At 37.5% G+C, this 107,773-nt stretch overlaps 13 protein-coding genes, 2 long non-coding RNA genes and 2 pseudogenes across 26 annotated transcripts; 6 read left to right on the forward strand and 11 right to left on the reverse strand.

The window, feature by feature from the left end:
• Positions 1-444: 444 nt before the first annotated feature.
• Positions 445-3,351, reverse strand: LOC110744895 (uncharacterized). Of its 2 annotated transcripts, none has more exons than XR_015833484.1 (3): positions 2,928-3,351; positions 953-1,022; positions 445-616 (listed from the first exon to the last, which is right to left on the reverse strand). It is a non-coding gene; the product is annotated as an uncharacterized LOC110744895 (long non-coding RNA). The 2 variants fall into 2 exon arrangements; XR_015833483.1 differs by having other exon boundaries at positions 953-2,674.
• Positions 3,352-16,611: 13,260 nt separating this feature from the next.
• LOC110744878 (receptor-like protein EIX2) lies at positions 16,612-19,849 on the forward strand (annotated as a pseudogene).
• Positions 19,850-21,884: 2,035 nt separating this feature from the next.
• Positions 21,885-23,872, forward strand: ISI1 (binding protein). Its single transcript, XM_021945243.2, has 5 exons — positions 21,885-22,262; positions 22,343-22,548; positions 22,653-22,751; positions 22,837-22,910; positions 23,415-23,872. Exons 1-5 carry the CDS (start codon positions 21,965-21,967, stop codon positions 23,638-23,640), a joined length of 903 nt encoding a protein of 300 aa, XP_021800935.1. The 5' UTR covers positions 21,885-21,964; the 3' UTR covers positions 23,641-23,872.
• Positions 23,873-24,526: 654 nt separating this feature from the next.
• Positions 24,527-29,680, forward strand: ANTR2 (Major facilitator superfamily protein). Its single transcript, XM_021945114.2, has 11 exons — positions 24,527-24,828; positions 25,504-26,057; positions 26,199-26,306; positions 26,587-26,742; positions 27,168-27,383; positions 27,971-28,180; positions 28,372-28,509; positions 28,611-28,712; positions 28,834-28,899; positions 29,083-29,167; positions 29,286-29,680. Exons 1-11 carry the CDS (start codon positions 24,774-24,776, stop codon positions 29,381-29,383), a joined length of 1,788 nt encoding a protein of 595 aa, XP_021800806.1. The 5' UTR covers positions 24,527-24,773; the 3' UTR covers positions 29,384-29,680.
• A 477-nt stretch (positions 29,681-30,157) lies between these two features.
• LOC110745170 (cytochrome P450 86A8) lies at positions 30,158-32,942 on the reverse strand. Its single transcript, XM_088249677.1, has one exon. It carries the CDS (start codon positions 32,225-32,227, stop codon positions 30,581-30,583), a length of 1,647 nt encoding a protein of 548 aa, XP_088105803.1. The 5' UTR covers positions 32,228-32,942; the 3' UTR covers positions 30,158-30,580.
• A 5,201-nt stretch (positions 32,943-38,143) lies between these two features.
• LOC110745137 (origin of replication complex subunit 5-like) lies at positions 38,144-42,225 on the reverse strand. 4 transcript variants are annotated; one of them, XM_021945221.2, is made up of 6 exons: positions 42,101-42,225; positions 41,821-41,922; positions 40,806-41,650; positions 40,306-40,719; positions 39,421-39,733; positions 38,144-39,314 (listed from the first exon to the last, which is right to left on the reverse strand). In XM_021945221.2, the coding sequence occupies exons 2-6, from the start codon at positions 41,911-41,913 to the stop codon at positions 39,267-39,269; spliced, it is 1,713 nt and encodes a 570-aa protein (XP_021800913.1). In that variant the 5' UTR covers positions 41,914-41,922; positions 42,101-42,225; the 3' UTR covers positions 38,144-39,266. The 4 variants fall into 4 exon arrangements, with proteins under 4 accessions (XP_021800913.1, XP_021800919.1, XP_088103970.1 ...); XM_021945227.2 differs by having other exon boundaries at positions 42,118-42,215; XM_088247844.1 differs by lacking the exon at positions 41,821-41,922 and having other exon boundaries at positions 42,101-42,215.
• Positions 42,226-44,298: 2,073 nt separating this feature from the next.
• Positions 44,299-47,027, reverse strand: LOC110744507 (ATG8-interacting protein 2-like). Its single transcript, XM_088249380.1, has 3 exons — positions 46,790-47,027; positions 45,159-46,016; positions 44,299-44,658 (listed from the first exon to the last, which is right to left on the reverse strand). Exons 2-3 carry the CDS (start codon positions 45,999-46,001, stop codon positions 44,554-44,556), a joined length of 948 nt encoding a protein of 315 aa, XP_088105506.1. The 5' UTR covers positions 46,002-46,016; positions 46,790-47,027; the 3' UTR covers positions 44,299-44,553.
• Positions 47,028-48,188: 1,161 nt separating this feature from the next.
• On the forward strand, positions 48,189-50,192 carry LOC110744517 (uncharacterized). Its single transcript, XM_088247954.1, has 8 exons — positions 48,189-48,350; positions 48,439-48,519; positions 48,636-48,892; positions 49,187-49,256; positions 49,394-49,473; positions 49,588-49,650; positions 49,741-49,817; positions 49,939-50,192. Exons 1-8 carry the CDS (start codon positions 48,273-48,275, stop codon positions 50,037-50,039), a joined length of 807 nt encoding a protein of 268 aa, XP_088104080.1. The 5' UTR covers positions 48,189-48,272; the 3' UTR covers positions 50,040-50,192.
• A 1,709-nt stretch (positions 50,193-51,901) lies between these two features.
• On the reverse strand, positions 51,902-55,995 carry LOC148296928 (receptor-like protein EIX1). The gene is made up of 2 exons (XM_088248126.1): positions 52,856-55,995; positions 51,902-52,272 (listed from the first exon to the last, which is right to left on the reverse strand). The coding sequence occupies exon 1, from the start codon at positions 55,382-55,384 to the stop codon at positions 52,859-52,861; it is 2,526 nt and encodes an 841-aa protein (XP_088104252.1). The 5' UTR covers positions 55,385-55,995; the 3' UTR covers positions 51,902-52,272; positions 52,856-52,858.
• A 3,121-nt stretch (positions 55,996-59,116) lies between these two features.
• Positions 59,117-62,611, forward strand: LOC110744498 (uncharacterized). Of its 2 annotated transcripts, XR_015833407.1 has the most exons (5): positions 59,117-59,132; positions 61,768-61,847; positions 61,962-62,024; positions 62,117-62,193; positions 62,313-62,604. XR_015833407.1 is itself a non-coding variant. In XM_088247809.1 (4 exons), exons 1-4 carry the CDS (start codon positions 61,687-61,689, stop codon positions 62,411-62,413), a joined length of 402 nt encoding a protein of 133 aa, XP_088103935.1. In that variant the 3' UTR covers positions 62,414-62,611. The 2 variants fall into 2 exon arrangements, 1 of the variants encoding a protein (XP_088103935.1); XM_088247809.1 differs by lacking the exon at positions 59,117-59,132 and having other exon boundaries at positions 61,687-61,847; positions 62,313-62,611.
• Positions 62,612-64,809: 2,198 nt separating this feature from the next.
• Positions 64,810-68,117, reverse strand: LOC110744471 (receptor-like protein EIX2). 3 transcript variants are annotated; one of them, XM_021944456.2, is made up of 2 exons: positions 65,339-68,117; positions 64,810-65,134 (listed from the first exon to the last, which is right to left on the reverse strand). In XM_021944456.2, exon 1 carries the CDS (start codon positions 67,838-67,840, stop codon positions 65,342-65,344), a length of 2,499 nt encoding a protein of 832 aa, XP_021800148.1. In that variant the 5' UTR covers positions 67,841-68,117; the 3' UTR covers positions 64,810-65,134; positions 65,339-65,341. The 3 variants fall into 3 exon arrangements, with proteins under 3 accessions (XP_021800148.1, XP_021800140.1, XP_021800175.1); XM_021944448.2 differs by having other exon boundaries at positions 64,810-65,129; positions 65,339-68,116; XM_021944483.2 differs by having other exon boundaries at positions 64,810-65,129; positions 67,555-68,114.
• A 5,146-nt stretch (positions 68,118-73,263) lies between these two features.
• LOC110745040 (uncharacterized) lies at positions 73,264-75,328 on the forward strand. Its single transcript, XR_015833815.1, has 3 exons — positions 73,264-73,615; positions 73,751-73,827; positions 73,942-75,328. It is a non-coding gene; the product is annotated as an uncharacterized LOC110745040 (long non-coding RNA).
• Positions 75,329-75,514: 186 nt separating this feature from the next.
• LOC110744525 (receptor-like protein EIX1) lies at positions 75,515-79,150 on the reverse strand. 3 transcript variants are annotated; one of them, XM_088248967.1, is made up of 3 exons: positions 78,854-79,150; positions 76,031-78,518; positions 75,515-75,821 (listed from the first exon to the last, which is right to left on the reverse strand). In XM_088248967.1, the coding sequence occupies exon 2, from the start codon at positions 78,476-78,478 to the stop codon at positions 76,034-76,036; it is 2,445 nt and encodes an 814-aa protein (XP_088105093.1). In that variant the 5' UTR covers positions 78,479-78,518; positions 78,854-79,150; the 3' UTR covers positions 75,515-75,821; positions 76,031-76,033. The 3 variants fall into 3 exon arrangements, with proteins under 3 accessions (XP_088105093.1, XP_088105092.1, XP_088105094.1); XM_088248966.1 differs by having other exon boundaries at positions 76,031-78,530; XM_088248968.1 differs by having other exon boundaries at positions 75,515-75,826; positions 76,031-78,530.
• Positions 79,151-83,046: 3,896 nt separating this feature from the next.
• LOC110753997 (receptor-like protein EIX2) lies at positions 83,047-86,043 on the reverse strand. The gene is made up of 2 exons (XM_088249620.1): positions 83,532-86,043; positions 83,047-83,323 (listed from the first exon to the last, which is right to left on the reverse strand). The coding sequence occupies exon 1, from the start codon at positions 85,989-85,991 to the stop codon at positions 83,535-83,537; it is 2,457 nt and encodes an 818-aa protein (XP_088105746.1). The 5' UTR covers positions 85,992-86,043; the 3' UTR covers positions 83,047-83,323; positions 83,532-83,534.
• A 6,251-nt stretch (positions 86,044-92,294) lies between these two features.
• On the reverse strand, positions 92,295-94,338 carry LOC148296929 (uncharacterized). The gene is made up of 3 exons (XM_088248673.1): positions 93,194-94,338; positions 92,548-92,980; positions 92,295-92,453 (listed from the first exon to the last, which is right to left on the reverse strand). Exons 1-3 carry the CDS (start codon positions 94,336-94,338, stop codon positions 92,295-92,297), a joined length of 1,737 nt encoding a protein of 578 aa, XP_088104799.1.
• A 1,468-nt stretch (positions 94,339-95,806) lies between these two features.
• Positions 95,807-99,194, reverse strand: LOC148296930 (uncharacterized). Of its 2 annotated transcripts, none has more exons than XM_088249624.1 (3): positions 98,056-99,194; positions 96,802-97,736; positions 95,807-96,608 (listed from the first exon to the last, which is right to left on the reverse strand). In XM_088249624.1, the coding sequence occupies exons 2-3, from the start codon at positions 97,102-97,104 to the stop codon at positions 96,564-96,566; spliced, it is 348 nt and encodes a 115-aa protein (XP_088105750.1). In that variant the 5' UTR covers positions 97,105-97,736; positions 98,056-99,194; the 3' UTR covers positions 95,807-96,563. Both variants share the same exon structure in this region; 1 of them encodes a protein (XP_088105750.1).
• A 130-nt stretch (positions 99,195-99,324) lies between these two features.
• On the reverse strand, positions 99,325-101,483 carry LOC110745071 (ATG8-interacting protein 2-like; annotated as a pseudogene). Its single transcript, XR_015834115.1, has 2 exons — positions 101,198-101,483; positions 99,325-100,477 (listed from the first exon to the last, which is right to left on the reverse strand). The product of XR_015834115.1 is annotated as an ATG8-interacting protein 2-like (transcript).
• Positions 101,484-107,773: the final 6,290 nt, after the last annotated feature.

Raw genomic sequence — 107,773 nt, forward strand, 5'->3', positions numbered from 1 at the left:
GGAGGAGGTGGTGGTTGTGGTGGTAGTGGTGGTGGTGGTGGTGGAGGTGGAGGTGGTCACTACAAGAAAAACCCCCTTTACTGACGGCTAAAAAGCGTCACTATAACCATTAGATGACAGTTCCAAAAGCGTTAGCGACGCCAATGTCAAGAAAGGGTACCACCATACTTGACATTTATTATCTGTCAAGCAGTTGTGTTTCCTAACGGGTAAAAAGCGTCACGGATTAGAGAAAAACCATCAACAAGGGCTTTTCTTGTCGCTTAATAAGCATCAACAAATATATTTCCTGACATTTAATAAATCTTTCTCGATGGTTCTTAGCCGTCAAGAGTTGAACAACTGAAATTTAAATAAATAAATTAATTAATTAATAGAGAGCTTCCTGTACAACTAAAGTTTCAAAGGATTTAATAACTAAATGAATATTTTAAAAAAATGTCAAGCTGAAATTTAATATCCATTAAAGTAGAATATTTTGATACAAACATTCAAAAACTCCTAATACATGCTGAAATAAACCAAGCTTTCTAGTATGATAAAAAGCGTAACTATAGCCATTAGATTTACGACTCTGGACCACCCCTCCAAATCATACGCTGTTAGACAAGAATACCTGCAACAGATTACCAAAATCAGTTTCTAGCCAACATGTCTATTGTACTTTAAAACGAACCAGAAGCTCTAACCCAAATTTTTGAATCTCAGTGGCATTTGGCCTCTACCATAACTGTAACTAATTGGGAATTTAGAAGGTAATTCAATAATCTAACATTGAAAATAGAGTGAGCAACTAGATTACAAAACAAGAAAGACAAGTACTAAAACAAAATGCATTATATTAGCATGGAAAGTGAGATATGACAGCAGTATCAACAGGCTAATAAATTTTTTTCTTTTCGTGGTCCAACAACTTTGATTGAGTTCAATTAAATAGAGATAATTTCCAAACCTTGTCTGCAAATTCTTGGTCCAAATAGAAGCTTCATTCAATAATGTGTTTCATGGCAAGTTTGTGTGCTCTACAAGAAAATATTAAAAACAAACTTTTCAGAGGCTCACTTATGTTGGTAAGACATGTCACAATTTGATTCCACACAAATACTCTAGTTAGGTTTTAATAATTTTAATCGAAACTAGAAATTATATGCAAACTGCACTGATCTTTTAAAATAAATACCAAAATTATTAGAATTTTATCTTAAGTCTGCACCAGTCACTTTAATTTTTGTGGAAAATCGAATTTTGTGAATACAATGAAACCAAAAGTTCATGTTTAGCATCAACAACAATATGCTGCAATGAAACAGTGAATAAAAGATATAACAGAGATGATAGCTGATAATCTCTAACTGCAACACATTTACTAAATATGTTTAAAGGACATTGATAATGGTTCATGTATCTACTTGATTGCCAGCATTTGCATTTCTTAAATTCTCGAATCCCATTTCCCTTTTCATTCAAACTCTTGAGAAAGCAATAGCAGGCAGTACTTAAGAGCAAAAAGATATATAAGATTATATATATGTATATCATGGTTATTTAAGATTAAGGAAGGTTATGAGAAAGATACTATATATAACCCAAACAACTTCTATGATCCAAACTATTGAAGCTAGCGTAATAAGTGCAACATCAGATCTGATGATTAAACCAAATCAGAATGCTTACCTTTTTCTACATATGCTTTGTCCAAATAAAAATTGAAAAACTAAAAATCTACAAAAATCACAGCCCATATTTGAATTTATGGGTCGAGACCCAGTGGGATGAAATGAAAGACGGGGTAGCATGTAAATGTTGAGGAAGGGATTTGAGGTTCTTTGAGCTAGGAAATACCGGGGAGGTAGAAAAAGACAACTTCTTAATGTCATTATTCGAAACATCTACCAAGTCAGCACGCTTATTGTAATATACAATCAATTGTTTTGAGGGAGCAAAGACTCAAATGATATCCAAATTAAGATAAAACTACCTCTTAATAATTGTCAGTGAAAGATATAGAAAGTAAAAGTCATATTCTAGTAACCAAACAGAGCATCATAATTGGCATAGCAAATTACAAGAAATCTAGATAAATCTTTCTTATTCTAGTGTTGTGTATGACATATAATCAACTTAGAGCGAACTGAACTTAAAGACTAAAACTTGTAGAAACCAGACCACATGTTGGTTAAAAAATAACCTCATTCAACGGTTACTCTAGAACACAGAGCACAAGTTCTTGTTACTTTAGGAAACTAAAACTAAATAGTAGAGAAAGGAACTAAAACTAAAGGCTTTATGTGTTAAGCACTAATTTCAGTAGAAATCACTAATTACAATGGAGCAAGAAATAAAGCACATATCATCAATAATTGTTGAAGAGCCTAAGATTTTAGAGCAAGAGAAACAGCAGAAAAGACAATAGCAATAAGATACAGACATAATCAACACCAAAAGTGCAGACAAAGCAAAACCAAAGGCTAAATCAAACCAGTGTCACAAAGATTATGAAGAAAGATGAAAAGGCTGGACTATTACCTGCGTCACACTCCGTCTTGCCTCCTAATATTCAAACAATAAACCTTTAAATTAGAGCAGGGCATTACTTCGAACAAAAACCCCGGGATTAAATTTTTTTAATTTAAAAAAACAGAAGATTGCTTCAATTTCATCACATCCCAAATATCTACAATGAAAATAATCAAATACTCAAAACATAACCCTAAAATCAAATTGAAGAAAACAAATTTCTTTACAAGGAAATAAAATCAGCGACAGTAATCAAATACCCAAACATAACCCTAAAATCAAATTGCAAAAATGGGATTTCTTTATAAAGAAAAATAATCAGCCACATTTACCATAACCCTAATTGTCTTCGCTCATCACATTTAGGAATAGATTTAAAGATGAATATGAAGAGGGATAAAAGAGTTTACTAGTTAGATTGTCACAGTGGCGACGAAGATTCCAGAGAAGATCGAGCCCGGCTAGTGATAAGGAAGAGCGATAGTGCCGACGGAGAGAGGAATCATCGAGCAAGCGTGCAGGAGACAAGAATGGAATAGCAAGAGAGAAGAGGGAGCGAGTGGGGAGAGAGACTCGGTGTGTTTGATTTCATTTTGGGTTTGGTGAAGCGCTGGCGCTACAGAGATGGATGAGTTAGAAGCTGGCATTGCAGAGATGAAGAAGAGAGGAGAGAGAGATCATGATAAACCTAGGGGGGTTGTATTTCAAATTTCAGAACTTTTTCCTCTTTGATTTGTATTTCCAATTTCAGACTTGAAGAAACAGTGGAAATCTAAGGCTTGTGATTTTGGGTTTTGGAGCGAAATATTTTTTAGAAAATTAGTTAAATATCCATTCCTAGACATAATACTATAAAGAAACCTATACTATTGAATGTATATAAACACACAGATTTCTTAAATTCAACAGCTATGTTTGATTACTATTTTGCCCTTTTGCTTTGTCTATTAATCAACTCAATCTTCATCAACCAGCATCTCGAACTTTTTTCTTCTTCTTCAACAATGGCGAGGTTCATCGAGCTCTGCTTCTGGCTCTTCTCCTAGTCCAACTTCGTCCTCTCCACCATAGCTCTCGTCGATGCCATCGCCGCAACCCGCCGCTAATTCACCTTTGCCCAAAACTCCATCGCCGATTTTCCTTCCTCCATCTCTGTCGGATGCTCCAATTAACGCACCACATCCTTCTTCACCTTCGGCGCCACCGCCATCATCTCCGTTTCAATCTTCGTTGGCCGACGACAAGCCTCCAATTCCTTCTCGAGCGCCGTCGAATTCGAGCGAGGTCAACCACAGCAACCTCGGACGGAGACGTAGCTAAGAACTCCTCTAGAGAAATGAGCATGGCAAGGAAGGCAGAGATCGTACTTGGAATGATCGTTGGATAACATTCGTCGATCTTAGTACGGATACGCCGCCAGGAGAGAGATTCTCTGAAGAACTACTCATAGTCTCTCATACGCAAAAGCTCTAACAGGTTACTGTGAAAATTTTAATTTCTTGTATTTTTTGTTGTTAATTTCTGTGTTTGCTTAGTGTATGATTGAATTGAGGTTTTGGCGATGGTGATATGGTGATATGGTGATTCAATTTGATTCTTCATTCTTTTGCACACCAGCGGTGGCAGAGTTGGTGGTTGTTAGAATTTTGGGATGAGTTCTTGGTGTAAAATACTTAATTAGTCAATATGAGTCATTGATGTATTGGCTTTTCTATTTTAGAATGATATAATAATTGGAATTAGTGATTTAGAATTCATTATGCATGTTTTTCTCACTGTTGTTGGCTTGTTTGGCTCTATATGTGTATGCTATCTAATGTTTGTGAGCAAATTGCCATCTAAGTTTAGTTTTATGTAACCTGATTATGTAGGCTTATGAGGCAGATTTCAGCATATCTTTGATGCATCACATGCCATTTCTTGTCTTGAAAAAAATTTGTAATATTTGTTTAAGGCAATGCTCATTTTGCAGCTACCTAAATTGCTTCAATGGGTCTGTAGGTCATTGAAGCAATTAGCTACCTGATTCCTTTTCTAACAGGTTACAGCAACACTGTCTTTTGCAGCAGCTTTTGCCTCAGCTGGCATAACTGTGTTGTACTTTAGTGACTTGAGCCACTGCAATTTTGGAGAGGAATGCCAAAAATACCATATGGCAGTTGCATTGGCGTACCTGAGCTGGGTAACAATTGCAATTTCTTCTCTAATTATGCTAAGGCTATTGGAAGCATGTTAGACCACTTGTTTGTATAGGCCATAGGATTTGTTTCATCTCATTGTAGCCCTTCTTTGTCATATATATTTTGTTTATTTTTTTTTCTTTAGAACAGAAACAAGAAATTGCAGTGGCAATATAAAAGGAAACAAACTGGATAGAACAAAACAGTACAATATTAAAAACTTACTCTCATTATGTTGTCTTTCCACTGGAAGAAGTGAGATTAGAGTTGGAAAACAGTTGCATCAAACAGGAATTAACAAATGAATTTACATTTACTTGTAAAGTTGAAGGATTAGCAAAAGGAATTACTACTTTTTCTGTAAAATTTGTCCAAATTGATGATGATTTGAATTAGTTAGTGGGAGAAAGATCCTCATGAGTTTGTAATATTATTAAGGAGAAATGCAGAGAGTGCATGCTTGTTTCCTTCCAGTTTTCCACTATGAGTTAGCTAACAATGATTTTGCATATAAGAACTTAAACTCTATATTTGTATTGTTGGTGTGGCATCTTGCCACTACATCTTCATTTTCTTTTCTAATACAAATTGAACAAAAGAAAAAGAAAAGAAAATTAATGTTCTTGGATTTAGATTCTAGGTGATCTAGGTTCTTTGTGATTTTAATGCGCAAACCATTATTTAGTGTTGACTTGGTTTTGATGTTTGGTACTGTTTGTATTCTTTATCGTACCTATTATGCAAATGAAATGATGTAGTTGTTAACTTCCAGTAAGCGGTATGAACAGTTGTTATACTGTTCATACCCTGCAATTGAGGATTTCTATGACATAGTATTAACAGTGTACTTTTATGACATAGTATTAACAGTGTACTTTTATGACATAGTATTAACAGATTTTCAATAACAAACCATGCTCGATATTTTGCTCTATAAATAGTTGTGCACTTGAAGTTTATGATATGCATAATGTGATTTTTACTATGAATATAGTTCTATGATATAGTATTAACAGTGTACTTTTTTTCTTTTTCTTGTAAAGGTATTTCCTTTTGCCTTTTTGATTGTTTCTGGTGAAACTGTGGACAATTGGAGGTGGTTTCTGCAAAGGATATCGAATGTCTTGCTAGGCTTTTTTGAGTTTTTTTTTTTTGAATTTTTGTATGAAATGGTATTAACAATGTACTTCTATGACATGGTATTAACAATGTATTTCTATGATATGGTATTAACAATGTAATTCGGGCTTGTTGGGCGTTTTTTTTAAATTTTTGTATGAAATGGTATTAACAATGTATTTCTATGACATGATATTAACAATATACTTCTATGATATGGTATTAACAATGTACTTCGGGCTTGCTGGGCTTGTTTTAAGTGTTTTTGGAGTTTTTTGTGTTGGGCTTGTTTTAAGTTAATCAATGGCAGTCATGTAATTTATATGAACTTCAACACTCATTTCTTATGTAGTAAATGGTTTTTGGGTATGTTTCTAAAGTGCATTCCATGTGGGTTTTTTTTTTTATAATTTCAACCCCTATTTTGGGTATACTACTAAAGCTCCCAATATTTTTTTGGTGAAATTTTGGAGCGAAATATTGCAAACCACATAATCAGCTTTTTTTTTAAAAAAGCGTCAAGTATAATGAGATCTCTTTGACGGTTTTTAAGAAATGTGGGCTTTAATTGACATTTTTTATAATGTCAAGTATTAGTAGAATAGTTGATGGTTTTTCAACAAACGTCAACTATGAAGTGTCAATTAAAGCATATTTTCTTGCAGTGGGTGGTTGCGGTGATGGTGGCAGAGGATGAGGAGGAGGAGGATGCGGTGGTGGTGGTGGTGGTGATGGAGGTGGCAGTTGCGATGGTTGTGGAGGTAGTGAATGTGATGGTGCAAGTGGTGGAGTTGGATGTGGAAGTGGAGGTGGTGTCATTTTTAAAATGAATAATGGTATTTTGGGAATTAAAGAAATTCATTAAAAGTTTATCTCTGCTTCTTTTGAAAGAACCTTTGAAAAGCAACCCAAAGCCTGCTTTTAAAAGTTGCTGTAGGCCTTTACTTTTAAAATAATCGGGATATTTTATTTTTACCAAACACCTTAAACTATTTAACTTTAAAGTGAAGCAGGTTTTTGGCGAAAAAAAGCAATCCCAAACAGGGCCTTAAGGCTCTTGAAGAATCGTTCAGCTTTGTAAATTTCCAAGCTCCCTACCAAAGCATCACATCTTTCTCAGTGTATTAAAAACACTTCCAATAACAATTTTTACTGTCCCGGTGGAAGCGGCCCTAATAGACATTATCTAATAATGAAAACAAAGGCATCTGTAGAAGATTTGTTTCACAAGCAAAACAAAAACGATGTAATGTTAAGTAACCTAGTAAGAGGATATCAGAATTTCACATTTCTGATGTCTTGCACATGATAGGAATAAAACATCGCTGTGGACTAGTGAAGAATCATGTGTAGGAGGAGGAGTAGCCAAAACACCTCATGATGGAAAATAAGCCTCTTCTAGCCGGTAATGACTCGGGTTTATAAATTGATTACAAAACAATGTCAACTTCAATTAAATCAGAGCGTATGCATGTGTGATAAGTTTACACTCAAGAAATGACAAATTATATGTAAATCACTTGATAGTTTAAAACGAAAATTGTAAATACCTTTGGATCTAACATGAAGCGTATGGCATCGACCAACTTTTCAAGCGAGAATTCAGCAGCTGGAATGGGTGCAGGACCTACTCCTCTGGCATGCACCCTCTCCCCCCAAAATGGCTGGTCCCAAAAGAATGGTACAATTGTGGTTGACACTAAAAAGAACACAGAATATGAGCCAAATGAGTAACTGAATCATTTACAAATGTAAGACTCCCCAAGAATATAGCATTATCAGTTACCGCAGCTTTCAGACCAGCAGCAGTTGTCCCAGCACCCCCATGATGCACCTAAGAAATTTTTTCATATCCAGTGAGAAACCTGGAGTAGCCTAGTTATCCAATAGGGGAACAAAACAACAAAACGACAAAAAGGTGCATCAAGTTCATGCGACGTTCTGAACACCAGTGCAGTGAAATCCCAACCAAATAAAAAAGAAATCATGGTGATCAAGAGACGTACTGCCCATAGGAAACAAATTAGGCCATCGTGGCCAAGGGACTTATTGCCCATACAAATAAAGAGAGGAAATTTAACAGAAACAAGAGAATTTACAGCAACATGAAAAAAACGCCAACGACTCTCAATTTGATAGAGGATCTTAAGGATTAGCCATAGGCTCTGATACCATGCTAAAACATAGAGAATATTGAGAGTAGAGAGTGGAAAGTGTAGAGAGAATGAGAGTTGTAGAATATTTTCTGATTTTCACTTATGTTTCATTACTTACAATCAACACATATATATACAAGTAATCAAGCCCACAATGTTAGGCAAGCCCCCAAAGTTAGGCAACTTGGAATTCCCAAGGTCAAGCCTACAAACATTGTAGGCTACCAAACATTGTAGGCTACCAACCTAGTCAAGCCTCCAAACATTGTAGGCTACCAAACATTGTAGGCTACCAAACATTAATTGACTACATAATTAACACATTAATTGACTACATAATTAACACTTCAAGCCACTCCGCAAGTGAATCTGGGGGTTCATAATTTGAAGCAAGGTCCAGAAAACAAAAAACAACAACATCAACCTTCGGTCCCCAATCTGCCAAACAAGTAAAACGTAGAGCATATCAGCAAATAATCAGCATACTGTATTCTCATTTGGTCAAGCTGGTCTATTTCTACCACATCAAATCATATTCCTGAGGCTTCTGCAATATTATCAGCATACTATTGCTAGAACAAGAAGAAGCCCATGTAATAAGATATGCTTAATAATCCAAAACCACCATGAGGATTCTGAAATGACCATGTATCTCTATATCTTCAGCAAGAAATTAACAAAAAAAAAAGTCTGAGTAATGGCAGAAGGCATCTTCTGGTACTCTTTCTCCATATTAAATGTAATTATGACTTTAGTTTACTTTTAATGAAATAAATTACCTCAAAGATTCATAAACTAGTGGAGGGATCTAGTAGACAGTAGATTGTGAAATTATTCACATACATTTTTAGCCAACGAGATTATCAACATACTTTAAAGTGCAAAACAAGTAAGAAACAAGGTGCAGAGTAGTAAGGAAACCCACAAGGAAAAAAATAGTAACAAGCTCTGCGAGTTCATACTTGAACTGCATCAAGTGGTATCAGAGCGTCCTTTCTGCATTTTGCATCCTTCCTTGAGTTTAAAGCAAAGAGCTCTCATAGCAGATGCTGCACGTGCCCTGGACAAAGCAAAAATGATGCGCTTTGATGAGAAAAGTAGCAACTTCTATTGTACAGAAATTGGTCGAATTGCAAGCCACTTTTATATTCAATGCTCAAGTGTTGAAACATACAATGAAATGTTGAGACGCCACATGAATGAGACTGAGGTTATTGTTTTTGTGAACTATTTTATCTGTATTTTTGCTCTATTTTCCTACCAGTTACACCCCATTCATTTCTTCTCTCAAACTCGTTTTCAGAAAAGAATCCTACACACAAATTCCTAAAAATACACTTTAGAATTTTAAACATTAATATTTAAAAGGCTATACTATTTAAATTACAGTTTCTAAGAGTGAATCCAGAAGCAGGACTCTTCTTGTTTGATTCTAGTTATCGCCGATGTTTTAGTGAGTAGAATTTTACAGCCCGCGTATTGAACTGCAGAATGGTATATGCTACAAGAAGGTTTCTTTTTCCTTAGGCTCTCCTTTGTGTAATGTATGTATTTGAATGATTATTTAACTGATTGATATTTTTTCTGCCAGGTTGTTGACTCAGTCAGGCAAGGTTAACATGCAAAAGGTATTCGTTCATTCTCGAAAGGACACAGCAACAAGAACTCAAAATTGGTATAAGTTTATATTCCATCTTCTTTTGTATGATACGTTTCCTTTGGAGTATATGTGCCATTTCTTTTCTCTTATATTGTTTTTAGTTTTGGAGTTAATGATATTGCTCTGGTTCAAAAAGATAAAATTTATCAACAGATCATGACTTAAGTGAAAAATAAATATACTACTGTACTAAAAAACTAGGATCTGTATTGATGCAGTAATCATTAGAAGTTTGATTTTACACGTCTAAAATAGAAACAGTGGCTTTCTAAAAGGGAAATAATAATAATAATAATTAAAGATACAATGGAAATAGGTTACTATTAAGCAGCGTAGTTAAGAATATGATCATCCGAAATTATACTAGCTGTGTGAGTGGCAATTGGGAAATGTGTGAACTTGTTGGGATAGTTTTTGAAGATCCTTAAGGTGTCAGGTAAATGGATTATAAGGACCATGTGGGTATAATTTGAAACGGATGCGATATTAAATATAATCTGAAAGGATAAAATCTTTTTTTTGACATTTAAATTCTTATAGAGCAACCACCAATGTGGTTTATCATAGCAAGATGAACTAGTTTCAATTTTTTTATTTATAATTCTTCAATGTAAATCATGTAAGGAGTGTTATGCTCTGCTTTCACTGTTAACCACTTATTACATGTTGAATAGGTTGAACTTGCTCGCAAGTTTGAAGGACTGGAGCATTTTAAGAATGACAAACACCCACAGTTTTTGTTGATCCAAGCAGGAAAAAAAAGATGAAGAAGAATAATTTATTTCCTGGATCTTATTATTCGTATCACACCTTTTATTTATTTTAATACATGCATAAATAGAAATTATAACAGTATAGCCACGCGGCTATACTCTCTAAATATAATATGTTAACAGTATAGCCGATCAGCTTTAAATACAATATTTTAGCATTATAGCCGCAAGGCTCGACTCTATAACTAGAAATTATAAACGTACAGCCGCACGGCTATACTTTCTAATTACATTCGAATATTTGAAAAGTATAGCCGAGCGGCTATACTCTTTAAATATACACAAAGCTTGCACTCGCAGAGGACGGAACTTTCTCTCGCCGTCACTGCTTCGTCCTCCGGGTTCAGCACCAAAAAAAGACCCAACCTACCTAGGCGCCCGCCTAGCTACTACCTAGCCGCCTAGCCACCGCCTAGCCGCTTAGCACCCGCCTAGCCACCTAGCGACCGCCTAAAGACCGCCTAGCCGCCTAGCGCCCGCCTAGAGACTGCCTAGCGACTGCCTAGCCGCCTAGCACCCGCCTAGCCACCTAGCAACCGCCTAAAGACCGCCTAGCCGCCTAGCGCCCGCCTAGAGACTGCCTAGCGACCGCCTAGCCGCCTAGCACCCACCTAGCCACCTAGCGACCGCCTAAAGACCGCCTAGCCGCCTAGCCGCCTAGCGCCCGCCTAGAGACTGCCTAGCGACCGCCTAGCCGCTAGCGACCGCTTGTGTTTTAGATGGAGAATGCTAGTACAATTTTTGTTTGCCGCAGTCCTCGTAATAGTGATTCACTATTTCAGAGTAGTCGAAATCCGTCTTTTGCCCTTCAACTATCATTATGTTGCTACTCATAACTGTATTAACTATATGAGTCATGACTTGCTGTTTAGTTAATTGGATATTCTTCCTTAACATATGTAGGTTTTTCTGTGTTGAAATGAGACTGAACATAGTGGAATAAATACAAATTTCATGTGAAAAATGCGGTCCAAGTGTTTGGAATTGCAGCAAGGTTTCTTTTTGAAAGCTTAAATGTCAGGAAGCAAAGTGTTGCTAACGTATAAGCGAAAGCGGCAATCAAGGACATGAGTGCCGTAATTCACTTTTTGTTGCTCCCGATGATACTTCTTTAAGCAAACCACCAGACTTGCAAGTTCATTTCATTGATAAGCGTTCATTAGAACATTACAATAGAAATTCTGCGGTGAGATTTTAGAAAGTTGGAACCTGTTCACTTTTTTTAGTTTGTTTCATAGGGATAAATGTTGTATGTCAATCATCTTTATGTAGATAATTTAATTGCTATATTCTGTCTCACCTGCCTCTTTTTCTTGCAGGTATGCCATGTATGTTTTGTGTACTGTGTTGGGGGTAACCTGAAGCACTGTGGAAAATGCCTTCAGTCATATCATCTCCAATGCCTAGATAAGCCCCATAAGGAAAACAAACACATTGAAGTATCTGGCACAAGACAAATACCAATTAAAACCGTTCCAACAAGTCTTGATGAGGTTCCTTCCCAAAGGGATGCATATGGGAATAAGTCTAGTGGCAAGAAAGTAGGCTCATCTTCAAATGCTAATGCTGAAGCATTGGTTGGAGGGAGGTTAGTTTCTCAATTGGTGATGAATTCCGCTGTAATTACTGCTGATTTTGTAAGATAAAAATCATCATCAGCAGCAGCAGCTCTGAATGTGATGGTAGCTCGCCAAGATTGAATACATCAAACTTAGAAGACACTGATTCATTCTCTAGAAATAAGTTAGATAAATTAGGTGGTGATTCAGCTTGCGTGAAACAATTTGACCACCCCATTGATTACTTTCTACCAAAGGAAAAAATGAAAAAAAGATATGGATGAGTCTAATATACAGAGGAAATCACTGCCCGTGGAAAATAGCTGCTCCTTGATAACCAAATTGAATAATTCTGTTTGTACTAATACCAGTTCTTATGAAGAAACTTCCCCTGAAAACTGCTCAGTAGATCATGAAGCAGATTTGAAGCACTCCAGAGAGGTATGTAATATGAAGCCTATCTTTTGTCAATTTGGAAATAATGTATCTGCCTATGAGCACAAACACAATCATGTAAAATGAGAAATAGAAAATAAGATGCGACATGGAAAATACATTCTCATTTACATGTATTCTATAATGATACATATGTATAAAAACAAGGTCAGAATAAAAGGTGCATCATTGTTAGTGCTTAGTTGTCCTCGAGTGGCTGACTAACTCCACCATTATGTGCATTCTTAACCTAAGAACTTATTGTAATCACCGATCTAATTTCTTTGCTACGGATCATTGATTTTACATATGCTCGTGCTGGATCTGCTGCCGCTGGAACTAAAATGTAGGTTCACATTAACTTACATATGGTCATATTGATTTTACATATGCTTGTGCTGGATCTGCTGCCGCTGGAACTAAAATGTAGGTTCACATTAACTTACATATGGTCATATTGATTTTACATATGCTCGTGCTGGATCTGCTGCCGCGCGGCTATACTGTTAAAATTTTTACGGGTATACTGTTAATATATTATATTTAGGGAGTATAACGGCTTTACTTGAAAAGTTTCTGTTTATGGGGTATAGCCGTGCGGCTTTACTTGAAAATTTTATATTTATAGAATAGACGGGCGGCTATACTCTAAAATTCTATTTGTACAGTATAGCTGCCCGGCTTTACGGGAAATTTTTCTATTTATAGAGTATAGCCGCGCGGCTCTACTGTTATACTTTTAAAATTTCTGTTTATACAGTATAGCCGCACGGCGATACTGTATCCAGCAGAAGCACATTGAAACACCATCACTTTCATGGGAACATCACTTCAAGATCGCCTGTGAAGTTGCTGGAGCAGTATCATATATGCACTCTGCAGCTTCAATCCCCCATCTTCAAGTCTTCTAACATTCTTCTAGACCATAACTACAGTGCTAAAGTATCCGACTTTGGGACTTCAAAATCAGGACAAAACTCAGTTAACCATAGAAGTACAAGGAACTTTTGGGTACATGGATTTAGAGTACTTCCGATCTAGTAAATTTACAGATAAAAGTGAAACCTACAGCTTTGGAGTCACACTTGTAGAAATTTACAGTTCCGAGCTTCGCGTGCCCGAATTAGTTAGTTTGTATTAACTAAGGAGGTTAATTGTTGTTGGAAATTCTGGGCGTGACAAAAGTATTCTTTATCAAAGTATTGCTGGCAGATTGTGGAGAGTTTTAATTTGAATGTAATATGTGTTTTTTCACCCAGAAAAAAAAAAAGTAATATGTGTTCTTTGCTTCAGGGTGTTTTTCTGGATATCGTGGATTTTCTCATCCATCCTACTTCTATATGCCTTCTTTTTGTATTAATAAGTTTGTGTTTGTTAAAAAAAAAAAAAAAAATCATTAAATTTGGGTATTTGATCTTTCCCTTTGGCTTCCTATGCTATTTTCAAGTTCCACTTTACATTGTGGTAAGTATAAGTATAGATGGTGACATGCTCCAAGCATTAATTCCTAATGATTTTTCTTGATGAATGATTTACATCTATGATTTAGTACCGTGCAAGAAAAGTATGAATCAAAAGAGAAGAGCATAGAAAACCATAGACCAAATCAAACAAGAATGTTCCATCCACATATCATATTGGCCACCACAGTTTTTGCATCACATATAGCAATCATCATTGAGCATATGATTTAATATGATAGTCCAAGAATGTGCTTTCTCATATTCTTTTGTTTATGATTTGGCGGTTTTCTAGCTCACATTTGAATGAAGAACAAACCATTTAAAACCTTTGTTAAATAAGTGAGAGTGTATCATCTCCATTTATTCTCAACAGACCAGAAAATAGCTGTAACTACATTACATTCAGCTTATAACTCCCTCCCACACAATCAAGATGAATTAAACTCAAGGGTTATTTCCATAGGTAGTGGCTCCATCTCCCTAACTTTGAGGTTGGTAACTACGAGTTTAAGGGATTGTAAACTCAAAATACCTTAAAACCCCTATAAAAATGACCCTCAGTTTTATTCAGTCGTCTTACCAATTTATACAGTACTAGCAACATATGTATACATTGTGTCGTTTTTTAGAGTGTCTATCTTCGTTTTGGCATTTAGGGTACAAGTAACAATTGTGCCTGATATTAACTTGAATCTTCAGCTATTCATCACTTTTTCTTATTTTTATGTCTCAAAATCTTGTCCACTGATCACATTCACACATTCAAACCCAATTGAACCAAAACCCAATCGAACCATTAGATAGCTCAACCACTACCAACCATGGCTCAGTGCAACCGTATGGAGATTTGTGACTTCGAAGGGGATGGAGATCTGCAACTTCAAAGGGGAATAAGAGAGAGGTTGGGAGGGAGAGAGAGAGAGAAAATGAGAAAGAACCAGAGATTGGTTGGTAGGGGACTACAAATTAAAGACTTTCAAAATTTAGTCAATTACTTAAGTCTCAAGTCAATTTATGGGTACTTGCAATCATTTGTACAAGTAGCAGATGAATGATATATGCAATCATTTTTCATGTTTTGTGTTGAATAAATGTATGTGTGAATATGTGAAACACGTTACAAGGATATGCCAAAAATTAGTGCATCCTCTTCTTTTTAGCATACCAGCTAAAAAGATAATGACTTCAAAAAGATAATGTGAATATGTGAAACATGTTACAATGATATGTCAAAAATTATTGCATCCCACTTCATAATCACTTTTCAAAAAGATAAGTCTCGGTGGACTGGAAAAAAGAGTAGTTGGGTACAAAGTTTGGCAAAAGACACACTTATGTTTTGCATTATAAAATCCCAATTCTTTTTTTATTTAAATGTGCTTTTGGTGGAAATAAAGAGTCCAAGTCTTTAAAATCAAGTCATCAATACTTACACTACGACATAATAAATAAAATTTATTATTTTGATTTTGAATTAAGACCCATGTTCTTATTCTGATTTGGATTTAATTTAATTTTTTTTAATATGAAAAAATATTAATTTATTATTATATTCTTATTTATTGAAAAATTTCAATGCTTGATAAATTCTTTAATCAAGAGCAAATTTTAGTATTTTGAATGTTTCACTATTATATATCTTCGCCTTTATATATATAGATAAATATGGGGCACTTTCCTTTGATAGAATTTTCAAGTCAAAATCTCATTGAAAATTTGAAATGCACAAATTACACAATAAAGCATTTAGTCCTCAATTCAAATATGATACATAGACGATATAGCTTACTATGTTGTTGTTTTTTTTAATCTTATAAAAGGAGATAAAATTTTATTAGAACAATAGTAAGAAAGAGTACAAAGGACACATACTGTAAAGATAGCCATCCCAATAATAATATGGCAGACATAGCAATTTACCACGCCGGGCAAAAATTGTTGGAGAAACCATGGTTCCAACATCAATGAACTGAATCGGAAGAAACTGTTAGCAGGATAACACATACAAATAAAGTAACAACAAAGGCTTTACTAGGATCAAATTCAATAATTTTGCGACTGTTTATGAACTACCAATTTCACTCATTCCTATAAGACTTAGCAGATAAGATGTTACAAGCATATTTTGTTATTTCTGAAAGTAATTCTAATAGCTGGAATGAGTATAATTTCCCTACAAGAGAAGAGAATGCAAAAAGAAACCACAGCACCACAATAAGAACTTAACCTGTGAATAACACTCAATTGTGGTTCTAAAGTCCTTATGCTTAAAAGCAGAATCCCCCTTTTTCTTTGAATCTAATGTTTCCTGCATTTGGTCAGTCCACATTTGAAAGGAGAGCTGCAGTGGAACGGGAGAAATGAAAATGTTTCAGTAACAGTAGTTTGCATACAAGATAAAAGTGGCAAGAAACTCAACAGACAGTTGCAACAGAACATATGCAACTGAGAAGTTCAGTGACAATCACATGCACAAAATGAATACAGAAGCAGATTATCTAAAATGAGGATACTGTAATCTCTTCTTTTATAGACTCCTAACAACTAACAAGTAGCTTGTATTTCTGTAACCTTTATTACGGTAGTATAGATGACAACTATATGCAAATATTTTCTACAATTTAATCACCATGTCAAGTCAAGGGAAGACTTCGCTCCCCAAGAGCCACTTTTCTACCTTTTCATGTGTTTTCTAAAATTTCGGCCACCGACAGAGAAAAATCAAGCCACTTATCATGCTTTATCGTTCTAGGAAAGCAAACAGCAACAGGGTTAAAAGACTTCGAGTCAGTTCCAGTCATGAAAGACTTCGTTTTTTTCCCCCTACATCTTCGACCTAATATTGCATTCATAAATGCTAAATAGTTGTGCCTCTTAATTGAATCGTGTTGATCTCGCATTTGAATCTATTAACATGCAGGGTCACGGGATGTGTTTGAAACTCTTTCTTGCAATTGCGCTGCTTTTGCTACAGTGCGTCCAAGGCGGAGAAGTTAGTCGCAACCACAGGGATGCTAATGTGACTGGGAGGTGCATAGAGAAGGAAAGGCAAGCACTCCTTGCATTCAAACGTGGCCTGGTGGATAAGTCCGATCTCCTCTCTTCATGGAGTTCAGAAGCCCAGAAACAAGATTGTTGCAGATGGATAGGAGTCTCTTGTAGCAACCAAACAGGTCATGTTCTTCAACTTGACCTTTCATACAAAGTTGTGGGCGCACATTCATGGGATAATTCTTTATTGGAAGGTAAGATGATTAGTCCTGAACTGATTGAGTTGCAGCATTTACACCATTTGGACCTTCGTGGGATTAGTTTCAATGGGAGACAATTTCCAGATTTCATTGGTTCTCTATCCAATTTAAGATACCTTGATATGTCTAACACTCTTTTTGGAGGCAAGTTTCCAAGTCAGGTCGGAAATCTTACGAACTTGCAGCATCTGGACTTGAGTTTAAATGACTTTACAAATGCAGAAAATCTTGATTGGCTTCCTCTTCTTTCGTCATTAAGATATTTGGACTTGAGTTGGTTGAATCTCAGCAATGTTTTCGATTGGCCGGAAGCCATTAATAAGCTTCCTGAACTAACAAACTTGACACTATGGGAGTGTGATCTTCCTTCTCCAATTCTTTCCACTCTTTCTTACATAAACTCTTCTAAATCTCTTGCTAGCGTTGACCTTTCTTCCAACCAATTGAGTACTTCTTCAATATTTCTATGGTTGTCCAACTATAATACCAGCCTTGTTGATCTTGACCTCTCTAATAACCTTCTAGCTGGTTCAATTCCTGATGTTTTGGGAAACATGAGCTCTCTGGCGCATCTTAATCTCTTGGACAACCAACTTGAAGGAGGGGACCCGCATTCTTTTTCCAGATTATGTAGTTTGCAATCATTGGATCTTGCAACGAATCGTCTGAATGTGAGTGGACAACTTGCTAAGTTTGTTCAAATATTATTCTCTACATGTGCTCAAAACTCATTGGAGATTTTGGATCTCTCTTGGAATGGTCTTGCAGGGTCATTACCTGATCTTACAAACCTTTCATCTTTGGAAGTCTTGTGTCTAAATGACAATAAATTCAGCGGAGTAATTTCAGGAACTCATTTCTCAAAACTCTTCAAATTACGGGTTTTGGTTCTCTCTTCGAATGATCTTGCAGGGTCATTACCTGATCTTACAAACCTTTCATCTTTGGAAATCTTGCATCTTTATAACAATCAATTAAGCGGAGGGATACCTGAAAGTATAGGGCGAATGTCGAAGCTCAATACTATTGATTTTCACATGAATTCTTTGGAAGGAGTGATTTCAGAAACTCATTTCTCAAAACTCTCCAAATTACAGGTTTTGGATCTGTCTTCTCAAAACTCTTATAACTCACTAGTTTTAGACATCCATGCTGATTGGATTCCACCTTTCCAACTGGACCGTATAATTTTGCGGTCTTGCAAGATTGGTCCGGGTTTCCCAGAGTGGCTTAAAACTCAAAAAAAATTCTCATACCTTGATATTTCTGATGTCGGAATTTCCGACATTCTTCCAAGTTGGTTTTGGAGTTCATGTCATAATGTGATATTTATGAATCTCACAAGCAACCAAATTAGAGGTACATTTGCAGATTTGACATTGGAATTTTCACATTCCCCTGAACTACATCTGAGTTCGAACAAGTTGGAAGGTCCAATCCCCTCAGTTCTATCAACAGCCTCATATCTGGATCTCTCTTATAATAAACTTTCAGGGTCAATTTCGTTCTTGTGTTCAAGTGCAGCTATTGGTTTATTCTTTCTTGACCTCTCAAGCAATAATGTTTCTGGACAAGTTCCAGATTGCTTGACACATTTGGAAAATCTAGTCATGCTTGATTTGAGTTATAATGCTTTATCCGGGAAAATTCCTACAACAATGGGCTCCGTATTTCAGATTGAAACACTCAAATTGAGAAGCAATAGATTTGTGGGACAATTGCCTTCGTCGTTGAAGAATTGCACGAGTTTAGTACTCATTGATGTTGGGGATAATAAATTATCCGGACCCATACCTAAATGGTTAGGGGTTAGCTTAAATTATTTGGTTATCCTGATGCTTTCGTCTAATCACTTCAATGGAAGCTTGCCCACACAAATTTGCCATCTAACAGACATTCAAATTTTGGATTTCTCCATGAACAACATCTCTGGAAGCATACCCAAATGCCTCAACAATTTAACTACTCTGGCTCAGAAAGGAAATCCAAGTCTGGACATCGAACATCTTCCCGCCGCAGCACCTATTTCAAATTCTTATGATATTTCTTATGATAGTGATGAAGGTCAATATGAGGATAATGCAACCTTCATATGGAAAGGAAGAATGCAATCATACAAAAACACTTTGGGGCTTGTGAAGATAATTGATTTGTCAAGCAATAGATTGACAGGAGAGATTCCAAGTGAAATCACTCATCTTGTTGGGTTGGTTTCTTTAAACCTATCGAGAAACCAATTAACAGGTCAAATAACTCCAGAGATTGGAAACTTGCAGTCACTGGATGTCCTTGATTTATCAAGAAACCAGATAGAAGGACGAATTCCAACAAGCCTTTCCAGGATAGATCGTCTTGGTTTCTTGGACTTGTCATTTAACAACTTATCTGGCGAAATTCCAATCGGGACTCAGCTCCAAAGCTTTGATCCCTCTGTTTATGCTGGAAATCCTCAACTCTGTGGACCTCCACTTAAGAAGATGTGTGCTGCTCAACATGTGCAAACTGACTTGAGCAATCAAGAGGATGATAATGATGAGCTTGTAACACTGGGATTTTACATCAGTATGGGGGTTGGGTTTGCAGCTGGATTTTGGGGAATTTGCGGCACTTTGATATTCAAGAGGTCATGGAGATACGCATACTTCAAGTTCCTGAATGGTTTAAATGATTGGCTTTATGTGAGAGTAGGCTACTCTGAGTAGCTTTGATCAAGCGGCAAGTCAAGGATATGCTGAATAGCTAAGCTGTAAGTACATGAATCTTCTGTTTTTAAACAAAACATATGGAGTTAAGCTATTTTTGTTTAATTTGGTTTTCATCAAAACTTATGGGTGCTTGTTTGCTTGTAGCTTTAGCTCCAGCATCTTCAGAGTCGGAGGCAACCTCCATGCGTCAGTTGACTTGAAGAGTGCATAGTTGCCATGGAAGCAATGATATATCTGCACAAGTTTTCTAGTATTGGTTTAAATGATTGGCTTTGTTTGTATTAATATTAATAAGGATTTGTTACTGTATCTTTGTTTCTAAGCAATTATGTAGTGGGAATTTTCCTTGGTAAATAATTTGTTAGTGTGTCTTGTTTGTAAGCAATTTTGAATAGGACTTCTCCAAACAATTGTTTGCCATGAATTTTATTTTCTGCAGAAAGCCAATTATGAATAGGTATCCTCTGTTTTTCATCAGAAATAATACACCAGGAATCTTTGATGTATTCTGTACACAAATTACAAGCTTTTTTCCTCCCACTGTTGTTTACAACATTTTTTTTCTTTCCATTTTTCCAGAGTAATTCATATACTGGAAACATTTAATGGACAAGAAATCAAATCAAACATTTAATGGACAATGACCAAAATCTTAATATCATGGAACTGAGTGAAGCTTTGACTTTCGTGGTTCGAAACCTTATGAGCAACATCTATATGTGCTGAGAGCCAAACTGAGAAGTGTCAAATTCAGTACCAGACCCTTGGTTTTCACTTCTTTCCAGCTGCAGAGTTCCTTTTGGCTTCAAGCATAGTACCCTCCTTCAGTGCTGCTTGTGCTTCATTGTCCATTCCAAGGGCAGACAGGGCAGCAGCCTGAAGATAAGATGCAATGTGCCATATCGGGGAAATTACTTGAGATTGCATTGCATCGTTCAGAGCTTCCTGAGGCATGTCATTCATGAGATAAGACATACCACGGGGGGCAAAAATTGTTGGAGAAACCATGGTTCCAACATCAATGAACTGCAAGTGGAAGAAACTGTTAGCAGGATAACACATACAAATAAAGTAGCAACAAAGGCTTTACTAGGATCAAATCCACTAATTTTTGCGACTGTTTATGAACTACCAATTTCATTCGTTCCTATAAGACTTAGCAGATAAGATGTTACAAGCATATTTTGTTATTTCTAAAAGTAATTCTAATAGCTGGAACGAGTATAATTCCCTATAAGAGAAGAGAATGCAAAAAGAAACCAACCAACCACAGTATCACAATAAGAACTTAAACTTGTGAATAACACTCAATTGAGGTTCTAAACCAGCTCGGGCTCGTTTTGCTTTTGGGCCTGCCCAATTACGTGGGACCCACCAATTACCCGGGCAACTGAAGCCCGCTGGAACTCACACCTAGGGCTAGGGCCTCTCCTAAAACCAAAATACCGAAACCGTACCATAACCGAACCGTACCATACCGTACCGTACCAATATAGTATGGTATGATAGCGGTATCAAGTATTTGGTACCGGTCAATACCGTACCGTACAGAATAGTACTGAAATATAATTTATTTATTTTCATTCTCTCGTTGTCTCTCACTTGCCTCTCAAACGCCAAAGCCAAACCCTCACTCTCCTCCATAATTTTAACTATTTTGGTTTGTAAGCCATAAGGCATGAGTTTTAACCATTTGGATTTGATGAATCTGTTGATGGATAAATATTGATTTGGTTGATTTGGATATTGAATATGTTGATTAGGATTTGGATATTGAATATGTTGAATATTTGAATTTGTAACTTAGGCATCACTTATTTTGGTGAATGAATATGTTGAATATTGAATTGGTTCATTTTTTAGTTGTGTTATTTTGGTACTGAAATAGTAACGATACCGATTTGGCACAGTACAGTACGGTAACAATTTTGACAAACGATAATCACATACCGTACCATACCGATTTAAATTTCCGGTATCGGTAGCGGTATGGGCTAAATACCGTATCATACCGTACCGTGCCCACCCCTAGTATTACGGAGCCAAAAGGCCCAAAAGCTTCGTCTTTTTTATCACAACGTTTCTGGAGGTAAAGAGCAACAGAAAGGAAGAATTCTCGTTAGTGAGACAGAGTGAAGACTGAGCGATGTACTTGAAGAAGCCGCTATGGAGTGAGGGAACGACAACACCGAAGGCCTCGGCGGAATCCGATTCAAACCAGCCCGCGACCGCCGTCAGCGATCTGGTCAACTCGTTGACCACGCAGAGAGTGTACCGCGAGGTCACCCTCGCGCTCCGGAGCGGCCTGCGCGACGTTCGCGCCGAGTTCTCTTTCCTCCGAGTCCGCGGCCTCCGCAGCCTCCTCAAGTTCCTCCGATCAGTCGCCGAGTCCGATTCCACCATCAACCTCTTCTCTCAGACCCAATCGCTCCCTGAGCTTCAAGGTAATTCGAAATCAGAAATTTCAATTTTTGCTTTCAGTTCCTGATAAATTGATTTTGATTTGTTTGAAAATGGTGAACAGTGGTGCCGGTTCTGTTTCAAAACTCGCTGAAAGATGCGGAGGATGAGATCGTGCGAAATTTGGATCACATTTTCGGGGTCGAGCCTCTGAAGATCACGAGCCCTGCAAGCGACTCTGAGGTTTCGCTTGCGCTTCGAGTTTTGGAGGGCTGTTGTCTGCTTCATCCAGATAGCGCGGTCTTGGCTCATCAGCACAAGGCCATTCAGGTAGGTACCCATGTAGCTAAAAGCTCAACCAAAATCTATGGAGTAGTTATGAATTTCAGATATGAAAGTTTTTTGTTTTTGTTTTTGTAATTGGGTTTGTGTAGGTGTTGATGAATATACTACCAACTCGAGGGGTGATTGAGCAAAGCGCTTGCTTGGATGCTTTGATTGCAATAATGTTGGATTCATCAGCTAATCAAATGGTAGGTTCAAGCTTCAATCTCGTTGTGCTTGGTTTCTGATTGGTGATGGGATTTTACAATTTCATTGTTTTTGTGTAATGTTCAGGATTTTGAAGCGTTTCATGGTATTGAGGAAGTTGCAGAGCTCATTAGAGACAAGCAAGTTGATGAGAACCTCAGGTTTTTGTTCAATTTATGCTGATTGATTGATTGGTTTCTTATGTTAACCTCCGTTATTGCATAAAATCTAACATTATATATTGAGATGGTGCCTTCACTGTCCTGAGTGTGGTTTTTCGAAGGGTGAATTCTGGGAAATGAGTAGTTTCATTGATAAATTGTCGGGTAAATGTAAAAGTTTATGCAACAATAGGTTTATGGTAGCCACATGATTGCTGTCTGTGCTACTTGGTTCTTCCAAATCCTTGCATCTTTATCATTAGCAGTGCCATTTTCGGCTTGTGCATCAGACGAGTCTTGATAAAAATCCCATGTTTTCTTTTATTCTAGTCTTAGTTGAGCTATGTCCTGTTGCTCATTTTCATTTTCGTCAAATGAGTAATGAGGTCTTCTTCGAGAAATGAGTTAGAGTTAGGGTTTCTGAATATTGGTCTGCCTAGGCTGAGGTCCTTTCTTTGCTAATCTAATGGACACTGAATGCCAACATCTTTTGCTTCTGATTAGGTTGAAATGTGGAGAGTTCTTGCTACTGCTCATTGGGCATGTAAATGGGAGGGACAGGCCTCCCTTGGCAACTGTACATGAAGACATAAGGAGGCTTTTAGGTGAGAAATCTGCTTCCTTGATATGGGCAGCCAGTCAATTTGGTTCAACTCTTGATCCGGAGCAGAGACTAACCGCACTTCACATCCAAGCTCGTCGCGTGATAGAGTCCTTGGACCTGTACTGAATCTGAACATAGAAACTAGAAAGCACCCTAGGCAATTCTCCTTTATTTTTCAATGAAATCACAATCTGTAGCCGTGTTTTTGTCCATTTGCCTGTTTGTATGTCGTTCTTTGTTTGCAACGGCTGATGTTCAAGAATGTTTAAGAAATTGAGTTAAGAAACTGTGTTCATATATTTTGAACAACGTAGAGCAACAATCTTGTTGTAGTTATAAACCATTTTCATGTGCATAATCATAGTATTCGAAGTCGAATAAATCTCGAAAAATTTCTTCTCTGTCTTTGCCGGAATTGCATCCGGGGGCGCTTTTGAAATCCAATTAGGTTGTAGTGGTGTTACGGTGACACACAAAAACAATTATGTGACACAAAAACAATTATCTTTCATCTTAACCAAGATGTCGACAGTCTTAGCATCACTAATAAGAGGAGGTGAGATTATTTTATGACATGTGACGTCGAGTACGAATAGTCCACGTTGGCCACAAATTATGCGGAGTGTAATTTACACAGAAATAAACGCAATAAAATAACAAAATATTACAATTTTAAAAGAAAAGAAAAACAAAAAAATTTGTTTCGTTAAAATCAAATAGCAACTTTTGCAATTCTGAGAGGGTGCTTGGTTTAAACTAAGGGCCAGATTTCTGGAAATTTCCGAAATTACCCATACTCTCGCTCTTTAATTATCCTTTGACCCATCTAAAAGCAACCGAATATCCGACTTGCATGGAGGGGCATTTGGATAACTTTGACCTTTTCCCCTCCTTTCACGAGGATGATACGCCACGTGTCAGCCTCTCGACCCATCTTCCTTCGAGTATAACGCCCACTCAGATTCTTCCCGCTTGTTTAAATAATAATAAAAAAATAGAAAAATATTAAATATAAAAAATCTGGAAGCAATGTTTGTATGAGAAAAAAAAGGCTTCTGGTTATCCTCTCAAGCTCAAGAGAGTGAAAACGACTGAGAAGCAACGAGGCACAGACAGAGAGCGTGAAAACACTGTCGTTTCACTCCTTGCCTTTCAGCTTTTTCGTTGCTGGACCCTGAATTCCGAAATGGTGTGAGAGCTTGTTGAGCTGAAACAGTTACTTGTTTGAGTTTAGCTTCAATCAAGAGATACAGAGCAAAATGGCTATCGGCGGTTTGATCTCGAACCGGAATTTGGGTTCTTTTATCGACTCAGGTACTGTTGCTTCACTACCTTATCCTGATGTTTTTGTTCTTATTAGTTTTTGGTATTTTGATTTTGGTTGCGTTTTGTGAATTGTAGCTTCTCAATGGAATTCATGCATGCATGTGGTTTGAATTTGATTATTATATTTTCGAATCTCCATTTTTGTGAGCTTAACGAATTTGTTTATTTGGTTGCATGTTGCTTCTTCTGCTTTGCATTATCTGTACATAATCTGGTTATGTTGGTAAATTTTCGGTAGCAAATTGTTGATTTTGCTGCTGAATTTTTCAGGGAATGTAGTAATTTAAGCCAAGTCTACCTTTAATTCAACAATTCACCAATCAGCAATAAATTTCAGTGCATGTAAACTTTTCCCAACCTAAATTAGACTGGTTTCTTGTTTCACAGACGTATATATATATATATATGTGTGTGTGTGTGTGTGTGTGTGTGTGTGTGTATGAATATATGTACTGAGCAATTTTGGGAATGCTTTTATCTTTCTGAGTTCATTAAGGACTAGCTTAATTCGGCCGAAGAAATTTAGACAATTTATATGTCGAATTGGAAATAGATGGAAAGATGGACAATTTGGGAATGCTGATCAACATAGCTTACTATCTTCAATTTGATGCTTCTGAGGCGATTCCCTTGTTACTATCTGTAACTCTTTGATATTGGCAGGGAAAGTATGTCAAACAAACCACGCTGTTGTGCATCGCAAAGGAGAGCGTCTGTACAATCAGGGAAAAGCATTTTACCAAACTTTATGTACTCCAAGGGGTTCTGTATCTAAATACTCGTATCGCCCTTATCTGCGTGCAATTAGTTCTTCAGATGCAAACATTCTGAAGCCAACAGGTAGGGTGCATGATGAAGGTGATCACCTTTATCTAATAATGTCTCTGCAATCTGGTATAAGGTCTCAAAGCATCATTACTAAACAAAGAAGTACAGGAAGATGTAAAAACTATCTTTCTTCAAACCATTCATTTAGCAGTTGTATTCTATCAAGAAAGCTGGATAAGGTTAACAGGACCTGTGCTTATTACAAGTCGGAGGATAATGACATAACAAAACCAGAGGTGGACTCACTGTCATCAATAGAGGGGTCTAGTGAAGCTGTTTTGGCAGATGGAAATGGGCTTAAAGTATCTTCTTGGTGGGAGCAATTTCCCAAGCGCTGGGTGATTGTACTCCTTTGTTTTACAGCATTTCTATTGTGCAACATGGATCGTGTGAGTATTTTTCTATTTATAATCATTGTTTTTATTTCTCATTGGTCTAAGCATTGCAAACTTGAAAATTATGTTTCTATTGTTTTCGTTTGTTCATCTGATATATCTCAATCAGCTAACAATGTTAAATTTTTATTGTAGGTAAACATGAGCATTGCAATACTTCCCATGTCACAGGAATTTAACTGGGATAGTGCAACAGTTGGCTTGATTCAGTCCTCTTTTTTCTGGGGCTACCTACTTACTCAGGTTTGACTCAGTATAGTTAATGCGTTTTTCCTTACTCAAATAAATTACACTTTCATTCTCAATCTTCTATGCGCACATTAGCAGGTATGTGATCATGGTTGTCCTCGTATCATTTAGAGGATACTGTTTCATTCTTAGTAGTTAGCTCGGCCATATATTTGGTGTTCAAGCTACATATCTGATGTATGCATATATCTATTTTCCTATCCAGATGATGTTAGAAATTCCACGCTTGATTCTCCTGTCTGACTAATAGTTTTATGATTTCTCTTGCATATAGATTCTTGGAGGCATATGGGCAGATAAAATTGGTGGGAAGCGTGTATTGGGTTTCGGAGTGATCTGGTGGTCAGTAGCGACAATTTTGACACCTATTGCAGCAAAAATCAGCCTTCCTTTTTTGCTTATTATGCGCGCTTTTATGGGGATTGGTGAGGTTTGTCTTTTCAAATGCTTTGCCTTGGATCTCTGGTCCTTTACTATTCTGCATTTGAATTTAAATCTGAAACTCTCCTAGTGGACCTTTTTGCTTAGGAATTGACTTGGCTAACTTTACAACTGAAACACCGTGCAAAGAGCAGAAACAAGACAGGAGCAAATAATTAACCTAAAAACTACATTGGTTTTGATACCACCTAAAAATTGAAAAAGAATGAGGAGCTTGTATTTGCATGGCAGGTTCATTGGTTAGTAATTGTCTCAATGCACTTTTGTAGCTTAGCACATACAAATTTTTGCTTAGCTTCCTAAGTTTTTTCGCATTTGAGATCTATTGTATATCCGCTTCCTTCCTGAAATAGGAATTGACAATCCAATTAAGGGTTCTCATTGCTGAACAAATTTCTCTTTTTCTTTCCACAGGGTGTTGCTATGCCTGCAATGAATAATATACTATCTAAGTGGATTCCAGTGTCAGAGAGAAGCAGAGCACTTTCACTAGTATATAGTGGCATGTATCTTGGTTCTGTCACTGGGTTGGCTTTTTCTCCTATTCTGATCCAGAAGTTTAAATGGCCGTCGGTGTTTTACTCATTTGGCTCTCTTGGTAGTATCTGGTTTGCATTATGGCTGAAAAAAGTATGCTCTTGCTTCCTTAGTTTTTTCATTGGAAATCTTTGCATTACCCTGTCTACTTTTGATTAGGTAGGATAGACTATGTAAAGAGAAGAAAATGAATATATCTACATATCTTTAGTATGTATTATTGTTTGGGCTGTGCAATATTCAATAATGCACTCATTTGCAAAAAAAAAATTTTAAAAAAATCAATGATATTTGATTCTAGGTCAATGTAATTTTAACTCAGAATTGTTTTTTATGAAAGTTTGTTGACTAGACTTGTTTTGAAGGCTTTGGGTGTGATATTCTTATGTCCTTTTCATTTCCAGGATTGTGTGAATGAACTACTACTGAATCTTCAATTTAAAGTAAAAGTATAGGGCATTATCCTTAATAAGGTCACTTGTCTTGTGAACATATATAATGTTACACCAGTGGTTTCTCATGTCCATCCGTCTTAGTGACTCTTCAGACACCACAAAAATATACTCTTATATAGACGTGACGTGTATGGAAAATATGAATGAACAGATTGAAGCTGCACTTCAGATGCTGTTCCATAAACGTTAACTGTAAAAGCTCTTTCTTGCTTGTTGAATCCCCAGGCATATAGCTCACCAAAAGAAGATCCAGAGCTAAGCACAGAGGAAAAAGAATTTATCATGGGTGGCAACATATCTAAGGAACCTGTTACCGTCATTCCTTGGAAGCTAATTTTATCAAAACCACCTGTTTGGGCTCTTATAATCTGCCACTTTTGCCATAATTGGGGAACCTTTATTCTATTGACATGGATGCCTACATACTACAATCAGGTAAGGAATTGATTTCTCCAAAAATGAGCCACATGCCCACAACACAACACCCACTTACATATCTCTGTGCAATCTTTGGATTCAGAAACTTCAAGTACTGTCTCACATGAAATCCTACTTTTTCTACCTATCCTTGTGCAATTCAACAATTTTAACCAGAAGAAGATTAATTTTTAATCTTGCATATTCAGGTTTTGAAGTTCAACCTCACTGAATCGGGACTCCTCTGTGTCTTGCCATGGTTGACCATGGCTGTTTTTGCAAATATAGGAGGCTGGATTGCAGATACACTTGTCAGCAGAGGTCTTTCTGTGACGACAGTTCGCAAGGCAAGGACTATTACTGCTTGAAGCATTGAATGTGGTTTAGGTGCCGACTTGCCTGTTTTACTTTTCCTAATGATTTCCTCCAAATTTGTTTGTTGTTGCAGATCATGCAATCAATTGGGTTTTTGGGACCGGCCTTTTTTCTTTCTCAGCTGAGCCGTGTCAAGACACCTGCAATGGCAGTACTATGCATGGCATGCAGTCAGGTAAAAACTAGTTGTTATTACTTTGACTGAGCTTGAATATATTTCCAATGCTTCTAAAATGTGTTGTTTGGTAAGTATTACTTGTAGGGTTATCTGTTCATACGCTCTTGCTTACTCACAGGGATCTGATGCATTCTCACAATCTGGTCTCTACTCCAATCATCAAGACATTGGACCTCGCTATTCTGTGAGTTGCTATATTCTGAACATATGGCTAGTTGATGAACTATATATACCATTTTCTATAATCAATTTCTAATCTGTCATTTTATAAGGTTATTTGTGCTTTCAATTCTTTACCAACAACATACCTGAAGAAGTAATCAAATTATCTGAACCCTGTGCAATCAAACTTATAATACAATTACAGGGAGTATTGCTGGGGCTGTCAAACACAGCAGGAGTTCTTGCTGGTGTCTTTGGTACAGCTGCAACCGGGTACATACTCCAAAGAGGTACAATTAATACTTCAATTAAATCATTCTCTTCTGCAGTTTTCAGTTTCCGGTTTCCAGTTTTGTATTGACTTCTTAAACTTCAATTTGTTGACTTCCCATACTTTAATATCTGCAGGTTCTTGGGATGATGTATTCAAGGTGGCTGTTGCATTGTACCTCGTAGGCACATTAATCTGGAACCTATTTTCAACCGGAGAGAAAATCCTCGATTAGAGAAGTGCAAGAATGGGAAGGAATAAAAGCTATGACGACATGGAAGAAATGCGAACGCATGACAGGGAATTCCGGCTGAGTGAACTAGTTTTTAAGATATCACCATCAATGTTTTTGTAACGACTTCTGAGGCTCTCTCTGGGTTGGCTTGAGACCCCCCTTTTTACAGGTTAATCCCTTCTTTAGTTTCAGTGTATGGCTCTAATGTAGAGAACCTATGGGTAATTTGCACCCCATGAACCTTTTTCCTTGCCCATACAATGCTAATAGTATGTCATCCACCTAAGTTCTTTCTTACTGGATTTCTCCACAGTAACATTGCTTCTCGCATTCCACCGTATCGGCGCTGGTGTGTGATCAGATTTTCTTTCAAACTTTAGATTTGTGTAGTAGTATACAGATTTGATGTGTAGCTCAGGTGATGTAGATTCTAGCTATAATTGTTTTCCTAATAACTCAAATATTAATTATCAGAAAGAAACAAAGAATTAAGAATAAAAATTCTGTTATGCAATATAAGTAGGACTAGGCATTTCCATCCATCATCTTCTGACAATAAAAACCTGTTTACAACCTGTGCATTATCTCCATTGGAGATAAGACTAATCCCCACCCCACCCCACCCCTCTGAACTTGCAGAAAGTTTTATTGACCTTATCTACATGAAGCAAGAGGCAGAAAATTTAAAAAAAATTATAATAACATTATATTGGGCAAAATCCATGAAGCAAGAAGCAGAGAAAGTTACAAGGATGAGATGAACACTGCAAAATCTCTTCCAAATGAATAGTAATAAATATGGATAAATGTAAATTTATGAAATTTGAACAAACAAGAACATAAAGAATCTTAATGTAAAATAAAATTTTGCAAGCTCTTTTTCTTTCTTTGTTTTTTTTTTTTTTTGCTTTTTGTTTTCCCTACAAGGGGAAAGCTAGATGCTCTCTCTCTCTCTCTCTCTAAGCTGATGAATTTGTGAGAGAGAAACTGTACCCCCTTGTGTAGTGGAAAAGACCAATTTGCTTGTTGTGACCCAACACACTTACAAAACATTTAATTGAACCACATGATCTTTGCTTCCCAATTCCTCCATCTATGCTCTGAGTCTTCATCTTCATGGGTTCCACCACTCCATAAATAACACCACATTCATAACACGGCCTACCCTCAACACCCAAAATTAAAACCCCCATCCTCTTAAGCCACCCCAACTACCGCTTCGCCATTAACGCCGTTACATTTAACCCCAACACACTGTTGCCCTTGCAACTTTGCCTCCATGTCCTTCTTTGCCCTTGCCACAATTGCCCCTAATTCCCTAGGGTGCACATTCACCATGAGTCCATGCTTCATGAATAATGTCAATGACATCTTCTGCTCCACCTTGTGGCCCGGCACCAGAGTTAGCCGGTGTCGGAGCAACACTGACGCCACTACCGATTTCATTTGCAAGTATGCCAAGTCCTTTCCAAGACATATTCTTGGACCGGCATTGAATGCTACATATTTATTTGAGTCATGCATTATGAACCTCTTACTGTCTAAAGATAACCACCTCTCTGGTCGAAACTCTAGGCAATCGTCCCCCCACGTGGACTTCATCCGCCCCGTTGCGTATATTGAGTAGGTCACCGATGATCCGGCGGGCACGAATGTCCCGTCGGGCAAAATGTCATCGCGCACAACATGTTTTGAGTCCTCAGGCACGGAAGGGTACAACCTAAGGCTTTCGGACAATGCTGCCTTCAAGTATATCAATCGGTCAATTTCCTCAAACTCCAAAGGCTCCTCCAACCAACTAGCCACATCATCACCACGTGTCTCGATCAGAACGGTGCAGATTTCGTGCAAGATTTTATCTTCGATTATTGGGTTCAGAGTGACCAACCAAAAGAACCAGCACATCGCAACCGATGATGTGTCGCGTCCAGCTAGGATGAAATTGAGTGCCACGTGTTGGAGAAAAGTATCTGAATAGTTCTCCTTTTTCTTCATAAACCTTGACAACAGATCATCATGTGGGTTTCCATCTTTCTGCTGATTCAGCAACTCGAGCTTACGGGAAGCAATCACATCGGATAAATACTCCTCAATGTGCACAAGGCTTCGGCTCAGCGTGACTTCCATTCCAAGCCCAAGCCACTTCTTCAGCTTCCACAGCACTTCGGGCAAAATAAAACGCTGTAGCGAGGCTTCGGTGGCTCGGTCGAAAGCCGAGGCGAAGCCGTTGTCCGGGAACCCCGGCGCGCAAGTCTGTGGGTCCTTCCCGAAAGTCAAGCCGCATATGTTGTCGAAAGTGAGCCGAAGCAACAAGTCTTGAAGATCAACAGGCTCGGATTCAAGCTCAGCCGATTTAAGAATCGGGCAGAACCTCAGCTTGATGGATCGGCTGACCCACCGAGCCATGGCTTGGCGGAGCGTCCGGGTTGTGAATTCCAGTGCGGCCGTCTTCCTCTGAAACAGCCACGTGTCGCCATCTGAGTTGAAGATGCCTTGGCCCAAAAGATCATGAAACACGGATTGCCAAGTGGGGCCCTTGGGGTAATTGTCGAACCGGGTTTTCAGTATGTGCTCCAGATTCTTCGGGTCGCACGTGACAGTCACGAGGCCCTGCTTTCTGGCGAGGAAGGGAATGGCGCAGATGCATGTTTGATACGTGCCGCCGCAGGCGCGTAGGTTGTCGCAGATCCAGTCGTGCAAGCGGTCGGAATTTTCTATGAGGCCGGGGAGGCTGCCCAATAAGGGCCAGACACGTGGGCCTTTCAGGGACCGTGAGATGAAGGTGAACCAAAGTAAATAAGCTGTGATGGCCGTCAAAACCAGAAAGGCCGTACCAATATCCATGCTTACTTGTTTGCCACGTATTGACCAAATCGCCCAAAACCAAAAAAGAATGCAATGCAACAACCACACTCAATCTCACTGAGCAAGCTACCAGCAAACAAACCCAAAACCTGTTTCTCCTGGAAAGTATTTTCCCGAGAAAATGTTTTCTTGGAAAGTACTTTTGTTGTAAAGAAGTGGGAAGAAGTTACTATAAAACGTATGTCATAGGAATATGGGTCTGAAATGTAAGAAATAGATGAAAAGAAGGAAAACCCAGGTTGTGTTTTTCATGTATATGAAATGTTTGAGGGATTGATTGAGAAAAGGAGAGAGCTTTAATGGATCTGAAAAATATGGAAGGTTAACTATAAGGTGGTGCTTCTCAAGAAGAAGAACAAGAGAGGAGAGTAAATATTTGATGAAGCAGAGAGATGGAAGAGTGACTGATATAAAGTGGAGTGGAGTGTTAATTGAGAGAGGGATTTATAGGTGAGAATTGTATTGAGAAGCAATTATTAAGGCCAGACTGGTCCTTGAAATCGTTCTCTATCTGTCTGTCTCTCTGTTTCTTTTTTTGTTTTCTCTCACTAAAATTAAGCTTCACAGCAGCACAGCAGGCGCCATAAATGTCTTCAGAGGTCGTTGAACTTTTTAAAGCTTGCCCGAAACCTCTTTCTCTCTCTCTCTCTCTTTGTAGAGCTCTTTTTCCACAAAAACCACTGGCTCTAGCAAATTAAGATGATCTTCTCTTTCTCTCTCATCTGCAACTCTTACACCTAATTTTACTGGAAATGGAAGAGGAGATTTAATTCAAGAGCATTGAATGAAGAGGAAATTTAATGAGATTAGTTGAGGAACTATATATATAAAGGAAGTAGAGAGACCCCAAAAAGAAAAAAACACAAATAAAAAACAATGATAATTATATTGGAAAAAAAAGAAAGAAAAATGGGTCACCCACATACACACATACACAGTTTTAATTGGATCAATTATGGGTTGTTTATGATCATTATCTTAACCCTAATAAGCCCCCTTTCCCTTTTTCTTTCTTTCTTTCTTTCTTTATAAGTTATACCTTTAAGTATTAAAATTAAATGAAAATTGGGTTCTTCATGTGGTTCTTTTTGGTTAGGGTTGGGTGAGCAACCTACCCACAATTTAAGACCCTTTTTTGCTTCTCTTTCCTTTGCTTTGCTTGTGTGACTTTTTTTTCTTATCTTTTTTCTTAGCTAGTAAAACCAATTCTGGGATTCTTCACAGGTTTGACCCTCTCACTTTTAATGCATTATAATCAATGAAATTATCAAAAAATGCGCGCCTCTCTGCCTGTAACATGAAAAAAGTCAAAACCCCATATACAATATCTCTCTCTCTATATAAAATATATATACTGTTCACCTCAATGCAGGTATGGCTTAAATTTTTGCACATTGGCAGGCTGCAGACGCTTCATCAGGATTCATATGAAACCTGGCATTGAAATTGAAGAGCTTTGACAAATTTGGGATAATGTTATCTCATCAAATTGTGAATATAAATTGTTAATTCTCGTCACATTCTAACAACGTAAGTATTTATTCGATAAATACTTAAAGTCTGATAAGAAAACATAACGCTAATGAATGAATTTATAACATCCATGAATGAATTTATAACATCCATGAATGAGAACATGATTGTGAATAAGCCCCTACGTGAGATCCCATGTGATTATGGAAATGAGTTCGTGAGAGTGCCTAACAATTGTTGAACCATTCCATGGTTTAGGTGTGCTTGGCTAAGCACCAACTCTATCAGTGTCATCAAATTAATCACATCATGTGCATCTGACAAGGCTTCATTCATTCTATAATAATGTGATTATCATTATTATAGGATGAAATTATATAAGTTTCATTCATTCTAATTTCTATATTAGTGCTAAGGTTAGCCAATCCAATTTAGGTAATTACCTGGATAATATTGTTTGGGTGGATCCTATCATTGTTAGGCTAGTTAACTTTAGGTTTTCTTTGACAAGAAAAAAACATAAAAAGCTTTAGGTTTTCTTATCCGACATATTTATTAATCGAGCTCGATCTTAAATTTAAGATTAGGAACCTGTTATGTTTTGATTAATCATCGCTCATATCATTTTAAAAATAAACCTAGATGGCAGCAAATCAAGGGAAACAAAAAACCAATTTGACTCTAGGAGAATCAACAAATGGGAAGGAAAACAAAAACATAATATTTTTCACAGAATTCCGATTAAATAAGTGTGTTGTCAATTCATTTATAATTCGTGTTAGCGAGTCATGTCATTTGGTGTTGGATCATGCTGCGTTAAAAAATTATAGAGATATTTATTCAAAAATTCTTTTTTGTTTTGTTTTGGAATAGATGCTTTATTAAAAAATAATAAGCATTATAAGAGTGTACAAAGATAGCACTGAAACAACCAATACTATTCAAAACCCAACACTACTACAAAATTGAGCAAAAGCCACGAACTTAAGAGCACAAGTACATGTATGGTGCCCTCATCTCTAACATTGAGCACAAATAAATTTTATTCATCCTCTTCTCGCATAAAACACAAATAATTATGTCAAATTAATTTACATAAAGCACAAATTTATACTGGACACAAAGAATTGTGTCAAATATCAATTGAATATAAATAATAAGTATCATTTGACAAGCTGTTTAGGAAAAGTAAAATTATTTATTTGTGTAGACACAAATAGTTGTGTCTTTATCTGACATATGTGACACCTGATAACACAAAACTACATTTGTGCCCAATATTTTTATGTAGTGTATCTTTTCTCTTCCAAGTTTTTTTTATAAAAAAAATAGTTGTCTTTATCTGACGTATGTTTTTTTTTAATTTTTTTTATAATAGTTTAAAAAACACACGGATCTTTTCCAACCCCAGAAAATATCTAACCCTCCCCTTCTCTTCTCTCTTCCCCCCCTAAAGGTTAGGAATCAAGCCCAGTAAAGTTCTTAACTTTTCTAAACTTCCTTTCTTTCTTTCTTTCTTTATTATAAATATTTCTGGTTTCACGGTTTGTTGCAGTTTTTTGGTGAGCATGTTCTGTTCCAACCAATGGCGGAACCAGGAATTTTTCTAGAGGTGTGCTAAAATTTTAATTTTAATTTTTTGTATAGAAGATCTATATAAAACAATGAGAACCAATTTTTTTTTTTTTTTTGGGTATGCTAATTGATACAATAAGAACCAAGTGGGAATCAGAAACTGAAACTGTGGGAAGCAGAAACACGAACAAAAGTACAATTCATAGCAGTAGCATATCCAAAAAATGTACACAGAGGCATAAACACAAAAGCTTTGTTGCACTTGTAGATCTAAATGCTAACCTGTAAATCGGAAGAAAAAGAAAAGAGAAGAAACAATGGTTCCCACTCACGTGGCCTCCAAACCACAAATATATTGCAAGTATGTGACTTTGTGGGCCAACTAGCTTAACAAATGGTGGACTAATATTCGGGGGAGAAGGAAATATCTTATAAAATTTGCACCAAACTAGTAGTTTATTAAATCTTGCACCAGGCTGAAGCCCACTCTAGTCTACATGTAGTTCCGCCCTTGGTTCCAACTCACTCCAACCAGAACAAGGTAATTTGCTCACACGCACACAAAGACACATAATTTCATATGGTTCATGTTGTTGTGTGCAATTAAACACCAAACATTTTTTGGGTTTCAGCTAAAGTTGGGCTTCGTGTCATTGATTTGTGTTTAAGATGTGAACTGGTGATATTTGCTGCTGCTGGTGGACAACCACATCTTCCAGATCCTCAAGACCACCGGAGACAACAACATTGTCCTCAAGAGGATGTGAACTGGTGATAATTGTGTCTGTACATATGTCTAATCAATTGATAAAGTCACTGAGGTAACTTGTCAGAATACAAGCACAAATACTGTTTTTCGTGCTTTATATTGTCTGATACAAATTTTTCTTTCGTGTCCTATAGCAATGGAAACTCCTATAGACAACACCGTCAGCCTAATAGTGGTTGCACCATGGCCCTTGAACATAGAGCATAATTATTTGTGTCTTTTGCAGCTAAGAGCACAAACGAAAATGGTGCTGAAACCCAAATATTCTAGTAGTGCAAGCATGACAGACATAAACAAATGTGCGATCTTTAAAAAAAGACTTGCGCCTAAACAACTCAAAGGGGAACAACAAGAAAAGAGAAGAAAGAATAGGAAGCCTATACATCCCTTCGATATGCACATCAACAAAACATTGGCAGCACCGGAAACTTGCAACCAAAAGAGCATTGCCAGCGTCAACATGGATTTGAAACAGAAGAAAAACAAAATAAATATGAGTAGAAAAAACAAAAGACACTTGGGCTAAAGCCAAAATCAAGGCTCATTACACAATAAATCAAATGAAGGAATACTAAAAAAGAAAAATTACTCCCTGAGCTAAAGAAGGACGTGGCCGTGAAAGCCAACAACTTGAACACAATTGCAACATTCAACAACGAAATCTACAATATGCGACAGCCACGGGACAAAAGAGAGAAAAAAGAGTAGTAGAGAGAAACAAACAAGGAGGAAAACATTTATACAAAAACTCATATAGAGCCTATTTGGAGAGAAAAACTCAAAACTAATCACTTGTCATTTTCTAATTGGTTCTTAGTGTGTTAAGATTTTATAAAAACTAATTAGAAAATAACAATTAGCTAATTTTGAATTTTCACTCTAAATAAGTTCTATAAGAGCTTTTGTATATTATATCCTGCTAAAATGAATTTATTAATGAAATCCTCAAAATTATATGTACCACGCCTAATATGCATTGGTAATTATTGTACGACCTTTTGAGAACTAATTTTTAAATGGATGGCATAATTAACACTCAAACGAGTAAATTAAGCGAAGGTGGATCCTTTTAGGACTAGAGAAGAAGACAAAGACAATGGGAATGAATTTACAACTCAAAACTTTATGTACACCGACAGTTTGTGCACAACATTACATTCTATTGATATATTTTTTTTCTTTCTCATTACCTCATGGTGCACATTGCATGAGAAAAATCATGAGGATAATGTTTTTTTTCTCACCGACAGCATGCAATCACTATGAACATTACCATCCAGTCACATTCTTTATATGTATAGCATTAACCCTATGACCCATAAGATAATCTGTCAGATGACTGCATGCAGAACTTGTAGCAAATTCCAAATCTTGAGTTGACTCATTCTAATTGCTATAAGAAGCTGTGTTTTTTCTTTTTTTGATACGAACTATTATCACTTTAAGGGTGTTTGTGAGAATTAATTCAGGTTCACGCATTAGTATAAGTGGAAAAAATAAGAATAGTGTAACGATCAAACCATAAAATTTTGGATCCCAAACTTATTTGATGCGAACCTCTTTGTTTTCTTGTTTTCTATAGGTTGAATCACATCACAATCATCATGCTAATTAAGGAAAACAGAGCATTACCCCAAAAACAAACATTGCAAACAAGTTTGTTTTGCTATCACTATATCAAATATATATTAAAAAAAACTACTTAAAGACCCATCTCATCCGAAACCCATCTAATCCACATCTGACAAGCTTTTATTTGTTGAACTAATGACATCCCTAATTTTATATATAAATCCAAACGGTTTACAATAACATAAATTTTGGCGTGAATGGCTTGGATTGAGACATTCCACAAGAAGGCCTATAGTTCCCCATTTGTTTAGATGGGGATTTTGGCACGTAATAAGTTAAAATTAAGTAGTTCAACCAAAAAAGAAAAAAAAAATTAAGTCCAACATGATATAGGTTGGGTGGCTACAAATCCTGGGACTTGCCAAACCTCTCATAGTTGATAGTTTACAGATGCGCAGATCAGGCGGCTCCTATCAATTCCACATATTGCATCATGAAGCATAATGTTCAAAACCCAAATAAAATTAGGTCTCCAACTGTCTATTGATGACCAAGAAATATACATGTGGATGATCCAACTCCCATGCTGGACCATTAAGCATAGCCCTCTGGGGACCCCATAAAAACTAAAGTCAACGTTCTGAGTCTCACACATTTCAACCATTTCAACATCCACAAATCAAAAAGGTCATATAGCATCAAACGAGTCATTGCTCTAAATTGCATTTAAGATGGGATTTCAGGCCAGCTGAGACATTGGCAAGTCCTCCCACCACATTGCTGTCATATTCAACAAATCAAAATTGCAGATAAAATAATCTCACGATTGAACAGCATAGACTAGTTTGGAGAGCCAGTGAGTCACCTTGCATAGCAACCATACACTGTTCTGTGATGGGCATCTCTTGCAGCTGTGAGAAATTGCCCCCAACAACTATTTTATGTAATGCAGCCATGTGATATAACAGAGTGAGGTTAACCCCAGTTCGTTCCTGCCCTTCTCTGCAAATAGCACTTACAATACATCTAACCAAACCTAAAGGGAGAATCAACTCAGGCGTAACTTAGCAAAAAGGAAGCAAAACTCAAAAAACAATTCCTGAATCGCAATAGATGCGTACACTGCATAACAAACGGCATTTACTTGAGAGTATCTCAAAAAAGAACAGTTACCACTGGCATTTTAAGTGTTTACACTAGATTTGTACATCGAGCAAGTTCCACGACCTGGGACTTACTAGACTATTGACAAGGTTTGGTTAAGGTCTCTGGTTAACTACAATTGTTAGATAGCAGGCCTGCAGAAACTTGACACCAAGATACTGTCAGAAACTTCCAGAAACTGTTCAAATTGCTAGAGTACTGAAGACATTTTTCTTATGCAGCTCCTTTAATGGTGCAATCCCCATCTATCACAAAACCGCAACAATCAGTTGTATCCACTCAATTCCAGTCATTTGAAGTTGCTCAACAAATATGAGGATCAGAGAATTTGGAGTAATGGTTTAACACAGTAGAGGCTATGTTAGTTGAAAACCAGAGGCAAACTGACCCTTCTGCTTGAGAATTTTCTTCATCCTTGAGAACGAATTGGCAACCATATCACAAATACCTCACCAAAAAAGCAAATTATCTGTATATATACTTTGAGAGAGGAAACTTAATGCTCCTTGCCACCTGTAATCCATGTATAAACAAGATGTTATATTTCCAAAAGAATTCCTTAATCTTACATGACATAAAATTTTGGTATAATTTCAATTTGAGAAAAGCGTAAGGTTACCTTCAGAACCATATCTTCACTCACTGTAGATCGATATCGAGTTGAGCCCTCTAGTGGGCAGCTTCCACCAGTGACAATAAAATTAGCACTGCAGAGACTGGACAGTTGTAAGAGAACATCGGACATGAGCCCACCATTCCCATTTCGAATGCCTAACACATCATATCCTTCTTCCTCCTCATCAAGAGAACCTTCCCCTACAGATGTAATACACTGAAATATGGCTAATAACCTCTCCATTGGAAATGTTCCAGGATTCAGAAGTAATTCCTGTTCAGCAGTTTCCTTCTGTTCCATTGACTTCTCCGAGGCCCTAGTCATGAAGAAACATTATTAAGCGGAAATCAGTGTTTACAAGTGGTGCATTGCAGCATACCAACAAGTGAAAGAAAAGCAAAAGGTGCAAAGGTAGTCAATTGGCAAATCTTAATAAGATCTTTCAGAGATTTTTGTTTGAAGACAATTTGTAAAGAGAATCTTAAGAATTTCCCAACACTCCACTGCGAAAGTGCAGTAAAACAATATTCGTAATTTATGTCAGAAATTTTAATTACAGGTCATTCCAAACAACATAATAGAAAGAGCAACTCAAGTATTCGTTATTAATATAGTGAGGTGAAGGTAAAACAGAAGCAGGTGTTTGGACATATAGTTATCTTCATTCTTAAGAAAATACTTAAGTTTTAGCTTGGTTTCCTGCGGGAATTTGGAATTTCAGATCTTATATTTACAATATTAATGCGGTATTAACTTTTATGACAGCATGGAATACAAAGCTAGAGTTTGTATCCCACTTCAGTGCTGGATCATAGCCCAAATTTCACCAACTGAACCTATAGAGTATAAACTACATTAAAACAAGAATTATTCTTGATATGCACTTACTTCCTCCTTCGTTTTCGACTATTAGAACCTCCTGTGGAATCGAACAATGATGCATCAAGGGTAGCTGGGTTTCTTGAAGCAAGGAATGCCGAAATAAGGAGATACTTGGCAGACGTAGGCATATGGAAATCTAATTGATCAACCTCGCAATCTCCAAATTTCCTTGTGCTGCCCTTTCCTTTTGTCTCCCTAACTTCAACTTCAGTGGATGGATGAGATGAAACCTTAAATATCTCATTCAGTGAAGGAGCAACATGGGGCCGAAAATAATGATACAGCCTTTGGTTCAACTCTTTATTGGGAACAACACCCAGATTGGTTACAGGCTCGCAATATTTTGTGAATAATAGTGAGAAGGCAGGAGACAATTCATCCACCCGTCTGGTAATTCTACAGAAAGGCCTTAGCACGACACTAACAGAAAGAAAAGGGAATTCATCAATATAAACACAAAATGCAAAACATGAGTGCAGAGAAAAAAGGCTAACTATTATTCTTACCTGAGAAAAGAGGCATAAAGCTTTTTGTTTGCTTGGTTTCTCAAGAAGATTTGCTGAAGATCATCTTGAGTATAATCAGGAAGATATATAGGGATAGGCTCCACATAACCCATACTTGAGTAATATGTATCCGGTGAGGCACTGCTAATAAAGATAAGAGCGACCTCAGGCATTTTCAGAATGTCATAGAGATTAAATAGTAAAGGTAATATGGTAGAACCTTTTTCCCATCCTCTGACACGCTCCAAATTGTCAAATATCAAGTAGATCATATTTCCATTAGCCTTTCCGGACCTTTTGGAGCTTAATTTCCCCGAGTTTCCCTCAAGATTACCAAGAATGCTAAACAAGGCTTCGCGAAGAAAATTAACAAAATCAGATGGGCTTTCACAGCGCTTTGCACTTGAATAACCATTTACAGCCTTCTTTCGGTGAAGAAACAGTTGATTCAAAACAGACTCGAACAAGATTCGGGGATTATAACAGCTAAGGCAGCTTGAATAAACAAAAGGACGTTTAAGATGCCTAAATGTCTCTAGTACCATACTAGTTTTCCCGGTAGAAGTGCCTCCATATACAAAGATAGGAAGCATGGGAGAGTTCCGTGGACCCAGAAGTTGTAGAAGCTCCTGGATCTGATTACGTCTACCAGGAAAACTAGACAACAGATCATCCAAGCTAAAGGATTCTCCTTCTTCTCCAAGCACAAGGTCACTGAGAGTTGGCGGCTGAGAACTACTTGCATTAGTTTCTTCAACTACATTCTTTGAAGGGGTAGCTGCAGCGGAGGATCTGGTTGTTCTCCTTGTGGTTTTTGGGCTTTCCTCTTTACCCATGTCTGAATTCTGGCAGAAAAAGAAAAACAGTAACATTAAAGATACAAATTTGAGTACAGCCAACATTTAAGACAAACAATAGCACCTAGGAATTACAATGCAAACCAACAGCAAAAAGTGGATTCAAAATGAAGAAGTATTGAATCAGCTAATCAAACACAAAGCTGAGAACTACTTGCATTAGTTTCTTCAACTACATTCTTTGAAGGGGTAGCTGCAGCGGAGGATCTGGTTGTTCTCCTTGTGGTTTTTGGGCTTTCCTCTTTACCCATGTCTGAATTCTGGCAGAAAAAGAAAAACAGTAACATTAAAGATACGAATTTGAGTAGAGCCAACATTTAAGACAAACAATAGGACCTAGGAAAAAATGAATCTTCAATTTTCTCGGGAACCAAACAAGATTAGGTTTAAAAAATGAGGGAGGGGAGAAGCATCGAGTAGATAGGGGTTGAGGATTACTTGATCGGAAAACCCACCGGAATGTTCGCCGGAGAGACGAAAGAAATGCTAAGGAGAAGCAGTAACTGTATGTGACAGAACCCTCTGATCTGAATCGAAACCCTAACAAGTTCGTTTTTTGTTTTTATCTTATTTTTTTGGTCAGAAATCATTTTATAAGGTTAGTTGACAGAATAAGGAAAGCGCGGGAAACTTCTTTCCCGCCCAATTATCTCCAGTTTGAGTGCGGAAGGCCTATTAGGAGAGTATGTGTGATGGGCCGATGGACATGTTCTTTTTCTTTCATGAAAATGGCCAAAAGTTATAGTTAATTTTCCCTTCCCTTTTTTTTTTCTTTTTTGTTTACTGAAAGGGATAATTCGAACTTCGGACGTCTTCTACCATTGTAACTAGCCCCTTGGGCAGCATGTGCCAAATGTTTTTTTTTTTGGTTATTTTATTTTAAAATTTAAAAAGATAATGGGTAGTTGTGTTTCATAAAAATAGAACCCATTATCTGATTTTGTTTTTAATTATAATTATTTTTTAATATGAAAAAAGTGTAAATTTACCATATTATCTTGATTTAATTAATAATTTCAATTCTAAATGTTTGTGTGGGGGACTTTTTTGTTGGGAAGGCTTAGCTGTGCTGAATAGTTGAGATGTGAGGCGTTGGTGTCTGTGTATTTAATTGAGTTTGACTGTGGTTTTGCTGTTGTAAGGGTTTAATGCTAGAAGGTAGGAAATTGGAGATTGGGTAATAAATGTTGGAAGGTTGGCAGAAGGCGTGTTCTCTCTGCTGGGAGCTTCTATAATGAGGAGGCTATTTGAGGAGGCCCATCTCACCATCAAAAGGGGTGTGGTCCCCCAATGCCCCCCCCCCAAAATGTACTTTGTTTTTGGTTGTTGATGGTGAGATTTCACCTCCTCAAATAACCTCCTCACTCTAGCCTCTCCACTCTCTGGTTACCCATTCAACGGGCTTAAGAAAATGAGCTTGGGTTTTGGAGCTCCCAAACAGCCTAAAACCTTCATTCTTTTGAACCGTCGATGGGCCTCATGGATACTTGTAACCATATCCACCACAACCCACTCAGCAAGCCCTAGGCATATATGTGGCTTGGGCCCACTTAAGCTTGTCGGATGGTTTAGCATAGGAAAATGTATTATTGGCTTGGCATGACATGTACATTATTTTCTATATTTATTTAATGAATTAATCCCAAAATACAACTTTGATTAACGCATGACCAACATTATATGTTATATTGGGCTTGAAATATGTTTGGACTTCTCGTGACATCTTGGGTCTTAACAGTTTGTATATTAATCAAGGGCATTTTTTGGTATTTTGAATGTTTCACAATTCTATTCATTTTGCTTATATATATACTAGCCTATCCGTATGCGCTTCCGCGCCTACAAGGCCTTTTTAAAAAAATAAATAAATTTATTTTAGAATTAAAAAAGATAATGGGTGGTTGTGTTCCATAAAAAGAGGATCCATTATCTGATATTTCTTTTAATTTTAAAATTTTTTAATATGAAAAAGTGTGAATTTACCATATTATCCTCATTTAATTAATAATTTCAATTCTTAATGTTTGCATTAACCAAGGGTATTTTTTGGTATTTTGAATGTTTCACCATTCTCTGCCTTTTGCTTTATATATATATATATATATATATATTATATATAGATACATATATATGAAAAATTCCCATTAAGACCTAGAGTAGCTTTAGTAAGTAATTTTTTTTTAACATTTAAATTAGTTAATGGTATTTATTGAGATTTTGGCATTTTTTGTTGTTGTTGCCGAAGTTAGGAAGGGGAAGGGGGAAAACCTCACACACACGGGCCATGGGAGCTTGAATCCAGGACCACTTCAGAACACACAAAAGTCCTGAACCAATCCAACTAACACCCCTTGGTGAATTTTGAATTATTCACCAATTGATTCTATTGGTTATATTTTGAAACAAAGTACGTTAGTGTTTAAATTTCGAAAATTGTATAAGACCTTTGAGCAACTCCCGAACAAAACAAAAGTACGAGAATAAAAATAGAACTTAACATGATAATGATAAGTGCAAACAGAGCTTAACATTATAAAACTTTCATTCTTAATGCCCAATTTACAAATTTATGAAAAATTTAGGGAAACCCTATAGAGTGTTGTGTGTTCAATCCTCATAACAAAGAACAACATAACTTTAGCCAAAGAGAAGAAAATTAAACATAGAAATAAGTATAACATGTGAGTTATTGCCAGCCCCCCTTTGAGCTCTGTACAAGTCAAATTCAAGGCAATAAAAGAAATATCATACAATGGCAACATCAAACTTTTAGACTAGGAATATGAGTGAACCACAGTTGGACAACAAACTAAGCATATCATAACCCCCTCATCTGTGTATCTTCCCCCTCTCTCTCTCCCACCAACCCTGTGGTATTTTTCGTCATCATCTTAAGAGTCGCTTGAGGGGCTCACCCGGATAAAGGATCCTCGGCTCTGGCTGCCAACTATCACGTCTTTAAGTCGAGATATGGGGCCAAACATCCTTCCTGTTTTCTGTCGAGATGATGAAATAACAATGTCAGTGTCATTAAAAAATGGAAGGTCTAGGGTGAAACAAAGTGGTGCAAATGAACCAATGAGCGTTGGTGTGCACAATACGCTACTGCTAAAAAATGCAATTGTATGACCATACGATAGAAACAAAAGAACAAAAACCCACACGAGTTAAACTAACATCATGAAGTAACACATCTACGACATTTCATGATACGCTAACATCATAAAGTTTCACGGCATACACAATAAACGTCACATACTATTGAAATTACAAACTGTTATTAGATTGATTTAAATTCAGTAAGTATTTGCTATTTAAAATCCTAGATGGGAGGATGTGATTAGCCATTCAGTAAGCAAAAAGTTATGTGATAACCAACAAGAGAGATCAGGCAAAGGAAAACCGACAAACATAAGATGCATCAATTCCTTGACCAGAAAAAGAAGAGTGAAAATTGAAACATATTCATAATAGAAAACAATAGCAATCAACAAACCTGATCATTGACGCTCAACTGCCACTTTTGTTGTAGAGCCTGCCACCTCTCATTCTGCCACCGCTGCCCAAGTAACACAAGCCCCATCACAGCTGCTGCTACAAAAATAGACCAATATGCATTTGCTTCTTTTGCATGACAATACAAGGAAGCAGCTCTTCTTTTCCACCACGCTCCACAGGGCAGGCCAGAAACGTCAAATTTATCATCATGCGGTGGCCTTGGGGATTGTGAGATGTCCTCAGAAGAATCTAAACCTTGTTCTGAAGGTTCAATACGTCCAGGAAGAGCAGTGCTCTCACCATATGGGGTTGAACCACCAAGAGCTGTTTCACCATCTAAACTATATTTAGCAGCATCATATATAGTCTGCTCTTTGTCAGCCATAGACCCTTCCAGTGTAGCGCCTTCTTCAAAGTCTGCACCACCAATGGATAGCATATTATCCTTCTCTTTTGAAAACGGCATTCCTGTAAACTCATCCGGAACATTCAACCCTTTCAAAGTCAAAGTTTCTTCCTCCTTTCCACTGGACCTACCACCTTCAATACCTATCTCAGCCTCAGTTACTGCATCCTTGTCCACATGTTCATCATGAATTTTGCTGCTGTCAGTCTCCACAGGCAAATTCTCATGCTGACTGGGTGGAAAAACAAAGTGACCAGACATGAACAGAGCATGAGAAGTCTCCGCTTGCTCTCCATAGGTATTGATCTTGCCGTCATTGTTCAGTTCAACTCCTTGTGGACCAGGAGAAGCAGCATATGTTGATTCTGTAAGTGAGACAACTTCCCATCCATTCCCACGAGCAGTACTTTCCTCTACCTCCTCATTATCTGCCATCTTAAAGGAAGTTTCCTATTTCACATTTATAAGGCCCAAGTAGACACAAAATAACCAACAAGAAAAAACCCATCAGAATGCCGTAAAAAGAGATACAAATCAAATCAATTCTTATCTTCAGGTCATGAGAATGTCTCGGTCACAACACATTTACACAGTAAAATGCATGCAGAACATTACTTTAAAGCAAAACTATCTTGTGTATGATCAAGCAACTTTCTTTTGGGTCAACAACAATGAATTAAAATGACTTAAACCACACTTAAATAAGAACAAAAAGTTCATACATAATCTATTTTTGGCCACTAAAATAGTAATTTCTATGGATTTCATTTCCACACATAAAAATCAAACTAACCTTATATTACACAGAACAAAGTTCTCATTTCCATTCAAAAACCAGAGTACAGTATATAAGAAATGACAAATACATATTTGCAATTAACAAAAGTAATGTTTTCCCAATTACAAAATATAAAATAAAAACTAATTAATTCCAACCAAACACATACTTAATCAATAGAAAATTGACTAAGAACCAACCCTCAGTATCAACAAAGTAATCCTCAACAACCTAATCACATGCTGCTAAGCAACAAAAAAAAAAAAAAAAACAGAACAATTTGCATGTGAATAATTGGATACAAATAACATCACCAAACTCCTCCAAACAATCCAAATCCAAATCTAAAGCAAAAGCATCAACCAGTCCAATCAATCAAACACAGCAATCAACTACCAAAAAATAAACAAATACATCGGATTAATTTCGAATACGAAGAACTCACAGAAACTCGTGACGGGATTAGATCTAGAGGAATATATGATCGAGAATCGCAACGACGAGGTTGTGATGGGGTTGAAGGTTAAAAATGAAAAACTGTATCGTGAAGTGGAAGAATAAATGGAGGGGGATGGGGTCTTTTATACGCGGAGATTTCTCGAGTAATAAGAGAGGGAGATGAAGAAGGAAACCGGCGGTACCGGTAAGGATAAACTGGACACGTCGGTTGACCGGCTGTATCAGGTGGGGTTGAGGTTTGTCGGCTAGCGGGTGTGTAGGGGGTGAGAGCTGTGATTTTACCGGTAACGGAAGTGAGGGTTGCGTGTGTGCCGAGCGAGGAACTTACTGCGTCACGCCAGATTTCTGTTTGTTAATGAGTGGCGTTATTGTCATTTTCAGTTATTTTTCCTTTTTTCTTATCCATTTCGCGTGTGTTGCTATTTACATTACCATATCCAACTTTTAATGAAATTTTTTGTGTCCAATTTAATGTTGGATATTTTTTAAAAGAGATTGAATCTTTGAATTTTTTTAAACTAATATTGGAGGTTTCGAATTTGCCACCTCTTTTAACATTAAAAAGAGAAATACCATTAAATCGAGAACTAATTAGTTGAATTAATATATTAAAAGATAAGTAGTTAAAAATTTACTATATTGCTCAGAAATCATTAAGCAACTTTTAATTTTCAAAATATTTAAAAATTGACCAATTCAACTAACTATTAATTTAGTAATGTTTCTCTAATGAATGTTGGAAGACATTGAAAAAGTAAGTTAAAAACACTGCATTCAACCCATTTCAATACTTTAAAAAATTGGAGTTTTATAAATCTTTGCTCTTGTTGTGTTGTTTCGTTCAATGAATGTGGACTGTTTATGTTGATATGTGTAATGATGGTTCTCTTTTATATATAATAATAAGCTACGTTGATTTAATTTACGGAAATAAGAACTCGAACTTAGATGTAAGGAGACAAATTTACTATTTTGATCAACTGATTTAACCCACGATGATAATATTTGTTACTATAGTTGATTATCCAAATTAGTTAAGAGATGGGTGGGGAAAATGCAAGTGAACCATAACTTTCACAATTCGTTTTTATTTTATTTTCCATAATAATCTAATGGATATGGCAAATTGGCAATGATGGCATGGTAGTGAAAACAAAGGAAGTGGGTTGCAAATATAAAAATAGATTCCCCACCATAGTCAATCATTGCGGTGCCAGCGTGACACCTCAAACCTTTTCCCTTGTCGTTTCAAATTTTAAAAAAAGATAAGATAGTGATAGTCTGCACATACGGTATGTCGTCTGTTAAGATTGGGCCTCCACCCAGCCCAGTAAAAGCCCATCCAAAAGATGCGGAGAATAATCACCCACTACTTAAAGACCTCCGTCGAGAAAATAAAACAAACTGCAGACCACTCAGACCAGAGAGTCAAGAGTAGAGAGAGAGAGAGAGAGAGAGATAGAGAGGAAATGGGGGATTTATACGCTTTGGATTTTGATGGAGTTTTGTGTGATAGCTGTGGAGAGAGCTCCCTCTCTGCTGTGAAGGTTGTGTTTTGTGTTTGCGCATTTTTACAAGCTTGAAAATATTTGCTTGATTGATTGTTTAATTTGTTTGAATGGTGGTTATGTGTAGGCTGCTAAAGTGAGATGGCCAAGTTTATTCAACGGTGTGGATTCAACTTTGGAGGATTGGGTTGTTGAGCAGATGCACATAGTAAGTCCTCCATATAATAATTACACAAATTTTATGTATATAATGTATCGTTTCTAGACTGTCGGACGTTAACCCGTGTTTGAATGAAGAAGGAATAATGAATTATGGTGTGGCAGGTGAGGCCTGTGGTGGAAACTGGATATGAGAATCTGCTGCTTGTGAGGTTGCTGCTGGAGGCGAGAATACCTTCTATACGAAAGTCATCGGTCGCGGAAGGGATTACAGTGGAGGGGATATTGGAGAAGTGGTCAGAGCTGAAGCCTGTGATTATGGAAGAGTGGGGTGAGGAGAGGGATGCTCTTATTAATCTTTTTGGAAAGGTCAGGGATGAGTGGATGGATGAGGACCTAACAACTTGGATTGGTGCAAATAGGTATCCAATTCAGACTTTTCTTGCAAAGGACCCATTTATTCATATACAAAAGACAATATCATTTTAAGGTTGTTTGATTTCAGATTTAATTTATTCTTGTTTAACATAAGGGTTTTTATCTCGAAACGTCCATGTGGTTCACGAAACTATTAATCCTTTATGCGGGGTTAACATGAACGTCAAGGACGTTTTGTGATTGGAAAAAAACCCCTTAACATAATTCTAGTCTCTTCTCAAACTTGTTGGGACTGGGAGGCTCAATGCATATCTAAGTAGGAGATAATTTGCTTGCAGATTATATCCAGGTGTTCCTGATGCTCTAAAATTTGCAAGCTCAACCATATACATTGTCACCACAAAACAGGTGTGAGTATCTTTGTTTTCTCTTTCTGAAACAATCCAATTAAAGACTGAAAATGTTGTGGTTGCTGTAAATGTGAACTTTTGCCCTTTGTCATTCTCTCACTTTCTTATTTCCTGTTCTTCCTTCACCTATTGCAGAGCCGATTTGCTGATGCTTTACTGCGAGAACTTGCAGGAGTTACAATACCGCCTGAAAGAATATTTGGTCTTGGTAGTGGGTTAGTGGAAATTAACTTGATTTCAATCTGTGTTTGATTTTTTTGGTACTTATGCCTGTGGTTGGTTTTCCCTAATGTGGAACTTTACCCTTATGTATTGAATTCCTCTTCCAGTCCCAAGGTAGAAGTATTGAAGCAGCTTCAAAAGAAACCAGAACATCAGGGGCTGAAACTGCAGTAAGATACTTTTCTGCTTCGTATTTGAATTTTTTTTGTAAGATACTAAATGCTCAGAATTTTCGATAATATACGCTCAACATTGACCAGCTTTGTCGAAGATCGACTGGCAACCCTAAAGAATGTGATCAAAGAACCTGAATTGGATGGTTGGAATTTGTATCTAGGTAAAATTTTCCGTTTACCCTTATTAAACACAGACTCTTTAACTTGTCTATTATATTGCTGTATGTGCTTCATTGTGGTAACCATTCGCTGCGGTTGCTAATTTGGGATGAATTGGATCAGGGGATTGGGGGTACAATACACAGAAGGAGAGGGAGGAGGCAGCTACAATTCCCAGGATTCGGATCCTTGAGCTTTCTGACTTCAGTAAGAAGTTGAAGTAGCTGTGAATGTATTCATTCAGTTAAACTGGAAACGACAAACTTCGTTGTCGGAGACTTAGAATCTTACAGTCAGAAATTTTATGTACTTCCTCTGTTGTAATCTGTTGAACAGAATTTGTCTCCTTTCAAACAAAGAAGCTGAGTATTATTGAAGTTGCTTCTGGTGAAATACTTACCTTTTACACCTGCAGGTGACTAACTGGGATATCCCGCACAGATGAGAAAATGGTAAATAGATGGCCTACTCTTGAGCAGTTTTTATGCACTGGTTCCATTAAAATAAATAGATAAAAACAGAATCTCGATAAATAATCATGTCTACAATTGTCATTTCGCATATCTGTCGGCTTCATCAGCAGCCTAAAATCAACTTGAATGGTAATACATGAATATTCGGAGTGGAGGTTGCTATGGAGTTAAAAAATGGTCATTATATTGCATGTCAGAAAACTTACAAGTATAGCTACATTTCCTCTTTCAAATGCCTATTACTCTCTGCTGGACTGTCATTCTCCACTCTCTTTTTCTCATTTTGGAGCTTTCTCAACAACTTCCTCCATAGGAGGATCTCCAGGTCTTCGAAAAACTTGATCGCCAATCTTTATTTCATAGGCATCAGGTTGGTTCAACGCAAACTCTTTCAACTGGAGACTAGAGGGAAAGAAAGGGATAAAACATTATAAGAACAAAAGAAAGCAGAAGCTCGTGCAAAAGCTCAAGACTTCAATCTTTTCTCTTTGTTGTGAAAAGCATTCTTAAGAAACGAAAGACATCTACAATCATGGAGCAATTTCTCCAGCAAGACACAAAGTGGGGGTGAAAGAAACATACCTCTGTCGTGTCTTGGCCTCGTTCCATGTTGAACATGATTGTGTTTAGATCAACACCCATGAATATCACCCCAAGAGCTCCAGTTCTCAGAACTTTAGTCCATTTTGTAGCCATCTCAGCTACTGTATCTTGCGAGGGGAAAAGATGCCCCTACTAACCCGAGGCTTATGAAATAAAAAAAGTTTGAAAAAACTCGTCCAGCCGCGCGGCTATACTATTTATTAAATATATTTCCAAAAAACCCCAAGTATACTATTTATTTTTTTATTTTTAAAAAAGGTGACCCGCCTAGCGCCTAGAACCTAACTGGGGGTTTTTTTATTTTAAAAATAGTATAGCCGAACGGCTATACTATTAATTTCAAAAAAATTTAAAAAACGGAAGTATAGACGACCGGCTAGACTCCTACCAATCATTTGACTTCTGATGCCGATATCAAGGTATCTTTGCTTTCATTAAGATTTCGACTTCTCTGCCTTCTCCTCACCCTCCTCATGGTGGTCGTTGTCACCAGCGGTCCAAATCTAAAGCCAAAGCACCCACCAGTGCAAATTGTTGTACATTCTTTACATCTTTTTCCTGAAAACTGTTTCTGCTGTAAATATGTTTGTATAGTTCCTTCTGAAGCTTCACTTCTGCAATTTTCATTTGTCACCTAAAGCACATCTCATAGCCAATCCATAAAAATGTACTTCCTACTTAATAAGCGATGTCTCTTGCAATTGGCTCCATCATTGAAACCTTGATTCTAAAGAAGCGTAATTTCTTTTCCTCTTTTTACATTTCATGACTTTTGATGAATTAGTGCACAAGTTGTTCAAATTAATGTCCTAGTGGTGTTATTAATATGTACATGTCTTTTTGTATAAATAGAAAAGCTAGTGCCGAGAGCAATATCCTCTCCCTTGTTTTTGCTCTGTTTTTTCCTTCTTCATTTCTATTGCTATTTGCTTGTGTTTATGAGACTGAGATACTTTATAGTCCAATGTAGAATACAGAAAACTTGATCCGGCCCAATGTATCATCAATTTCTCTTTTCTTCTGTTTAAAGACAAGTATTTTCTTTCTTACATAGACGAAAGATAATTACATATGTTAACTCAAATTCCATTGTTTTATTCATAACAGCAATACAGTAAAAGGCAATTCTGCGTCTACATTTCCTACATTGCGAAAGAAAAAAACATACACCATGAGGTACACAAGAACATCATAACAAATAGTTCATGGGAGAAGTTCCCGTTAAGTTCTTACAAATAACAGCACAACTAATATACTAAAATGGTTCCTTTATTTCAGTGAGATCCCTTATCATCACTCAAATACTCGAAAACTAGTACAAATAGGAGTCCTTCATCGCATCCATCTTCAACTGAAGGGAAGCATGTCGTCTCAAAGGTGCCTGCGCTAAAGACAAAGGTTAAACAACCCATAAGATTGAAAAAGATAAATCACATAAACTAAGGGACCATTCGATAACCATTTCAATTTTAGTTTTTAATTTTCATTTCTTATGCTAGATAATAGAGGGAAAAGAGGGAGAATAGAGGATGGGGAATGAGTAACAAAAGTAAAAACAAAAACTAAAAAAATGAAATCTATTTGAAATTGTTTTAACTTTTTTTTTTTTTTTTTTAACTTTTGTTACTCCTCCCTCCCATCCTTACTCTCATTTTCCTCCATACTCTAGCACAAAAAATGAAAACTAAAAACAGAAATTGAATTGGTTATCAATCATGCCCTAAATTAGTCACGCACACATCCTCACTCTCGATCCTAGACTCATAGTCTAGGATTATAACCATTGAACAAAAATCATGCATGCATGTTCAATTTATATAGCAAAAGATAGAGAACATTCATGTTTCCTTTGATTTGATATTACTTATGTTCTGTAATATCTGCATGTATATTCAGGGTTAAGAACAACTAACTTGCATGATTTAATTTCATAACTAGTATGTAAGAAAGATAGTAGTAATTACCATTTATTTATTAAGGATCCTTTGCCTGATGATTTCTGCCTTCACGTACAGCCAATCGTTCAGAAAGGTCAAGAAATTGAAGTACGTATATCTGCATGACATGTTGAGAAAAAGAGTGCCACAAACTCCCCAAAATCCAACAACAAACCCAAACCCCATGCTGATGTAAAATCCTTGTCTTATGAGCCCATCTTTATCGTCTTCATTCACCAACACAGGTTGTCCTGGACCTTTTTCCTCCTCAGAGCATGTCCTTGGGAGTGGTTCTCCACAAAGCAGAGGATTTCCACCATAAGCAGAGTCAAAGGTTTGGAGCTGAGTGCCTATAGGAATTTTTCCAGACAAGTTGTTTTCTGACAAGTCCAAGTAACCAATACGATTTATCTGAGAAATACTTACTGGAATTCTGCCATTTATCTGGTTTCTTGATAAATCAAGAGAATCTAACTCTTGCAAATTTCCAATCCTTGAAGGTATTTGACCTATTAATCGGTTTCTCGACAAGTTTAAAGAAACCAAACCAACAAGATAAGTGATTTCAGTAGGAATCTCCCCACTCAACTTATTACATGAGAGATCAATACTCTTTACAAGTCCCAGAATACTTTTGTATTTTGACCTTACTCCTTTCCATATTAAAGATGTTTCATCATCATAAGGCAACAAATAGAATGATTCTCCTGACTGAAAAATATTCAAATGTTCGATACTTGGACTTGAATGTCCATTTTGAGCCAAAGTAGTCCAAGTGTTGAGACATTTGGGTATAGTTCCAGAGATGTTGTTCATCGACAAATCCAAAATTTGAAGTTTTGTAAGATGGCATAACTGTGGCGGGATGCTCCTATAAAACTGATTAGATCGAAGGATAATGATAGCCAAATTTAGCAGATTTTCTCCTAGCCATTCAGGTATTAATCCTGATATTTTATTTTCCCCGACATCAACAAGTTTCAAATCTCTGCAATTCTTCATTTGTGAAGGCAACTCTCCCACAAATCTGTTGTTATTTAGGTTTAGTGTCTCGATATGAATCAAGTGTCCCATCGTAATAGGAATTTTCCCAGATAAAGAGTTGTTGCTCAAATCAAGAAAGAGTAATTGTTGAAAATGAATCCAGCAATCTGGAAGTTCTCCGGATACATGGTTGCTTGAGAGATCAAGATAGGTTAAATGACTCTCCTTTGTTGTACTTGTACACAAAAATGAAGCTGACCCTGAAAATTTATTATTGGACAGATCTAGAATTGATACGTTTGATAGGATTGACGGGATTGGACCCTCCAATTGGTTCCAACTCACATTTAAATAATTAGATGCTAACTCTGATCTCAAATTTCCTCTAATTTGATTGTGAGACAAATCCATATACTCGACTTTATTTTGCAAATCCCCCAACCAAGTTGGAATGGTATCAGAAATTCCAGAATCAGAAATATCCAGCCAGTAATAACTTTTCTGAGTTCGAAGCCATTTCGGGAAATACGGCCCCATCTTACAAGACCCCAATCCTATCTCATACAATTGAAAGGGAGGAACCCAATCAAAACTGAAGTTTAAAACTAGTGAGTTAGAAGATAAATCCAAAACCCTTAATTTGGAGAGTTTTGAGAAATGAGTTTCTGAAATGACTCCTTGAAAAGAATTCATACGCAAATCGATAAACTCCAGATTGGACATCTGTCCAATACTTTCAGGTATTCTTCCACTCAATTTATTTTCCGAGAGATCAAGATAAACAAGGTTGGTATAAGTACCGGGCAACAGTGGGAAGATTGATGAGTTAAGATTGTTTTTGTAGAGATCGACATAAACAAGAGATTTAGAAGAATTCAAGAGAGAAACATAGGATATAACTGGAGGAGGAAGATTACACCCGTATAATGTCAAATTTGTTAGCTTAGGAAGCATATTAACTGCTTCCAGCCAACCAACAGCATCACTGAGATTAACGAAACTTAGGTCCAAGTATTTTAGACGAGAAAGAGTAGGAAGCCAATAGAGATTTTTAGAATAAATAGAGCCAGGAGGAATATCTTGATGAAGATCGAGATAATGCAAGTTTCTAAGGTTTCCAAGTTGATATGGAATTAAACCTCCAAAATTTGCATGAGAGAGATCGAGGAATCTTAAATTGCTCAGAGATCCAATGAAATCTGGAATTTGGCTCCCATTGAAATCAATCCCACTAAGGTCCAAATGTTCCAAATGCTGCAACTCAATGAGTTTAGGACTAATCTTACCTCGCAAACCACGGAGTCCAAGATCAAGCTTAACAACATGGCCAGTTTGGTTGCTGCAGTGGACTCCATCCCATTCGCAGCAATCTTTGTTTTGGTTGCCCCAGGAAAGGAAGGGATCGCCGAAGCTGTAGTAAGTCACGAGACCTTGTTTAAGTGCAAGGAGTGCTTGCCTTTCCCTCTCGCTGCATCCAATGCAAGGATTGTTCATGTGTAGTAAAATCAGAACCACAATTGCATAGAGGAGTTTGAAGCAGCACCTTACTCCAACCATGTTAGTTAGAGTCATGTTGAAGACGAAGAAGCACAAGTATTCAGACAAAGATAAAGGCACAACCAAAACTGGTGAAGTATATATGCTTGTCTGATATCTCAAGATACAAGCATTAATTGTGTATTTATAATCGTTACCATAGCCTCAACTCCTGTACAATAATTCTACTAAAACACATGATTCACGAAGGGAGACTTTCCTCCTAGTGAACTACAGTGTGAACCCCTGAAATTTCCACCGTTTGTCAGAAGTAAACGGTGTTTATTTTGGGCTTCTCTTCCCCAGGAAGGGAGGGGATGGATGTCGTCAGCCACGAGACCTTGTTTAAGTGCAAGGAGTGCTTGCCTTTCCCTCTCGCTGCATCCAATGCAAGGATTGTTCATGTGTAGTAAAATCAGCACCACAATTGCATAGAGGAGTTTGAAGCAGCACCTTACTCCAACCATGTTAGTTAGAGTCATGATCAAGACGAAGAAGCACAACTATATTCAGACAAAGATAAAGGCACAACCAAAACTGGTGAAGTATATATGCTTGTCTCATATCTCAAGATACAAGCATTAATTCTGTATTTATAATTCTACTAAAACAAATGATTCACATGGGTGAGTCTTTGCGAAATTTTGAATTTCTGAATAACCTAAAGGCGTCTATTATTAGGGGCATTGACAAATCAGTCCAGATTCAAGGTCCAAAGAACAAAAATGCTGCAGGTCTAAAAAAGTGGCCAAATCGGTCCATATACGCAATGAGTCTTGTATGTCAGCATTAAATATGCACCCTATTTACATCAATGCCACTGGGTAATGATACAAACAAACCCTGCCATATACTATTCCTTTTTGAGATATATATACGCATTCAGACAAAGAGATAAAGGCACAACCAAAACTGGTGTAGTATATATGCATTAATTGTGTATTTATAATCGTTACCATAGCCTCAACACATGATTCACGAAGGGAGACTTTCTAATGCACCAAACATGGGTCACGAAGGGAGACTTTCTAATGCACCAAACATGGGTCACGAAGGGAGACTTTCTAATGCACCAAACATGGGGTTCACATTGTTTTAAGATTGCAAAATCTATGAATTAAGTGTGTCCACTTCATGATGTATTCACGTCGTCTTCTCTGTCTCTCTATGCCACTATGATTTGACACCGTGGCATGAAATGGACTATATTATCCTCTTCTTCATGTCATATTTTCTATCACAATTCACCAACCTACCTTTTTCCAGAATTTATATTTTTGATTTCTGCCACAATAAAAATAGTACCAATTTATGGCTTTTCATGGAAGTGGTCTAGGAATTTTGATGTATGGAAGTGATTTTTGATGGAAGTCATGTAGGGGTTAATATGATAATTAGGGACTACGAGTGACACAAAAAAACTTTAAGGACGCAATCTAATAGTTTCGCAAATGTCAGAGACATTTTATTATAAAAAGCCTAAATCATCTTTTGCCATCAGAGTTACCAAAAAAAACTAAAATCTTTGTTGCCATTAACTGACAAAAAGCCTAAGTTTTATTCATTCACTAACTGATCTTTGTTGCCATTTACTGAATTGGTGTTATCTTTTAAATCTTTTTATTATAACCTCGATGAAAAGAGGATAATTTATTTATGAACAAATCAATACATCAATGTGGACATAAAACGAAACTTGGAGAACAAAACAAATAAGATATAAGTAAATGACCAATACATCGATGGGGACATAAAGCCTAATTTCTTCGTTTCTGTTTTGTCATAGCTTTCCCTAGAGGGTTGCATAAATGATGAAATTTTATCATGCCTTGCTGCTTACAGTTTCATTTTCTTGCACGTGGAAAACTTATTAAGTTGTCCATGAGAACTAAGTTAACAAGTGCCCACTATAACAGGTTCAATTACAGTTCATATTAGAAAGATTAACTAGGTTCATTAATTATATTCATGTGCATAGAGCCATATATGAACTTTCAATATGTCATTGTCTTTTCTCGATACATGTTGGATATCATTAACTTGAATGGCATTTTATGCATTACTATATCCATTCAATGAGTTGTAATATTGTGGCATTTCAGATCATTCCATTTCATTTGAACTTTGTACGAGGTTTCGTTTCTTGGTTGGTCTTGAATCAAGACTCTTGATTGTTTATTTTGTTGTATTACACTTGATTTATGAAAGACTCTCAATGTTGATACCGAATCATACCGATCTCATTTGGGTCCAGTATGGTTTGAATGTGTTTTCAAAAACTCTCATCCCGTGTTATCCCATCTTGATTCTCCTATTCGAGATTAACACCGAGATGACCTCCATCCCGTGTCATCTCATACCATGCCCAGCCCTATATCATATCACAACAACCACCCAATCCAAAGCCACCCTCACCACCACCATTCCAATAAAAAGCCACTGCCCAACAACCAACTCTTACCACCCTCCAATCACAAAACTTCTCAAGACACCCCAAGATGAAATTCAATTTTGGTTATTATAAAAAATAAAACCAATGAGAAGGGTAAAATCAGAATGATGAAATCTGAATAGATAATGAATTAAATCAAAATACAGGTGTTAACAATACAAAGAAGGGACATCGAGGACACACAAAATAGAGACAGCAGATCCGCTCTGATACCCACAGTGGAGCGGATAAACTTGGGATTTCCAGGACATGAGGAACCAGCAAAAGAGAAAAGCCATATTGGATCTATGGACGTTTGTCAATTGTGAAATCATGGCAGATCTAGTACTGCAGCGATGACAGTGGTGCGGCTAGGATGATGTTAGGGTTTGGTTGTTAAACAAATTAATTAAATAAATTTTAAAAAACATAAAAAAACTGATTAAATTAAAATAGAGATGATCCATGTCATGTGACACATCGGTTGGTAATAAAAAGTTGGTGTTTAAGTTGGTGTACGTAGCATTACTGATATTAAAATTACATTTGTTTTACAATTCAATATATCCTTTTTGGTCATTTAATATTAGGGTAAATTAGTAATTCAATAAATAGTTTGGTAGTAAGGTGTACTCAGTTAATTTTAGGGTTCATTTAGCAGCACTCTAAAATAAACTAAAAAAAAAAATCAAAGAAGCCCAATTTCACCATTCAAAGTTGCATCCTTCTGATCAACCACATCAACACGCATTTGCTGTAGTAGTATGTGTCGAAGTGATGGCATGAAAAGGAACCCACAATTATCGTTAGGGCACACAACGTTAGCAACTCTGGTCCAAGATGAAACACATGTGAAGAAACAACAATGGCTTGAAACTGATGCAGGAAGTAAAAAGATTAAGGGAGAGCGGGGAGATATGGCGGATCTGCCATGGGTGAGGATGAAAACGGCAGAATTGGGGATGAGCCCTTTTCTTTAATTATTTTTGTAATAATTGTTTTAAGATGAGAAGGGTAAAATCGAGATGATAAAATGTGAATAAATGATGTGTTAAATCATAAGACAGGTGCCAACATGACAGATGCATACACACAGATCCGCTCCCATACACACAGACAGGTGCCAACATGAATGCCATCCTTCATCCGAGTTAACATGAACGCCATGGGCGTTTTGTGATTTAAGAAAAAAAAACCCCTTAACATAATTCTAGTCTCTTCTCAAACATGTTGGGACTGGGAGGGCTCAATGCATATCTAAGTAGGAGATAATTTGCTTGCAGATTATATCCAGGTGTTCCTGATGCTCTAAAATTTGCGAGCTCAACCATATACATTGTCACCACAAAACAGGTGTGAGTATCTTTGTTTTCTCTTTCTGACACAATCCAATTAAAGACTGAAAATGTTGTGGTTGCTGTAAATGTAAACTTTTGCCCTTTGTCATTCTCTCACTTCCTTATTTCCTGTTCTTCTTGTTGTGCGCAGCGGAAGCGGATTGCACTGGGTGGACAATACGGAACCGTTGAAACAAACAAGACAAATATGAAAATAGCAAAATCCAAGAGACACAAGGATTTATACTGGTTCGGCCCGTGTGTAGCCTACGTCCAGTTCGAAGATGGCAAGAACTTCCACTAGTATCCCAAAAGAGATTACAAACAAATGAGATTAAACACTCTCACCTATCCTAGGAATTATAGAGTTTAACTCTCACAACCCAAATCCCAAATACACCCAAGTCACACTCTCACAACAATTGAAAAGAAAGAACAATTTTTCTCTTCTTCTCACACTTGGTTGTGATTGCTTACAAGAGTGTGAATGCAAGCTTCAACTATTCATATGTTGGCTACCAAACTCAACAATGGATGGCTACCAAACTAGCCACACATTTTGACCTCATAGCAAGCCAACATTTACTCACATGGGCAACTCCAATGGTAAACCAATATTGACCCACATGCCAAATTTGAGCCAATTTCAACAATCTCCACCTTGGCACAAATTTACCAAGCCACAGTAGAACTTTCTGTCGCCCATCTTCCTCTTACCAAATCAAGCTCAACATTCCTTGAACTTGTAACCCAAAAATGTGTGCTTCGATCGAACCAGATGACCCGAACAGAAGAACCTCTTCAATGTCACCCACATAACCAAGCCACACCAGCTGAATGTACGTGCATAAACCGCACAAAACCTTAAACGCTTGAACCTCAAGCTTCTTCCGCTACAGTACACGCAAACTCTAGACAACCAAGTAGCAGGAACGAACAATTTCAGCTGCCCAAAAGAGGGAATTACCCTCCCAAAGATAACCCCTTAAAAAAAAAAACCCAATTGGAAATATGATGAAGAAAGGAAAAAACAACCCAAAAAGTAACCAACAATGTTACACAGAGGAAAAATAGCAAACAACCCAAAACTCACAAAAAAACACAAATTCTTGGAACTCCACCGTGAGGGGAAATTTCCAAAAAAAAAAAACAACCAAAGACAAATAAAAGATCACACCCTAAACAATGGCACACTGAAAACATCAATCATAGGGCGAACTCAAATTCGTCCTCCCCGGCGATATTCGCAGAAGCACTTGCATTATTAGATCCCTCATTTTCTTTGATTAATGGGCAATCGACTTTCCAATGCCCTTCTTTGTGACAATAGTTGCATTTGCCCTTCCGAGCCTTCCCTCTGGAATGCGAATTCCCTCCACCACTGCTTGATTCTGTTTCTTTACCCTTGCCTTGAACCATCAAAGCCTCTGTTCGACTCTCAGTCGAGTTCTCCGACATCTTGTTCTTCAACTCGCGAGAATTAAGCGATGCCTTAACATCCTCCATAGTCACAGTATCTCTACCATACAACATGGTCTCCACAAAATTGCCATAAGAATTAGGTAAAGAACACAACAAAATCAAGGCTTGATCCTCATCATCAATTTTCACATCCATGGCCTTCAAATCCATGATAATCTTGTTAAGCTCATCAAGATGGTTTTGAATAAGTGTACCTTCTGCCATACGAAGGGTGTACAATCGTTGTTTCGTATACAACCGATTTGCAAGCGATTTGGTCATGTACAAAGTCTCCAATTTCAGCCATAACTTCGCAGGAGTAGTCTCATCAGCCACCTCACGGAGAACAACATCCGCTAGCTGCAACTGAATTGCAGAGAGTGCCCGATCCAAGGCATCATCCTTCTCCTCGTCAGACCATGTTTTTGGCAAGACTTCCTTACCCTTTAGCGCTTTGAACAGCCCCTGTTGCACTAACAAGGCTCTCATCTTCACGCGCCAAATACTGAAGTCGTTCCTCCCATCGAACACAGCTATCTCATACTTTGTCGATATGTTTCCAGGTTTCATCATCACGAACACAAAACTCCCAAGTCGAAACTTGGAGCTCTGATACCACTTGTTGTGCGTAGCGGAAGCGGATTGCACTGGGTGGACAATACGGAACTGTTGAAACAAACAAGACAAATATGAAAATAGCAAAATCCAAGAGACACAAGGATTTATACTGGTTCGGCCCGTGTGTAGCCTACGTCCAGTTCGAAGATGGCAAGAACTTCCACTAGTATCCCAAAAGAGATTACAAACAAATGAGATTAAACACTCTCACCTATCCTAGGAATTATAGAGTTTAACTCTCACAACCCAAATCCCAAATACACCCAAGTCACACTCTCACAACAATTGAAAAGAAAGAACAATTTTTCTCTTCTTCTCACACTTGGTTGTGATTGCTACAAATGAAAACATTTGCTTCCAATTTATAGCCAAAGATGCAAGAGTGTGAATGCAAGCTTCAACTATTCATATGTTGGCTACCAAACTCAACAATGGATGGCTACCAAACTAGCCACACATTTTGACCTCATAGCAAGCCAACATTTACTCACATGGGCAACTCCAATGGTAAACCAATATTGACCCACATGCCAAATTTGAGCCAATTTCAACACTTCTTTCACCTATTGCAGAGCCGATTTGCTGATGCTTTACTGCGAGAACTTGCAGGAGTTACAATACCGCCTGAAAGAATATTTGGTCTTGGAAGTGGGTTAGTGGAAATTAACTTGATTTCAATCTGTGTTTGATTGTTTTGGTACTTATACCTGCGGTTGGTTTTCCCTAATGTGGAACTTTACCCTTATGTATTGAATTCCTCTTCCAGTCCCAAGGTAGAAGTATTGAAGCAGCTTCAAAAGAAACCAGAACATCAGGGGCTGAAACTGCAGTAAGATACTTTTCTGCTTCGTATTTGATATTTTTTTTTATAAGATACTAAATGCTCAGAATTTTCGATAATATACGCTCAACATTGACCAGCTTTGTCGAAGATCGACTGGCAACCCTAAAGAATGTGATCAAAGAACCTGAATTGGATGGTTGGAATTTGTATCTAGGTAAAATTCTCCCTTTACCCTTATCAAACACACTCTTTAGCTTGTCTATTATATTGCTGTATGTGCTTCATTGTGGTACTCATTCGCTGCGGTTGCTAATTTGGGATGAATTGGATCAGGGGATTGGGGGTACAATACACAGAAGGAGAGGGAGGAGGCAGCTACAATTCCCAGGATTCGGATCCTTGAGCTTTCTGACTTCAGTAAGAAGTTGAAGTAGTTTCTTTTCATACTGTTCTTCTTCTTATTCCCTATCCAGCTGTGAATGTATTCATTCAGTTAAACTGCACACGACAAACTTCGTTGTCGGAGACTTAGAATCTTACAGTCAGAAATTTTATGTACTTCCTCTGTTGTAATCTGTTGAACAGAATTTGTCTCTTTTCAAACAAAGAAGCTGAGTATTATTGAAGTTGCTTCTGGGTTTTCATTCTAATCAATGGTGAAATACTTACCTTTTACACCTGCAGGTGACTAACTGGGATATCTCGCACAGATGAGAAAATGGTAAATAGATGGCCTACCTACTCTTGAGCAGTTTTTATGCACTGCTTCCATTAAAATTTATAAATAAAAACAGAACTACGATAATTAATCATGTCTACAATTGTCATTTCGAATATCGTCAGCTTCATCAGCAGCCTAAAATCCACTTGAATAGTAATACATGAATATGCGGAGTGGAGGTTGCCATGTCAGAAAACGTACAAGTATTAACTACAATTCCTCTTTCAAATGCCTATTGCTCTCTGCTGGACTGTCATTCTCCACTCTCTTTTTCTCATTCTGGAGCTTCTCAACAACTTCCTCCAAAGGAGGATCTCCAGGTCTTCCAAAAACTTGATCGCCAATCTTTATTTCATAGGCCACGGGTTGGTTCAACGCAAACTCCTTCAACTGGAGGCTAGAGGGAACGAAAGGGATAAAACTGTTGTAAATTGGCTCAATTTTTTGGTTTGAATTAATTGTGTGTTCTTTGATTTGTGACCCTTGGGATTGTCAAGGGGCACTTAGAGGGTTAAGTGATCAAAGAGACACAAGGCAGCCAAAGGTCAAGCACTTCGTGGGTTGGTTCTGGCCATTTGAGAAAGAATTCTTTCTTTCTTTAATGTCTCCAAGTTGGTGAGGAGTGCAGCAACTCACGTGGGCATGCTGTTAAAGGGATGGTCTTTTGTCAAATAGAGGAAACAAGGCCATGTGAAGCAGCTGGAAAAGAGAAAAATGAGGGCTGCTGATGGAGCATGGCTCAAGGCATCTATATGGGCTGCTAATGGTGCATGGCTAAAGGCTTTTTTGACTGACCATCACGTGGCCTCCCTTTGCATGCGGTTGCTCTCTTTTTGAGAGTTGCTGCGTGGGTTTATAAAAGGGAGAAAGGGAGCATGCAATAGAAAAAAGGAGGGGGCAGTGCAGGTGTGCCGCACCAAAGGCTTGGGTGTGGTCAGCATGCCTCACCACCATAGAGAGGTGTGGAGATAAACTCCTCTTTGGCTACATGAGATGTTGAAGGAAGATCAAGCCATTCCAAAGGTTGAGTCTTCTTCATTTGTTCCTTGTGTTTGTGGGAGGTTTATTTCTGTGTATTGTTCTTAGTGTGTTCTTTCCTAGTGAGCAAGAACAATCCCTGTGTTCTTGGCTCTTGTGTGTAGTTAGCCTGAGTGACTTGGGTGTATTTGGGATTTGGGCTGTGAGAGTTAAACTCTGTAATTCCTAGGATAGGTGAGAGGGTTAATCTCCTTTGGTTGTAATCTCTTTTTGGGATACTAGTGGAATTTATCGATGTCTTCGAATTCGAACTGGATGTAGGCTATACACGGGCTGAATCAGTATAAATCCTTGGTGTCGATTGGATTTTCTGTATTTCATATTTTGCTCTTGTTGTTTCAATGGTTTCATATCCACCATTCCAGTGCAATCCGCTTCCGCTGCACACAACAAAAACATTATAAAGGTATCTTTTGACTTCTGATGCCGATATCAAGGTATCTTTGCTTTCATTAAGATTTCGACTTCTCTGCCTTCTCCTCACCCTCCTCATGATGGTCGTTGTCATGATCCGTCCAAATCTAAAGCCAAAGCACCCACCAGTGCAAATTGTGGTACATTCTTTACATCTTTTTCCTGGAAACTGTTTCTGCTGTCATCTGTTTGTATAGTTCCTTCTGAAGCTTCACTTCTGCAATTTTCATTTGTCATAAAGCACATCTCATAGCCAATTCATAAAAATTTACTTCCTACTTAATAAGCGCTGTCTCTTGCAATTGGCTCCATCATTGAAACCTTGATTCCAAAGAAGCGTAATTTCTTTTTCTTTTTTAACATTTCATGACATTTGATGAATTAGTGCACACGTTGTTCAAATTAATGTCTAGTGTTGTTATTAATATTTACATCTTTTTGTATTAATAGAAAAGCTAGTGCCGAGAGCAATATCCTCTCCCCTGTTTTTGCTATGTTTTTACCTTCTTCATTTCTATTGCTATTTGCTTGTGTTTATGAGATTGAGATACTTTATAGCCCAATTTTGAATACAGAAAACTTGAGCAAGCCCAGTGTATCATCAATTTCTCTTTTCTTCTGTTTTAAGACAAGTATTTTCTTTCTTACACAGATGAAAGATAATGACATGTTAACTCAAATTCCATTGTTGTACTCATAATAACAATACAGTAAAAGGCAATTCTGCGTCTACATTTCCTACATTGCGAAAGAAAAAAACATACACCATGAGGTACACAAGACCATCATACCAAATAGTTCATGGGAGAAGTTCCCGTTAAGTTCTTGCAAATAACAGCACAACTAATCTACTAAAATGGTTCCTTTATTTCAATGAGATCCCTTATCATCACTCAAATACTCGAAAACTAGTACAAATAGGAGTCCTTCATCGCATCCATCTTCAACTGAAGGGAAGCATGTCATCTCGAAGGTGCCTGCACTAAAGACAAAGGTTAAACAACCCATAAGATTGAAAAAGATAAATCACATAAACTAAAGGAACGTTTGATAATCATTTCAATTTCAGTTTTTAATTTTCATTTCTTATGTTCTGTAATATCTACATGGATATTTGGGGTTAAGAACAACTAACTTGTATAATTTAATTTCATAACTAGTATGTAAGAAAGATAGTAGAAATTACCATTTATTTATTAAGGATCCTTTGCCTGATGATTTCTACGTTCACGTACAGCCAATCGTTCAGAAAGGTCAAGAAATTGAAGTACGTATATCTGCATGACATGTTGAGGAGAAGAGTGCCACAAACTCCCCAAAATCCAACTGCAAACCCAAGCCCCATGCTGATGTAAAATCCTTGTGTTATGAGCCCATCTTTGTCATCTTCATTCACCAACACAAATTGTCTTGGACCTTTTTCCTCCTCAGAGCATATCCTTGGGAGTGGTTCTCCACAAAGCAGAGGATTTCCGCCATAAGCAGAGTCAAAGGTTTGGAGCTGAGTGCCTATTGGAATTTTTCCAGACAAGTTGTTTTCTGACAAGTCCAAGTAACCAATACGATTTATCCAAGAAATACTTATTGGAATTCTGCCATTTATCTGGTTTCTTGATAAATCAAGAGAATCTAGCTCCTGCAAATTTCCAATCCTTGAAGGTATTTGACCTGTTAATTGGTTTCTCGATAAGTTTAAAGAAACCAAACCAACAAGATAAGTGATTTCAGGAGGAATCTCCCCACTCAACTTATTGCATGAGAGATCAATACTCTTTACAAGTCCCAGAATACTTTGGTATTTTGACCTTACTCCTTTCCATGTTAAAGATGCTTCATTTATATAATCCCACAAACTATACGCATGTTCCATAGTTAGAGTTGAACTTCCTTTTTGAGCAAAAGTAGTCAAATTGTTGAGACATTTGGGTATAGTTCCAGAGATGTTGTTCATTGACAAATCCAAAATTTGAAGGTGTGTAAGATGGCATAATTGTGGCGGGATGCTCCTATTAAACTGATTAGATCGAAGGATAATGATAGCCAAATTTAGAAGATTTTCCCCTAGCCATTCAGGTATTAATCCTGACAATTTATTTTCCCCAACATCAACAAGTGTCAACTCTCTGCAATTTTTCAATTGTGAAGGCAACTCTCCGACAAATCTGTTATTATTTAGTTTTAGTGTCTTGATGCTAAACAAGTATCCCATCGTGGTAGGAATTTTCCCAGATAAAGAGTTGTAGCTCAAATCAAGAAAGACTAATTGTTGAAGGATCCAGCAATCTGGAAGTTCTCCGGATACGTGGTTGTTTGAGAGATCAAGATATCTTAATTTATTGTCCTTGGTTGTACTTGTACACAAAAATGAAGCTGACCCTGAAAATTTATTATTGGACAGATCTAGAGCTGATACGCTTGATAGGATTGAAGGGATTGGACCCTCCAATTGGTTCCAACTCACATTTAAATTATCATATGCTAACTCTGATCTCAAATTTCCTCTAATTTGATTGCGAGACAAATCCATATATACAAATTTATTTCGCAAATCCCAAAACCAAGTTGGAATGATATCAGAAATTCCAGCATCAGAAATATCCAGCCGATCATACCTTTTTTGAGTTCGAAGCCATTTCGGGAAATACGGCCCCATCTTACAAGACCCCAATCTTATCTGATACAATTGAAAGGGAGGAACCCAATCAAAACTGAAGTTTAAAACTAGTGAGTTAGAGGATAAATCCAAATACCTTAATTGGGAGAGTTTTGAGAAATGAGTTTCTGATATGACTCCTTCAAAAGAATTCATACTCAAATCGATGAAATCCAGATTGGACATCTGTCCAATATTTTCAGGTATTCTTCCAGTCAATTTATTTTTCGAGAGATCAAGAAAATAAAGGTTGCCGGGCAACAATTGGAAGATTGATGAGTTAAGATTGTTTTTGGAGAGATCGACTTGAACAAGAGATTTAGAAGAATTCAAGAGAGAAACAGAGGATATAACTGGAGGAGGAAGATTACACCCGTATAATATCAAGTCTGTTAGTTTAGGAAGCATATTAACTGCTTCCAGCCAACCAACAACATCACTGAGATTAACGACACTTAGGTCCAAGTATTTTAGACGAGAAAGATTAGGAAGCCAATAGAGATTTTTTGCATAAATAGAGCCAGAATAGTTAAAATCATCTTGATAACGAAGATCGAGATGTTCCAAGTTTCTAAGGTTTCCAAGTTGATATGGAATTAAACCTCCAAAATTTGCATGAGAGAGATCGAGGTATATTAAATTGCTCAGAGATCCAATGAAATCTGGAATTTGGCTCCCATTGAAATTATTCCCACTAAGGTCCAAATGTTCCAAATGCTGCAACTCAATGAGTTTAGGACTAATCTTACCTTGCAAATATTGGTCTTGAAGATCAAGCTTAACAACATGGCCAGTTTGGTCGCTGCAGTGGACTCCATCCCATCCGCAGCAATCTTTGTTTTGGGCTTCTCTTCCCCAGGAAAGGGAGGGACCGCCGTCGTCAGCCACGAGGCCTTGTTTAAGTGCAAGGAGTGCTTGGCTTTCCCTCTCGCTGCATCCAATGCAGGGATTGTTCATGTGTAGTAAAATCAGCACCACAATTGCATAGAGGAGTTTGAAGAAGCACCTTACTCCAACCATGTTAGTTAGAGTCATGATCAAGACGAAGAAGCACAAGTATTCAGACAAAGATAAAGGCACAACCAAAACTGGTGAAGTATATATGCTTGTCTCATATCTCAAGATACAAGCATTAATTGTGTATTTATAATCGTTACCATAGCCTCAACTCCTGTACAATAATTCTACTAAAACACATGATTCACGAAGGGAGACTTTCTAATGCACCAACCATGGGTGAGTCTTTCGAAACTTACTTTCCTCCTAGTGAACTACAGTGTGAACCTCTGAAATTTCCACCGTTTTTCAGTGTGAACCCCTGAATTTGAGAGTAGTCAAAAATAATAGTGATGAGTAAACAAAAACAATTGTCACCAATACCAATTAGTTAATGACAAAAGAGTGACTATTGGCCCCTCTTTTTTTTTCCAGTGTTCTTAAAGTTTTTTTGTGTGAGACCCGTTACGCTTTTTCTGAAAAATATTGGCTGTTCCCCACTATATATCCCAAATATATATTTCAATGGGACCCATTAAGATTGCAAAATCTATGAATGAAGTGTGTCCACTTCATGACTACTATTCACGTAGTCTCTTCTCTGTCTCTCTATGAAGTGTTCTCGAGGGTTAGTTAGATGCTGTCACTTTTTAAACTTTTACTTCTTAGCTATCTATATTACTTATTTATTTTTGAGTTTGAGTTTTTCATATAACTTCCTTCACTATTATGTCCAGGCACCATTATTATTTAAATCTACAAAGCATTGATGTCAATGGGCAAATCTTGCCAATTGATCCAGCACATCACACGGCAGAGGAATTATTATAGACTCATGAACAACATTGGCATACCTTGTTGAAGAAGCTTACGTTCCTTTTGTTAGTGTTGTAAGTTTATTCACTTGGTCTTATTTATGGGTTGATTTGTGATCAAATTTCATGAACAGAAGCTAGCTCCACTTATTAAGGCACAAAATTAAGCTCACTTCCCATTGGAATTTCCTTTTCTTTCTTCTCCATTTAATTCATCTCTCATCCTAATTTCTGTCTATTTGAGTTCAGACTTCCTTTTAGTTAATAAATTGCAGCATTGGGAGGAACATAATGGTTGTGGTGTTTGGTATGAAAAATGAGTATATTATTAAAATAAGATATCTTCTCCTTACTAAAATCTGATTTTGTGTTGGGATGTGTAGATAACTTCAGCTGTTTCACGATCTGTGACTCCCTTGATTTAAGAACGCAATTTAATAGTTTCGCAAATATAAAAGACGTTTTGTGATAAAAAAATCTAAATCACCTTTTGCCATCAAAGTTACCAAAAAAAATTAAAATCTTTGTTGCCATTAACTGATAAAAAAGCCTAATTTTTATTCATTCACTAAACTGATCCTTGTTGCCATTAACTGATTTTGCGTTATCTTTTAAATCTTTTTATTATAACCTCGATGAAAAGAGGGTAATTTATTTATGAACAAATCAATACATCGATGTGGACATAAAGCGAAACTTGGAGAACAAAACAAATAAGATATAAGTAAATCACCAATACATCGATGGGGACATAAAGCCTAATTTCTTCGTTCGTGTTTTGTCACAGCTTTCCCTAGAGGGTTGCATAAATGATGAAATTTTATCATGCCTTGCTACTTACCGTTTCATTTTCTTGCACATGGAAAACTTATTAAGTTGTCCATGAGAACTCTAAAAGTTAACAAGTGCCCAGCTTGTTGGATCATTAACTTGAATGACATTTTATGCATTACTATATCCATTCAATGAGTTGTAATATTGTGGCATTTCATATCATTCCATTTCATTTGAACTTTGTATGAGGTTTCCATCTCTTGGTTGGTCTTGAATCAAGATTCTTGATTGTTTATTTTGTTGTATTACACTTGATTTATGAAATTTTACAGATTTTTTACGGTATCAACATTGATACTGAATCATACCAATCCCGTTTGAGTCCGGTATGATTTGAATGTGTTTTCAAAAACTCCCATCCCGTGTCATCCCATATTGATTCCCATATTTGGGATCAACACCGGGATGACCTCCATCCCATGTCATCTCATACCGTGCCTAGCCCTATATGATATCACAACCACCACTTGTTCACCCGTTTTGATTTGTTTCCTGTGATGGTAGGGCAAATTTCCCCATTGCCTTGAAAATCATTAACTGGTCAACAAGTCAACTTTCTTTAGTGTGCGAGCGTGCCATTGTTAGCAATGAAAATTCTAGCAGGCTTCTTAAAATTAGATAACTTGCGTTCCAAGTTACTGATTTTTGAACAAGCGATTGTGAATTTGGGTGAGGAATATCTCCCAAGTAAGTTCTTTTCTTGCCTCAGACTGGTGAGGACTTCACGATTTATCACAGTACAAACTGGTAGTTCTGGCCAGAATAAATGATAAGAAAATGATCTGTTTTCAGGCAGAACTCTCTTTTACACAACTCAAAAAGGAAAAACTGACTCTAGAAAGATAAAAAGAAGGCTGGACTTCCATTTCTGTCTGAGTGAGTGCTTCTGATCTGGGCTGGATTGGATATGCCTGTGCTGGACTGGACTTTTAACAACTTCAACTGCTAGGCTTCAACTGCAAATCGATACCAAAGCTTGAGTTTGGCAGAGCTTTAATCTATTTCAAAACCCTGGAAGGCTTTTGAACGGGCAGAGTTGGGATTTCTTCAGATTGAAAGGGGCAGAAGTGGTTGGACTTGAGCTGGAATTGTATTGTGGCACTTGTTCTGCTTAGTCAAGGCTCTCCATAAATTTGTTGAGGTTTTCGTATTTGTGAAAAACCCAAACTCTGCTTGCTTTGGCTTTGCTGAACCAAATTTGTAACGAGAAAAATCTCGTTTTGAATGACTTTCTTCTAAGTCTGAAAACTGGCAGTTTCGACTTGTGGCTGGCTTTTCTTGAAGCTTAGCTAGCTTTTGGTTGCTTCTATTTGCTTGAAGGTTTTTTGAGATCAAGTGATCATTTTGAGTGTTTGTCGTTTGACTGATTTTTTGGTTGTTTTTGTTATTGTTTTCTGTTCACCCTCTCTTATATTTATAGAAAACTTTTTTGGGAGTGAAGGCTCTAATTTTTTAATAATGGGCGGCAAAATTTCCCAAAAAGATCTTTTATTTTAAATGCAAAAGAAAGGGGGTTTTATCACTTCTGGCAGATAAACACTCAACAGTCAGCACTTCTCTGTTTCAATGGAGAACCTCACCTTCTTTTTCCAGTTTTACTTCTCTTTCAAACTTGTGATGGTAAGTCTGAGTTCCAGTTTTAGCAACTCCCTGTTTCCTGCTTATCTCTTTTAGAAGGCATAGTCTGCTTATCTCTTGAAAATGGTGCCTTCTCTGTTTTAGAAAAAATATCTCTGAATATATATATTCTGATGTTTTTGATGGCAGAGCTTTTACCTGAGATACTTTTCTTCTAAAACTGCTGCTACTAGCCCTCTATTATTTCCAATTGAAATTGCTGACTTTTCCAAGTCAGGGGTCACGTGGGTCTGGGAAAAATCTGTTGCCTTATTCCTAGGCTTTTTAAAGAAATGGTAGAGTTGTTATAGGGTTTTGGGCTTAATTCGTTTCTTTCCAAGGCCCAAGCCATTTGTATAGTTTCTGGGCCTTTAATGTTTGGATTGAGCGTATTTCTTCTTGGCCCCGTCATTTGGTGGCTGTAAAAAATGATGTGGGTTTTTTGACTTTGGATTGAGCGCACCAAATTTAGGCCCAAACACCACCCAACCTAAAGCCTCCCTCACCCCCACCGTTCCAATAACAAGCCACTGCCCAACAGACAAAGATAACTGGTGAAGTATATATGCTTGTCTGATATCTCAAGATACAAGCATTAATTGTGTATTTATAATCGTTACCGTAGCCTCAACTCCTGTACAATAATTCTACTAAAACACATGATTCACGAAGGGAGACTTTCTAATGCACCAACCATGGGTGAGTCTTTGCGAAACTTACTTTCCTCCTAGTGAACTACAGTGTGAACCTCTGAAATTTCCACCGTTTTTCAGTGTGAACCCCTGAATTTGAGAGTAGTCAAAAATAATAGTGATGAGTAAACAAGAGCAATTGTCACCAATACCAATTAGTTAATGACAAAAGAGTGACTATTGGTCCCTTTTTTTCTAGTGTTTTTAAAGTTTTTTTGTGTGAGACCCGTTACGCTTTTTCTGAAAAATATTGGCTGTTCCCCACTATATATCCCAAATATATATTTCAATGGGACCCATTAAGATTGCAAAATCTATGAATGAAGTGTGTCCACTTCATGACTACTATTCACGCAGTCTCTTCTCTGTCTCTCTATGCCACTCTGATTTGATACCGTGGCATTAAATGGACTATATTATCCTCTACCACATGTCATATTTTCTATCACAATTCACCAACATACCTTTTTCCACCATTTATATTTTTAAATTCTGCCGCAGAAAACACAGTACCAATTTATGGCTTTTTATGGAAGTGGTCTAGGATTTTTGATGTATTAGAGTGATTTGGGTTAATATGATAGTTAGGGACTACGAGTGATACAAAAAAACTTTAAGGACGCAATTTAATAGTTTCGCAAATGTCAAAGACGTTTTGTGATAAAAAAATCTAAATCATCTTTTGCCATCAGAGTTACCAAAAAAAATTAAAATCTTTGTTGCCATTAACTGATAAAAAGCCTAATTTTTATTCATTCACTAAACTGATCCTTGTTGCCATTAACTGATTTTGTGTTATCTTTTAAATCTTTTTATTATAACCTCGATGAAAAGAGGGTAATTTATTTATGAACAAATCAATACATCGATGTGGACATAAAGCGAAACTTGGAGAACAAAACAAATAAGATATAAGTAAATCACCAATACATCGATGGGGACATAAAGCCTAATTTCTTCGTTTGTGTTTTGTCACAGCTTTCCCTAGAGGGTTGCATAAATGATGAAATTTTATCATGCCTTGCTACTTACCGTTTCATTTTCTTGCACATGGAAAACTTATTAAGTTGTCCATGAGAACTCTAAAAGTTAACAAGTGCCCAGCTTGTTGGATCATTAACTTGAATGACATTTTATGCATTACTATATCCATTCAATGAGTTGTAATATTGTGGCATTTCAGATCATTCCATTTCATTTGAACTCTGTATGAGGTTTCCATTTCTTGGTTGGTCTTGAATCAAGATTCTTGATTGTTTATTTTGTTGAATTACACTTGATTTATGAAATTTTGCAAATTTTTTACGGTATCAACATTGATACCGAATCATACCGATACCGATCCCATTTGGATTCAGTATGGTTTGAATGTGTTTTCAAAAACTCTCATCTCGTGTCATCCCATCATGATTCCCCTATTCAGGATTGACATTGGGATGACCTCCATCCCGTGTCATCTCATACCGTGCCCAATCCTATATCATATCACAACCACCACCCAACCCAAAGCCACCCTCACCACCACCATTCCAATAACTAGCTACTGCCCAACAACCAACCCTTACCACCCTCGAATCACAAAACTTCTCAAGATACCCCAAGATGAAATTCAATTTTGATTATTATAAAAAATAAAACCAATGAGAAGGGTAAAATCGGAATGATGAAATCTGAATAGATAATGAATTAAATCAAAAGACAGGTGTTGGAATTTTTTGTTTTAATCAAACTTGTTGGGACTGGGAGGGCTCAATGCATATCTAAGTAGGAGATAATTTGCTTGCAGATTATATCCGGGTGTTCCTGATGCTCTAAAATTTGCAAGCTCAACCGTATACATTGTCACCACAAAACAGGTGTGAGTATCTTTGTTTTCTCTTTCTGACAATCCAATTAAAGACTGAAAATGTTGTGGTAGCTGTAAATGTAAACTTTTGCCCTTTGTCATTCTCTCACTTTCTTATTTCCTGTTCTTCTTTCACCTATTGCAGAGCCGATTTGCTGATGCTTTACTGCGAGAACTTGCAGGAATTACAACACCGCCTGAAAGAATATGTCTTGGAAGTGGGTTCGTGGAAATTAACTTGATTTCAATCAGTGTTTGATTTTTTCGGTACTTATGCCTGTGGTTGGTTTTCCCTAATGTGGAACTTTACTCTTATGTATTGAATTCCTCTTCCAGTCCCAAGGTAGAAGTATTGAAGCAGCTTCAAAAGAAACCAGAACATCAGGGGCTGAAACTGCAGTAATATACTTTTCTGCTTCGTATTTGAATTTTTTTTATAAGATACTAAATGCTCAGAATTTTCGATAATATACGCTCAACATTGACCAGCTTTGTCGAAGATCGACTGGCAACCCTAAAGAATGTGATCAAAGAACCTGAATTGGATGGTTCGAATTTGTATCTAGGAAAAATTCTCCCTTCACCCTTATCAAACAGAGACTCTTTAACTTGTCTATTATATTGCTGTATGTTGCTTCATTTAAACTGCAAACGACAAACTTCGTTGTCGGAGACTTAGAATCTTACAGTCAGAAATTTTATGTACTTCCTCTGTTGTACTCTGTTGAACAGAATTTGTCCCCTTTCAAAGAAAGAAGCTGAGTATTATTGAAGTTGCTTCTGGGTTTTCGTTCTAATCAATGGTGAAATACTTACCTTTTACACCTGCAGGCTGCAGGTGACTAACTGGGATATCTCGCACAGATGAGAAAATGGTAAATAGATAGCCTACCTACTCTTGGGCAGTTTTTATGCACTGGTTCCATTAATATAAATAGATAAAAACAGAATCTCGATAAATAATCGTGTCTACAATTGTCATTTCGCATATCTGTCAGCTTCATCAGCAGCCTAAAATCAACTTGAATAGTAATACATGAATATTCAGAGTGGAGGTTGCTATGGAGTTACAAAAATGGTCATTATATTTCCTCTTTCAAATGCCTATTGCTCTCTGCTGGACTGTCATTCTCCACTCTCTTTTTCTCATTCTGGAGCTTCTCAACAACTTCCTCCAAAGGAGGATCTCCAGGTCTTCGAAAAACTTGATTGCCAATTTTTATTCAATAGGCCTCGGGTTGGTTCAACGCAAACTCCTTCAATTGGAGGCTAGAGGGAAAGAAAGGGATAAAACATTATAAAGGTATCTTTTGACTTCTGATGCTGATAACAAGGTAACTTTGCTTTCATTAAGATTTCGACTTCTCTTCCTTCTCCTCACCCTCCTCATGGTGGTCGTTGTCACGATCGGTCCAAATCAAAAGCCAAAGCACCCACCAGTGCAAATTGTATAGTTCCTTCTGAAGCTTCACTTTTGCAATTTTCATCTATCATAGCCAATCCATAAAAATTTACTTCCTACTTAATAAGTGTTGTCTCTTGCAATTGGCTCCATCATTGAAACCTAGATTCTAAAGAAGCGTAATTTCTTTTTCTTTTTTTACATTTCATAACTTTTGATGAATTAGTGCACAAGTTGTTCAAATTAATTTCCTAGTGTTTTATTAATATGTACATCTTTTTGTATAAATAGAAAAGCTAGTGCCGAGAGCAATATCCTCTCCCCTGTTTTGCTCTGTTTTTACCTTCTTCATTTCTATTGCTATTTGCTTGTGTTTATGAGACTGAGATACTTTATAGCCCAACGTAGAATACAGCAAACTTGAGCAGGCCCAGTGTATCATCAATTTCTCTTCTGTTTTAAGACAAGTATTTTCTTTCTTACAAAAACGAAAGATAATGACATATGTTAACTCAAATTCCATTGTTTTATTCATAACAACAATACAGTAAAATGCATTTCTGCATCTACATTTCCTACATTGTGAAATAAAAAAACATACACCATGAGGTACACAAGAACATCATACCAAATAGTTCATGGGACAAGTTCCCGTTAAGTTCTTACAAATAACAGCACAACTAATCTACTAAAATGGTTTCTTTATTTCAGTGAGATCCCTTATCATCACTCAAATACTCGAAAACTAGTACAAATAAGAGTCCTTCATTGGATCCATCTTCAACTGAAGGGAAGCATGTTGTCTCAAAGGTGCCTGCGCTAAAGACAAAGGTTAAACAACCCATAAGATTGAAAAAGATAAATCACATAAACTATGGGCCCGTTTGATAATCATTAGAATTTTATTTTTTAGTTTTCATTTCTTATGTTCTGTAATATCTGCATGTATACTCGGGGTTAAGAACCACTAACTTGCATAATTTAATTTCATAACTAGTATGTAAGAAAGATAGTAGTAATTACCATTTATTTATTAAGGATCCTTTGCCTAATGGTTTCTGTCTTCACGTACAACCAATCGTTCAGAAAGGTCAAGAAATTGAAGTATGTATATCTACATGACCTGTTGAGCAGAAGAGTGCCACAAACTCCCCAAAATCCAACTGCAATCCCAAGCCCCATGCTGATGTAAAATCCTTGTGTTATGAGCCCATCTTTGTCGTCTTCAATCACCAACACAGATTGTCCTGGACCTTTTTCCTCCTCAGAACATGTCCTTGGAAGTGGTTCTCCACAAAGTTGAGGATTTCCACCATAAGCAAAGTCAAAGGTTTGGAGCTGATTGCCTATTGGAATTTTTCCAGACAAGTTGTTTTGTGACAAGTCCAAGTAACCAATACGATATATCCGAGAAATACTTATTGGAATTCTGCCGTTTATCTGGTTTCTTGATAAATCAAGAGAATCTAACTCCTGCAAATTTCCAATCCTTGAAGGGATTTGACCTGTTAATCGATTTCTCGACAAGTTTAAAGAAACCAAACCAACAAGATAAGTGATTTCAGTAGGAATCTCCCCACTCAACATATTGGATGAGAGATCAATACTCTTTACAAGTCCCAGAGTACTTTTGTATTTTAACCTTGCTCCTTTCCATGTTAAAGTTGCTTCATCATCATAAGACAAATCATAGTATGATGATTCTCCCGACAAAAATGAATTGTAATGTTCGATACTTGGACTTGAATGTCTATTTTGAGCCAAAGTATTCCAATTGTTGAGACATTTGGGTATAGTTCCAGAGATGTTGTTCATCGACAAATCCAAAATTTGAAGTTGTGTAAGATGGCATAACTGTGGCGGGATGCTCCTGTAAAACTGATTAGATCGAAGGATAATGATAGCCAAACTTAGCAGATTTTCCCCTAACCATTCAGGTATTAATCCTGATAATTTATTTTCCCCAACATCAACAAGTGTCAACTTTCCGCAATTCTTCAATTGTGAAGGCAACTCTCCCACAAATTTGTTGTTATTTAGGTTTAGTGTCTGAATACTAATCAAGTATCCGATCGTTGTAGGAATTTTCCCAGATAAAGAGTTGTTGCTCAAATCAAGAAAGAGTAATTCTTGAAAATTGATCCAGCAATCTGGAAGTTCTCCGGATACATGGTTCCTTGAGAGATCAAGATAGGTTAAATTACTCTTCTCGGTTGTACTTGTACACAAAAATGAAGCTGACCCTGAAAATTTATTATTGGACAGATCTAGAACTGATACGTTTGATAGGATTGAAGGGATTGGACCCTCCAATTGGTTCCAACTCACATTTAAATAAGAAGATGCTAACTGTGATCTCAAATTTCCTCTAAATTGATTGCGAGACGAATCCTTATACCCCAATTTATTTGGCAAATCCCCAAACCAAGTTGGAATGGTATCAGAAATTCCAGCATCAGAAATATCCAGCCAATGATAACTTTTCTGAGTTTGAAGCCAGTTCGGGAAATACGGCCCCATCTTACAAGACCCCAATCTTATCTCATACAATTGAAAGGGAGGAACCCAATCAAAACTGAAGTTTAAAACTAGTGAGTTAGAGGATAAATCCAAAAACCTTAATTTGGAGAGTTTCGAGAAACGAGTTTCAGGTATTCTTCCACTCAATTTATTTTCAGAGAGATCAAGATAAACAAGGTTGGTATGAGTACCGGGCAACCATTGGAAGATTGATGAGTTAAGACTGTTGTTGTGGAGATCGACATGAACAAGAGATTTAGAAGAATTCAAGAGAGAAACAGAGGATATAACTGGAGGAGGAAGATTACACTCGTGTAATGTCAAGTTTGTTAGTTTAGGAAGCATATTAACTGCTTCCAGCCAACCAACATCACTACTGAGATTAACGAAACTTAGGCCCAAGTATTTTAGACGAGAAAGATTAGGAAGCCAATAGAGATTTTTTGCATAAATAGAGCCAGAAAAATAATCTTGATAACTAAGATCGAGATAATGCAATTTTCTAAGGTTTCCAAGTTGATATGGAATTAGACCTCCAAATATTGCATCAGAGAGATCGAGGTATCTTAAATTGCTCAGAGATCCAATGAAATCTGGAATTTGGCTCCCGTTGAAATCATTCCCACTAAGGTCCAAATATTCCAAATGCTGCAACTCAATGAGTTTAGGACTAATCTTACCTGGCCAATCATCGAGTCCAAGATCAAGCTTAACAACATTGCCAGTTTGGTTGCTGCAGTGGACTCCATCCCATTCGCAGCAATCTTTGTTTTGGGCTTCGCTTCCCCAGGAAAAGAAGGGACCGCCGGAGTCAGCCACGAAACCTTGTTCAAGTGCAAGGAGTGCTTGCCTTTCCCTCTCGCTGCATCCAATGCAAGGATTGTTCGTGTGTAGTAAAATCAGCACCACAATTGCATAGAGGAGTTTGAAGCAGCGCCTTACTCCAACCATGTTAGTTAGAGTCAGGGCCGGCCCTGACTTTTGGGTGGCCCTAGGTCATAAACTAAATGAGGCCCCTTTTTTAGTATATAATTGCGAAAAAAATAACAAATAAAATTATTTTACTTTGCGCGCTATGAGCAAATAAAAAAGGTAGTATGCATTATAGTAGGAAATATCTCCATAAAAAAAATTCGAATTAGATATTTAATATCATGAAGGAAATTACAAATTTACAAACCGATGTTCCAGCAACCAATAGCCCAAGGAAAGAGTTTGTTGTTTGCTTCTATAATGGGTCTCTATGTGTTTTGTTCCTATTGGAAATTGAAAAAATAGTTTGCTAGATAGGAACAAATATAAAGAAAAATTCATAAATCTGATTACCTTTTGAAATTCCCATGCTCTTCTCCTCTTGGTCACCATCAATCTCAAAGACAGATTAAAAAAGAAAAATTGTGAGCTTTTCAGTGAGAGATTGATTCTTAGGGTTACAATATGAGAAAAGAGGGATGAGAGAAACTGGAAATAATAGATGGATTGAAGAGAAATTGGAAAAACAAAGAATAATATGGTGGTGTATTAAATAGAGAGTATGTTCTTCCATGGAGAAACTAGGAATAGGCACTGCGTGGGAAAATAGGAAGACTTTTGGGTTTTCTTCTCGGAAGAGGAATCGTGTTTCCTCATTTAATTTTATCGTGTGTTTTTTTTTTAATAAGTTGGACCCCAAAAATTTATTCCAAATTCGTGAAATGTCCCCCAGATTTTTTATATATTTTATATTTGATGCTAGTATACATATATAATATAAACAATTTTGGGGCCCCCTTAATTGGAGGCCCATGGCCATGGCCCCTCCCGCCCACCCCCACGGCCGGCCCTGGTTAGAGTCATGATCAAGACGAAGAAACACAAGTATTCAGACAAAGATAAAGGCACAACCAAAACTGGTGAAGTATATATGCTTGTCTGATATCTCAAGATACAAGCATTTATTGTGTATTTATAATCGTTACCGTAGCCTCAACTCCTGTACAATAATTCTACAATTATTCTACTAATAGAAAGGAGACGTTCTCCCGTCTTCACGAAGGGAGACTTTCTCACGAAGATACAAGCATTAAGTGTGTATTTATAATCGTTACCAACTCCTGTACAATAATTCTACAAAAACACTTGGGTGAGTCTTTGCGAAACTTACTTTCCCCTTAGTGAACTACAGTGTGAACCCCTGAAATTTCCACCGTTTGTCAGAAGAAGTAAATTACCTTTCCAGTGTGAACCCCTGACGCCAAATTTTCAATTTGGAAGTTAAAGGTTCAAGTCCTGACACCAAATTTTGAATTTCTGAATAACCTAAACGGGTCTATTATTAGGGGCATTGATAAATCAGTCCAGATTCAAGGAACAAAGAACCAAAAAGCTGCAAGTCTAAAAAAGTGGAAAAATCGGTCCACATACGCAATGAGTCTTGTATGTCAGCATAAAATATGCCACTGGGTAATGATACAAACAAACGCTGCCATATACTTTTCCTTTTTGAGATATATATATATATATATATATATAGTTATTCTCTTATTCGGATATCCGCACATTATTATCGTACGGATCCTATTGTAAACATGCAGGAAAACAGAAAGGGGTAATACAAAATACACAGCGTCCGCACGATAATAACGTCCGGATGTCCGCATAAGAGAATTTCTGTATATATATATATATGCATTCTTATTTTATAGATAAATATTATACTATTTAATTTTTATAAACAATTTTTTTTTTTAAAAAGAGATATTTAGTTATATATTCATTCTTAATCACCATGATTACAGTTGATCCAAAGTTATGGGTTTAACCATGATTACAGTTGATCCGATCACCATGATTCTAGTTGGGTTATGCTCACGGGATGCTCCTCTATTGATATGGGTTGGCGGTGTTGAAAACCGTCGCCGGACGCCGTCGCAGAAGCAGTCGAAAATTGCCTCTCCGGTGAGGCTCTGGACCAAAATGAAATTTCTGAAAATTATGGGCTTTTCTGCTATTTGCACAGTGATCCTCCAATTGATAGAATTCCGAAAATAGCACTGTTCACTATTCACTATTTAGCCCTCTAATTAAATTTCAAAACTTCGAAATTTAATTTCTCCTTCATTATAGCTCCGATTCACAAACCGTCTGCGCCTATGCGTTCATGAGATCAAGCTTGATTTTCGTTGTAGGAAATTATAATTTTCTCAGTTCAATTTCTTGAACGTCCTTTGAAAAATCAATAAATTAAACGTAATGGCATTTTAGTTCAAATTGATATTAAACACTCTTAATCCAATCACTTCCACATCAAACCAACTTCATAAATTGCCCACGCATTTAATTAACCTTGTATGATTTTTCAGAATATTAATAACAACAAAATCCCAATTTTGAGGTTATTACAAGTATGAAGTGCAGCAAGTCATGTGGCATCAAATGATGGTTGAAGTTGAAGACAGTTTACTTTCTACCTAATTAACTATTTTTTTTTCCTGGTTCACGGACGTATTGAAATTGCTTGAGCCCCTATACCCTATAAAATAATTTTCCAAAAACACATTTGAAGTGATCTTTTTGACTGAACAATCTGTGAGGCGCTCAGTTCTCTTGTATCAGAAAAGTTAATGTTATTTGAATAGGTATGGGCCTTGAGTTTCGTTGGCTTAAGATATTTCTCAGCTTGTGATTGAGTCTGACTTTGTCTATTTGTTCTCCTTATGCCAAGGGTGATTTTATGGACACCCAAGAACTGTTTCTGCGAGTTGACCAACCAATCATTTTCTAAGGACGCCCAGAAAGTGGAGTGGCGGACCCAAGAAATTCCAGCAGGAAGTGGAGACGCTGAATTGCCGTTTACTGTATTGCTGTTATGAATAAAACAATGGAATTTGAGTTAAGTGGTTCAATCCCAGAGATGAAGGGTTGTCAGTCTGGGAAAGGCACTTTAACATTTCTGATCAAATATATATATATATATGGGAGCAGATGGCTTACCTTGGTCTGGGTTTGCACCTAGGCCTGCATGTGCTGGCCACCCCAGCCATTTCTAGTTGTTGTGCTAGCCTGGTTTTAATAAAAGGAAAATGCTAGGGAGAAGAATTTGGGAGACCAATTTGGGATACCAACTCTCTAATAGAGCGTGGGACCCATTGTATTGGTGGGCTCCATCTCTATTAGAGAGTTGGTACCCAAGTTGGTCTCCCAAGTTGGTCTCCCTAGCATGACTCTTAATAAAAGGGTCGTTCTCTAGCAAGTATCTCTAAGTGAGGACCTATGGGTGAGAACACCGTTGGATCTAATCTAACGGCTAAGCAACAACCAATTGTAAGTGAACTTTGTGAAACTGTTGCACTGGAATGAGGCCTCCTCCCTCCAAAACAGCTGTATTGTGTTCTTGAAGAACACGATATCTCCCTCCAAAAAGTTGTTCTCTTTCTTCAATAACATAAACTTTTCTTTTCATCAGAGACCGATTCTTCTCATCCGAGACTTCCCCTTTTCAAAGCATCCACCCAAAAAAAGCATCAGTTGTTTGTCCCCAAAATCTTACAACCCAGCTACCACCCAAAATATCTTAACAGCATTTCTCACGTTCACCTTAATGAACCATCATCATCAGAGTGAGAGAAGTGACCCTGCAAGTGTTGTTGTCGATGTGAGAGCAGCGAAGCCATGTCAACCTGAAGGAGATTCTTACCTGAAGACCCGTGCTGGCGAATATCCGGGTCACACTCCAGGCGGGCGTGGCCACACCCAAACCGTTGAGCAAGGATTTGGGTCAATACAGGGCAGTGAACATGATGGCCTTTGGCAAGGATTTCAACGCCCAGACCCAAAAGTTCAAACTTGACGTACCCGTGGTGGTGACCCTGAACAACACCTACGAGTTCATGGTTAAGTCACCGTCTGTCAACTGGTACCTGAAGAAGGCTACCGGCATCGACTCCGGCAGCAGTCAACTCAAACGCGTCGTCGCTTCTGAACTGTCTGTGAGGCACGTGTATGAGATCTCCAAGATGAAGCAATCTGACCCGTATTTCCAGTACATGCCCGCCTTGGAGTCCATTTGTAAGTCCATTATTGAGTAGGTTTTGTCATTTACGAATTTACCAGTAGCTTTCAATTTGAATGAAAAAAGATGATGGCCTGCACTTCATCAAACTACCCTTGTACTTCTGTTTATGACTTCTCTTACTATTTGGTATTTTCCTTACAAGACACAGCTGAAGTTGTTGGTTGAAAAGTTGCATATAAAATTTACATTTCATGACTTTTGATGAATTGGTGCACAAGTTGTTCAAAGTAATGTCCTAGTGTTGTTATTAATATTACATGTCTTTTGTATAAAAGGGTTGCTCTGTTTTTGTGTTTATGAGACTGAGATACTTTATATATAGCCCAATGTAGAATACAACAAACTTGAGCAGGCCCAATGTATCATCAATTTCTCTTTTCTTCTGTTTTAAGACAAGTATTTTCTTTCTTACACAAACGAAAGATAATGACATATGTTAACACAAATTCCATTGTTTTATTCATAACAACAATACAATAAAAGGCAATTCTGCGTCTACATTTCCTACATTGTGAAAGAAAAAAACATACACCATGAGGTACACAAGAACATCATACCAAATAGTTCATGGGAGAAGTTCCCGTTAAGTTCTTACAAATAACAACACAACTAATCTACTAAAATGGTTCCTTTATTTCAGTGAGATCCCTCATCAGCAATCAAATACTCGAAAACTAGTACAAATAGGAGTCCTTCATCGCATCCATCTTCAACTGAAGGAAAGCATTTCGTCTCAAAGATGCCTGCGCTAAAGACGAAGGTTAAACAACCCATAAGATTGAAAAAGATAAATCACATAAACTAAGAGCCCGTTTGATAATCATTTCAATTTTAGTTTTTAATTTTCATTTCTTATGTTATGTAATATCTGCATGTATATTCGGGTTAAGAACAACTAACTTGCATAATTTAATTTCATAACTAGTATGTAAGAAAAATGGTAGTAATTACCATTTATTTATTAAGGATCCTTTGCCTGATGATTTCTGCCTTCACGTACAGCCAATCGTTCAGAGAGGTCAAGAAATTGAAGTACGTATATCTACAAGGCCTGTTGAGCAGAAGAGTGCCACAAACTCCCCAAAATCCAACAGCAAACCCAAGCCACATGCTGATGTAAAATCCTTGTGTTATGAGCCCATCTTTGTCATCTTCATTCACCAACACAGATTGTCCTGGACCTTTTTCCTCCTCAGAGCATGTCCTTGGGAGTGGTTCTCCACAAAGCAGAGGATTTCCACCATAAGCAAAGTCAATGGTTTGGAGCTGATTGCCTATTGGAATTTTTCCAGACAAGTTGTTTTGTGACAAGTCCAAGTAACCAATACGATTTATCCAAGAAATACTTATTGGAATTCTGCCATTTATCTGGTTTCTTGATAAATCAAGAGAATCTAACTCCTGCAAATTTCCAATCCTTGAAGGTATTTGACCTGTTAATCGGTTTCTCGACAAGTTTAAAGAAACTAAACCAACAAGATAAGTGATTTCAGTAGGAATCTCCCCACTCAACATATTGGATGAGAGATCAATACTCTTTACAAGTCCCAAAATACTTTTGTATTTTGACCTTACTCCTTTCCATGTTAAAGATGCTTCATCATCATAAGGCAAATCATAGAATAATCCTCCCCACTGAAAAATATTGGAATGTTCGATACTTGCACTTGAATGTCCTTTTTGAGCCAAAGTAGTCCAAGTGTTGAGACATTTGGGTATAGTTCCAGAGATATTGTTCATTGACAAATCCAAAATTTGAAGTTGTGTAAGATGGCATAACTGTGGTGGGATGCTCCTATAAAACTGATTAGATCGAAGGATAACGATAGCCAAATTTAGCAGATTTTCCCCTAGCCATTCAGGTATTAATCCTGATAATTTATTTTCCCCAACATCAACAAGTGTCAAGTTTATGCAATTCTTCAATTGTGAAGGCAACTCTCCCACAAATCTGTTGTTATTTAGGTTTAGTGTCCCAATACGAATCAAGTGTCCCATCGTTGTAGGAATTTTCCCAGATAAAGAGTTGTTGCTCAAATCAAGAAAGACTAATTTGTGAAAATGGATCCAGCAATCTGGAAGTTCTCCGGATACATGGTTGCTTGAGAGATCCAGATAGGTTAAATAACTCTCCTCGGTTGTACTTGTACACAAAAATGAAGCTGACCCTGAAAATTTATTATTGGACAGATCTAGAATTGATACGTCTGATTGGATTGAAGGGATTGGACCCTCCAATTGGTTCCAACTCACATTTAAATAATAAGATGCTAACTCTGATATCAAATTTCCTCTAAGTCGATTGTGAGACAAATCCATATACTCGACTTTATTTCGCAAATCCCCAAACCAAGTTGGAATGGTATCAGAAATTCCAGCATTAGAAATATCCAGCCAGTCATAACTTTTCTGAGTTCGAAGCCATTTCGGGAAATACGGTCCCATCTTACAAGATCCCAATCTTATCTGACGCAATTGAAAGGGAGGAACCCAATCAAAACTGAAGTTTAAAACTAGTGAGTTAGAGGATAAATCCAAAAACCTTAATTTGGAGAGTTTCGAGAAACGAGTTTCAGGTATTCTTCCACTCAATTTATTTTCAGAGAGATCAAGATAAACAAGGTTGGTATGAGTACCGGGCAACCATTGGAAGATTGATGAGTTAAGATTGTTTTTGTAGAGATCGACATGAACAAGAGATTTAGAAGAATTCAAGAGAGAAACAGAGGATATGACCGGAGGAGGAAGATTACAACCGTATAATGTCAAGTTTGTTAGTTTAGGAAGCATAATAACTGCTTCCAGCCAACCAACAACATCACTGAGATTAACGACACTTAGGTCCAAGTATTTTAGACGAGAAAGATTAGGAAGCCAATAGAGATTTTTTGCATAAATAGAGCCAGAAAGATAATCTTGAAACTTAAGATCGAGATAATGCAAGTTTCTAAGGTTTCCAAGTTGATATGGAATTAAACCTCCAAAATTTGCATTAGAGAGATCGAGGTATCTTAAATTGCTCAGAGATCCAATGAAATCTGGAATTTGGCTCCGACTGAAATTATTCCCACTAAGGTCCAAATATTCCAAATGCTGCAACTCAATGAGTTTAGGACTAATCTTACCTTGCAAAAATTGGAATCCAAGATCAAGCTTAACAACATGACCAGTTTGGTTGCTGCAGTAGACTCCATCCCATTCGCAGCAATCTTTGTTTCGGGCTTCTCTTCCCCAGGAAAGGAGGCGATAGCTGTCGTCACCCATGAGACCTTGTTTAAGTGCAAGGAGTGCTTGCTTTTCCCTCTCGCTGCATCCAATGCAAGGATTGTTCATGTGTAGTAAAATCATCACCACAATTGCATAGAGTAGTTTGAAGCAGCACCTTACTCCAACCATGTTAGTTAGAGTCATGATCAAGACGAAGAAGCACAAGTATTCAGACAAAGATAAAGGCACAACCAAAACTGGTGAAGTATATATGCTTGTCTCATATCTCAAGATACAAGCAGTAATTGTGTATTTATAATCATTACCAACTCCTGTATAATAATTCTACTAAAACACATGATTCAAAACACATGATTCTGGAAGGGAGACTTTCTAATACACTAAACATGGGTGAGTCTTTGCCAAACTTAATTTCCTTCTAGTGAACTACAGTGTGAACCCTTGAAATTGCCACCATTTTCTAGAAGTAAATTACCTTTCCAGTGTCAACCCCTGAATTTGAGATGAAAATAACCTTAAGAGATGATAATGTTGCCTCTTTTACGTCCATATGCAGAGAATAGCTAGGTGGCTCCCCCAATTGAAAATTTGTTCTGTTCCCATATTATGCGCATGAACATGCAAACACATATACGTCATATATTGATAGGTCACGTTCGGTGTCTAGGATTGGATTGGATGAAACAACTTAGTAGAATCAACACATCTTGAATTAAGAAATGAAGTAGAGATGAAAGATTTTTACAATTTGTGGGGATTAGAACGGATAAGCTATAAAGTGTTAGTGTCATGCCATTTTATGGGGATTAGAAGGACAAACTTGCTTCATGAAAACATTGAATGTAAATTGTAATAGAATTATAAAACTAATTGAGAATGTAAAAGTATCTTGCGCAATTTCTCCAGCAACACTAATGGGTGGTATGTTGCACCATTAGTCTCTACCGTCAAGTCTGTGACTTTTTCGTTTAAAATGAGGACGTGACAAGCATCTCTTAGATTATTGATGGGCAAATGTGACTTTTCAGTTAGGATTATTTGTAGCAATGGTCCCTCAACTATACTCGGAGTTACATTTTGGTCACTCAACTCAAATATTAGTTGCAGAGGTTACTCAATTGGGTGTTGTGTTGCACCATTAGTCCCTACCACAACACAACACCCAATTGAGTGACCTCTGCAACTAATATTTGAGTTGAGTGACCAAAATGTAACTCCGAGTATAGTTGAGGGATCATTGCTACAAATAACCCAAAATTAAAAAACCGGAGTATAGCAGACGGCCATTTTTTCAGGGAAAAAATAGTATAGCCGCCCGGCTATACTATTAATTTAAAAAATAAAATAAAACCGGAATATAGCCGCGCGGCTATATGCCTACCAATTATTTGACTGCTTATGCCGATATATAATTCCCACTAATGGTCAAGTTATCTTTGCTTTCGTTAAGATTTCGACTTCTCTGACTTCTCCTCACGAGGGTGGTCGTCGTCACCATCAGTCCAAATCTAAAGCCAAAGCACCCACCAGTGCAACCAAAAACAACAATCAAATACCAAAAAACAAAAACAGAAAAAGAACTCAGAGAAAATCGTAATGGGATAGGGATTAGATCTAGAGGAATATGATCGCGGAATGCAACGACGACAAAGTTGTGTGATGGGACTGAAGTCAAAGGGTGCCCTAAGGAAGCTAAAACATCAGCTACATAATTGGCCTTCTTCACAGAAGGTAGATAAGTGAGATATGTCTGCATTGAGTTGCGCAATACACCATGGCACAGAAACGCGCCTGTCTAGTATTTAAAGAAATAAATAAAGTTCACTATTTCTTTTTCTTTATTTTTGAGACATAAGTTCACTATTTTTAACTTAGGGACCTCCTTTTTGTTTTGTTTTTATTAAATTATATGATCCCTTCCCTCTTAAGAAAAATAGTGAACTTATGTCTAAAAAAAGAAAAAGAAATAGTGAACTTTTTTTTTTTTTTTGAGGATCGCTCGCTACTTTAGTTCAATATAATGCTTTAATCACCTGCATTATGAAAAAGTAACTGCTCATGTACCTGTATTTCGAATTATGAAAAAAGAACTACATTGCAGTTTTGCATTTAATTATGATGTCATGGGGGTTGGAACATGAGAAGGAAAAAACCCAAAAGTAGCGAGCGACCCCTCCTTCTCAACAAAACCCGCAACCACTGTATTCTTTCACTAGACAACATAGATGAGAAGAAGAGCATGAGAAGCAGAGAAGAGGGATAAGAGGGAGATAGTCAGTTCAGTTCCGCCTTCAAGGTTACTTTACTTGACCTACAAGGTTACTTGGGCTCCAAGATATGATGTATATGTGCCTCCTACATGGAGAAGAATACATTCAGAATTACCCAGCACTCTCTCTTTCAGATATTATCTCTGATATTCTTTTCTTCTAGCTAATGTCGTAAGGAAGGAATTTAAACAAAATACAAGGATGAGGATGCGAATGTCCTCTCTTAGCTAAAAAAACTTCAACTTAATTGTTTTCTTTGTAGATATGTTGAATGGTATTATGATCAAATGGCTGGAATAAGTGCCAGATGTCTTGAATACTTGTTCGAATGGACCAAGGGACCAAAATCTTCTTTATATGGATTTGAACTAAAATTTGGAATCAGCTTCCAAGTTCGGAAGATGGAATCATGGGATATTGAAGCCCAAGCTAAGGCATGTTGTAAAGCTAAAGCTTCCGCTTGTGATACAAAAGTAAAACCAAGAGGGATAGATCCAGCAATGAACCCTTTTTCTTTTGATGTAACTCCATTCCTTTACTTTAAAAAAAGTTAAAGAATTAATACCCCAAAAATCATTACATGTTCTCCACTAGCTCACTGTGGATGAAGAAACCCATGGGTTTGAGATACAGACAAATTCCATAACAAAAAGAAGAGGTAAAGGTAGCGTCTCAATAACAAAACTATTGAAGAAAAAATGTGAACCTCTTAACCTAATTTCACCACCACTAATTAAATAATGGGGTTTTATTATTTTAGATTCGATCCATTCGAGACGCGGTGTCTCTTAATTACAATCCCTTGCTTCAAGGGGACACCCTTTGATTCCATCATAAATAAACAGAACATGTGTGTTTGGTTTTGTGGCTACTCTAAGTCGAACCTCAGGGTGCGTATGAATCCCTTATGGGAATTAAGCCACTCGTAGTTCAAAGAATTGCAATGAATAAATAAATCATTGCAAGGAAAATTTGATTCATATTGTATTGAGTGAATTTAGCTGAATAAACGAGGGATTCAATTTTGAATTCTATTTGGGGCGAATTTAGTTCCGAATAAACTTGGGATTCTGTTTAGATTTAAGATTTGGGCGATTGCATCTGGATTGAGTCGCTAGATTGCCTACGTACCCTTTCGAAGGGATCAAACCAACGTAGTTCAGAGAATCGATTTTGAAACTAATAGGTAAGTGTGGCCCACTAATTAAGAATTTGTGTCTTCGAGACAATTTGGAGATGTTAAAATTTTCATAGGTAGATGACCTCTAGGAAAAATTGGAAATTAATGGGTAAGTGTGGCCCACTAACTAAGAATTTGTGTTTGAGAGATTTGAATTTAATCTCATTGAAATTTGCATGGGCAGATGACTCATGGGAAAAGTTGGATGGTTTTGTACCATTTTTCCTATTGTCAATGTCCAAAAAATAATAATGAGAAATTTCGATTAACCCACTAATTTTCTAAAATCGACATTTGCACTTGGAAAAGTGTTCTGGCGAATTTGGTTAGAATAAACCAATGATTCAAATTTGGTTGCGGTTGAGTCTAGTGGGATGTTAGACTGCCTACGTATCCTTGATGGGATCAAACCGACGTAGTTCCAAATCTAGAAATTAATGGGTAAGTGTGGCCCGCTAATTTAGAATTTGTGTCTTTGAGACAATTTGGAGATTTTAATATTTTCATAGGTAAATGACCCATAAGAAAAATTGGAAATTAATGGGTAAGTGTAGCCGACTAATTGAGAATTTTTATTTGAGAGATTTGAATTTAATCTCATTGAAATTTGCATGGGTAGATGATCCATGGGAAAAATTGGAAATTAATGGGCAATGGGCAAGTGTGGCCCACTAATTGAGAATTTGTGTTTGAGAGATTTGAATTTAATCTCATTGAAATTTGCATGGGTAGATGACCCATGAGAAAAATTGGAAATTAATGGGCAAGTGTGGCCCACTAATTGAGAATTTGTGTTTGAGAGATTTGAATTTAATCTCATTGAAATTTGCATGGGTAGATGACCCATGGGAAAAATTGGAAATTAATGGGCAAGTGTGGCCCACTAATTGAGAATTTGTGTTTGAGAGATTTGAATTTAATCTCATTGAAATTTGCATGGGTAGATGACCCATGAGAAAAATTTGATGGTTTTGTACCATTTTTCTTATTGTCAATGTCCAAGAAAAATAATGAGCAATTTTGATGAACCCACTAATTTTCTACAATTGACATTTGCATTTGGGAAAGTGTTTGGGCGAATTTGGTTAGAATAAACCAGGGATTCAAATTTGGTTGCGGCTGCGTCTATTGAGATGCTAGACTGCCTACATACCCTTGATGAGATCAAACCGACGTAGTTCCAAATTTAGAAATTAATGGGTAAGTGTGGCCCACTAATTAAGAATTTGTGTTTGAGAGATTTGAATGTGATCTCATTGAAACTTGCAAGGGTAGATGACCCATGAGAAAATTTTGAATGATTTTGTACCATTTTTTCATTGTCAATGTCAGGAAAAAAAAAACTAATGGGCAATTTTGATGAACCCACTAATTGAATTTGATCATTGACACATGCATTTAAATCCATGCATGATTTGGGGGATTTGAGATTAATGGACTTTTGTGATTGATAAACCCGTTAATCCATATTGATGCTCCTTTGGTATTTTTTGAAATTGAGCTTGATGCTCGGGGCATGACCAATCATTTATTTGGATTAGAGTCACCGTCACACCATGGTTGAATCGGCACTCATTTATGAATAGCTTCTTTGCCACAATGATTGTTTCCCACATTTCTTAGTAGGGCTTTTGAAGTGGTTTTGTACCACTTAGGCTTTTGATGTGGTTTTACACCACTTGAGCCTTAATTTGCTGCCTTGGGAATTAATGGGCGCTATGGATTTGAACCCACTAATCTATGCTTTATGAATTTAAGAACTCGGACCAATTGTTTGCCAATCGGATTTTTAATGGACAACTCCATTGAGCTTGAGACTTGTAATGGAATAAGCTCATCATATTTAATAGGAAAAAGTACAGTAAACCCCCCAACCTATTGGGCCATTTTCGAGTACATCCCAACCTATCGAAAATTTACAATTACATACACAACGTCACGAAAAAATTACAAGAGAGCCCCCTCCGTTAGTGAGATCGTCAGAAAATCCGTTAGCTACCTACGTGGCGTCTAGCTGGACATTTTTTTAAGGGCATTTTCGGCATCTCAAGTCCATGGGTTTCGCGTCAACACAACACTTGGCGTTTTTTAATTTAAAATAAAAAAACCCCCAAATCAAAACACCCCCACAACCCCTCAGACCCTAAGCCCCAAATCGACAGAAGTCGTTGGCTAGGTTCCAACTCGAAGAAGACGAAAACGACGATGTCGACGAGGTCGACGAGATCGACGATGTCTGCGAATCGAAAATGCGAAGTGGGCCCGCCAATTTGCCACTGCGGCAATCAATGTCGTCTGACGACGTCGTTGACTGAAAACAACCCTGGGAGAAGATTTTGGGGCTGCGCTGATTATGGGGTAAGAAGAGGTTGTGCATTCTTTGAATGGTATGATCCACAGGTATGCGAGAGGTCGAAGATTGTGATATGTGGACTATTGAAACGATTACGTAAGGAAGAAGAGGAAAACCGAAAATTGAAAATAGAGGTTGGAGCTGGCTTAAAAGCACGGAGATTTCTACTAGCAAGTGTTCTGGGTTCTTGGATATTTTTTATTGTGTTGTTGGGAATGCTAGTACTGGAATGGAGAGACGCTGGATCTTCCAAGAATGTGAAATTAGCACTTCAATTTTAGGGTCTAGAATTTAGGAGACTTGGGAGATGTTTTTTGTGGCCATTTGTGGGATATTTTGGCAAATGAAAGTGCTTTATGTGTATGAAATGCCTTTTGTTGCGTAATCTCCCATGTCAGTTTGTATGAAACATGTTTATGTATGAAAAATGTTCTTGCAATTTCCAAATGCATAGACTGTTTGCCTCAAGGCATGATCCATTATATATTGAGTTCAAAATACATACATACTTTGCAAACATTTGCAGCTCAAAATACAAAATGAACATGATCACCTAAATTGGGATATAACCAATTCAAAATATATACATAGTTTACCAAAAGTTGACAAAATGGCCACATCACAAAACCAAAAGTTGCACTAGTTCAAAATACAATACATGGCATAAACTAAGAACTAAGAGCCTATGTTCTCTGTCTCTTGGATGCTCCCAATCCAATTCCAGCAGTATCAGCTGCATTTGGCTGGGAAGCATTTAGTGCATCCTTCTTTGCAGCAGCAGCAACCTTTGCCCTTCCATATGCAAGCTTTCTCCTTGCTCTTGCAGCTACTTTTGCTTCTTCCTACAGAGAAAAAAAAAAAACAGTTTCAGGTTCTATTGGTGTCAAAGACGAAAACAGTTTCATGAATAGGCTAGCAATAATAATAGGCACTCACAGCAGCAATTGCAGGGTCTTGGTTAGGTATGTTTCTTGGTCTCCCTCTACCCCTTGATTTATCCTTTGGAGGTAGATTTCGATGGTGAGTGGTTTTGTTATGGCTAGTTGAGCCACAAACACTGCACCTCATTTGCATTCCTTGTCTCCCCAACCATTTTTTCCCAGTCTTATCTATTCTCTCTTCAGGTCCTTTTATTCTCACCTTTCTAGGCCTTCCAGGTTGTCTAGTGTAGTCTGGTGGCTTTATTGCTGTTTGGTTTGTCTTCTCCCATAGCTGTGACCCATTAATTGGCATAATCAGATTGGTATAGAGGGCCATGTAACTGTCCTTGCTGTAGTAAGAATGCACATAATCCTCCACAACTTGCCCTCCTTTGTAATGTATGGCAGCAATTCCATGAGCACAAGGAATGCCTGACAAGTCCCACTTCCTGCAAGAACAAGTGTGGTTATCCAAATCTACCACATATTGGTCTCCTCTTCCTGCATTGACTTGATATTTAGGACCACCAGACCATTGCACAGTAGAGTTGCATGCTTCTAATTTTTTGTCTTGCAGATGGTCAAAAATGTTCTTGCATATCCTATGAGGCCAACTGCTCATCTTGTCCCTACTCCACTAGATCATTCTCATCAACAAGCACCTGATCATCTCCAGCATTGTGATAATTGGCTTGTCCCTTGCTGTCTTGATAGTATTGTTGAAGCTTTCACACAAGTTATTCTGCAGCATGTCACACTTAATAAGTGTTCTGAAATGAGACTTAGACCATTGTGTTGGCGGCTTCTCAGCAAGCCACTCCCAAGCATTGCTATCTAAGGTCTTCATTACTTCCATTTGATACTTAAAAGAAGGCACATTGGTAGCTCTAGCACACTTCCATAACTGATCCCTCAAAACTTTACATTTATAAGTTTTGTTGAAGTTATCCCAAAGGTGCCTCACACAGTATCTTGTCTTAGCATTAGGCACAAGGTCTTCAAATGCACCAGGCAGTCCTTTTTGCTTGTCAGATATAAAGGCCCATCCATGTGAATTAACAATGTCCACATCCTTGGCCAACAGATCAATGAACCATGTCCATGACTCCCTTGTTTCCATCTCAACCACAGCATATGCTATCACCCAAGTCTCGTTATTGGGATCGATCCCAACTGCTGTAACCAACTGTCCACCATAAACCCCTTTTAAATGGCAAGCATCTAACCCAATAAAAGGCCTGCAGTTCATCTTAAACCCTCTCTTTAATGGTTCTAAATAAATGTACAATCGCTTAAAAACTATTTCACCATGAACAGACTCACAGTGTATATTTGTTGTAGAGCCAGGGATTTTGTCTTCCAACTCATGGCAATAATCCCAGAGCATGGCATATTGCTCAGCAACCGTTCCTTCAATGAGTCGAAGCGCCTCTGCCTTTGCCCTGTAAGCTTTCATCCTTGATATACCTACTTTAAACTCAGAAGAGGTTGAGTTCACTATAGACTGTGGAGGCATTGTGGGATTTGTCTGAATCCTAGGTAGGAACTTATCTCTCAACCATTTACTTGAGGCTTGTGAGTTAGCAAAAACTCTGACACAATTGTAACTAGGATTATAGTATTTCACCACCAAGCTTCGATCTGTAGGGTTTTTCCAAGCCACATAAATTTGCCACGGACAACTCACTGCCTTACACACTGCCTTCAGCTTATACCTTTCATTCCTGGTGAAAGTGACTTCTTTCCCACTCAACAAGCAATATTCACGAACAGCTTCTCTAAAAACCTTGCAGTCACTGAATATCATTCCAGTATCAAATATAGGGTTTTCTTTGTCTGTTTCATGGTTATAGTGTTTGAATTTTTTCCCCCTTGCATCTCTTTCATCATCTTCATCTGAATAAACACTTTTCAACTCATCCTCCACTGCTTGATCCCCCTCTTCCAACCTGGTGTCTTGAAGATTTGTATGCTCAAACTCCCTAGTCAGAGAAGGCGGCTCCCTGTTTTGACCAGTCTGTGAAGGGTGGTTTTCATCTTGACCAGTGTGTGAAGGATGGTCTTCATTTTGAGCAGTCTGTGAAGGGTGGTCCCCACTTTGACCAGTTTGTGAAGGTTGGTCCCCACTTTGACCAGTTTGTGAAGGTTGGTCCCTGTTGCATTCCTAAAAGGACACAATTTAATGTGCAAACAACCAATTAAAAATACCCGCAAGTGCACGAATCTATCGAAGTATTGATTGTGTAAGTACGGGGTCGATCCCACGAAGAACTTGTCGGTTGCCTATAAGTTCTAATTCGAGTACAAAAAGAACACTTAATTGACACACCACAAATACGCAAATGCAAAATGGAAACTAAAAATAAGTAAAGAAGTGCAAAAGAAATGAAACAACACAAGAAAACTAAAGAAAAACACAAACAGCATTTTCTATCGCCATTTTATCACCTGTTTATCACCTGTGAACAGTGCCGTAAACAGTGAACAGTGACATGAACAGTGCCGTGAAACAGTGAACAGTGACGACCGGTCGCGTGAACAGTGACGACCGGTCGTTTTTGGGCAGATTCGTTTCTCTGTTTTTCAGTTTCGACCTCTGTCCAATGTTTTGCCTATAACTTTCCAACCGTACGTCGAAAATTCACGTTCTTTATACGGTTGGATTCAGAACAGAAAATGCAAGAATACAACGCGGACCAAAAGTCCAAAACAATTACAGAAACAAATAAAATTCAGTAACAAAGACACATAACGTGTCGAACACACAACTCACACACACATTGGGGGGGGTTTGATTTGGTTCAAGTGACCTATTTCTATTGCATGAAAGTAAATGGACTTTGAATTTAAATGTGAATGGCAGAGATGAAATATCAAATTGTGAAATTAAAATGTATCAAACACTAGGGTTTCGGAATCCACCCTAAACAATTCTACCCAAGTTCATGAATACTCAAATGATGAACTCTAAACGTGTTGATGAAGATGTTCGCAATCAAGACCATGGGTCGTGGCTCAAGACGCATTGATTCTCTCTAATATACGTAAAGTGCATGGTTCGTGCTACAATACTTGTGCCCTCCCCATAACCGAACCTAGGTATGGTTCGTACTTCGATTCAATTACAAGGAGAACCCATTAAGTTCAAAGAGAATATGAACATCACAAGAATCCTAATAGCATGGTGTTTACATTAGGTATTCAAGAAACCAATTCACATGGATGATTCTTACTTCATCCATTTATTGCTTAGGATAACATGAGGATACACATAATCCCAACAATCTCAAGAAGCATGCTTTCAAAGGTGATCAATCAAAGAAGAACATACATCAAGGATAGATTAATTTGGTGAATTGGAATTCATCAACAATATCTAGGAATTCATACACTCAAGCATCAAAACAATAAGGTAATCATGTTTAGGGCTTCAACCTAAGCCCTAGCTATGGAGTTTAGTTACACATACTTACTTCAAACACAAATTCAAATTAAAACTAGAAAGAAGTTACAGCTTTTGTGAAGGTGGAAGCTCAAGGTCTTCAATGGTGGAAATCTCTTCCACTTCTTGCTTGGATGACTTTGTCTTCCTCCTCTAGCTCTCTAGCTCCCAGCTTTTAGAAAGTCACTGCAAAATGGAATAAAAACTGAATGAATGATACGTTCCTTAGCTGCTGCCCTTCCAATCTGCCCAAAGTCAATTGATTCCTCTCTATGCTCCTCTCTCTCCTCCTTTCATCATGGCACACTTTTGCCTTTGTTTTCTTGTCTCCTCTCATGATGAAGTTTTGTCCTCACAAATATACTCTCAGAAAATTCCACTTAACTAAAGTAAATTATTGTTACCAAATGGCATGGTAACAAGTAGAAGTAAGATCACACTAAGTGGAGGTGAAAACTGGCCAAGTCGGATTTCCAGAGCTGTGGTAACATGCTGGATTGGTTGGATAGGCAATACTTATCCAATGGAGCTCAAATTTGGATATGTTGTAGTCAACATCCATTGGAACAAGTTTCATGAAGATCTTCACCTCATCCGAGCACCGGAGCATGCTGATCCGAGGCCAAGAAGTTGACCTACGAAAATGAACAAAAACAGAATTTATCACTAATAATGCACTTTTAGCTCATTTTCATTATAACCAAGGTAAAACCTATTAAAACACAAAAAAGAAGTAAAAAGCTATAAAATGTCAAGAACTAACTCAAAATAAGAGGTGAATAACATGAAAAATCATGTGTAAAAATGAACCGAACAGTCCCCACCTACCAAGTTGTCTGAATTACAGACCCCACCTTCACCCTCATTAACACCACCACCTTCACCCTCATTTCTCTCTCCATCTTCAAGAGGCCGAAAAGTATCTTCAACTGGGGCACGGTCTGTAATCCACTTTTGCAAAAAATTGTGTTCCTCAGCGATCTCCTCAATGTTATCCCCCCCATAGTCACTGTCAACAAAACTAGATGCATCACTATCTTCCCCTTTATCCTTTGAAGACTTTCTACCTTTTCCCCTTTTTGGAACCTTAGGTGCAGCCACTACTTTACCCTTTGAAGACCTTGTAGCCATTCCCCTCTTTGGTGCCTCAGTTGCAGCCACTCTTTTACCCTTTCCCTTCTTTGGTGCCTCAAGTGCAACCACTGTTTTACCCTTTCCCTTCTTTGGTGCCTCAGGTTTTGAAAAATCCCCAACATTATTCACTGCTTCTTGCTCCACTATCTTCACCTTATGTGGCTTAGGATATGTAGTTGCCTACTCAACATTGCTCTTTCTGCTATAAAGAACAACAAGACTACAATCAGCATATCCTAGATCCCCAATCACCAGTGACCTCTGTTTTTCTACCTCGGAACCTTCCACCCTTTGCAGCTTGATCTCTTTGTGTTTGTTTAAAAAGGTATAAGGGTCATCAGCCAACTGTGTCAAATAAATATCTATCTCCCTCACTCTAGGCACACATTCACATATTTTCATAACATCTGCATCAGAGAGAAGCTTTTCTACAGAAGAAGAGTTGGGAAGCTCATAGTGATATAACACTATACCATCATAGCCTAACTCCTTAACCATCAGACCAATTTCAAACATAGACATTTGGTCCTTATTGCAAAAATCAATGAAGTCCACAGTCCCATTTACATACAGGTTGTCACATATAGAACCCCCATGGTTCATTCGAATAGTAAACTTATCATCTTCACCTACAAAGCCACATAACAGGCAAACGCCACAATAAACAATTGTTCAATACAGCAATGGTGAATACACAAGGACATAAACAAATGCACAGGTTTTGGACCACTGAGTATTGTCTGGAATCCAAAGCAGTTTGGTCTCACAAACAAAGTGCTTTTTTTTTTTATGCTTTTCCAACAACACACCGACAAAAATGGACCATGGACCACAAATATCACTCTCAAGCACACTTCAAAGCAAATCACAGGTTCAGAAAATACAAAACCGCAAGCTCTGTACGACAAAACCAAAAAGCAAGAAGGAATAAAACCACATGCAACTTACAGTAACGAGGAGGACGACAGCCAGGAGGACGAAAACTCCACGCCATCTCGACTTACAGCAACCCAGCCTTCTCTGTGCGCTTTCGATCGACACGAAATGGGGTTTGGGTTTCAATTTGGGGAATAAGTTTCGATTTGGGGGGGGAAATCGATTTTAGTGGGGAGGGGAGGGGCTCTGGACGAGAATCTGCAAATCGATTTGGGGTTTTTTTTATTTTGAATTAAAAAACGCCACGTGTTGCGTTGGCGCGAAACCCATTGACTTGAGATGCCGAAAATGCCCTTAAAAAAATGTCCAGCTAAACGCCACGTAGGCAGCTAACGGAGGGGGCTCTCTTGTAATTTTTCGTGACGTTGTGTATGTAATTGTAAATTTTCGATAGGTTGGGATGTACTCGAAAATGCCCCAATAGGTTGGGGGGTTTACTGTACTTTTTCCTATTTAATACCATCAAATCTTGAGATGCGAGATTGGAGACGTCGGGTCTTGAGATATTTGCTTTCTCTTGACAGCCCAATATTTTAATAAGCATAACTTAGACTTTATGTTTCGGATTTGTTGCATGATCTTTGTGACTTTGTACAAGCCCCATGAAGCCCACTTCAACTGATTTGGTAGTCCCTGATTGACTCAGCTTTGAATTTAAGTGGAACTACACTATTGCAAACGGACTTAAGATTGAGATCCTTTCAAGTGTGAAGCCCTGGTGTTTTACTCTCTCGAACTTGTCTCGAGTATGTGGGCCTTCTTGGATTTCCAGCCAACAACATTAGCTTTGTAAAATCCCTTCTTGCTGGTGTTGAGTTGAGGCGAGTCCTTGATTTCAAAGATTTGTTAGCTTACGGCATGCCAAGGGAAGAAGAAATCCTCTTGCTATTGTTTCTTTGCTTTTTCTTTTTGGACTTTCATGTGGTGGCTCCATCACATCCCTCTTCTATTTTTCTCTTTCATAAAGCTGGCTTTGTTTTCTTTAGATGTGCAAGACATCAATTTCCAACGACGATGACTTGCTTTGTCGAGCCCCACAAAAATGGGAACCGCCAACCTCTTTTGAGATTGGCCGGTCAAACTCCCATTTGTTCTGAACTCCTTTCTTGAACCTGATTACCTAGCTTCAAGGAAAATGAGGGTACTTGCACGTGGGATCAAACCACTTTTGAATTGTTTTATCATTTGGCCTTGAAATTTGAAAAGCATATGGGATAATTGGATTTACTCGCTTTTTCTTTTGTTTCTTTGAAAACACTTATCATCTATATTAGATAAGGGTTGCTGGACGTGGGCTTAGACAAACACAACCCAAGTGATTTTTTTTATAAATCTTTTTTTTTTTGTTCAACAAAAACAAACATCTTCAACTTAATCACAATTAAGGTAGTAGGAAACTGCTTCGTAAGCATGAGAGGCCTGACATATAGCAAGAGATTAAGAGCCCAATTCTTTGAGGCTCTTTAGTTTATTTGCCTCCTATGGCCAAGCGACGAGTCTTTTCTTCTTCTTCTTCTTCTTCTGTCACTCTTGATTCATGGACACATGATATCTTTCTAAGTTTTAGAGGTGAGGATACACGCACCAATTTTACAGATCATTTGTACAAGGCCTTGTCCGATAAAGGCATCGTCACCTTCATTGATCGTGAGCTTACAAGAGAAGAAGAAATGTCCGCAGCCCTTCTCAAAGCAATTGAAGAGTCAAGGTTCTCTCATTGTATTCTCTGAAAACTATGCATCCTCAAGGTGGTGCTTAGACGAACTTGTCAATATCCTTCAGTGTAAAGAGGGGAGCCTTGGGGATTGTGAGATGTCCTCAGAAGAATCTAAACCTTGTTCTGAAGGTTCAATACGTCCAGGAAGAGCAGTGCTCTCACCATATGGGGTTCAACCACCAAGAGCTGTTTCACCATCTAAACTATATTTAGCAGCATCATATATAGTCTGCTCTTTGTCAGCCATAGACCCTTCCAGTGTAGCGCCTTCTTCAAAGTCTGTACCACCAATGGATAGCATATTATCCTTCTCTTTTCAAAACGGCATCCCGTAAACTCATCCGGAACATTCAACCCTTTCAAAGTCAAAGTTTCTTCCTCCTTTCCACTGGACCTACCACCTTCAATACCTATCTCAGCCTCAGTTACTGCATCCTTGTCCACATGTTCATTATGAATTTTGCTGCTGTCAGTCTCCACAGGCAAATTCTCATGCTTACTGGGTGGAAAAACAAAGTGACCAGACATGAACAGAGCATGAGAAGTCTCCGCTTGCTCTTCATAGGTATTGATCTTGCCGTCATTGTTCAGTTCAACTCCTTGTGGACCAGGAGAAGCAGCATATGTTGATTCTGTAAGTGAGACAACTTCCCATCCATTCCCACGAGCAGTACTTTCCTCTACCTCCTCATTATCTGCCATCTTAAAGGAAGTTTCCTATTTCACATTTATAAGGCCCAAGTAGACACAAAGTAACCAAAAAGAAAAAACCCATCAGAATGCCGTAAAAAGAGATACAAATCAAATCAATTCTTATCTTCAGGTCATGAGAATGTCTCGGTCACAACACATTTAAGCAGTAAAATGCATGCAGAACATTACTTTAAAGCAAAACTATCTTGTGTATGATCAAGCAACTTTCTTTTGGGTCAACAACAATGAATTAAAATGACTTAAAAACCACACTTAAATAAGAATAAAAAGTTCATACATAATCTATTTTTGGCCACTAAAATAGTAATTACTATGGATTTCATTTCCACCCATAAAAATCAAACTAACCTTATATTACACAGAACAAAGTTCTCATTTCCATTCAAAAACCAGAGTACAGTATATAAGAAATGACAAATACATATTTGCAATTAACAAAAGTAATGTTTTCCCAATTACAAAATATAAAAGAAAATTGACTAAGAACCAACCCTCAGTATCAACAAAGTAATCCTCAACAACCTAATCACATGCTGCTAAGCAAAAAAAAAAAACCAGAACAATTTGCATGTGAATAATTGGATACAAATAACACCACCAAACTCCTCCAAACAATCCAAATCTAAAGCAAAAGCATCAACCAGTCCAATCAATCAAAAACAACAATCAACTACCAAAAAATAAACAAATACATCGGATTAATTTCGAATACGAAGAACTCACAGAAACTCGTGACGGGATTAGATCTAGAGGAATATATGATCGAGAATCGCAACGACGAGGTTGTGACGGGGTTGAAGGTTTAAAAGAAAGACTGTATCGGGAAGTGGAAGAATAAATGGAGGGGGATGGGGTATTTTATACGCGGAGATTTCTCGAGTAATAAGAGAGGGAGATGAAGAAGGAAACCGGCGGTACCGGTAAGGATAAACTGGACACGTCGGTTGACCGGCTGTATCAGGTGGGGTTGAGGTTTGTCGGCTAGCGGGTGTGTAGGGGTGAGAGCTGTGATTTTACCGGTAACGGAAGTGAGGGTTGCGTGTGTGCCGAGCGAGGAACTTACTGCGTCACGCCAGATTTCTGTTTGTTAATGAGTGGCGTTATTGTCATTTTCAGTTATTTTTCCTTTTTTCTTATCCATTTCGCGTGGGTTGCTATTTACATCCGAGATTTACATTACCATATCCAACTTTTAATGAATTTTTTTGTGTCCAATTTAATGTTGGATATTTTTCAAAAGAGATTGAATCTTTGAATTTTTTTTAACCAATATTGAAGGTTTCAAACTTATCACCTCTTTTAACATTAGGAAAAGAAATACCATTAAATCGAGAACTAATTAGTTGAATTAATATATTAAAAGACAAATAGTTAAAAATTTACTATATTGCTCAGAAATCACTAAACAACTTTTAATTTTCAAAATATTTAAAAATTGACCAATTCAACTAACTATTAATTTAGTAATGTTTCTCTAATGAATGTTGGAAGACATTGAAAAAGTAAGTTTAAAACACTGCATTCAACCCATTTCAATACTTTAAAAAATTGGTGTTTTATAAATCTTTGCTCTTGTTGTGTTGTTTCGTTCAATGAATGTGGACCGTTTATGTTGATATATGTAATGGTGGTTCTCTTTTATATATAACTAGCATTTCCGCACGCGCTTCCGCGCCTGTGAGAGGCTTTTTTAAAAAGAAATTAAAAATTATTTTAGAATTAAAAAAGATAATAGGTAGTTGTGTTCCATAAAAATAGGCCATTATCTTATTTTTCTTTTAATTTTAATTTTTTTAAATATGAAAAAGTGTGAATTTACCATATTATCCTCATTTAATTAATAATTTTAATTCTTAATATTTACATTAACCAAGGGCATTTTCTGGTATTTTGAATGTTTCACCATTCTCTGCCTTTTGCTTTATATATACTAGCCTCTCTACATGCGCTTACGCGCTTGCGAGAGGCTTTTTAAAAGAAAAAATTAAATTTATTTTAGAATTAAAAAAGATAATGGGTAGTTGTGTTCCATAAAAAGAGGATCTATTATCTGATTTTTCTTTTAATTTAAATTTTTTTTAATATGAAAAAGTTTAAATTTACCATATTATCCTCACTTAATTAATAATTTCAATTCTTAATGTTTGCATTAACCAAGGGCATTTTTTGGTATTTTGGATGTTTCACCATTCTCTGCCTTTTGCTTTATATATATAGATATATATATACTCTGCCTTTTGCTTTATATATATAGATAATAAGTTACATTGATTTAATTTACGGGAATAAGGACTCGAACTTAGATGCAAGGAAACAGATTTACTATTCTGATGAACTGATTTAACCCACGATGATAATATTTGTTACTATAGTTGATTATCCAAATGAGTTAAGAGATGGGTGGGGAAAATGCAAGTGAACCATAACTTTCACAATTCGTTTTTATTTTATTTTCCATAATAATCTAATGGATATGGCAAATTGGCAATGATGGCATGGTAGTGAAAACAAAGGAAGTGGGTTGCAAATATTAAAATAGATTCCCCACCATAGTCAATCATTGCGGTGCCGGCGTGACACCTCAAACCTTTTCCCTTGTCGTTTCAAATTTTAAAAAAAGTAGGGGTGGGCATTTCTACCGAAAAACCGACCGAACTGCCCGAACCGGACCGTATTAGGTGGTTTGGTTCGGTTTTAATACTTAAAAATTAAAGAACCAGCAAAAAAACCGGCCGAACCGGAACTAAACCGGGTTGAACCGGTTTTTTTTTCATTTAAACCGTAGAAAACCGAACCGGACCGCATATTTATATTTTATTTTTATTTTATTTAAAAAAAACACGTGTCAGCATATTATTCTTCGAGTCTACTCCATTCCATACTCCTTGCTACACCAGATCCATAGAGAAACTCAGAAACCCTAAGGTTTCGAAAAAAAATTCATTCCGCCTCCTCTTTCTTTCTTCTTCGTTCTGTCTTCCTCTCAGTCCGCATCCTCTCTCTCTTGCCTCCTCTCTCAGTCACTCTTTCTCTCTCGCCTCGCCTCCTCTCTCAGTCTCTCACCTCCGCCTCTCTCACTCTCTCTCATCACGATCTCATCACGAACCTCTCAAGTTCTTCCTTCTTCTTTGTTTTCCAGATTTTTCTCACTCTCACTCAGTCACTCAGTCACTCTACCAGTCTCATCACTCGACTCTCTCGCCTCTGCCTCTCTCAGTTCCTCTCAAGTTTTTTTTTTTCTAGATTTTTCTCACTCAATCTCTCACTCAGTCTCTCAGTCTCCCTCAGCCGGTTTCGCCCTATCTTTCTCTCAGCCACTCTCGCTCTCTCTCAGCGGCTCTCTCTCAGTCTCTCTTGATCTCTCTCAGTTTGATTTGAGGTATTAATATCAGTAAACCCTAATTAAAAAATTTGGGGATTTTACAATTTTTGTTAATTCTGCTTATGTGATATGACTTTGTTGTGATTTTTGGTGGACATAATTGATTTTGGGATCATAGGAAACGATTTGAAGACAAATTATTTCCAGATTGGCTTGCTGGCTGTGCATATTTTCTGGTATGGAATTGTTGCTGTTGTATTTGCTATTTTTGCTGTATTTTTGTTATTTTCTGGTATGGAATTGAGTAATAATTTAATTTGTATGATTGGTTGCTGTTTCGGTTGTTATATTTATTTTTGATTGTTGTACCTCTGGATTTCATTTTCGTAGGGTATTATTAATTTCATGGAAGGAGAATCTGAAACCCCTGTTTCAACTAACCCCCCACCACCACCACCACCACCACCACCACCACTACCACCACCAGCCCCTAGCAGTTTAAGAAAAAGAAAGCCTTGTAAGAGTGCTTCGGGGGTTTGGGATCATTTCACAAAGATAAAGTGTGAGAATGAAAATGATACTAGTGAGCCTAGATGCATATGCAAGTACTGTAAAAAGGACTATGCATGTGATGGTAAAAGGAATGGCACATCCACTTTGTGGCACCATTTGAGAAATCAATGTAAGAATTCTCCATTGAGACATGAGAAAAAACAAAAAGTCCTTTCATTTGAGGGCCAAGAGAAAGGGGGTAACCTAGTAGCACATGCATTTAGTAAAGAGAGATGTAGAATTGCATGTATCAAGATGATTATTCGGGATGAGTTTCCATTTAGTCATGTGGAGGGTATTGGGTTTCGTGAATTTTTGAAGGAGGCACAACCTAAATTTGATTTGCCATCTCGTAGGACAATTGCTAGAGATGTGTGGGATCTCTATCAAGAGGAGAAAGGTAAAATCAAGAGTGTCTTAACACATAATGCACAAAGAGTGTCTCTTACCACCGACACTTGGACGTCCATTCAAAATATCAATTACATGGTTCTCACAGCCCACTTCATTGATGATGATTGGGTGTTGCATAAGAGAATCCTTAACTTTTGTGTGATTCCTAATCATAAGGGGGATACAATTGGTAGGCTTGTGGAGACATGTTTGAATGGATGGGGGATAGACAAAGTCTTCACCATATCGGTTGATAATGCTTCCTCCAATGATGGATGTATTAGCTACATGAAGAAGAGGTTAGAAAAGTGGAATTCACTCATAGGTGATGGTAGTTTGTTGCATGCGAGGTGTTGTGCACTTATTACTAACTTGATTGTAACCGATGGAATGAAAGAAATTCATCAATCTATTGAGAGTATTCGCAATTGTGCTAAGTACATTAGAGGGTTGTTGGCACTAAAAACTGAACAGATGGAGATGAGTGCAACTTACAAGTGGGATGGACGATCAAGGTGATCGATTGAGTGATAGATGGAGATTCTTCCTGTCTTCGGGTGCTGATCCTGGACAGAAGATAAGCGAAGCCCGTGAGGTCTATGGAACCGGTGTGGAACCAGCCTAAGACCCTCCGATGCTCAAGTAAGATTGCTTATAAGAGCTATTGCTGTTGACTATATAGAAGTATAAAAGTCAAGCTGAAAAGTCTTACCCCTTTGTTGATGGTGAAGGGGTGTATTTATAGAGGGCATTTGGGATGCTTGTGGTGTTCATTTTCGATGTGGGACTCGTGGGAGGGCCCTGTGAGGTTGACACGAGTCCTTAGATATTTCGGGCGGGTGCTTCAAGGCTGATTATGTACAATCGGTATGGGGTGCCGATTGTAGACGAGCTGGGCCTGTATCGGTTGTTGCAGCTCTGAGACAATGTCATCGGTAGGCGATGCCGATTGTTCGAGGCCTTGGGTGCTTGGGCGAGTTTATGAGATCCACGTGTCGTTGTACGAGTGGAGGGTCAGATATGGTACAAACAAGGGTCATCCCAACGGTTAGAGAAGTTTAGGGCTTGTTTGGAGATGGAGAAGGTTGATACCAAAACCATGGTTCCTTTAGATGTGTGCACAAGATGGAATTCAACTTACATGATGTTGGAGAGTGCTTTGAAGCTCCAAAAAGGTTTTGAGAGGATAGAGGAGGATGACCCAAACTTTTTGGGTTACTTTGAGGAGTATGAAGCTCATGGTAAGGAAAAGAAGAAAAGAGTGGGGCCTCCAACTTTGTTGGATTGGGATAATACGAAGGTATTTGTCAAATTTTTGAAGAAGTTTTATGATGCTACTTTGAGGTTTAGTGCATCAAAAGAAGTGTCTTCTAATGCCCCACTCCATGAGATGTGTTCTATTTTGGAGGAGATAGACACAATGATGAATGTTGATGATGTTGTTATGTGCAAAATAGCTACAATGATGAAGAGAAAGTTTGATAAATATTGGGGTAATATTAATAAGATCAACAAGTTATTCTTTGTGGCAGTTATTCTAGATCCTCGATACAAGATGGAATATGTGGAATTTTGCTTGGGTGACTTGGTGTCCGATGAAAATGGGGTTAATGACATATTATTGGAGATCAAGACACTTTTACACAATTTGTATGATTATTATAGAAAGCCAAATCCAGCTGCTGCCCAAGTATTTCATAGTAATGTAGAGAGTGAAGGATGATTGCATGTGAACAATGATGTTACTAAATCATCAAGGTTACAAAAGTTCTTGAAGTCAAGGAGAGATAAGGATGTTGTTGAGATAAGAAATGAGATTGATAAATACCTATTGGAACCTCCCGTGAATCTTACCAATGATGAGTTCAAATTGCTTGATTGGTGGAAGGAGAATGGTACAAAATTCCCAATACTTTCTAATGTTTCAAAAGATGTATTTGCTGTCCAAGCATCAACCGTGGCTTCGGAATATTCTTTTAGCACGGGAAAGAGAGTTGTAGATCCTTTTAGGAGTTCATTAACTCCAAAAACCGTGGAAGCATTGATTTGTTGTAGTGATTGGTTAAGGGCGGAGGAGTTTAACTACTACAAAGAACTCGCATTGGATGAGTTGGATTTCTACCAAGCTTTGGAACAATTGGAAAAAGGTTTTCTTTCTTTTCTACATTAATCAAAATTCGTAGTTTCTTTGTGTTATTAATTCATTTCATATGTTTACTAACTGTTTTTTTTTTCTATGTGCAGAGGTGCAAATTTGATTTGAGGAGTTGAATTGAAACTCATGGAATTGTTCAATTGTATGTGTATATGTAATGAAAATTTATTTGTTTTGATTTGGATTTGCTTTTGAACTTTGCAAATATGCAGATTGGGATTGAGATTACTCTCACAATCTGCAATGGTCTGTAATAATTGGACTTGTGGTGGATGTTGATTTTCTTAGGTTTTATTTTAAGGTATTTTTTTAGTATTTGAATGATGATAAACTTTAGATATGCAAAGCTGGAGAAACTTGAAAATATAGTATATACAGGAAACTGAAAAATTTGAAATGGTCTGGAAATCTGACTTAAAACAAAACAATGGGCCTGGGAAACTTTAAAAAAAAAACTTTCAATTGTTGTTTTTGTTGGGCCTCGGCAGACATCCAAACCGACCCAACCCGACCCGCCCAATTCGGGTTTCGAACTAAGTCGAAAATGGGCCTAAAGAACAGGTGCACGGTTTACATTTGGGCCTATCGACATGCCCCATTTCGGCGTACGGTTTGGGCCCATAACCGACCCAACCCGCACCGTGTCCAGCCCTAAAAAAAAGATAAGATAGTGATAGTCTGCACATACGGCATGTCGTCTGTTAAGATTGGGCCTCCACCCAGCCCAGTAAAAGCCCATCCAAAAGATGCGGAGAATAATCACCCACTACTTAGAGCATCTCCACCCACAAGGGCTAAGTCTAAGGCAATGGCAAGCAAGGGCTGCCACTATTCACGTGAATAGTGTCAGCCTTTGCATTTGTGGTTCCACCCACAA

Source organism: Prunus avium, chromosome 2 (assembly GCF_965620075.1).
Source record: "Prunus avium chromosome 2, drPruAviu1.hap1.1, whole genome shotgun sequence".
Taxonomy (NCBI): domain Eukaryota; kingdom Viridiplantae; phylum Streptophyta; class Magnoliopsida; order Rosales; family Rosaceae; genus Prunus; species Prunus avium.

Bases quoted from the DNA above. Each gene is read 5' to 3' on its own strand.
- LOC148296930 (XM_088249624.1), bottom strand. From the start codon at position 97,104: ATGGCTACAAGGTCTTCAAAGGGTAAAGTAGTGGCTGCACCTAAGGTT. The intron at 96,609-96,801 runs GTAGGTGGGGAC...TCATTTTCGTAG, and splicing joins TCTGTAATTCAGACAACTTG to GTCAACTTCTTGGCCTCGGA.
- LOC148296929 (XM_088248673.1), bottom strand. From the start codon at position 94,338: ATGATATTCAGTGACTGCAAGGTTTTTAGAGAAGCTGTTCGTGAATAT. The intron at 92,981-93,193 runs GTGCTTGTTGAT...TTGTTCTTGCAG, and splicing joins ACAATGCTGGAGATGATCAG to GAAGTGGGACTTGTCAGGCA. The intron at 92,454-92,547 runs GTGAGTGCCTAT...TTTTCTCTGTAG, and splicing joins AAGACCCTGCAATTGCTGCT to GAAGAAGCAAAAGTAGCTGC.
- LOC110753997 (XM_088249620.1), bottom strand. From the start codon at position 85,991: ATGACTCTAACTAACATGGTTGGAGTAAGGTGCTGCTTCAAACTACTC.
- LOC110744517 (XM_088247954.1), top strand. From the start codon at position 48,273: ATGGGGGATTTATACGCTTTGGATTTTGATGGAGTTTTGTGTGATAGC. The intron at 49,257-49,393 runs GTGTGAGTATCT...CACCTATTGCAG, and splicing joins ACATTGTCACCACAAAACAG to AGCCGATTTGCTGATGCTTT. The intron at 49,474-49,587 runs GTTAGTGGAAAT...TTCCTCTTCCAG, and splicing joins ATATTTGGTCTTGGTAGTGG to TCCCAAGGTAGAAGTATTGA.
- LOC110745170 (XM_088249677.1), bottom strand. From the start codon at position 32,227: ATGGATATTGGTACGGCCTTTCTGGTTTTGACGGCCATCACAGCTTAT.
- LOC148296928 (XM_088248126.1), bottom strand. From the start codon at position 55,384: ATGACTCTAACTAACATGGTTGGAGTAAGGTGCTGCTTCAAACTCCTC.
- LOC110744507 (XM_088249380.1), bottom strand. From the start codon at position 46,001: ATGGCAGATAATGAGGAGGTAGAGGAAAGTACTGCTCGTGGGAATGGA. The intron at 44,659-45,158 runs GTTTGTTGATTG...TCATCTCGACAG, and splicing joins AGTTGAGCGTCAATGATCAG to AAAACAGGAAGGATGTTTGG.
- LOC110744525 (XM_088248967.1), bottom strand. From the start codon at position 78,478: ATGGTTGGAGTAAGGCGCTGCTTCAAACTCCTCTATGCAATTGTGGTG.
- LOC110745137 (XM_021945221.2), bottom strand. From the start codon at position 41,913: ATGGGTAAAGAGGAAAGCCCAAAAACCACAAGGAGAACAACCAGATCC. The intron at 39,734-40,305 runs GTAAGTGCATAT...CTTCATGACTAG, and splicing joins AGTCGAAAACGAAGGAGGAA to GGCCTCGGAGAAGTCAATGG. The intron at 39,315-39,420 runs GTAACCTTACGC...CATGGATTACAG, and splicing joins GTGAAGATATGGTTCTGAAG to GTGGCAAGGAGCATTAAGTT.
- ANTR2 (XM_021945114.2), top strand. From the start codon at position 24,774: ATGGCTATCGGCGGTTTGATCTCGAACCGGAATTTGGGTTCTTTTATC. The intron at 24,829-25,503 runs GTACTGTTGCTT...TGATATTGGCAG, and splicing joins GGGTTCTTTTATCGACTCAG to GGAAAGTATGTCAAACAAAC. The intron at 26,307-26,586 runs GTTTGACTCAGT...TCTTGCATATAG, and splicing joins GGGGCTACCTACTTACTCAG to ATTCTTGGAGGCATATGGGC.
- LOC110744471 (XM_021944456.2), bottom strand. From the start codon at position 67,840: ATGACTCTAACTAACATGGTTGGAGTAAGGTGCTTCTTCAAACTCCTC.
- LOC110744498 (XM_088247809.1), top strand. From the start codon at position 61,687: ATGGGCAACTCCAATGGTAAACCAATATTGACCCACATGCCAAATTTG. The intron at 62,025-62,116 runs GTAAGATACTTT...AACATTGACCAG, and splicing joins CATCAGGGGCTGAAACTGCA to CTTTGTCGAAGATCGACTGG. The intron at 62,194-62,312 runs GTAAAATTCTCC...GAATTGGATCAG, and splicing joins TGGTTGGAATTTGTATCTAG to GGGATTGGGGGTACAATACA.
- ISI1 (XM_021945243.2), top strand. From the start codon at position 21,965: ATGTACTTGAAGAAGCCGCTATGGAGTGAGGGAACGACAACACCGAAG. The intron at 22,263-22,342 runs GTAATTCGAAAT...AATGGTGAACAG, and splicing joins ATCGCTCCCTGAGCTTCAAG to TGGTGCCGGTTCTGTTTCAA. The intron at 22,911-23,414 runs GTTTTTGTTCAA...GCTTCTGATTAG, and splicing joins CAAGTTGATGAGAACCTCAG to GTTGAAATGTGGAGAGTTCT.